The sequence below is a fragment of the Alligator mississippiensis genome, chromosome 9, assembly GCF_030867095.1.
Source record: "Alligator mississippiensis isolate rAllMis1 chromosome 9, rAllMis1, whole genome shotgun sequence".
Lineage (NCBI taxonomy): Eukaryota > Metazoa > Chordata > Crocodylia > Alligatoridae > Alligator > Alligator mississippiensis.
Window position 1 is genome coordinate 359,232 of NC_081832.1, and position 124,373 is coordinate 483,604.

Here is a 124,373-nt window from a genome sequence, read left to right on the forward strand (position 1 = left end):
CCAGGGCTCAGGCAGCAGCTCAGACTCCAGCCGTCCTTGGTCGGGACACACTGCTGCTTGGCCCCCCGGGGCATTCTGGGGGGAGCTGTGGGCCCGGCTTAGCCTTGCTCAGGCCACAGGGACGAGCTGGACAGGGACCAGTGCTTGCATGACACACGACGGCTGCCATGCTCCTGGCAGAGGCCAGCTGGCTGCAGCGGTTCAGGACGGCGCAGGGAGGCTGAGCGCTGCTGCGAGACGAGCAAGAGCCGCAGGGCCCGTGCCCTGGGTGCCTCCCAACGCCGCGCTGTGCCCGTTCTCGGCCAAGTTTCTCTCCCCTGGAGTCCCGGCACCGCGCAGCCTCCCCTGGGGAGTGCCGTCCAGCTGCGCGGTGCTGGGCCGAGCGATGGTTTCCGGTGAGAAGCCCTTCTGTCGGCCTGGCAGCCGGGGTGCTGAGCATGGCGGGGCTGGGGCGAGTGTCGTTGCTCAGAGCAGGCGGCAGGTGGTGCCTCTGTGCCGTCTCCCAGAGCTGCAGCCGCGGAGCCGGAGGTGGCGGTGCAGGCCCTGCCATGGCTCGAGTGGGAGCCGTGCTGGCGCTGGCTCATGCCTGGGCTGTGGCCTCTGGCTCTCGGCTGCTCTCGAGAGCTGCCGGGTGTCCCATGGGTCAGGCTTCGACCAGCAGTGCCTTGGCAGCACCTCTGCCTCCTCTCACTACCGCCCCCCGCCCGCTGCCCTAGGGCGAGAGCCCCGGCTCGGTGTTTGCTCCCTGCCCTCTCCTCTGGGGCAGTCGCGGCTCCGTTGCAGCTGCCCTTTGCCCTCCGGCCGCCCCGTCACGCAGCAGCCTGGGCGGCGCCTTGAGGTCCCTCGAGCTGAACCCTCTCCCCGGGGGCAAGGCTGGCTGTGCCTAAACCTCCTGCGCAGCGAGGCCCTGCCCTGCCCAGTCCCGAGACCCTGCAGCGGGGCTCCCGCAGCTGCGCCGGGCGAGGCAGGCGCTGGCTGGGCCTCGCTGGCTCCAGGCAGAGCGTGTCCCCGTGCGCAGGAGGGGCCGGGACAACGCTGGGGCGATTGGCTCTGAAGAAAGCCCTTGCTTAGCTGCGGGCCAGGGACTGCCGGCAGCGAGGGCCTCGAGGAGGGCAGGGGCCCACTGCGCGGCTGGAGCGTGCAGTAGACATGGGCCTCGGCTGCAGGGCCCGGAGCAGGGCCGCGAGGTCTGACCCCGCCGCGCTCTCCATCTCGGCCATTAGCTGACCGCAGGGGGGAGCGGCGGCTGCTGAACTGCTGCCGTGCTTGGCGTTGCCTGGGCAACGTGGGAGGCAAGTGCCAGGCTCGTTATCGTCTGCGGGTTTATCCTGCCCGGAGCTGCTGGAGACCGCGGGGCGTGTGGGGGCACGGGCACGGCACCTGTCCCGGGGCCGCGGCTGAGCCCCCCCCACCGGCGCTCGCCCGCCCTGCCGCCTCGCCGCAGCATCTCTAGCTGGCCGCCAGCCCTGGGTACCGCTCGGCCCCAGCCCTGCAGTGGCAGCGTGGGGCCGGGCAGCCTTGCAGCTCCAGCGCAGGTGCCTGGAGGCGGGTGGTGGGTGGCAGGGGCTGCAGGCCCGGCCCAGGGCCCACCCGCGGCCCTTGCTTCCGTGGCCCCATCCCTCGCCTGGTGCAGGGCGCGCGGGACGTGACTGCTGCAAGGTGATGCTAGCGACCCCTGGGGATGCAGCCCAGATGCCCCAGCACGGGCGAGGCCTGGGCGGCGCTCCCTGCTGCTGGCCCTGGGGCTGCTGCCCTCCCCGGCCCCGGGGCCTGCGGCTGTGGCTCGCTTAGCTGCGAGCGACCGCTGGGCATGCGGCTGCCCCCTCCCTCCCGCCGTGGGCTCCTCGTCCCTGGGGAGCGGGGCAGCGGTGCTGGTGGGGGCTCCTGCCCCGGGAGCAGGGCGTGCGGGTGGCAGCCTCGGCTCTGCGCCTGCCCGGGGGGGCCCAGCAGGAGTCGGGGGGGGGCACCCCTGCCGGGTGTCTGGATCCCACCGGAGTCTCGTTCCATCCCTGCCGTGAGCTCAGTGACACTATAAATAATTTTTAGTGCGACATCACCATTATATCACTAATTACTTCACGCTACCTCTGGCCTGGGACATAAATTAACTTTTGCTGAATCAGCCCATTTCGTTGCTATTTTGTGTGAGGGAAGGGAGCTGAGCAGGTGGCAGGCGCCCTGGCGGGGCTGGTGTCACGGGCTGGGCCCTGCCGGCTGCAGCTGCACCCCGTGCTCTTGCTGGGTGGCAAGGAGGGAAGCTCCTGCCCTGCCTGGGAGCCGAGGAGGGGCGATGCTCGTGGCCCACCAGCAGCCCTGCACCAGAATTGTGGGGTCCCTGCGACGTGGCAGGCGCCGGCGCCTCCCGCTGGCTCGCTTCTCGGCCACCGCTGCCCCCGAGCGGCTCCTGGCATGGGTGCGAGGGGGAGATGGATGGGTCCTGCCCGGTTGCGAGTCCGTGGTGGGTCCGTGTCCCCGGGCTGCAGTGGGCTGGCACCGCTGAACCCACGGCTCAGAACCAGGACAGCGGGTGGGGGCAGGGCCGGGGGGCCGAGCAGGGCGGCAAGGGGGAGCCGGCACAGTGTGTCTGCTTCTCATCTTCCGTCTCACTTTTATAAGCTCTAAAATTTAATGAAAAGAAGAAAAAAAGCCCCTGGAGCAAGGAGCGCTGGGCCTGTCGGGAGCAGGAAGAGACGGCACGTGGCACCGAGGACAAGCGAATCAAAAAGGGGAGAGAGCTCGGAGGGAGCCGTGAGTGCGAGCGGCTGGGCAGCAGGGAGGAGGCCAGCAAGGCTGCGGGACACGGGGCTGGGGACCTGTGCGGAGGGGCTGGGCCTCCCTGGCTGCCCCAGCACCGCACACGTAGCAGCAAGCATGTATGCACTTTCTGATTGTGCTTGTGCCCCCTGCCCCAATGCTTGCACACACACACACTGCTGCGCACACACATACCTGTGTGCTTGTGTGCTCCCCCAGTGCTTGCACGTGCCCCCCCCCCGCATGCTAGAAGTGCACAGGCATGCGCTGCCCAGCCTGCCTCTCCCTGGAACAGTGCAGGGAAGGTGCCAGCTGTGATTTATTATTGATGGCGTTTAGAGCTAATTAACCGGCGGAAGCGGTGCCGAGCGTCTCGGCAGGGCCATGCTGCTTCTGCTGGTGCTGCTCGGACCCGGCGCACGGGGCGTTTGGATGCCGGCAGCTCCTGGGCCCTGGGGAGGCCCCTGGTCGAGCAGCCAGCTCACAGGTTGCTGCTGAAACCCCAAGGCAGGAGGATGGTGGAGCAGGGGCTCCCGGCATGAGAGTCCCTTTGAGCATCAGCGCAGGCCCCATTGCCAGCCCCTGCCCTCCCCGGCAGTGCTCCTGGCAGCGAGGTGCCCACGGCCGGGCCCCGATCCGTGGGGCAGGGCCGGCTGCGAGGCTGCAGCAGCCGCCTGGAGAGGCCGAGTGGGTCTGTGGGCAGGTGGTGCGAGCCCAGCGTCCGTGCAGCGTCGCAGGGCAGGCTGCGTGTCCGCCTGTCCGCCTGCCTGCGAGTGTGGGCTCCACCCCTGCGGCTCCCGTAGCCCCGGGCGCGGGCCGTGGCACTGCTCCCCGCGGAGCTGCACCGGGGCCTCTGGGCCCTGCCTCCAAGCCCTTCGGCCGGCGGGGCCGGCAGCCCAGCCCAGCCCTCGGCCTGCTCCGCGCTGCCCCGGGCCCGGGCTGGGCGCTGAGCTGGCTGCCAGCCCGGCGCAGCGCAGCAGCATTCATCGCGCAGCCGTTCGTTAATGAAAGTCGCGGAGGGGAGGCCAGGCCAGGCCCGCAATTATGCTAATTGGAGCCACTGCTGTTAATGTGGGAACAGCCGTCTCTCAGCCCCGAGTGTCCTGGAGCCTGCCGCCATCCCGGCCCCCCGAGCTCTGCTGCTGGCGTCGGCCCTAGGTGCTCCCCGTCCTGCCTAGCGCCCAGCCTGGTGGATCCTGCGGCCGGCGGGGAAGGACGGCTCGGCTCCACACGTGTCCTCCGCCAGTCACCAGGTTCTGGCTACGGCGGGCGTACCTGTCGGAGCCACCATCTCCGCACCGCAGCGGCGGAAGCCGAGACCAAGGGCCTGGTGCCTGCGAGAGGAGGTGGACACGGGCTGGGGCAGGTGGAGGGAGCAGGGGCATCCTTCCCCTTCCCCCCAGCCTTGTCCGCAGCCGGGAGCTCCCCTGCACGGCCCCTGCCTGCCGCTGACACCCCTGCGGGGCCACTGCCCGTGCAACGTCCCACGCGAGGCCTCTGCCCCGCTCTCTCCTGCCCGGGCTTGCATCCCCCTGCCCCCATCCCCTCTCTGCCCCGCAGGTGGGCGGGGGCTGTGGCCCCCCTGGCAGCTCCGCGGTGCCGCACTCTGCGTCCCCGGCACGTCCGGCCGTCTCGCTCTCCCGCGCAATTGGATCAGTGGCTGCGGCTCCGCTCCCCATCTGCCTCCCGCCGGCAGCACCAGCCAGCGGGCCCAGAGCGTGCAGGTAGGCACTGGCGGGGGGCGGGGGCGGCGGGTCTCTGGGCGCTGCCCCTTGCTCGGGTCGGACGGAGCCGTGCAGAGGGGCCGCGTGGCTGCTGCCAGCTCTCGCGTGCTACCGGCAGCCCCTGCTCCAGCAGCAGCCTCGAGGCCTGACGGCATCGGAGAATGCCCTCTCCGCTATGCCCAGCAGCTTGCGTAGGACTCGTGCCCCCAGGGTTTGTCGTGTCCCCGGGGAGCCCGTCCCGGTGCCTCGTTCCTGTTCAGCGCTGCCCTCTGCTCCTACTCGGCCCCTGCCGAGGAGCATTTGGGCCCAGGAGGGGGATGGAGCAGCACGAGCTGCACAGCTCGGGGGCCCTGCCCTGCCCTGCCCTGCCCTGCCCTGCCCTGCGAGCGAGGGGCCGCTGGGTCCTGGCACCGTGGCGGGGGGCCGGCGGGCAGTGGGGCAGACAGCAGAGGGGCAGGAGCCGCCGGCCTGGCACAGGGAGCCCTGGGGCAGCGCTGCCCCTTGGCCCGGCGGGGAGAGGGCGTCACTCACCCAGCTGCCCGCAGGAGGGCGCAGAAATGGGCACCTGCCTGAAGCAGCTTGGTTTCCATTACTGCCCAATGCAGCTCCCACCCCCGGCGCTGGGGGAGTTGATGCTCGGCCACGCGGGGCCGGTGCCGGCCTCCGCCCACCCCTGCCCTGCGGCTGGGCCTGGCCCGGGAGGGTCGGGGTGCCCAGGCGTGTGACGGGATGTGCTGGGAGGGCCGCCACCTGCTCCTGAGCAGCGAGCAGCCCAGGCACCTGCCGCACGTGCCCCCGGCTCCACCGCCCAGCCCAGCCCCGCCACTGCCATCCATCATTTCTGATCCAGTAAATTACTGCGCCATTAACATGCTTTGGGAATTGCTCGTTGTCGCGGAAGGACGCGAGCCCTTAAACTTCAATTTGTTTAGTGGTGATGAATGGGGAGTTGTGGCCGGCGCGGCCCGGGGGCTCCCCTGCCTGCCCCTTGCGCTGGGGCTCCTGCGGCGCACCCTTGGCCCAGGCCCCTGCACAGCCCGCGGCCGGGAGCTGGCGGTGAGCGGAGGTCGTGTCAGAGCAGCGAGACCCGCCTGCCCCGCGCAGACGCAGGGACCTGGTGGGGCGGGGGGACGCGTTCACTCCCGCTGGGGGGCGGGTTGGGTGGCAGGGGAGAGCCGGGCAGCCAGGGGCAGCCCACGAGGGGCTGGCCCCAGACCCAGGCGAGCCCCCAGTGCTGGGCACGCGGGGTCCGGGCGGGTGCAGAGGCACGGGGGGAGGGAAGGGGCCGGCTGTCCCGCCTGGGCGGGTGCGGAGGCACCAGGAGGCCCCCGGGCAAGCGGCCGTGTCGCAGGACTGGTCCCGAGGCTGGGTCGGACCGGGCCGCGCCATGCCGACGCAGGGGCAGGGGCAGCCTGGGTGGACAGGAGCAGGCGGGCGCTGGGCCCCAGGACGCGCCGTCCATCACGCTGCCGCGGGTCCAGATGCTGCGATGGGACGTGGTGCCCCGGGCCCTGCTGTAGGCATGGCCTCTTGCCCCCGGCGTGGCTCCAGGCCTGACCCACGCCTGCTTGGTGCCCCTGCGCAGGGGCCGCCAGCCGCGCTGCACCTCGTCCCCTGCACGTAGCACGGCCTCTGGAAGGCACGTCGGGGGGCGATTCCTCCTCCCAGCTCGGCCCCCGGCCCCCGTTGGGAGGCCGTGACCCCTCCGCCCTCTCCCCTGGGCTCTGGCCTGCAGCGTGCCTGCTGCTCCCGCCCGGCGGGCTGGCACGCCAGGGGATAAGCAGCGCCGGGAGAGTTGGTGTTCAATCCTGCCCGTTGCAGGCCGAGGTGGGAAAGTGCCTCCTGCGGCCGTCCGGCCATCCATCCGTCCATCCGTCCGTCCGCCCGCCCGCCTGCCTCAGGCAGCCGGCGCCTCTGAGGAAATGGAAATGCGGGCGGCTGGGGATTAGGGCGCCTACCGCTGGAAATGGTTTTCTTATCGTGTCTCTGTGCTGAATTGGTGGGACAGCCGCTGGAAATTGAATTGCCTTCGCGGCGCGGCGCGGCTCTCCTGCCACTGCCTCCTCTGCCTCGCCGCCCCTTCTCTCCTCCTCCGTCTCCGGCCCCGGAGCTGGCAGAGGCCTGGGTGCCGGCAGCAGGAGAGGCAGGGGCTTGACGGGCCAGGGTGGGAGCTGCCAGCCAGCGACCCCCTCTCCCCGAGCCTCAGCCCTGCCCCCGGTCCCCTCCAGCATGGGGACACTGCTCCCCGCTTGGCGTGGCCTGGCCTCGTGCTCCCCACTGTGGGCACCGCCTTCCCCAGGGCCGGGCCAGAGGGGATGGGCTGGGGCTTTGCAGGAGGGCCCGGGGCATGGGGGAGCGCCAAGGCTGGCTGGTGCGCCGCGCCGCGCCGGCCGGCCGGCCGTTTGGTCGCAGCGCTGTAGTGCGCTGGTCGCTGTGCACCTTCTCCTGGGTCCAGGCCAGCTGCTGTGCTGCGGGAGCCGGCGCGTCCAAGGGCTGGGCGCAGCCAGCAGACAAGGCTGCAGCAGCTGGTGGAGGGAGCGCGGGAGGCATCGGGCCCCGCGCAGGCGCAGCGCCAGGCGAGGAGGGAGAGGGTCCGAGGGGGCAGGTGCAGTGGAGACACGCGGGCATTAGCACGGAGGCTTGGTGGCTCGTTGGAAGAGGGCCCTGGCGGTGGGACTGCCCAGGAGAGGCCTGGCGGGAGCTGGGCACTTCCCGATGCAGAGAGGGGCCACGACCTGCCCTCGCCTGGGACCTGCGCTCCGCTCCCTGCTGCTCGGCGCTGGGTCCACTTCTCTCTGGCCTGCGACGGTCAGGGCGGGGGGGCCCCAGGATGCCCCAGCCCCGGTCCACTGTTCATGGCTAAATGGATCAGGGCCGTTCTGGGTGAAAATGGCTATATCAAGGTGACTTTGTGGAGACAGAGATCCCCTGTCCCGGGATTTGCATAATCCTAGCAGACAGCATGATAACGATGTTTGTTAAAGACAGAACACAATAAATTAATACCGTTACGTTGTTACTGCAAAATGCAAAGCAGGTAATTTATAGCGGGTGCAGAGCAGCGTCTGTGAGAGCCATGGCCTGGACCCGGCAGGGCCAGGAGCCAGGAGCCAGGAGCCAGGGCGGCAGGGCCTGCGTGGGGCTGGGCTGCGTGGGGCTGAGCCATGAGCCGCTGGGGCCCGCTGGCTCCTGGGCCTTGCAGGCCTCTCGTTTCGCCCTTCCTGGCTTGCCCGGGGAGGTGACCCCAGCCCGGGGTCCCTGCCCCACGGGTGTCCGCCTGCTCCCTCCTGCTCTGTCTTAGTATTGCCAGGATGGAGAGGGCGTCCCAAGGCTGGGGCCAGGAGGGGCGTGGGGGCAGCCCAGGTGTCCCGGGCTGGCCCCAGGCAGGTTGCGCTGTAGCCGCCGCTGGCCTGGTTCAGCCCCAGCGCGCGCCTGGGCTGCGGATGCCGTGCCTTGGCGCAGCTGAGTGTGGTCCCCATCGCTGCCCAGGGCAGCTCCCAGGTGGACTCGCCGCCAGGCCTGCTGGAGCCTGGTTCAGGGCGCGCACCGCTGCCTGGGGTGCAGCGCGAGGCCCAGCAGCAGATTCTGGTGCCCGGGCTCCGGTGCCCGGGGGTGCCGGGGAGGGGAAGGGCTGGGGGTGGGCAGCCTGGCTGGCGCTGGCCCCTCCTGTCCGAGGCAGCTGCTGCAGGCTGCGCCGGCCTCACCCGCCGGACCCTGCCAGAATCCTAATGCGCCGTTTATCTCTGCAGCACCGCGACTTTACGAGGGGCGACGCTGCGCTGAGCCGGAGCAGGATCCCGGCTAATTGGATTCTGCGGCTCCGGCTGCTGCGGAGGCAGGCGCTGGCTTGGCGCAGCGGGCTGAGCGGGCCCCTCCCTGCCGTGCAGCCCTCGCCCAGCGCGTGGCGGGGCTGAGACGAGTCGGGGAGAGGCCTGGGGGCCGGGGCTGTCCCTCCCGCACCCCTCGGCGCCTGGCAGGGCCTGTCCCTGCCGACCGCCCACAGGGGCCCGGCACAGGCAGCTCCTGGTCCCCGGTGCTGCTGGGAGCCGTGCGCATGCCCCCCATCCCCTGCACTGATTTAGAGCCTGTCAGGGCAGGAGCAGGATTCACCTCATTAACACAGATTTATTCCTGTATAAACATTTCATCGCTTTAATTGCGAAGCACTCAGATGGCAGCAGCGCCAGGAATGGCTCCATGTGCGCCGGGCGGGATGCGGCCTGCCAGGTGTGCCAGCACGGGGCGCGGGCCAGCCCCCAAGTGAACCCGTGTGTGTGTGCGCAGACGTGGCATGCACGTGGGGGAGCGTGCTGTGTGTGTGGATGTGGGCTGATGTGTTGATGAGCGCCCCAGGTGCTTGTCCGGCCCCGTGGGGTGCTGCTGCCTGCACGGCCCCCCGGGGATGGAGCCTGCATGAGACCCGTCAGCGCCATGGGTGCTGGGGCATCGCACTGCTGGCACTGATGGCAGGGACGGGGTCAGGGGAAGGGGCAGTGGGGACCCGAGGCAGGGGCTTTCCTCTCCTCTCTCAGGCTGCAGGGCCGGGTGGGAGGGCAGGACATGTGGTGCTGGAAGTGGCTGGGCTGGACGCCCGACCCATGAGGAGCTCACCTGGAGCGACCCCTTGGAGGATGGAGGAGGGTTGGCACTAGCTGGGCATGGCCTGCTGCAGGCCTTGGAGGCAGTGTGGCCTTGTCGGGGGATGTGGGGTGCACAGAGCCGTGCGCGGGAGTCGGGCTGTGCCCCTTTCACCAGCTTGCTAGTGGCGCAGCCCAGCGCCTCGGGTGCGTGCAGGAGCCGTGCCCAGCACCCTCGTGCAGTTTTGCCATAGGATGGGCGCTGCCTGCTCTCGTGGGTGCCTGCGGTCGGCCCTGGCCGGTGGGGGAAGCGTGAGGCGTGGACGGGCAGGGGCAGGGCGCCTGTCTGTGGGATGGGAGGCGTGGAAATGCGAGGGGACTTGCTAACAGGCAGCGGCTGCAATTCCCCCATGTTCCATCCAAATGTTAATTTTATGGAGGCCTTTATAAATCTTGCAGCTTTCCCCTGTCCACGGGCTACACAGATTTCATCTTGTTGAGAGGTGACACTTCTGGCCTTTGGTACCAGGCTATCAATTTAATGCGCCGAGTGTAATAAAAAACACAGGACCGTATTAACTCCCAATTACTCGGCTGCTCCTTCCCTTAACCCCTTCTGCACCGCGCTCGAGAGCAGCACCTCCGCCATCCCAGCGCCGGGAGCTTGGACAGGGACGGCGAAGCCCGGCCGAGCTCGCAGCCCCGCGCCTGAGCCGCAGACATGGCCTGGCTCCGCAGCCAGCACCCAGCCAGGCCCCGGGGGGAAGGGGTTCGTCTCCCTTCACTCCCAGGCTCCCGCGGGGCTTTCTGAACCGCGGAGAGCAAAGGGCGCAGGACTGGGCCCTCGTGCCCCAGGCAGCTGGGCAGGGGCGCTCCAAGACGAAGCGCTGGGCTGGGCTCAGGGCAGCGCCGTGGGCGCGCGGCGGTGGCAGGCCGGGAATTCGTGTGGGGCTCCGTGTCCCGCAGGTCCCGCCTGGCCCTGCCCACGGCGCCTGCCTCGTCCTCGCTCACGGATGGGGCTGGGGAGGCAGCTGGAGCCTGGGCATGGAGCGCCCCCCATCTAGCTCCGTTCATCCCCCAGGCTGGGGGCCGTCTCCGTGTGCCAGGCGTGGGCACCGGCAAGGCCCTGCATCCCGAGCTGCAGGCGGCTGCGGTGGCAGCGGGCGCTGGGGCTCAGGTGCGGAGCAGTTGCTCAGGGAGCGGATCTTGGAGGCCGGGGGAAGGGGGCTCCTGGTGCCAGCGGCCTCGTGCCCCGTGCTGCGCTGGGGGGGCCGTGCTCAGGCAGCTGCCAGTTGTGTGCCCCAGGCTCAGCCTGCCCCGGGCCTGCGGAGCTGCGCTGGAGCAAGCAGGGGCGAAGGTAAGTCAGGAGCTGCCACGTGCAGCTGCCTGGGCCCCAGCCCTGTGCCCTGGCACCCTGCACCACCGGGTTGGCAGGCGCCCGAGGTAGGGTGGCACCGGGGTTTGCCCAGCTCCCTCCACGCTGCCTCCCGGGAGGCAGAGCAGACAGATGTGGGAGCCTCGGCAGGCAGCGCATGATCGATGCTAAACCCATCTGCCAGAGTTGCTCACGCAGCTACCCCGGCCCCGTGCATCCAGTCGTGACCACGCGGGCTTCAGACCTGCTCAGGTGGTGCCGAGCGGAGCAGGCACCGAGCAGCCACTCCTCGCAGTAAATTTGTCTGCTTTACCTGGCGTTTCCGGGCTCCCGGCCCTGGCTCCGTCCTCCTGTGCTTCGCGGCCCCCACTTCTTCCCAGCTCCCTGCTCTCAGCCCCTTCCCCAGGTCTCAGTCCCAGCTGACAGCCCCTGGTCGTCCCTGCTCCTGCCAGCCGGCCCGCGTGTGCCTGGTGCTGCACGTGCCCTGCCTCTGCCGCCGGCCCAGCTCTCCCTGCCAGGCCCTGTTCTCGCCAGCCCCCAGCCCAGACTCCTGCCCCCGCCGTGGGCTCCCGTGCAATGCCAACAAGCATTAATACAAATGTTTGGAATGCGCTAACGACGCTGATAGTATTTCTGTACTAATTAGTAACGCTGTTCCAATGAACTCTCACTTAATGATGTAAATTACCAGGCAGACAGCGGGGAGACGGGGCCGCACCCAGGCACGGGCAGAGCCGTAATTAAGTGGCGGGACGTGGCTCCCGAACGGCTGCTGGTCTGATGGCACGGCAGGGATGTCCCAGCCACCCCGCCCTCGGGCCCAGGGGCGCTGGTGTCTGCCCTGTCCCCGGCCCCCCACCCCCGCTGGGCTGGGCTGGGCTGGGCCTGCCAGGGGCAGGGTAACACGGGCAGGAAGGGGTTAAGGGCCAGTCTGAAGGACTGAAGGTAAGTGCCCAGGTAAGTGTGCGGGGCAGGGGGGCAGCTGAGCCACAGACCCGGGGCTGCCCCTGCCCCTCCCTGGTGCTGGTGCCAGGGCCTGTTGCAGGAGCGTAGCCTGCCCCTGCTCGAGGCAGGACGGTGCTGGCCGAGCCTGGGGCGAGCGGAGGGGGAGGCCGGGGCCGGGGCCGGGGCCGGGTTCGGGCGGTGCGTGGCAGAGGGCGCGGCCCCCGCCGTGGCGCCCGTCCCGTGCGGGGTGCTGGCGGCGGGCTGGCAGCGTGTCCCCGCGCTGCCCCGGCTGCGGGAGCGCCACGTGCCGCGAGCGAGGCAGGCGGCGACAGGCCTGCTCTGAAGGAAGATGAATGGGCTGGAGCTGGTGAGAACGATTCTAATTTATAATCCGCTGCTTTGTGGAGCTCCCCAATTAATCCTCCGCAGATACATAAATAGGCCGCGTGTTTGTTTTGCTTCAAACGTAATAAACATTACACTCTGTCCCCTGCTTTTGGTGCCGGCTCCTGTCAGCACATTAGTCCCTGCAGCTAATTCCTCACACCTGTCTCCCGGGCCCGGGGGAGCAGGGCTGAGCACAGGGAGGAAGCGCCAGGCTGCAGGAAACCGGTGGCACGGAGAGATAAATTGCTGATCAAAGGGCCGGAGCGCGGCGCGGCAGCCCAGCAAGGCAGCAGGGCCCGCGCGGGGAGCGCTTTGTTCCTCCACAGCCGTCTCGGGCGCGTGCTGCAGCCTGGCGCGGGGGCAGGCGGCTGCCTGGGCCCGGGCACTTGGGCACGTGCCTCCTGGCGGCAGGTGTGGAGGGCCTTTGCGCCCGTCCCCTGGGTGGGACGTGGCCGCTCTCTGGACCCCGGAGGCGTCGTGAAGCAAGGGGCCGTGGCAGGCGGCTGCGACGGGCTCGTCTGGCTCTCGCCGAGAAAGAGGAGCGGTGCAAACAGGTGTTACGATTACAGCCGCTGCGAGCCGTGGGTGGCTGATGGTGCCACATGCTCTCAGATGTGCTTGTGCTGCCGTCTGCCGGGGGTGGGCGCCTCGCCTGGCGTTTGCGGGGAGCCTGAGGCTGGTTCCTGGCTGCTGCTCCCGGCACGGCCCTGCCGGCCCTGGCCGCGCTGCCGTGTGCTGCGTCCCGGCCTGGCGGGGCAGCGACCCTCTCCGCCCCTCCCCTTGCCCACGGCCGGGGCAGTGCCCAGCGAGCCCTGGCCCTGCGTGCAAGGGCTGGGTCCGGCTGGGCCGCGCTTCCCCTGCCGGTCCCTGGCCGCTCTCTGGCCATCCCACACACCAGACTCGTGGGCGCACACTGCATCATGAGCCACGGCCGACTGGCGGCGGGGGCCGGCATGCATCCTGCGCCTGGCGGCAGCGGGTCAGCCGCTCTGCTCGCAGCCTGGACACAGGGCGCTGCCTGCCCGCCTCCAACGCAAGGTCCTGGTAAGTCCCCTGCTTCAAGGGCAGCCGTCGTCCCAGTGCCAGCGCTGCCCTCTCCGCCCCCAGCCCCGGCTGCTTCAGGGCCCAGGACGGTCTTGGCGGGGTGCTTGCACGGGAGGCAGGGCAAGCACGCCGGCCTGGCAGCACGTTCCCAGCGCCCCGGGGACTGCATCTGTGCCACGCAGGGCTGCCAGGGGAGGGAGCCAGGAGGCAGCGCTTATCGGGCCGAGCAGCTGTCCCTGCTGGCGCCGGGCTGGGGCTCCCCGTCCAGGTCCTGTGGGGAAAGGTGCACATGGGGGTGGCCACTGGCCCCCTCCTTCCCGCTGTGCCCAGGGTTTGGACCCCTGGTCCCTGGTCTCTGCCACCTCAGGCTGCCGCATGCTGGTGGTGTCCCTGCGCCCCCCGCCTCGCTGCTTTGTGTTGGGGCCCGAGCTGGCGGGCGCACGGGGTGGGCTGTGTGGCGGGCCAGTAGGGGGTGCTCCTGCGTTGAGCCGCCCACCTCCCTGCGCCCGACCGCCGTCCAGGCTCCGAGTGCCTCCCTGGGGTGCCTCCCGTCCGGCCGACCCCTTCCCTGGAGCACACCCGCTAGCCTGGGGTCCCGCTGCCACCATCCACGGCTCTGGACTCACTTCTGGCTCTGCGCGCCTTGGAGAACGCAGGCCTGATCGTCCAATAGGTCCTAGACCCAATACAGGCACTTGGGGCACTTCCCCAAGTCAGGGGCTGATTAGGAAAGTCTCCCTTAGTCCACAGACCTAAGGGACCCCCTTGGCATAATTTAGACCCACCCTCAATAAGTCTGCCACACCGGTCACAAAGGAGAACTTTATTGATGACAGGGGGTAGGGCGGAAACAGGGTAAAAGGTAGAGCAGTATCATAGAAATCTTACAGGAATATCAAAGGAATCCCATAGAGCAAACCAGGGTGGCTGAGGTAGCCGTTTAAACGCATCTGAGTTACTGAAGCTAAATATCTAATCGGATCTCGAGTAGCTTACTCACTCGCATCGTCCAGAGGTGGTTGGAGTTTCCTCTGGAGGCAGGGCACTCTTGGAGCATGCGGTGATGAGGAGAGAGCCAGGCTCAGATTCACCTGGATGACCGCATGGCTAATGGCTGACTCCCTTCTTCTTGGACCGAGCCCTTAAATAACCTCTCTGACCTCAGCAGCCTGGTCCAGTCGAAGCTGCCAATACTGGCCACAAGCCGACCCATCTCCCCCGCATCCCTGGCTACCTGGACCCGCGCAGGGCCGGGTCTTTCCCCCCTGCCCAGGTGACCAGAGCATCGCCTCCCAGGCGCCAGGCTTTTGTCATGCAGACAAGGTGGGAGATTCCCGCTCCGAGAGGGATCAACACCAGCCTCCCAGGCTGGCTGAGACAGGTCTCTGGAGAGGGACACCCACGGTGGCATTTCTGCCACAGGCTGCAGCAGGAGGGGCACACGCCGCTCGACCCGCAGCTCGGAGGGGGCAGAGCGCCCCGGCCCTGCTGGCAGAGCTGCCCTTTCTCTGCTGTCTAACGAGCCCCTCTAACAAGGCTCCTCCGGCAGCGGTGGAGAGGGGAGGAGAGGCTGCTGGCAGCAGCTCGCGGCCAGGCCTTGTCAGCGCGCTGCAGAGGTCAGGGCAGGCAGGGCTGTCTTCTCCAGCCGGCCGCCCTGGCATGCTGCCACGCTCGTCGTGCTGTCACTACCAGGTACGAGTGAGGGAAAACAGCGCCCGCGGGGCTCGGAGTTGGCGACATCCCCCGTCGGGGTCCCGGGACCGGCTGTGCCGCCTCACCCTCCCCAGGCCAGCCACCACATCCAGCACAGGGCTTCCCTCCCCGCCGGCCCCTCTCCTGCCCCCGACCTGCTCCCGTGCAAGGCGAGAAGGGTGGTTAAGAGCTGCCGAGTCCAGGACCTGTGGCGCTGGATGCTGTCTGGACACACAGCCTTGCCAGGGCTGCTTCCTGGCCCTGGGCTGCAAGCCAGGTGCTTGGACGTGGGCGCGCGGCGCTGGCAGGCAGGGCCAGGCTGTGCGTGCGGCTGCAGTCAGCTCTGCAGGGAGCGAGCCGGGACCCCCGGGGCTGGGGCTGCACGTGTCAGGGAAGGTGAGGGGTGTCGAGCCCCTGCCAAGGGGTCCCGTGGCCTCTCTCTGGCAGCTGTGGACAGAGAGCTTGGTGTCCCGATAGATCCAGCTGCACCGGGGGCTCGTCATGGAGCGTGGGTGCTGGCCCCGGGAGCAAGCCAATGGCTGCGGCACGTGCTGAGGAGGCTGCCAGGCAAGTGAAGCAAGAAATCCTAAATGCTTTTCATCTGCAGCGCCCCAGCCGTGTCCACCGAGCTTCTGCTTCCCTCGTGCCTGGGTGAGCAGGAGGCCGGGGGCTCCTGCGGGGGGTGGCGGCGGGTTCTGCAGCATTACCCCACCCGAGGGCAGGCGCACCCCCGGCCAGGCAGCTCTGGCTGGGGAGCGGGGAGGGGAGAGCGGAGCTGATCCAGTGCCGGGGGTTGGCCCCTTATCCTGGCCCTATGGCTCTGCTGCCTGGTCCCCCCACGTCTGCCTGCCCTGGAGAGGCACGGGGGAGCAGCAACCAAAGGGGAGAGCGGAGCGTGTCCGTGGTACTGAGCAGGGTGCGTGACCCACCCCAGCCCCGCACGTCTGCCCCGCACGTCCCCACGCCGCACTCTGCCAGCCCCCGCGCCAGCCCTGCCTCCACCCCACCTGCCTCCCTGCCTTTCACAACTCTCGGAGGTTTTTAAATTTAATGGGTTCTCTTCTCTCTCTTCCTTCCCAGCACCTGCGCTGGATCCTCTCTGAGCCGCTGCCAGCTCCAGGGATTACGAGTGAATAATTCAGGCCTGATGGTGCGTTTGAAGTTCCAGGGAAGGAAGCAGACTGTCTAACCTGCTCCATCCCCGCCTGGGGCCAGTGCCGCGGCTGCTGCCGATCCAATGGCAGCTTACAATAAACCTGAGTCTCCAGCCAAGCTGTGGAGGTGCCCCGGCCTCTGCCGTGCCCTAGTCCTAGTCCCCTGGAGCCAGGCCGCCAGGCAGCCGCACACGGGGTGCAGTCACCCGGCAGGCACCAGTGTCCTCCCGGCGCGGCAGCTACTGAGCCCACGGCACGGGGACAGCGGGCACACGAGCATGAGGTCTCTGCGGCTTGGGGCCAACAGCCTCCTGCAAGGACCTTGGGCTGCGAGGGGAGGGTTTGGATGCTCGGCATGCTGACCGGGGTCGTTCCTAGCTGGGATTGCGCTTTGAGCTGTTTCTCTCCAGAAGTGCTTCCCAGCCTGCCATGCACCCACGTGCGTGGGGACCTGGGTCTAGAGCCAGCCCAGGGCCGGGGCTGTGGCCGCAGCAAATGCAAGGCGAGGCAGAGCTCATTCGTCCTGCAGAGCAGCAGAGCACCAGCTCAGCGTGGAGAGCCAGCAATTGGAGAGGCTGCCGGTCGGTCGTAATGACAGAGCAGCGACGGAGCAGAGCGGGGGCGGCCGTGCGGGTGGCTGCAGGCTGAGAGAAAGGCCTGAAATGCCACGGTCCAGACCAGAAATTGGAGGCATAAAGCAAGAGGAAGCCAATGAAGGCCCTTAAGTGACGGAGCCACAAGAGAAAAACGGGAATAATGAAAGCTCAAATGAGCCGCATGATTTTGAACAAGTTGTAATTTGGAGAGGTAGGTGCTGGCAGGCCACCAAAGCGCCTGCTACAACAGCCAGCCTTGCAAAGAAGTAGGAGAGACACAGATCCAAGCAGTTCCAGCGTCAGGCGGGCAGAGGTGGGGGCGAGAGGACTAACTGCAGGGCGGGTTTGGGCCGGGGGTGGGTGAGAGCAGAGCCTTGGGCCCTGACTCCGTTGCACCAGGCAGGAAAGAAGCAGGGAGAGCTCCCCAAGAGAGGGGCTGCACGGCCCCTGCAGTGGGTCCGAGCGGTAGCAGACAGGTATGTCCTGAGTGGGGACACCGCTGTGGCAGTGAGAAGTGGGGATGAGGAGGTCGGGAGGTGGAGGCGAAGGCTGCGCACATCACCACGCAGGGTGTCGGACGTGGTAGGTGGCTGGGAGGGAATGGCCAAGACCAGGCCTCGGACGCTCTCGGCAGGGGAACGGTGCCTGCAGCCTCCTGGGCAGGCACCCACAGGCCCTGGACAAAGGAGGCAGAGACACCAGCCGACAGCCCTCCGTGGAGATAACGGCAGGGGAACTGGTGGGATGGGACCCTGGAGGCAGGGCAGCCGCTGGACCGAGCGGCTTTGTGAGGAAATCTCGCAGGTCTTGGAGGCAAAGCGGGTGAAGGGTCCCCAGGGCCCTGCGCAGGCAGGTGGAAGGTGCCAGGGAGCACGCCAGGGCCAGCTTGCAAAGGAAGCATTCTTGGGAAACGAACCATGGCCTCAGGCCCTGGTGACCGCATGGACAGCAACGAGCGCAGCAGGAGGCACGTCGCGCAGCTCCACGGGTTCAGAGTCTGACCACTGCACCATGGAAAGGCCCCAAGATTATCGGGAAGACATGCGCTGGCGGTGATGCAGCAGGCAGGGATCGAAGGAGGGGCTTGAGATGAATGGGTTCTGCCGAGGAGAGAAGGGTGCAGGGTGGGGTGGGGATGACTGTCTGTGTCGGTGCCACCTGCATTGCCACGGGGAGCGTGAGGCTGGAGCTCAGCTGTTGCCCCAGCGCTGCCTCCAGACACGCTCCATTCCCTGTTGACATTTGCTGTCACTGCATCAGCACAGAAAAGCTGCCCTGAGCTGCTGAGGCCTGGGGCCGAGAGGGCGACTGAAAAGGCCCAGCAGGAGCCGGCCCCGGCAAGCTGCAGCAGGCCCCTCGCATGGTTTGGAGCAGCGATAGGGTTGGGAGCCATAGCCAGCGCATCCGCTGACGGACAGAGGCAGAACCACAACGACAGCAGCCCAGGAAGAGCCTTCAGGGATACTGCTGTCCTGCGCAAGGCTTATCTGCTGTGCTCGGCAAGACGCTGCTGCGGAGCCTCATGGCTGCTGCCCAGGACTGTCTACAGCCCCAGACGCTGGAGACGCGTGCACTGGGTATGATGTCCGGATGCTTGCTTTGGTAAGCATGTGTGAGCAGGCGTGCACACACATGCACGCAGGTCCGTAGTGCTGTGCAGGGCTCACCCCATTCCTGCCCAAGGCTACAGGAGCGCTGCATTGCCAGGGGCCATGCGCCTTCAGGGAGGCTCAGCTCTCCTGCAGGAACGCTGCCCTCCTCGGGCAGGGCTGTGGCCTGGTCTGACCTGATTACGTGGCAAGGAACTGACCCAGGTGTTGGGACTGATCGTTCTGGGCCCTCCACTGCAGGGCGCAGCCGGAAGCCACAGCCCCTGGGGTTAGCTCTTCAAAGCCCGGGGTCCGGCCTGCAGCCTGACCCTTGCACTTTGCTCTGGGTCCTGCCAGTCCCTGATGGTGCCCCAGGACATCAGCCCAGAGGACAGGACCCTGGTGGGCTGCCCCAGGCGACGGCCAGGCCCAGGGTGTGAGAAGCCTTGCGACTTTGCAGTGCCCCAGCAGGGAATGGAAAGGCCCCCCTCCCCACCGTCTCCCTATGCCCTTGGTTCAGAAAGAACCTGGATTAAAACCAAAGAACTGGACTGGAACGACATCCCCGTCCCTGTAGCTGTACAGACAGATGCCTCCATGGCCGCCCAGCTGCTGGGCCCAGGGACGCCCTGGGACTGGACCAGGGCCCGCGGGCGTGAGGAGCAGGTGGCCCGGCCCTGAGGCAGCAGAGTACGAGCCACCAGTGCCAGATGAGATGATGAACCAGGGGAGGCGAGAGCCCCACCAGGCAAGTGAAGACTCCACGCCCGCAGGCCTGGTGGGGACACGTGCTTGGGTTGTGATGGGAGACTTGTGCCCAGCCAGCACCACCGGGTGTGCGGGGAGGATCCCTGATGATTGCCGCGGGACTCGGAGCAGTGGGTTCCCGCTCCTGCTGACCCCAAACACGCTGTGGGCCTGGGCCGCGGACAGCCAGCTCCCCTGAGCTCGGAAGCAGAGGGGCGCAGCTCGGGTTTGCTGTGACCAGGCTATGCTGCCAACGTGCAGAGCAGACCGTAATGCTGCATGAATCCCTTGTAGGTTCATAAACTCAGGCCTGTTGTCAGCACCCTCCTGCCGCAGGGGAGATGAGGGAGGGCCTTGCAGCTCAGCAGGACTCCCGCTTCGGCCGGGGGGCAGGCAAGGGACAGCCCGGTGCGCTGGGGGAAGCTCTCCTGGGGCAGGGGCTGCAGGGCAGTGTTCCTGGCAGATGGAGATGCTGGCAAGCCTGGGGGCAGGAAGCTGTGAGGGAAGGGGTGGGGGCAGCATGTGAGGCAGGCTCTCTGCCCTGCAGCAAGGCCTCTGGGGACATGCCGAGAGCCAAGCTCCTGCCCCCACGACAGCCCTGCAGCCTCCCTCAGCCTGGGCAGAGCTCTCTGCAGCTCTGCGCTTGGGGGCTGCGGGCACGGACATGGGGTCCCTAATGCCACCGAGTGCAGCTGCGGGGCATGAGTTGGGCTGGGTGGTGGTGTGTGCAGCCACCGCTCCGCCAGAGATGAAGGCCCAAAGCTGAGGATGTCAGAGTTGGCAGGACCACCCACACGGGACGAAGCACCGGAGATGGGCAAGGTGCCTCTGGAAGGTGCTGTCAGCGCCTGGGAGCAGAAAGGCTGCTGGTAAGGCCAGGCCTGGAGCGAGCAGGTAGTGGCACAGCATGAGTGTGGTGCACAGGGGGTGCGGGCCGAGGAGCACGGCCCCTCCAGCTGGGATGAGCTGGGTGGAGAGGTCCCAGGAGGGCCCATGGGCAGGTGCTGGCCTGTGCCGTGGCATCACCTGCACGCTGGTCCCACGGGGTTCTGCATCTTGGCACCCCTTGCCACTGAGCCAGGATCTGCTCATCAGGAGCCCCTGGGGGTGTCTGGAAACACGAAAGCAGGAGTAACCAGGGCCGACCGCGTGCTCCCAGTCCCGGCAGGGCTGACGTGCTCCGGCAGAGCTGTGCACAGCTGTTCCCCAGGGGCCTGGCAGAGCACGTACCCATGTGAGTAGCAGCTTGTAGGGTGCTGGCCCCCTGCCCCCACTCCGTCCTGCCCTGTGCTCGATGCTGCCCTAGCAGAGGGGTGCAGCTCCCCACGCTGGCTGCACCCCCTTGCCCTGCAGCCCTCCCCACCCCACTCCTCCCCTCATCCTCCCACCAGTGCCAAGTGCCGGAGCCATCACAGCAGCCCTCCTTCCCCTCCCGCGCAGAGGCAGCTGGATCAGGTCAATTTGAGCAGCCCCCAGGTCAGCTACCAATTACCTGCACTAGATGCAGCTTGAAAAGGAGCCTCTGAAGTCTTCTACTCCTTCATTTTCCTCTTTCCATTTCAAATTCTCCGCTGCTGGAAATAGACACTTCAGCCTCTTTTACAGACCATAGTAAATGAGGATTTCGTCCAGGCCTCCCGCTTTTGCTGATACAGACACTTTCTCCTGCACAGACGATGCCGTGGCCAATCCATGCTGCTGCCAGGCCCTTCTGCCCAGGCCCCACGGGTGCCGTGAGCCCGTTGGCACAGCAGCATGGTGGGACAAGCCCCACACGTGTGCCTGAGCCAGCTGGCCCGGCCCCTCCTCGCACCCTGAGTTCTGAGCTGGTGGCGGGCGCTGGGTGGTGGGGCGCTCTGGTGAGCAGTGCCCCTCATTTCACCAGTGGGCAGGTGCTGCACCGGCTGTGACAGGGATGATTTCCATTGCCCCACGCCAGCCCTGTCCTGGGAGGAGAAGGAAATCCAGTCCCCACGGCCCTGTCACTTCTTTGGCTCTGAGGCCAGGGGACAGCCACAAGGTCCCTGCTGCAGGGACGGGACCTGCAGGGCCCTTTTGGAGGCCAGGGCTGAGGCACTGCCCTGCAGCACTCGACTGAAGGGACTGCACCCCCTTGCACTGCAGGCCTGGGCGCAGTGGTGAGCCCAAGGCAGAGCTGCAGAGGCCAGACAAGGAAGGTGCCTAAGGGGTCACATCCTGCTTCCCTGAGGCCAGTGCACCGCAAGCAGCAAGCGCTGGGGGAAGCAGGCCAGCCGCTGGCAGGAGTATTCCCTCCTGATGCAGTCACGCATTCCCCATCCCAGACTGGCGGGTTCGGCTCTCGGAGGCAGCCGCAATTTTACATAAAGTTCAATTAAATATTTGCTTTATAATTGCGCAACAAATTATTCATAAAGGCATTGGAATCTCATCACAGGGCTGACACTATGAAGTCTGCAAGTGACACGGTACTCAGGGAGAATAAAGATTGGGGAGAGCTCCTGGCCCCCCTGGAGGGAGCGGTGCACAGGGTGGGCTGTCCAGCCAGGGGCTCAGGGAGCCGAGGGAAGGGGCTGCTGCCAGTGGGGCAGGCTTAGCCTGGGATGTCCCCTGGGTCAAGGTCAGGCCCCTCAAAAGAAAAGGCTCAGCCTGGGGCTTGCTGGGCAGCCAGCTCTAGTCTCCCCTCGCCTCGTGGGGTTCCTGCTGCCAGGGGCTGCTGCACCCTCCCTGGGTCCTGCAGAAGGAGCTGCAGCCTTGGGCAGCTCAGAGCAGAGCAGGACCGGGATCCCAGCAATGCGTCCTGCCCCCACCCCCCGAAGCAGTAACTGCCGCATGGGAGCTGGGCTGGGCCCTGTGCAGGGGAAGGAGGCTGGCAGGGGCTGCTGTGGCCTCTGGGGCCTGGCAGTGCCCCACATTCATTCCTGTTTGCTGCTCTGAAGCCAGGGCCCCATCTGGAGAAGGACTGAGTGCCACCAGTCAGCCCTGGAGCAGTTGCCACAGGAGCCAGGATGAGGATTCTGCACCGCACAGCCTGAACGCAGGCCCTCGGGCCGTCTCCGCAGACTGTGGGACCCCCCAGCTCTGCCTGCACCCCCACCCCAGAGCCCTGGCTGCAGAGAAAGGTAAGGGGCTCCCTGGTTCGTAGCAAGCAGGCTTTAGCTGGCACCGCGCACAGGACCTTTCCTGCTGCATGGTGCACGGAGCCTGCCTGTGCCCGGCACAGCCCGACTGAGCCTCCCCCTGCCTGAGCACCGCACTCTGCGACTGGAGGAGTCTGGAAGGGAGGCGCTTGCCCAGGCTGTAGGGCGCTCGGTGCCCCACGTGTGCCAAGCCAGCAGCTGCCAGAGAAGGCCGACCTGAAGGCCAGCATGCACAGAGTCCGCCTGCATGAGCAAGTGGCAGGGCGGGAGGGCCGTGCCCGGGATGGCGCGTCGGGCAGGGAGATGGATAGCCTGCCAGCCAGGCGCGGACAGCAGATGGAGAGCTAGATTAATAGGCACTGGCTCTGCCGACAGAGGTGAGTCACAGAGCTCGTCCACTCCCGCACTGGGCCCGTCTCGCCGGTGGGGGAGCAGCCACGGGATTCAGAGACCCATCTCTCCTCAGCCGCCAGGATGCGCTGGCCTCCTCCTGAGGAATTCCCACGGAGGCGCTGAGCCCTGGAGCGGCTCCGTAGCAGCTGGACGGCCCAGGCTGCACCACGGACAGCTACACCAGGAGCAGGCTGCACAAAGCGCCAGCCCAGCCCAGCGCTGGCGGTGAGGAGCAAGCCCCCGGGCAGGCCACCTGGGTGCACATTCCCAGGGGACCCCAGCAGCTCCAGCCCCGACGGAGTAGTGGGCACAGCAGAGCTGCGGCAGGCCGAGTGGGTAGCGAAGGACTGCAGCTGTCAGGCCTCGAGGGTATCTGCTGGGACCTCCGGAACAGGCCAGGCTGGGCCAGAGGGGAACCCACGGCTGGGCAACCTGCTGCCTGGCACCTGGTGACGCAGCGGGGAGACAAGCCCAGCCCAGGCCAGCCGGCGGCACTGCTGTCGCAGCAGGGCTCGCGGGCGTTTCGGCTCCGCAGGCGGCAGCACAGGGAGTGGAGCGGAGCACAAGCTGGCGGCTCCCGGACCAGCTGCTGCCGTCAGGAAGAGCTGGAAGGTCGGGGCCAGGTGCAGCTCCGCACCACTGGACTCTCCCTCTGCCAAGGGACGAGCAGGGACCCTGGGGGCAGGCGGAGGAGCGCCTGGGACACAGGCCTGATCCCATGTTTGCAGCAGCCGGAGGGAGCTCGTCTCGTGCTGGTGACCAGGGAGGCTGCTGAGAAAGCAGCAAATCTGCATCCTGTGCCGGGAGGCCCCGTCTCGCTCTGGTATTTCTTTAGTTGTTCATGTCACGGCCCTTCAGTCTGCGCGGTTTTACAAGCCTGCTGTGGAGATGAAAGCGCCGGGGAAAGCAGCTCCAGATCAAGTTGGGGAAGCTTTTAACTTTCAAGTCCTGCAGACAAAGGCGCGTGGAGACAGGGGGACGCAAAGCCTGGCAGAGGAAGGGGGAGTGAAAACGAGAGCCCGAAAGAGTGAAGGGGACAGAGCAGGCAAGCGGCAGCAGCGCCGCGCTGGGAGGGGAAGAGGAGCCGGGGGGCCGGGCCCACATCGCCCTTGCTCCGAGATCCAGCCGGGAGCAGGGCCTGGGGCGGGAGCCCGGCCGCACCGCTCTCTCCCGCCTCCGAGCCGCGACGGCGGCGGCGAGAAGCCCGCGGGGCGGGGCGGGGCGGGGCGGGAGCGCGGGGCCGGACGGCTGCAGCCCAGCTCCGCCACGCCCGGCGGCCTGGCCCCGAGCAGCCCTTCCTCCGCGAGCCCGAGCCCGAGCCCGAGCCCGAGCAGGCGGCGGCAGCGCTGCGGCGGAGCGCCCGGCGCGGGGCAGGGGGCGCTGCGGGGTCGGGTCGGGCCGGGCCGGGCCGGCCGTCGGGCGGGGAGCCTGCCCCGGCTGCGCGCCCAGGAGCCGTCGTGCGGGGAGCCCGGCCCGGCCCGCCCGCCCGCAGCGCGGAGGCGGCAGGAGGAAGGCGGCGGGCGCACCCCCTGCACAGCCCGAGCCCGAGCCCGAGCCAGGGGCCTGCGGACACCCCCGCCCCGCCCCGCCCCCGGCGCACGTGTCCGGCCCGGCCGCTCCTGCGGTGCCGCGAGTTGGTCGGTGCTCGGCCGCGGGCGGGTCCGCCCCGGGGCGGGCGGTGGCCGGGGGCGGGTGCGCGGCTGTGCGGGACAGCCCGCGCCGAGGGCGGCGGCTCGGCGGGCGGCGGCTCTCCCGCACATGCATCCCCAGCCCCGCGCCGCCGCCGCCTCCCCGCGCTCCTCCGCGCCGCTCTCGGGCCAGGCGCCGACTGCGCCGCCCGCCCCGCCCCGCACTGCACCGCTCCGGGCGCGGCAGCTGCTCCGCTCCGGCCCCGCGGGCAAGTCCCGGCCGCGCCGGCCCCCGCGCAGGTGAGGCGGGCTCGGCCGGGGGGGGCCGGGCTGGGGCGGGGCGGGCGGGAGGACGTCCCTGCCCGCAGCCGGGAGCCGGCGCGGCGGAGCGGGAGCAGCGGGAGCGCGGACGGCGGCAGCCGCTGCCCACGGTAAGAGCGCGCGGGGCCGGGCGGGGCCGGGCTGCGGCTCCCGGGGCGCCCCCGCCGCAAACTTTCCCGCTGCTCCGCGCTGGCGCCAGACCTGCCTCCGCCCTGCCGGAGCCGCCCGCCCGCCCGCCCGCGGGGGTGGCCGCAGCGGGCGCGGGGCGCGGGGCGCGGGCGGTGCAGCGGGCTGCTCGGCGCGCCGGTTCCCGGGTGCCCGTGGCGGGGCTGGGCGAGGAGCCGAGCAGCTGGTGCCGGCTCGGCCGTCCGCCTGGGGGACTGGGGCGCGCCTGCCTGGGCTAGCCCCTCGGGTGCTGGGGATGCAGCCTGGTGCCCGGCTTGGCCCCGACCCCTGCACGCCCCCCCCGTGGTGGGAAGCTGGAGCAGGCGAGCTGGAAGAGCCGTGGCTGTGGGGCGCCTGGCGTTGGGCTGGCACCATGTGTGGAGCTTGCTGCTGGCGTCCGTGCTGGGGTTTGCTGGAGCGCCTTTGCCACGGGCCCGAGGGCAGGGGTTGCTGCGGGCCGCCTTGTCTGCCGGTACCCGCAAAGGAGGCCCTGAGGCTCCTCCAGCTTCCTCGACTGCTGCCAGTGCCCCAGAGGTAGGTGGCGCAGTCGTGGGCCTGGCCCCTCCGTGCCAGCCCGCCCTCCTGCCCCAGCCCCTGGCAGAGCCCCACGCTCGAGATGCTTCCTGCGTCCTCTTGCAGCCGGGCAACGTCCCTCCCTCCCTCCCGAGCAGCCGTTTCTAACAGTAAAGTAAAAATAACTGCTGAAACGGGTGCTCTCCCGCTTCACGCCCAGGGTCCTCGGGCTCGGGAGCCGTCTCTGTGTGGGCGGCCTGGCAGCATGGGCTAGGGCCACTGGTGCCTCGGACGAGTCTCGTGCGTCCTCTCTGCTCGGTGCCGCGGGGCCTTGGGGCCCAATGCCGGGAAGGTCTGAGGACCCAGCGCCCCTCAGCCGCGAGCCCAGGCGGGAGGGTTTTGCAGTACCTGCCAGCGCTGCCGGGGAGGGAGGGATGGAGTGGAGTGGCTGCCCCAACTCTGCCTTTTGTTCCCTGCCTGGCTCTGAACCTGCTGTGAAGTTTTGGGAGCGAGGGGGTTTCTCCTCCTGCTCCCTCCTGTCCTCTAAATGGGCAGAGTGCTGCAGGCAGCCCGGCGATGCCGACAGCTTGCTCGGGGAGGACGGGGTGAACCGCTGGGCAGGGCAGGGCCTGCGAGCAGCAGGGGCCAGGCCTCCCTGTCTCCCCATCCGGCGGCGTGGCCTGGGGAACCAGGAGCTGCATCTCTCCCTGGTTCTGCAGAGCCAGCAATAGGCGGTCGGTAACACCCTGCCTCCTAATGACAGGCACACGCTGCAGCCTGATGTTCTCCTGGGGACGTTTCAAATTCAGGCTCTTTCCCTGGGGCTCGTTTCCATCTCGGGGACACGGGTGCTCCAGCAGTGCTGCCAGCTCCAGGCTCCCAAGCCACGTGCCCTGGGCCCCGCTCCCCAGGATGCTCAGCTTGGAGGCATCCCTGGGTTTTGCTGTGTCTTGAGGGGACCCGTGGTGCTCCCCCTCCTCTGTTCTGGGGGGCTGGCCGCGAGCCTGCGCGCACACCCTCCACGGAGCTGCAGATCACGGCCGTTCCACATCATTTTTCAAAATCCCGAGTGCCAGCTGCTTCCTGGGGCTGACTGGCCTCAGCGCCTGACGCTGTAAAAATCGGGAGCAGGAGTCTTGAATGCTGTTCCTGGGCTGAGACCTTGTTGGCTGCGGTCCTGCCCACGGGAAGGATAGGTGAGGGGACGATGGGTCTCAGGACGAGCCCTGGAAGTGCTGACGTAGCTGTGGCTAGAGCACAAAGCGCAGCCCATTAAATTTCGAATAGGCTGGACCAGATTCAGCCCTGCCGTGCATGCTGCGTGGCTGGGTTGGCTTCAGCGAGACGCTGGGTAGCGTGACCCAGGCTGGGTCCCCTGCAGGGAACGCTGGCTGGAGAGTGGCTCGAAGCTAGAAATGCGTGGCTTAAAGAGCCTCGCCATTTTACATACAGTAAACGCCAGCTTTGTCCCTGCAACATAGAAGAGGCGTTTGCCCCTTGCTGTTGGTGCACTGACCCGGTATAATGCGATGCCATGATGATTTCATGCCCTGGATGAAGAAGCTGTTGCTAAAATGAGGCGAGTTTTAAAAACTTTCCTCTGGATGAAGCTAGCCGTTCTTGCAGGAGGTGTTTGCAGGGGCTGTTGGCAGGGCAGGGAGAGCCTATAGGAGCAGATGTCCTTGCTCCTGTTTGAAACAACAACTGTGGCTGTTAGTTAAAAATGAGAATTAGCCAAGTTCCCCAGCTCTGTTCCTACTTGCATGGATTCGGTTTTGCAGCACTGGGCCTCAAGGTATGGGTTGCACTCGCTGTATTTTGGGCTGTTACAGTTTGGATTGCTCTTCACTTTGATGGGGAAACCCGGGCAGTTGTTTCACTTTTATTTATAATTGCTTTCTAGCAAATTCCATTGTCATCTGTGGGCACTAGCCCCAGGCAGCGGGATTCGGGTTGCAAAGGCTGCAGGGGAAAACCTTTGACTTCTGAGTGTATTTGCATGGAGGCGTTACGCGATTTAAAAGCTTCCTCTTACAAAACCTTTGTTTCAGGTCAAATCTGTTCTGACTTTGTCCTTCTCAAATGCAATTAAAGAATTTCTAAATAGCCTTGTCTGCCTCCCAGAAGCCTGCGCTTGGAAAGCAGAGGGAGGCTGGTCAGAGGAGGAACATGGTCCTGCTTGTTTTCTCCCCGGTTGGTCCCCGCACGGTGTTTGTACATGTGAACGCAGCGGCGCCTGCAAGCGCAGGTTGGCTTTTGCATATCGTTTGCAGCATGTGTGTGCAAGGGCCTGGCGTAGACGTGCTTGCGGGCAGGGGGCATCACACGTGGGAGGTTCAGGTGGTGCGGCTGTCTGAAGTGCTGTGTGACGGTGCCGCATGTCAGTTCATGCCCGTGGCAGGCAGCCGGGCTCTGCACGGAGGTTCACCTTCCCATGATCTCTGCCCTGGGGCTGCACCAGCGTGCTGCGTGGTGTTCCCTGCGCTCTGGATGGATGCGGCTGTCGAAGGGGGTGCGGCCTGGTCCCGGGTGCTGCTTCCAGCCCTGGCGTGGTCCTGCCCTGTGCTCTGGGCTCGCCCATCAGCCTTACCTGGTGCTGCAGCTGTGCCTTCCCCACCACGCTGGGACTGAAGCTGCCGCCTCTGGGCGCCGGAGGTGGTAATTCGGAGCTGTGGGTGAGATGGGGAGACTAGTCTGCAGCTCCCACTGCTCCCGGACCCTGCTGCAGCATCACAGTTTGACCCGGGCAGCTCTGTCCCCGGTGTGGCTTCCAGCCCCCTCTCCTTGGCGCAGCTGGACTTGGACTTGCCCAGCCCTGCTCGGTCTTGCATTGCCCAGCGCTTGTGTGCTGGCAGCAGAGGCATCCATTAGTGGCCCCACCCTTGGGCAGCGCGGGCAGCGGGTGTTGAGGTCCTCGGCGCTGCTCGCTCACTGCCGTCCACACCGGCCAGGTGCTCGCTGCAGCCTGGTGCCGGGCGGCCTTCATCTGCTGCGACTCACGCTGCCTGCGCTGGCCTCCTCGGGGGTGGTACTGGGTGCTAAGCCACAGGCGCACAGATCCCGCCGGCAGCCACCGCGGGGGTCCTCACTGCAGGATTTAGAGCCTTTGTTGCACTTAATCGTGACTTTATTATTTGCGAAGCCTGTGAAAGGAGCAAGCGAACGCGTGGGGATGTCGCATCCAGCTGGTTCCAGGCTTATCCTTTGCAACAGCCTGATTACAGTGACGGCCCGGCTTCCCCTGGTCTGTCTTTGTGTCGCTGTCTGTCTGTCTTCATGGCGTGGTGCTGAGGCCTGTGAGATCTGGTGGGGGGCGGGGGGCAGGCTTGTTGCAGAGCAGCTCGGTGCAGCGCCGGATTTTATCTTTGTTCCCGTGCCCCCCGGTTGGGCTGCCCTGGGGGTCTCCTCTGCCTGCAGCCCTCCCCCTGCCCCTGGTGATGGGACCTCCTCCGCACTGGAGGAGGGGGTGATGGGTCTTTGCTACCACCCCCATCTCTCTTGGGGGTTTTCTAGTGCAGGAATTTCTGGGCAGCAGAGAGATGAGATTTGCTGTCCTTAATCCCTTCACCTGGGCTGAACCGACCCCCCACCCCCAGGAGCAGGGTCTCCCTCGTCCCCTGCGGCTTCTGAGGGATGCTGCTCCTCTGACCTCGCCGTGGGCCCTCACTTGGGCTCTTCCTGCGTAGGGGCAGCTCCGATTTCTGGAGCTTGCAGCGAGTTGGTGTGGGCCCCGGGGAGCGGGCATGGAGCTATGCAACTAGGGAGCTGGGCTGGGGCACTCGCCCTGTGCGAGCCGTGAGAGAGGCTGCTCCTGTTTGCAGCAGACACCGGCTTTTAGAGCTGGTATGTTCTTGTGTCTAAGAGCCAGGCCCCTGCCCCACAGCCCTCCGTGAGCTCCCCCTTCCCCAGGGCTTCGCAGGGAGGCCCCTTACCCTTGAGGGGCTCTGATCCCCGTGCGCTTCCCCTCTGTGCTGGCATGGGCCGTGCCCATAGTCTGTCTGGGGTGGCCCGGACTTAGCCCAGCGCCCAGGGCCAGTTGGTGCTGTGTGGCTGTGCCCAGCCACTGCTGCCCCTTTGCGCCTGGGGCCACGCTGCGCAGGGTGGCAGCTGCACGTGTGCTGGGACCTGGATCCACTCCTGGCTCCCGTCGGAGGCACTTGCCGGGGCTGCCTCTCGCCAGAGCTGGAGGGGGTGTCTGGCTGCAGCACCCCTGCAAGCCCCTACGCGGCATGGTGGGGCAGCCTGGCACGCGGCTTCGGCTGTGCCCGCCGTGGCGCAGGAGCTGGGCTTTGCGGCACCCCTGGGCACTGCCTGGCTGTGGCTGCTGCTCTCAGTTGCTGGTGCTCAGAGCTCTTGGAGGTGGTTTTGCTAATCTCCTAATTAACTGCAGCTGGCGGCGTTAATGACTGCAGGTGACTTGTGCTTGGGGCCTCAACTCACCCGAAGTTGCTGATGACCACATGCCTCTCCAGCAGCCAGTCACGTGGCAGGACAGGAGTCACCATAGAAACGTGTCGCCAATAATAGAAGTGTCAGAGTAATTGAACCTCCTTTGGCAGAGTGGGGGGTGCGAGCATGCATGTGTGTGTGTGCCCGCATGCAAGTGTGCATGTGCGTGTAGGCGTGTGTGCCCGCACGTGGGCGGCGTGCGGCTGGCGGGGGGACGGGCAGGCAGGCAGGCACGGGTGCCCTGCAGAGCACTGTGGAAGCAGCAGCAGCAGCTGCAGGAGCAAATGATGCCTTCATGCCGTTTTGGTGAGCAGAGCTTCCCCAGGGCGCGGGGGCAGCTGGGGGCAGACGCAGTGCTGCTCGCACCCTGCTCGCTGGCTGCCTCCTGGATGCGTGTCCTGCAGGCTCTGCCCCGCGGGGGCTGGCGGCTCGTCGCGCTGTGCTGCGAGCCGATGGAGCCGTGGCCTGGTGTGGCTGGTGCCGTGCCCTCTCTCGCAGTTGTTATTGAGCCTGAATCCGGGGCTCCCAAGAGCTGCTGTCTTGTCCCTGCCCTGGAGTCCCGGGAACGCGGGGCTGGAAGGGGCCTTAGCCCCCAAGCACACTTGTGCCCGGGAGAGGCCAGGGCCCCGAGGCCTGGCGCGTGCTTGGTGCCCGACTGGGGTCCCCGGTGCCCTGCCCCCAGCCCCGCCGCTTGGGCTGGCCTCAGGCACCGGCCGGTCTCCATCCCGGGGAGGCAGCCGCTCGGGTCAGATGCGGCGTCTCCCGTGGCTGGAGTCTGCCTGCCCCAGGGAAGGAGCCAGCAGCGCGAGTGCTGGCAGGCAGGCCCCAGGGGCTTAGCCGAGCTGTCAGCCGTGACGAGCAGCTGGCTCATGAGGTGTCAGGGCCTCCTGCTTCTGCCTTCCCCCGGGGCAGGAGGGGCCCCTGGGACCCCAGCCTGCAGGGCCCCCCCGGGTTGCAAGCACAGCCCTTGCCTGGGTCAGCCTCCTCCACCTCCCCTGCCCCGCGGGCCGGGCTCGCAGCCGCCTCTTCCCCCAGCAGCAGCAGGGACACGAGTGGTTCCTGGGCCGAAGGCAACTCTGCTTCTCCCTGCGGGGAGGCTTGTTAGAGGGCGCAGGAGCGCACCCGAAGTGCCCAGGCCTTGGGCATCTCCCCGAGAGCCAGGAGAGTCGGGGGAAGGCCCCTTCCCTGCCAGTCCCCACAGGCTCTTCCCTGGGGACACGGAGCAGCCCTGCCCCAGGGGACCCGGTTGTGCATGGCTGCAGCCAGCTGCTCCCCGTTCCCCGGGGGCTGCGGGATGCTCAGGCTGCTGTTGGCACGTGGGGCCCCTTCGTCCTCAGGCCTGCCCAGGAGGGCACCAGTGCCGGGGGCTGACTGCGGAGGTCACGGGACCTTCCCTGCGTGCCTGGTGCCAGCAGAGGGAGCCACGCAGCCTCGCTTCCTGCGTGCCAATTAGCGCAGGCGTTTGCCAGGCGCCCTCAGAGGTGAGGCCACAGCCCAGGGTCCCCCGGGCCCAGCCGTGGCGGGCCGCTGTGGCACAAGGCGGTTGTGGTATTGCGCCCAAGCGCGGCTCCCCTGCGTTCCAAGCATGGCCGGCGTCCGGGCGTGCCCTCCTGGCCGGCGCCCACGTCTCTGCTTCTGGCTGTGCAGCAGGGTGCAGGTGGGCAGCAGGAGGGGAGGGCGTGCGCGCACCCCAGGTGGGAGCGCCTCCGCTTCAGTGCGGGGTGCGTGTGCGTGGGCTGGGAGTGCCCCGAGGCGGGCGTAAGGCACAGGCTTTCTGTGCCCAGGCCCAGGCAGGCAGTCGGATGAGCCAGGAGAGAGCTCCTGTGCAGGAGTGGGAGTGATGGAGCTTGGCACTGCGGCGCTGCCCGGGGCCCGGGCGCTGTGCTGGCAGGCAGCGTGGCTGCCGCTGGCCCCTGGCACCGCATGGCATCCCCGAAGCCTGCCTGAGCCGTGGCAGGCGAGCGCTGAAGGGCTCTGTCCTAATGAGCTGTTGACAGGTTTGTGCGGAGCGCGGCTGGCGCCTGCTGGACTGACCCCAGCACCATCAATCCAGGATTGATGAACTGGGCTCGGGCCCGGCGTGCCCGTGCGATTTGGTTAATTAGAGACGGATGGTGGGCGCGGTGATGGGAGCCAGCACAAAATAAATCAGCAGTAAGTTGGTGACGCTGGGGCCTCTCCAAGCCGAGGCGGCGGCTTGCATCACAAGACCCAGCAGGCTCCAAATGCTGAGCCAGGCGAGATGGAGGCATCCGCTGTGCCGCCGCCTCCTTCCGATAAACGTCCCTGGATCCAGTCGGGCTGCGCGGGCGTGCCTCCTGGCTCGGGGCCGGCGGCGCGGTGCCCCTGGGGCCAGTGCTGCAGCAGCACGTTCTGCGCCTCCACGCGCTGCGCCGCTCCCGGGAGCGGGCGTCCTCGGGACGGACTTGCTGGTGCCCGCAGCATGGGGGGGGTGCAGCCCCTGCCCAGGGGAGCCGGAGAGCACCAGCATTGCCAGCCCACTGGCCCGGGCTTGCCTCCGCCTGGACACGTAGCCCTCACGCTCCCGGCTGCTGCTGTGGTGGGGCAGGGAGGTATGTGAGCCCTGCGTGAGATTTGCAGACCAGGGTTCACGTGCAAGCCAGGGCCAGGTCTCTGCCAGTGGCGATTGCCCCTGGAGCGTGCCCAGAGGCTCTGCCGGGGGCTGTCGGGTCCCTTGCTGGGGTTGGAATCGGCTGAGGCCGCTGCCCTGCAGGGCCCGGATCCATCCTCCATCCTGCGCACACGGCCCTTGACCTGGGGGCCAAGTCTGTTGCACAGCAAACGTGGGACAGCGGGGCCGGGCCGGCAGGCTGTGTGTGTGACCCGGTGTCCCAGGCAGGCGTGTGCTTGGCATGAGTGCTGTGTGGTGACTGCCTCCCTGCCCTCGCTCGCATCAGGCCCGATCCCTGCGCAGTCTGGCACCTCCCAAGTGTTTATTAATAGAAATAACAGCAGCAGCCTGGGGGAGCAGCTCAATTCATTTATAGGACCGCGCGTATGATTTCCTATGCACGTGGTCTGCTTATATGTGTGTGCATGGGCACACGTGCAGTCTGGGTGCATGTGCACGTGCAGGGGCTGCCTGCCCAGCCTTTGCCGAGTGCGCTGCGGTGCAGCTGTGGGTGCCCTGGGGTCTCCCCCCGCGCAGCCGACTTGCACCTCCCGGCTCCGGGGAAGGTTCTGCCTCACATGGTCATGGCCTCTTCTGCTTGGTCACCGGTGCCATTGCCCCGGGAGATGTTGCCTGGTTGCAGAGTGGCCGAGGGTCTCCAGGCACTTCAGGACTGAGCGCGCGGTGCCTGGAGCAGGGTCCCCGTGTGGGGCGAGGAGCTCATGGTGGCCTGTGGCAGGGAGAAGATGCGCGGCCGCGCTTTGCCTTGACTGTAGCTTTTCCAGGGCTGCAGCCATGTCCCAGGTGGAGCCCGGGTGTCACAGAGGTGTCCGCAGCCAGGTCTGTGCTTTGAGGGAGGCTTTTGCCAGCTGCAGCTGAGGGAGGGCGCAGCGGCTCCCAAGCGTGGGCACGGAGGTCGGTACGTGCTCTGGGAGCCCACAACAAGTGCGATGCCACAGGTGTGCGTAGGCCCCAGCGAGGTTCTGTGAGCTCTGGCACGGGCATCGGCTGGGCACAGTGGGTAGCCGGGCATTCAGGGCACTGCCGCTGCCCGGAGAAGTCCGGGCCCGTGACCAGCTCAGCAGCCAAAGGACAGAGGCCTGGCGTGGGGCGACGGGTCAGGCTGTGTTGGAGAGGAGGAAGGTGCGTGTCCGGTTGCCAGCAGGCCCGGCCGAGCGCTGGGGCAGCACTGAGGCCCTGGGGCTGTGTGTGCGAGTCCTGACGCCATCAGATCTTTGTCTGTCGAGGTCAGAGAGGCCGAGAGCAGCCCCAGGAACGGAGGGAAGCGGGCGTGCAAGGCAATAGTGTAGTGACAGGGAGAGCAGGGAAGCAAACGGGCAGCGTGCGTGTGTGGGGAACAAAGCCAACCACAGGCAGGTTTGCCTGTGGGCAAGGGTGGCAGTTTGTGGAACAGGCTGTGCAGGCATGGTGGGGGGGGTGTGCATGGGTGCATGCATGTGCACATACCCCGAGGCGTGCGTGTGCAGCTGGAACTCCGCCAGAGACTTGGAAAGGGAAGGAGTCACGTGTACCCCCACCGCTGGCACACGCCACGATCCCACTGGCCCCGTGCGGTGCAGGCTGCTCCCTGGCTCTGGGCGCAGTTGCACGGTTCCCTGCTCCCTCTTTCCCTGCGTCAGCTGCTCTTGCGAGGTCTCTGGGCCCAGGTGCCCCTGGAAGCCCCGTGCGCTGGAGGGAGCCGAGCTGCATGCTCAGGGAGTCTCTACCCTCTATCGAGCCAGGCTGGCGCAGGGCCGCGTGGGGCCATCCAGGAAAGTTGGTGGAGAAGCTGCGGAGTCAGCACCGGGGCTCCGAACTTCTGTGCTCGTGGCGGCGTCAGCCAATTAGTCTCCTTAGGTGGCTCGCGCGGGGCCTGGCTGCGGCCCGGAGCTCCCAGCACTCCTTTCCTCATTAAGCTGGGGCAGGCATCGGGGCGCAGCCGGCCAGGGGCTCTGCTCCAGCCCGGAGCGCGTGAATGAGCCGGGTTCTGGGGAGCCTGCTCCTGGCTGCCGGGAGCGGTGGGTCTGGGTGGCGAGCGCTGCCTGCCTGCGCGGGGATGCCTGGAGTCTGGGGCTGGGGCACGGCGGCGTCTGGGGTTGGGCTCACGCACGCAGACTGCTGGCACCGCGTGAGCCCGTGTCACGCCTGTGTTGGTGCCTTTGTCCCGAGCCGTCTCGCTGGGGAGGCGGGAAACCCGATAGCTGCAGTGGCTGGAGCCCTCGGCCCTGCGTGGTCCACGGGGCTCGTGCATGGCACGTCGGGGAGCTGGTGCCCGGCTGGCATGTGGCACAGGTCTGCCTCGCCCTGCCCAGGGAGCCCTGCCATGAGCAGCCGCAGCCGGGGTAGGGGTGTCTCCACCCCCCTGCTGCCCCTTGACCGATGGGCACGGGTTGCTCCTGTCCTTTGCCCTGCTGCGGCCCTGGCCCAGCCGGCTGCGCACCCCCGCCATCGGTCCCTGCCTGCGGCCGCCCTCCTGGAGGGAGCAGACAGGCAGCTGCTGGGCCTGGTCCCTTTGCTGTCGTCTCTGGTTTCTGTCTCCCGGCCCCTTCTCTGCGGTTCCTAATAGCTCCCCGCGACGCCGGGTTACGCGCCTGCTGTGACTCCCGGGGGAGCACGCTAATGACTGGAGGGGGACGTGGGGATCGATGCTTCCCTGCCTGAGACTCGCCGGTAAAAATAAATTGGCCCTGGTCAGGGAAAGCAGCTGAAGCAGCAGGCGAGAGCCGGCAGGGCGGGTCCGCAGCCGTCGCCTCCCCCTGGCACAAGGTCCGCGGGTGGCGGCTTTGCCCCGAGGGGACCCGGGCCGGGCGCGTGTGCGTGGTGGGGCGTCTCCCCAGCAGGAGGTGCTGTTCCCGGGGCGGGCGCCGGGGGCCCCTGCGAGCTGCGGGAGCGCCGCGTCCCTCTGCGCCGCGCTGCGCGGCAGGTGCAGGAGAGGGCAGGGAGGGAAGTGGTGCCCGTCACTTCAAACTGTCCCCTGGCTCCAGCTCTGCGAAGTCCTCTCCTCTCGCTAGTTAATATTAGTATTCAGTTTGTGGAACGGGCTATGCAATTAACACAAAGGTACAGTCATTCATTCTGACTGGAGGACTCGTGGGATCAGATGTACTGGGGGTTGGAAGCGGAGGCTTTCTGCTGGGAAAGAATGTCACAGCACAGCGGACACAGAAATGAAAAGCTATTAATAATGATCCCGGAACTTCACTTCCATCAGCTGTTTATTTAAAGGTGCTCCGTATTCAAAGCCTCCTGATTTATGTGGGCAATAACACTTACAGTCCTGGGATCACTTTTTTAAGCAAGGCTAATGGGGTGAAACCATCATACTGCGACAGTAGAGATCAAGCTGGGAAAATGATACTGGAGAGAAAAATAAACTATTGCCTAGATTATCTGGGAGCCGCGCTGGGGCTGGGAGCCGGTGTGAGCTCCCTGCTCCTCCAGCATCTATTAAGGCTTGTACTTCCTTTCCTCCTTTTATTTTTGAGCAGAATTTATTGTCTGTGGAAGGAAATAAAATGCGATCCTCCAGATAGGGTGCTAAAAGCTTCCGCTTGCCCTTTGCGTGCGCGGCAGCGTGCTTGTCTGTAGGTGGGAACACGTGTAACAACGGCTCTGCGCACGGGGCTGGGGAACTGGCCTCTGGCCCTGGCTTCCTCTCAAAGCCCCAGCTGCTGTCCCCGGGGGCTGCCTCCGTCGTCACGCAGAGCTGTTTGCACCTGGCTTCTGCATCGTGGTCCTCGCTGCCGTGTCGGGGCGTCGGTGCCCTCCAGGAGCCGGGCCCAGAGACCCCTGCCTTCTCGAGGCAGGAGACGGGGTTTTAGTTGGTTCCTGTCTCCATCCTGGCTTTTCCCCTGGCAGCTGGGGAGGAGGAGGAGACGGAGTGGCCCGTGTTGCGGCCTGGGAGGGCAGTTCGCCTGGCAGCAAAGCGCTCTGCGGTCCCTGGGTCATGGGCTCAAGTGATTTAGACGCACAGGCAGATTGCAGGGGCAGGTCCCTCCCGCAGCCAGGTGCTAGGCACAGACGGGGCTGTGGCAGAAATGCCCCCGTGGGTGCCCCTCTCGAGACACCTGTCTCAGCCAGCCCGAGAGCCTGGTGTTGAATCCCTCAGGGTGGGATCTCCCACCTGGTCTGCATGACAAAAGCCTGGCGCCTGGGAGGCGATGCTCTGGTCACCTGGGCAGGGGGGAAAGACCCGGCCCTGCGCGGGCCCAGGTAGCCAGGGATGCGGGGGAGATTGGTCGGTTTGTAGCCAGTATTGGCAGCTTCGACTGGACCGGGCTGCTGAGGTCAGAGAGGTTATTTAAGGGCCCGGGCCAGGAAGAAGGCTGCCATTAGCCATTAGCCATGCGGTCATCCAGGTGAACCTGAGCCTGGCTCTCTCCTCATCACCGCATGCTCCAAGAGCGCCCTGCCTCCAGAGGAAACTCCAACCACCTCTGGACGATGAGAGTGAGTAAGCTACTCGAGATCCCACTAGATATTTAGCTTCAGTAACTCAGATGCGTGTTTAAACGGCTACCTCAGCCTCCCTGGTTTGCTCTATGGGATTCCTCTGATATTTCTATGATACTGCTCTACCTTTTACCCTGTTCCCGCCCTACCCCTGTAATCAATAAAGTTCTCCTTGTGACCGGTGTGGGAGACTTATTGAGAGGTGGGTCTAAATTATGCCAAGGAGGCCCCTTAGGTCTGTGGACTAAGGGAGACTTTCCTAATAAGCCCCTGACTTGGGGAAGTGCCCCAAGTGCCTGTATTGGGTCTAGGACCCATTGGACGATCAGGCCTGCGTTCTCCAAGGTGCGCAGAGCCAGAAGTGAGTCCAGAGCCGTGGATGGTGGCAGCGGGACCCCAGGCTAGCGGGTGTGCTCCAGGGAAGGGGTCGGCTGGACGGGAGGCACCCCAGGGAGGCACTCGGAGCCTGGAAGGTGGTCGGGCGCGGGGAGGTGGGCGGCTCCACGCAGGAGCGCCCCGACTGGCCCGCCACAGGGGCATGGTGCCACGCTGGGCTGTGCACGTAGAGGGCCGTGGCAGGGGGTCCAATGCAGGACGTGGTGCTGCGCTGAACCGTGCAGGGAGAGGCTCCCGACAGTGGGGGAGAGGGGCGCCATTCCCCTGGGCGCTCTGTGGGGAGCCCCTGCCAGTGCATCTGCCCCAGCCAGCTGCGTGGGCATCTGGGCATGGCTGCACATGTCCAGCTGAGATCTGGTGGGGGGGCTGGGTGGTCCTGGTGCTATTGCTGCTGCTCCCCCAGGTCGCGGCCCTGCCGCACGGAGCCCCGCATGCGACTGCCTCCGGGTGTCTGGCTGGGCAGCGCAGCAGAGCTTGCTGTATGGACACGTGCCAGGCCCGGCGCTGCTGGTTTGCAGACCTGTCCCCTGGGGCGACGTGCCCGGCACGTAGGGGTGGGACCCGAGCGAGCGATGACAGCAGTCATTAGCGTAGCGAAGCAGGTGATTCCGAATAAATAATAAATCCCTTGTGAATAATTAAACGCGTCATGGATCTGCCGCTGCCGCCTCCTGCGCGTTGCTGCAGACAGGTGGTCATTGTTTAGCTCGTTATTTGCTGAGTGCTCCGTGGTCTCCCACTTGTTGGCACGCTGCATCCTGTGCGCATCCAGGGCCTGGGGCATGACCACGTTTGTGGGCACAGGTGCCACATGGCCCCGCATCTGTTTCTGTCCAGTCAGTGCCCCTCCCAGACGCGGGCTTTGCGGCGGGGAGGTGGAGTTCGCCCCTGTCTGTCCTCTGCCACGTGCTGATGCTGCCTGGGAGCCGCTTCCTGCTCGCTCCTGGGCCTGCTCTTGCAAAAACCGATGGTTTCTGCCTGCAGTTCTGGCCTGGAGGAGGGCTCGTGGCCAGCAGACTCCACCCGGCGCCACGTGAACTGCTCTGGAGGCCGTGGAAGACGAGCGTTGTCCCAGGAGAGCCGGTTCCACACAGGAGGTGGCCTGCGCCTGGGCCGGAGCTGGCAGAGGCTGCCGCCCTGTGAGAAGTCTCGTGTCCCCGGATCTTGCATGTCAGGTGCATCCTCTCTGACGTGGTGCTGCTCCGTGTCCGTGTCTCCTGCCAGGTCGGGGGTGAACCTCTCGCAGCGTCGATCCCAGGTCCAGGCCCGTGGATCCCACAGTCCCGAGGGTGCCTCTCCGGGGACAGCAGCAAGAGCCCCAGCTGGCGCGCCTTCTGCCCCGTGCTCCTCAGCACCTGGCAGCTGCAGGCCAGGCCTGGCACGCCCCGTGGCTGGGCTGACGGCTGTGGGTGATGGCTGAGCCCTGCGACGAGATGGCCCCAATGCCTGCGGGTGCAGCGATGCTGCTGGTCCCCCGAAGGCAGGGAATGTCGCCCGGGGCGCGGCAAGGGGCTTGATGAGCCGGGAGCCGCGGGCTTTGGCAGAACATCATTGCAGAACTAATTCTCTTATCTGTTATCCCATCTCGCTTCTAATTCTTATTTAATGAATTCCTCTGAAAATAAGAAAATCATTGGAACAATTTTCTTAAGTGTGAAAGATTAGGCTGAAATTGGCATTAACGATACTAATTACCCTCATTCTTCCACCTTTCTGACGGCCATGTGCTACCGCAGAGAATGATTTCAGCGGTGCTGGGGAAGCCGCTTGGCTCCTTTCCTCCTCCTTGCGTCATGGATGTCAGTAACCGAGCAGTGCCTGCTCCCCGCTTGGGACCACCCCGCGCGGCCTCGAGCTGCCAGCGCGCCCTGCCTGGAGCATGGCGCTGCTGGGCTTGTCCAGCTTCCCCAGGCCTTGCCCTGCTGGTGCTCCCCCGGCGCCCCTTCTGCTCCCTGCCGCTTGGCCTTCCCGAGTCGGTGCATTTGGCTCGAGTTTTCCAGGGCTTGCTTCTGCTTCAGCAAGGTAACCCTGTGCTCACTCCCCATCTCGTCTGCTCGCCGTGACAGCGCGCTGCCATAGAGAGGACTCTGATATCAAGTGCACTAGGAAGAGAGGTCACCTGTCTCCTGTCATATGGATTGAGAGAGATTTCCAGGAACAAAATTGCCAAGAGCATTAAAATGTATGGGGAAGAAGAGTCAGCAGCAGCGAGACCTCCCTGGGAGCACTGTGCCTGCCATAATATTTATTTAAACCAGAGCACTGAGTGTGAGTCTGACCTTGAAGCCTGAGCCGTGGATGGAGGGAACTGGCTTTGAACCCAGCCCGCTCGGTAATACCCACTTGTTATTCTCCGTAGGAATTTGGGGGAATTTTCGCAGGAGGTGGGGAGCTGCAGACGGGAAAGCTGCACACATCTTCAATTTTCCATTTAACCACACAATATTGAATTATAAATAATTCATGCTTCTGCCAAACATTTGATTAAAAGAACCCAATTCCCTCCGCATTTGTCAAGGGGTAAGAATTCCATTTCGTGTTTTTATTTTAATCTGTCCTTTAACTGCTCGGCGGAGGTTTATTTGTCCTGGCTCCCGGCCCTTGCTCCAGCGGCCCTGTCGCCGCTCGGCTCGGAGCCGGCGTGTTTTCTTCTCTTTCGCGCTGTCCTTCTCGCCGTTGCAGCCGGAAGGGGGTCAGCTCCAGGGAGCCCCCAGGCAGCCACAGCTGGTGTTGGCACCAACCTCCAGTGCTGGTGGCTCGGTGTCCCCCTTCCCTCAGTGGTGCAAAGCCCATGCCCGAGTCCCTGAGGAGGTGGGGGGGCGAGGGGCCCCAGGTGGGTGCATCCCGGTGCATTCTGCAGACGTGGCGATGCGGCGGGCAGGGTGGGAACTCGGAGACCCTGGGAAGGCCACGCGCCCCGGGTCTCCGGTCCCGACCAGACACCTCTGCATCTTGTGCAGCTGTTGCCACCTCCCCATGCACCCTGCCGCAGGGGACCTGCCCTCCACCGCCTGTCCTGACAGAAATGGACCCTTTCACCCCCTCCTCTGCATCCCATCTGGGCCGGTCCCCGAGCCGTGACGGCACTGTGCCACGTGCCCAGCCACGACGTGGTGTCCTGAGTGGCCCCTTGCGGGGTCCGGTCAGAGGCTCCGGCGCCGCGGCTCCTTCACGGGGCTCTGAGCAGTCAGCGAGGCGCCGTGTCCGTGGCTGACCAGTCCCTCTTGCATCGTGACCTGCCCGGTGCTTTGTTCTGCTCCTTGTTCAGGGTCGAAACGCCGGCCGGGTCCAGCCAGGGTGGCTGGCAGGTCGTGGCACCAGGGAGACCTCGCAAGGAGCCTGTGCCACTCTTGCTTCTGCCGGTGCTTGCCAGGACCCTTGGAGGGAGCCAGGGGCTGCTGCTGGCCCTGGCCGTGCCTCGCTGAGGCACCGTGGCCAGTTCTGCTGCGACCCGGGGAGATGCCAGCGCTGGCCGTCCCTTGGGTGCATGCTGGTGGCACCAGTCGGTGGCGGGGGTGCTCAGTGCAGTGGGGCTGATGGCGGCGTCGGCACGCGGAGCAGGGTGGTGTCCCTCTGCCCATCGTGGGAGTGTACCATTGCCGAACGGGCATTGGCAGTGCCCGGTCTGGACAGCCGAGCTGGCGCAGGCCTGTGGCAGGGAGTCGCCCTGGGGACTCGGGCCTTCGTCGGGCAGTCCGTGGGGAGCGCAGCAGGTTAGGTAGCAGGAGCGGGGTCCTGGCGCTCCAGTGCAGGGGGTCATGGACATGGAAAGCGAAGCTGGGCGAGGGCTGGGGTGGAGGACGGCCCGGCCCGGCCGGGGCAAAGGTCTTTCCCCTGTGCAGCCAGTGCTCCCACCTGTTTGCTCAGCTGGGCCAAGGGCTCGTTCCCGGGCTCCGGGGCTGATGCGTCTGCCTGGTCACCATTCGTCCTGTCCTCCCCGCTCCCCTGGGTGTCGTGCTGGCAGCGCGCGGCATGGCACGGCTGCCCCGGCTGGTGTGGGGGGCCAGGTGCTGCCAGCAGAGACGGCCTCCAGCCCCGCTGTAGCATCAGGCGCACGAGGCCTTCGGGACACCGGGCTCCTCTGGAGCCAGAGTCCGGCTGCGTGAACGCTCAGACCCCGCGAACATCTCGTTCCTTCACCTCCCGTCAGAGTTTACAGTTTTAAAGGCCAATTAAAGCATTGTAGCCACGTAGACAAAGCATGAAAATGCCGTGTTTGGGAAGGAATTACTGCGGAGCGAGACCGTTCTGGCTGTAGAACTGTCTCCCCTGAGGGAGACTTTGAGACTTTCTTTGCAATTAAAATTTCTTTGAAACTTGGACCAAAGAAGATTTGTAGGAGAAAATCTTCTAAACTTTGAAAATACTTTTCCTAAACAATGATCGTGTGAGCATTGTAACAAATGCAATCTCCCCCCAGGGTGGCTGGAACCCATCGCCGTGCCCTCTTTGGAGCTTCTCAAGGCAACATCAAAGGTGACAATAATTAAAACTTCAAATTAAGGCAACTCGCAATGAGGAAAGCAAGCGGGCTCTCAGTCCTGCCGGCCTGAGTGACAAGTCGGTGGAAGGTAAAGCAGCTTTACCTGAGCCCGCGTTCCAGTCCAGCTAAGAAGAAAAGCAGAGGCGGAAGTCCCCCGCCGGGAGAATAATTCCAAGAAACCAGAAAGGAAACCCAGAGATTTACTTCAAGGACGAGAAAGATTAAACTTTTGCTAAGTAGAAGGGGCTTTGCGTCCCAGCTTTATTACAGCTGGAGTTAGGGGGAGATTAGCAAGGGGACTTCATTCTTCATCGTTATCTGCCTGTGTCGTGCGCCATGGCTCAGGGCAGAGCCGTGGCTGGGTGGCAGGGCCCCCCGCTTTCCTCACGGTGCCCGGGCCTGGTCCAGGGGGGCTGCTCCCAGCAGAAAGGTGTGGGGGGGCCGGTCTAGCTGCGGACCCGGTGCTTCGTGGTCGTGGGAGCTGCAGGCTGGAGGGAGCATGCAGCAGTTAATCGTGTGGCTGCTAACGGGCTTCCTTGGAAAAGTGGAGTTAGGAGCCAGGTGAATATCCCGTCTCGGAGCATCTACAGCCTTGCAGTGCTTGCCCGTTTACTTCCGGCATTTGCATACGCTGCTGCGCCAAGCGTCGCCACGATTGATATCTCCAGCTCTCTTCCCCGCTTGGCGCTAGAGGATGTTCAGGATCGGCGGAGGATGCTGTGCATCAGTGTCCCAGCAGAGCGGGGCAGGCCTGGGGCCCCGGGTTCGCCATGGCCCAGCGGGGCGAGGCGGAGGGGCTTGCTGTCTGCAGCACCATGTCTTTCTCTTGCCTTGTTTCCTCAGAGGGAAGTGCGAGACCGCGGGGCTGGAGCCCAGTCCCACAGGCCCCATCCTTGCTGCCCTGGAGCCCCCAGGTCGAATTCAGCCGTGGCACGAGCGGGGGAGCTCTGTTGCTCCCACCCATGCCAGGGACGCAGCTGGTGTCCCGCTGCTCTTCCAGAAGTGGCGCGAGGCAAGGCCGTTGCTCCTGTAGCCGCCAGGCTGGGTGCTGCCCTGCTGTAGACAGCGCCTGCGCAGCAAGCAGCGCCTGGGGCTCTGCTTGCTGCGCTCGGGGAATGCGCCCGGCGCTCATCTCTGGCCTTGTCGGACTGATTCCAGCGAGGGGTGCGGGCCCAGAGGGAAGCCGCATGCCCCGTGGCCCGACAGCAGCTGGTCTAATGGGTGGCGCAGCCAGGGGTCGGGGCATCCCAGAGCTGCCGTCGCAGGAGGGCTCTTGGTGAGGCCTGAGCTGCATCGCCAGCGCGGTGGGGAGCGTGGGTGGCGTCGTCCTCTGCCTTGTGCAGCCTTAGCCTGGTGCCAGCAGCTCTGTGTTGAGCATTTCCTCCTCCTCCCCTCATCGGGGCAGGAGCACGGGAAGGGACTGGCTCCTGCCCTCTGTACGCGGTGAGAGGCGTGTGATTTCTGGGCAGGTCTGACTCTGGAGGTTGCATATTGTCCTGCGGTCTCTGGAGTCCCTGCCATGCCGAGCGCGCGTCGGCTCCCCGTAGGCAGGCCACCTCCTTCCCCAGAAAGGGGAGAGTTAACTGGCCTCGAACCTTGTTTCGGAGGAGGAGATGCGGCTGCACGGCGCTCATGACAGGAGGAAAGAGGAATGTGTTGGTGGAATAATCGCGGCTTCTTGGCCCATCTCTGCGAGCCGCAGCAGTGATGGCTGCCGGAGATGAGCTGCGAGGCAGGTGGTCTCGCCAAGGCATTAAGTGGGATATAGACTCTGATCCCACACTAATGCACTCATCGGGAGCACGGTTCAGGAGGCGGCGTGCTTCCTCCGTGGGCGAGAGCGCTGCTTCGGCGGCTCCTGCCTGCTGCGGCTCCGAGGCAGCCGGCGAGCGTGGGTGGGCTCGGACCCTGGGCTGGCGCGGCACGGCACGGCACGATGGGCTTCGGGGGCTGGCGCCTGGGGCGAGCGCCCGGCAGGAGCCTGCCCTGAGGCCTCCAGCCCGCGGATGCTTCTGGTCCTGAGCAAGCCTGGAGCTAGGGGCTGGGACAGCCCCGTGGTCACCCCATGGTCCCCTTGGGGTCTTGGCCCAGCCTGCGCGGTCCCCTGGGCAGCCTGGCCTGGCCCTGCACGCTCCGACTTTCCTGAGCAGGGTCCATGCCCGCTGCAGGGCTGGGCGTCCGCGCGGGCCCACCTGGGGCCTGTGCAAGAGGACAGGGGACTTGTTAGCCTGGAGCTAAAGAGCGGCCCTGGAGTCCAGGCCTGCCAGGCTGCTTCCCTGCGTCCTCTTTTCTGTGCTCACTCCCCCTGCCAGCCTCAGGGGCCCGGCCAGCCCGATGGTGCCCCCGGACAGCAGAGCATTTCTGAACCAGCCAGCTCGGAGCACGAGCCGACGCGAGTGACTGGTTTCCGCCTGTCGGCTGGGTGCGCGGGTGCATGCCTGCGTATGCATGCACGTCTGCTGGCCCTGCTGCGGGGCAGACGGCTCCCTACAGACCCGTCCCTGGGTGGGCGGCCGCAGCAGGCTGCCCCTCTGGCACGGGTGCTGGCAGGGCTTGGATGGAGCCGCAGGTGCCTGGCTCTGAGCTTCCCGCCCGTGTACCCGTTACGTGGCAGGGCTGGCTGTGCAGTGGGAACCGGTCTGCAGCAGGCCTGGATGAGTTTCTTCTGCCCGGCCTGCATGTGATGGTGCCCTAAGCAGCTGCTAGCCTTGCTACAGGGCCCACGTGGTCTGCATGTGGCCCCCCTCGCTGTGCGGCGCTGCTTGGAGCCGTGGTTGGGGCTGGGGCCAGGCCTCGGGCTCTGGAGCGGAGTCCACCCCGCCATGCTTGGTGATGCCCTGGCCCTGGCGCCTGCTCCCCCAGACCCGCTCAGCCTCGGCTCCGCACCTCAGCTGCGTCCTCTTCGCTGAGCCGCCGGGCAGCGAGTGCCGCTCGGACATCCGAGCGCGTGGCCAGCCTGCTGCAGCCCCTGGTGGGACGGGGTAGCTCCTTGGGGCACAGGTCTTGTGCCTGGCACTACGCGTCCAGGCTGCCACTTTGCTTCTCAGCGCCAGGTTTTGCTGGTAGTGGAGCCCTACCCTGCCCTCCGCTTTCCTGCGCGTGCTCAGGCCTGGTCTTATCTGCCAAATGGTGAGCTTGTTGGGCCTTTGTGCACCTGCGGCACATGCACGTGCGGTCCTGCCGGCCGTGTTCGTGCTGCCTGACGCGGCCCCTCGGCGGTCTCTGGGGCGCGAGCCCCGCTGCCCGGGCCGGGAGGACTGCAGTGATGTCGGAGCCCACTGCAGCACCTGAGCGCATGTCCACACGCTCTTGGGGCTGTGTCGGGCCGTGTGATGTATTAGCAGCTCGGCTGTGCTTCCTCGCAAGCGCTGGCGCCGGCCCCCGCTCCCCCCGCGCTCCCACATCGGGCTGCATTTGTAAAATGAAATAAATATTGACACGGGCGGGATGCTATTCAATTTGTCCTGATCACTGGGCTGCGGTGAGTTCTGACAGGGCAGAGTGTAAAACATAAGCTCAGGATGTAATTTCTACTGTCAACATGATGTACAGTACAGCTCTGCCAAAGACGTACCAACCAACCCAGCGAGCCCGCGCAGGGGGAGCACGGGGGGCCCGAGCCGTGCTGCGAGCGGGGAAGCCGGGGCTGAGCAGCTGCAGGAAGCTGAGCTGGGGGCCGGCAGGGCGGGGGCATGTGTGCCAGCCACGGCGAGCGCCCGCACGCTGGCACGGGTGCCTGTGACAGCCGGTGCCGTGTGTCTGGCTGCGCGTGTGAGCGGCGTGCACAGCCCTGCCCGCCGCCACGTGCTGGGGCGCTGCCACGTGGGCTGGCTGCGGCTGCAGAAGTTCCCTCCGGTAATTGCTGGCTCCGTAACGCACGCGTGGCAAGGAAGCGACCCCGGGGCCAGCGGCGTGTAATGCTGGGGAGGGGCTCGGGCACGGCTGCTGGGGGTGAGCGGGGCCACATCCCGGTTCCCGGGCTTCGCCCCCTGCCCAGGGCCGCGCGCTGGCACGGGGGAGACGCTGGGGTGTAGCGGGAGCAGGGCCAGCTGCTCGCGTGCGTCCTGGAGCTGCGGGAGGCAGCGCGGCGGCTGAGCCGGGGAAGGCAAGGTTGCAGTTCCCACAGCAACGCTGGCCCAGCCCCTCGTGAACCGCAGCAGCCCTGACCATGTCTCTCCTGCGACCGGCCCTGCTTTGGGGCGTCCCTCCCTGGATTTCCAGGGAAGTGGCCTGAGTGCCAGAGCTGTGCCTCGTGCGTGGCGGTGGCCGTAGGAGCTGCCCGTGGCCATGGCAGTTGCTGTTTGGGTTTGAAAGAGCAGGGCTGGGCTGGTGCTTTGCACTCCTTGATGCCAGGGGTTCAGCTTTCCTCCGGCGTTGTAGAGCTGAGCCCTTGTCCATGCAGCAGCCGGTGGGGGCCTGGCCCACGGCTCGCTGTCCTCGGCCATGGGCACTGCCTCGCGCCTGGAGCACGGGCCTGCCACCTGCTTTCTTGTGCGAACAGCCCTCCTCTCCCCCGTCAGGGCTTGGGAGAGGTGCTCGGGTAGCCCGGCCCGCTCCGCTCCCTGATGGCGAGGGCGTCCCATGTTCCGGCCGTCCTGGGCACGTGCAAGGCCCCACGTTCGGTTCTTACCGTGGTTGCGGCTCCTGGGGCAGCCCCGTTGCTCTGGGGAGCGTGCTCACAGGAATGGTGTAACCGCCACCGGCAGGAAGGTGCCCTTGGTCTGGTCCCCTCCCCTCCCCTGCCCTCCCTTCCCCTCCAGCCCTGCCTGGAGCCAGCGAGCAGGCCAGGGGGATGCTACAAGCTGGCCTGGGGCCCCCACGGATCTTGCTTAGTGCCCAGGGCAGCCCTGGGGTGGGGGTGACCTGTGCTCGGCATGGGAGGCGACTTGGCCAGATTCGCTGCACCGTGAACATCCCGGGGCTCGGGCTGCGCTGACGTGAGTGGGGCAGGGCGGGGGAAGAGCCCTGGGAGCTATCGGGGCAGAGCCAGCCAGGGCAGAGCTGAGGCTGCCAGCTTGTAACCGTCGGTTGTGGCTCTGGCACTCGGGCTGGTTTGCAAAGCTCGTGAAGCACGAGCGGCGTCAGCGCTGATCACCCAGCAGGGCTGGGCTGCAGCTCTCGGGGTGGCCCGGCGCAAGTGGTGCAGGATGCGTGGCGCGGCATGGCGTGGCTGCTGCCCCCATGAGTATGCTCTGGCGAGTGTCTCCATGCACGCGTGTGGTGAGAAACCAGACTTCCTGCATGTGTGCTCCCTTTCCTGCTAGTCAGGGAGGCGGTGTATGCCTGGCTCTGGCCTCTGCTGGGATGCTCCCTGCACCATGCCACGCTGTCGTGGCTTTCCCGGCCTTGCAGGGGGTGCGGGGTAGAGGTGCAGTGATGCCAGCTGAAGAGTGGGTCACTGGGTCTGTGGTGTGGTACAGGCGGGGGGTGTCCAGCTCCCCCACTAGATCTGTCTCTCCTACAGTCTTCTGTGCTCTTTGCTTACAGGGGAACCTGCAAAATTGGCACGAGCACCTCGGGGCTGTCTGCGCCCGGTGGGAGGGCTGAGTCAGCGGGCGAGACGGCAGGGTCTGGCGCCCACCGCTCCCCGCCGCGCTTCCGCGTGCGTGTTCTTGGCAAGCACCAGCCGGCATCTAGCAGCACGGGAGGCATCTCCGTGACATGAGGCATCACTGCAGCCCTGCCTGCCGGTGAGTGGGCCCAGGCCGTGGGATGGGAGACGGGAAGGAACACGAGTGAAGCCGCTCCATCCATCCTTCCGGGTGCCTAGACATGCTCCGGAGCCCCGTGCTCCCCGAGAGCACGCTGCGGGCTGTGTGTGCTACAACACGTGTGTGGGGGGGAGCTCTAGCATGGGGCCCGGTGGGTGCCTTGTGGCATGTGCATCACGAGTGGGGCCCTGGGCGCTGGCTGAGGGCCTGGGGCTGCATGAGGTGGGGCGTCTCCCCCCACCGTGCCCTGGGCTCTGTTTGCACCTGGGGCTGTTCTGGGACAGGGAAGCAGCAGCGTGACACCGCGGCAGCCTGCCGAGTTTGGCGTCCTGGGGGGGGTCATGTCCCAGCTTTGGGGATCTGCAGGTGGCTGCTAATGTGGCACTTGCCAGCTGCTGCCTCCTCACCTGGGTGCCTGGAGCCCACCCTGGACCCTCCTTCCCCCGAGGTCAGCTCAGTGTCCCTGCTGGGCCAGGCTGGGGCTCGGGGCCTCGGGTTGTGGCTGTGTGGGTGGGAGCTGGGGGAGCCAGGGACCCCAAGTTGCAGCTCCAGCCCTGGGACTCGGACCAGCCTTTTCCTGTGGGCACGGGCCTGGGAGCGCCAGGCACCTCCTGGTGCACAACGAGCATGCTGCCCCCCCGCAGTGCTGACCCGTGTCCTCCCTTGCGTCTGTGGTGGCGCGGGGCAGGGTGGCATGGCATGGGGGCGCATGGGCCGGCAGAGCGTGGAACGAGCTGTGCAGAGCTGCTGCTTTGGGGGCTCGACACCTTGCTCTTGGGGCCCCCGTGAAATGCAGGACGTGCTGCAGAGGTGGAACTGCGCAGCTCGCCCACTGCCTGCCGTCTCTGGCTCCGGGCTCTGGCCATGCTGGGCTCCCATGCATGGCCCGGGGGTGGCAGCCCCTCAGGGCCTGTTGCCCCGTGGGGGAACGTGGGCCCTGTTCCTGCACCATCGCTAACATCTTGGCCCTTTTCAGGCTCCCGGAGACGCTGCTGGCTGCCTTGCACTCTCCCGCGTGAGCCGGCAGAGGATGGAGGTGACTGGCAGCCTGTGGGCCAAGGAGCCTTCGCCGAAGCCAGGAGAACAGCGGCCGCGAAAGCGAGGATTACAAACGCCCTCACGCTGAGTGCAGTGCGTGCACCAGGCCTGCTCCCGGATCCCGGGGCTCCCGTGCCGCCCCGGCCAGCGCCTCCCTCGTGGGACTTTGTGCCGAGATGCTCGCCCCCCCTTCCTGCGAGCTCCCGGCGCAGATGCCTCGGGTCCTGGCAGACGGCCGTGCCCCTGCCCCCGCGTGCTGAGGGACCTTGTGCGTGGGGAGCGGAGAGGGGGCCACAGCTGGCGTCCGGACTCCAGCCCCCGAGGCAGCACGGCTGCTGCCAGCAGCCCGCTTGGCAGATCCAGGGCCACGGGAGCCGCTAACACCTGCTCTCTCTGGGCACGGAGCCCGTGAAGGGCTGGCCTGGGACTGCTCGTTGCTGTCCGCAGCGGGGCCCTGAGGGCTGACATGTGACTCCTGGCCCGCCGGGGTCGCGAGAGGTCTGGCTGCCGCAGCAGGGTCCCGGCGGGGACAGAGACCTGCTGCGGGCTGGTGAGACCCACCGTGGTGGCGCCCAGACGATGCCGGCGTCCTGTCTGCCAGCCCCACTCCATGCTGCTGCCCAGGGGATGGGGCTCTTGGGCTTCTCGTGGACCCTGTCGCTTCTGCTCTGTGCCCTGGAGCGGCCAAGGGCCCTGGCCGTGCGCGTGGAGGCAGCGAGCCCTGGCCTGGAGCCCGCGGGGGACAGCGCGCTGCTGGTGGGCGGCCGCGTGAAGCGTGGCTGGGTGTGGAACCAGTTCTTCGTGGTTGAGGAGTACACGGGCACGGAGCCGCTGTACGTGGGGAAGGTAAAGTGACGGGGGTGCCTGCCTGCCCCGCCGGGCTGCCCAGGGCTGGGGCAGGGCAGGAAGGGCTGGGGACGGCTCTCGGCCGGGCAGAGGAAACGCTGGCCCGCAGGCTCTGGGCGGCCTGTCCTGAAGCCCGTGGTAGCGCGAGTGGCAGCGGGGATGGCGTGGGCCATGTGGGCTCGTTCTGGCCACACCGATGCCCCAAGCCCCCGTGGGGCTCAGCCAGGCCCAGCGCGGGGGCTACAGCCTCGCCGTCCCCCTCCGGAGGAGGCCGGGGCCGTGTGCCTGCTTGTGCGGGGACGCCTGGCGGGGCCAAGGCTGGCGAGCCACCACCGCCCCGTGCCCGCCACCGCAGCTGCCGGCAGAGCCGTGCTCCTCCACGGCGGCGCTCGCTGCAGTCACAGTTAATTCACAGCTCCCCCGGGGAGCGCCTCGAAGCATCAGGCCTTGTCAAATTCCAGAGGTAGCCTAGCAACAGCCTCATTTCCAAAATGAACCCGGGAACCTAAACTAACCCATTTTACAGCCCCTTTCCACATGGCTCGCCGTGTCGCCTGCCAGCCCAGAGCAAATGGCCAAGCCGCGCGCAGGCGCTCTGGGTCGATACCGCTCCGAGAGGCCGGGCGCAGCTGGCGCGGCGTGGCTGTCATCCTCCCGGGCGTGCCGCAGCTCCTGCGTCCTGGATCGGTGCCCCACGGCCTGGCCTCCTGCCCCCACCCCACGGTGCCCATGCGGGAGGGGCTGGGGGCCAGGGGCAGCCTGCTCTCCCCCTGCTCCAGGTTGGGGCTGTAATCACCGGGAACCTGTGCGCCCCTCGCGGGAGAGCCCGGGCTGGGGTGGCCGGGAACCCCCAGCCGCAGGTGCCCGCGTTGCCCCTGCTGCTCCCTGGAGGGCTGCGAGCTTCTCGTGGGCACTGCCGTGGCCCCGCGCCGTGCAGAAACCCGTGCGGGGCCGACGCAGCTGGGAGCTTTCCTGTGGCTGAGGCACTTGCACTGGTCCCGCTGGCACCCCCCGCCGGGAAGGCACGGCCACTGTGTTGCCCCTTGCACCCCTGCCCGGGCTCTTCGGAGGTCCAATAACATTTCCATACAATCTGGGCTCTTTGGCTAATCCTTTTTCTGAACTGTAATTTCCCCCGAGGCCGCTGTCAGTTTGATGTGGATTTCTTCGGGTTTTTTAAATAGAATTATGGGGTCAGCACTAGCTCCAAACTTCTGCATGTGGACAGATCTATTTTAGATAGAGATGGGGATTAAAGGGAAAAAAGCAGATTTAATTAAGTTGCTAATATTTAAAGAAAATTGATGAACTCGGGCTTTATGAGTTGGAGCAAACAGAGAGTGCGCCTTCATTACGGGCCAGTTTTTATTTGATTTTCTTTCTTCCTCAGTCCCAGCGTCATGTTTTATTTGTGTATCTGTGCTTTCTGCTTAATCGCTTTTCATAAGGAAAATGCACCTCTGTTCACATTTAATTTTGATTTAATTAGTAGGAAGTAATTAATGGCCTCGTAAAATCCCTGTTTTTAGCCCTTTTGGGCAGGGAAACAATTTCCCTCTTTAACAGACGGAGCCGGTGAAAGGTTCTTGTCTGCTTGCCAGGGGCCCTTGCCTGGCGCTGCCCGGACGTGCCTGCCTGGTCCCTAGGCAGAGGAGAGGGGCTGACACTGGCCCTGGATCCTGGGCACCTAGCCCTGTCCCGGGTGCAAACAGGGGCGAGGGCGGCGGTGGGCAGGAGGCACTGGCACAGCTGGTGCCGTCCACCCCTCCAGGGCTCTGCTGAGTCCCTCCAGCGCCCGTGCAGGGCGGGAGCAATGTGTGCAACGGGCCACAGGGCTCGTGGCTCAGCCGCAGCCGGACCACGGCGCTCCTGCAGTCCGGCTGTGGGTGCTCTGTGCCTCCCCCTGCGCCAGCCTGTTGGCCGTGCCATCTGTCTGCCCGGGGCACCTGCCTGCACCCTGGGCCCGGGCGCCAACGCCAGCACCTCTTCCCTTGCACAGCACACGCCTGGGCGTGCCCTGGCCTGGTGCCCCGCGGCTCCCCACCCTCCCCATCAGGAGCAGTGGGGCCAGAGCTCATTTAATCTTCCCTGGTACATCAATCTCCCAGCTCCGGGGGTGCAGGCTCTGCTCCGGTTTGCAGGTTTGCTGGTGGCTGCTCCGGGGCGGTGGCCCTCGAGGCAGGGACGGGCTGACGGCTGTGGCTGGCTGCTGGCCGGGCAGGCAGGGCCTCCCGTGCCCATGATTGAGCCTGAGCTGGCCGGTGGCATCGACGGGGACGTGGAGCAGCCCCTGTGCTGGCCGCCCAGAGGCGATGGGGCCGAGGGGCAGGAGGCGGCGGGCGGACACAGGTGGGCGGCCGTGCGGCTGCAGAGGTGGGGCATGCCCAGGCTGCAGGGCAGTCCCTGAGCGACGGGACGTAGGCTGTGCTAGGAAAGGGTGCAGGGTGTCCTCTCTGCACAGCCGCGGGCAGGCAGGGGTGTTTCCTGGTGGGCGGTTGCATTTCCTAGGTGATGGCAGGCAGGCGGATGCACCTCCTGGCACTGGGCAAGTATTTTGAAGCGCGCGGTAATATACAGATGATGTGTAAAAGGCCCTGAATTGTCTAATGTGTGGGCACCTCACTCACGAAATAAATAAATATATAAACTGTATCTAACAAGACAAATATAATGAAGGCGTCGTAAAAGGAGGCAGCTCTGGTATAAATTCTTGCTGGTGGAGCTGTGTGTCTGAAAGGTGGATTATAGAACTGCAGTTTGGAAGATTGAATGGCCCATAAACATTTTCATATTTCATTAGCCGATTAATGGACGGCTCTTTTTTTTTTGGCAACTTTGCTGATTCTCAGCAGAAATTGTGGGGAGTAAATGAAGGCGTCTGATGAAACCTTTCCGGGGGCCTGTCCTGTTATGGATGGTCCCAATTAATGCCCACGCTGCTCTCCGTAGAGATGCATTCTGCCTGTCCAGTTACTGTTAATAGATTTCTCATAAGTGGCTGGATTGTAAAAACCTCATAACTCAGTTTAATGCCACCAATAAAATTATCTCCGGCCGCCTGGCCTGGATTCCAGGCAGCGCCAGTTCTGCGGGGAGCTGCTGTTTACCCTTTCCCTCCCTCGTTTCAAATATTGTCTTAATTAGAAAATGAAGAGGAAATCGTTGGCCACAAAAGCAGCTTCCCCCGGGGCTGTTTTTCGCTCTGAACGCCGGGCAAGCTACTCCGTTTCTTGCCGGCTGCAGCCAGGCCGGGGATTCTGCGCCTGGCGTGCGGCGTGTTTATGAGCTCCCAGGTGGAGAGCAGAGCGGCTCCGACAGCACAGGCTGCCCACGAAGCAGGCGAGAGCTGGAGCGGTGCCGGCAGGGAGAGCCAGCGCCTGCGCCCTGGCATAGCGGGCCCAGGGGCAGCGAGCTGGTGGGGGTCTGGCGCGATGGAGCCCCTTTCACAGCGTAGCATGAAGGGGCCTGAGTGGGCTGGTGGTGCGCCCCATCTCTATCCCTCAGTACCTGTTGTGTTGCGCTCTCGGTGCTCGTCCAGCTTGAGCCACGCGGGCTGATCTGTGTGGCTTGCGTTCGGTGGCTGGGCGGAGGCTGCGCAGTGAGTCGGTGGCAGAGACTGGGTTCGACCCTCTCCAGGGTGTTGTTTTGTGTGCCCGAGCCCAGCTGGCCTGCGTGAGGATGGGCAGGGGCTCGGCGCGTGCGGCACATCGCGTCATGTCAGTGCGGGACCAGGCCGGAGTGGGAGGTTGTGCCCAAGCCTGGGCACTGCTGTCTGCGTGGCACTGCCCGTGCCTCTGGCTCTGTGCAGCCAGGGGCTCCTGGGTGGGAGCAGCAAACGGGGCTCAGGCCTGCGCTAACGCTCTCCTTCTGCTCCTCCCTTGGCAGATCCACTCGGACTCGGACGAGGGGGACGGCTCCATCAAGTACACCATCTCCGGGGAGGGCGCAGGCACCATCTTCCTCATCGACGAGGTCACGGGCGACATCCATGCCACCGAGCGCCTGGACCGGGAGCAGAAGACATTTTACACGCTGCGGGCTCAGGCCCGGGACCGCCAAACCGACCAGCTGCTGGAGCCCGAGTCCGAGTTCATCATCAAGGTGCAGGACATCAATGACAGCGAGCCCCGCTTCCTGGAGGGGCCCTACATTGGCAGCGTGGCCGAGCTGTCGCCCGTAGGTAGGTCCCCGCTGCTGTGCCGCGCTGCGCGTCTCGGGTACGGCAGCGTCGCCGGCCGTAAATCCCGGGGATTCCAGGCGCGACCGGAGCTAGGGGAGCCAGGAAGGGAGAATAAATAAGGCGTCGTCAGGAAAACAAGTGAATAAATCCTCCGTGCTGAGCGCTGGCTGGGGCCAGGCGTGCAGCTCAGCCTGGCGGGCTGGCACGGGGAGCGGCTGCGCCGGATGCTGGCTCTGCTCCAGCAGCGCTGCGCGGGTCTCGGGGCAGGCTTGCAGGAGCAGGCCCTGGGCCCTTGCCCGTGGTGCACGGAGGAGGCAGTGGCAGCTGCGGGGACAGCGTCTCGCTCTGCCCCGGCCACATCTGTCTGGCAAGTGCCTGTGCTCCCCGACTTGTCTCTGCCCATCTGCACAGGCATCTGCTGAGCACCCATCGTCCTGGGCCGGGCTCTCCCAGCCTGTGTGGTGTACGGCCCCAGCACACTGGCTCCTCACGGCCTTTCTCACCTTGGCAAGCAGCTGACCATGGAGCGGGCCAGGTGCTGAGCTGGGGTGTCCTCCCGCCACCCCTCACCTGGGGGTGAGAGCAGAACCAGGGTGGGCAGAGTCGCTGGTTGTTTCCTGTCCCTGGTGTCCCTGCCCTCGCTTTGCAGCCCTCCCAGCTTCCCGTGGGTGCCTGGGGGTGGAGGGCTGAGCCCAGCCCATTGCCCCGAGCCAGCAGAGTGGCCTGGCCACACGCACGGTGCTCACACGTGCAAGTTCTCTTGTGCCGCTGCGGTCGTGCTCTTCCAGCCCTGGGCTCCCCGTGCCACCCCCTCTGCAGCCTCCTGCGGTATGCACCGGGGCAGGCCATCGCTGCTGGGGTGTCACAGCCCTGGATCGCCCTCCCTGCAGCAGCCCCTCCCTTCTGCCCACCCCTTGCACGTCTGTCCTGTCTGAGGCACCAACCCATCCCATTCCTGCCCCCCGGCCCCGGCCTTGGCTCTGTGGCGCAGAGGTGATGGTTGTCTGGCTGCGTGCAATCCTTCCATGATGCCTACGCGTCTGCAGGGCTAAGCAAGGGCTGCAGCTGCGCTCCCTGTCCACAGGCTTCAGCTAGCGCCCAAGTCACCGTCCGTCTCCAGTCCCACTGCAGAAGCACCCCGTGGCCTGGGGGGGTGGAGGGGGCCCCAGCCAATGGGTGCTGCACGTGGCTGCCCTCGTTCCCTGCCTGGGGCTGTGATATGTTCCGCCTCGTTACCCAGCACAGCTGGAGGCCCCCGGATCCAGCTGTGGTTTCTTGCTGTCTGACCCCTTGGGCTCCTGCTTGGGGTGCCATGCTGCTCCCCATCTGGGCCAGGTACCCCATGCTCGCCGAGGTGGCCGCCGGTGTGGGGCGAGTAGGTGGAGCGCATGCACTGGCGCTGCAGCCAGGAACTGTAAATCAGCGCTCTCCAAAGGCTGCATCAAGGCACAAGACAGAGCCTGCAAAAGACTGACTGACATCAAACGATAAGGCAGGTCCCTCCGGGGAGTCGGCAGCGGATGAAAGGGGGAAGAGTGACAGGTGCGCGGAAGCGCGGGAGGAGCTGCAGCCGGTGGAGCGGTGGAGCTAGGAAGGCCCAGAGGCCCTGGGAGGAGGCAGCGTCCCTGAGCCCCACTGATGCCAGAGGGCAGGGGGCTCCTGGCAGCCCTGCCCCGGCGGCAGAGGGGCCAGCGCTGCTCTCTGCAGGTCTGCCGTGGGCAGAGTCTCATTCATTTTAGGAAAGGGGTCTGGGCCGTGGCACCGTGAGCGCCCGCAGGGGCACGTGGCCAGTGGGGCAGCGCAGTCTCAGCCCCACGCAGGATGGCATGCAGGGCTCTTTCTGGATATAGCAAATGCAGCCTGTTTGTTAGCTGGCTTGTTAAGGAGCCCTTCAACTGCCTCTGGCATCTTCACAGGAGTCATCAGACCGGGGGAGCTGCTGTGGGAACTTCCTGGCACCCCGAGCGCCCCGTCACCCCTCAACGAGGCCTCTCCCCATCCATGGCCGTGCCGCCAGCCGGGGTGCTGGCACCCAGAGCAGCCCCAGAGCTGTCCTGCTCCTGAAGGGCTATGGGGAATTAGATTAATTTATTTTGCTTGAACAACTTTTGGGAAGGGAGGGGACTGGCGACTCCATGCTCCAGACACGGCTCTGGCTGCTTTGAAAATCACTCACAGTTATGGAGCTGCCTGATCAGAGGCTGATGCGAACAAGACGTATCAAAGGAGACGTGTCTGCGAAATCGGAGATCAGAGGCAGGGAGACGCGTGGCGCCGCAACATGAAAGCAGGCGATTCCTGCAAATTAAAGTGCTCAGAACTTGAAAGTGGGGAGAAGTGTTCGGAGCAGCACCGACGTGCCGCGAGCTGCAGCCGCCACGCGGGAGGAGCCCGGGCCTGGGCGCCAGCGCTGCCCCCCAGACCTATGGGCACCCACACCCACCCAGCGCCTGCGAGCTGCCTGCTCGGGGGTCCCGTCACGGCAGGGTTGCCCGCGGGAAGGCGTGGAGCCCTGGTGCCGCCGGGCGCCGTCTGTGCCCACAGCGCTGCATTGCATGGTGGTGCTGAGCATGGGCAGGGCCATCTCGGTGGGAGCTCGGTGCTTTGCCAGCTCCGCGCCCAGCCCAGCCCTTGAGCCACGCACGGCCTGTCCTGGGCACAGAGGAGAGTAAAGCACAGGGAGCAGATCAAAGGCCAGTGTTTGCATAACGAAGGAGGGCTAATTGGGGGGAACGGCATCCACTTTCCCAGCATCTACCAGGAAATTCAAACCAGCAGGGAGCAAGAGGAGAGTGCCAGAGAGGAGCTGGGAGCCTTGGCCACACACAGCCCCTCTCCTCCTGCCCTGGGGCCCACAGCAGCAGGCATGTGCTGGGCTGAGCCTGGGAGAGCTGGGGCTTCCCTGCCGGTGCCGGTGCCCGTGGGGCGGGGGCCGAGGCGGAGGGCTGGACAGGCCCTGGACCCCCCGGGGCTGCTGCGGCTCCGAGGTCTCCAGGCTGGCTCCTCCCTGCGCCTGTCTTGACGCGCGGTAGGTCGATGGTGCAGGCTGGAGCACTGTCACTCGTGGCGTTGCTGCCCTGCGCTTACCGCCGGAGCGGAGCGGGACTCAGACCTGTGCCTGGGGCCGGGGCCGGGGCCGGGTCTGATCCTGTCCCCGGTCCTGGCCGGGACGTCCTGCAGCAGCTGTCCCACCCGGGGCTGCTCTGGTCCCAGGCGAGGCCGGTGGAGCCGGAGCTGGAGCTGGAGCCGGGCAGGGCAGGGTGGGCCCAGGGGAAGCCGGGCTCGTACGGCGGCAGCAGGATGGACCGCGGGCGCCTGGCCGAGTGCCTGGGAGCCGCGGGCACTTCGTCTCCCGACAGCAGCCTCTAGAATCCTTTGCGTTGCGGCACCGTTCCCAGGCTCCCCGGGGCTGCGAGCAGCTGCCAGCGGCTCCCGAGCCCTGCCTGTGCTGCCGTCTGATGCGAGGTCTGCAGGTTGCACATGGCCGGCGTGCAGGGGCCCGGTCCTGGTGCGGGGCTGCAGGCTGGCCCCGGGGCCCAGCGTGCAAGGCGTGCGCCGTGGGCAGGGCCCGCGGCACCCCTGTCCCACCGCAGTGTGGCTCAGCAGTCCAGACTAGAGGCGATTTGGCAGCGCGGAAAGAAAGCACGGGGTCAAGCCCCGACTCGGCACCAGCGCTGATTGCCGGGAGGGATCATTTAATCTCCCCACTGGAAGCAGAGGAAAGGGATTTGTTTAATGTGTAATCAGAGCGTTTACAGGCGATCCGACAGGTGGGTTTTAATTTTTAATACCAAGCGCTTGAAACATGAGCCAAGGCTGGAGGCAGCCGGGGCCGGGGACCCACGCGTCAGCCGTCCGCGGCTCTGGTGGGCTAACGCCAGCCACGCTTCGCCAGCTCAGCTCTGGGTCACGGTGTGGCTGCAGCTCCAGGACCCCCTGCACGCTGAGGCTGTCCGGAGCAGAGTGCAGGGCTGGACCCCGTGGCTCCCTGCTGCACCTGTGCACGTTCCCCCCCGGGGCTGGCTGTGCCGGGCTCTGCCTGCCCGGGCTGTGCTGCCCAGGATGCCGTTGGGCCCAGCAGAAGTCCTCGTCCCACCGTGCACCAGTGAGGGCTTGGCCGTCCCTGCCAGGTTTCATTAGCCCCGGGTTTTTCCAGGCCCCGCTGCAGCCAAGCAGGTTCCTGCCTGTTTGCCCCTGGGTGAGGGGTGCCATCGCTGCCAGCGCTTGCACAGAGTCGCGGCTCCCGGCCGGGACCAGGCACAGCTGGGCTCGGGTTCCCTTCCCAACGGCAGCGTGGACATGCTCCGGGGCGCCCAGCCCTGGCACGCAGGAGGCCAGAGAGGGTTTCCCCGGGCTGTTGCTGCCCGGAGGAGAGCGCCCCAGGCGGGGATGGGGCGGGTGGGCGCCCAGGCCCCTTTCCCCCCTGCATCCGTGCGCGCTGCGTTTGCCAGGTGACGTGCATCGTCGCTGAGCGCTGCTGGAGCGGGCGCAGCAGGCCCCGAGCAGCGTGGATAACAAGGTCCCAGGAGCACTGAGGGAATTTGCCCCGGGTGAATGGCAGGGAAATGGTGCCGAGCCCTGGGGCAGCACAGGGGCTGCAGGCCATGTCGTGGCCCCTCGGGGCAGGGGCAGTGCAGTGGCCTGTGCTGAGATGCTCTGCGGTGCGGGGCAGCAGGGGACGATGCATGGTAGCTGGGTAGTGTGGGGGCCTAGACCGCGTCTCTCCTCTCCGTGCCAGCACCTCTCGGAGCCGGAGCCGCTCCTGGCAGCTGGGCTGGGCTGGGGCCCTGGCTGGTGCTCAGCCCTGCCCCGGGCACCAAGGGTCAGCCTCTCGGCCCCTTCTCCAGCGTGGCCCTGGTGTAGCAGGTGCCTACCAGGGCAGTGGGCCCCAGCAGTGCTGAGCGAGGGGCCGTGTTTGCAGTGCGGCGGGGCAGAAGTGGAGGCCTGCCCCATGCCGTCGGTCCCACACAGCCCCGCTCTCCACGCTGCGTGTGCCACGGCGGGCAGGAGAGGAGCTCACTAATGGCTCGGGACAAGCGCTGTGCGAAGGCAGAGGCTTCCCATCAACCAAATCCTCTGTCAGAGCCGCGGCTAAGCAGTCCCCGGGGACGGGGGCTCAGACTGTCTAATGCACCGGGCGCAGCAGCCGGCGGCGTGGCGGGGAGCGTGCACTCGGGCCTGGGCTGGGGGGGCTGCAGCACTCAGCCGTGGGGCAGGGCCTGTGTGGCTTCTTGCCCCCCTCCGTGCTGCTCCGGGGTGGGGATAGTTCAGCCAGGGCCGCTGCGGATCTGCTGCAGCCGCCGAGGGGTGCGCGCAGCCTGGCGCGGCTGGAAGCGGGCGTGGAGCTGACCCGCGGCTCTGCAGCAGCGGTGGGGGGGGGGATCCTTTGGGGGGGATGCTGCTTAACCCCCCCAGGATCTTCCCCCACCCCTGGGTGCTGAGCAGGGGTCTGGCCCCCGCCAGCCGGAGCAGGTATCAGCCATGTTGGGGGCTGAGAACGAAGGGCTGCATCGGCTGCCTCCTGCAGCCTGCCCTGCCCCTCCTAAGCATCCCTGGGGGGCCGAGGGCTGCTTGGACCCACGCTCGCGCTCAGGGGTCTTGCAGGAGTGGGGGTGACCCCCGGCGGAGCCGGCTCAGGCTGTGCGTGGTCCGGTCCGTCCGTCTCCGTCCGTCCAGGCTCCGCGGGGGCAGGGCAGCTCCTGCTCCATCGGCCACAGCACGCTTCACCCTTGCAGCCGGGAGAGAGTCGGGGAGGTTGTGCCCGAGCCATTAACCGTTATGTATTGGGGGCAGCGGCGAGGGAGGGGCTGGCGCCCTGAGCTCATTTTACGTGGCTAATTATCCCTGCGGGTGCGAGCGCAGGATTCCTGGTCGCGGGGCCCACGCTGCCGCACATGATGGATGTTTGGGTTTATTTATTGTATCTTTTACGGCGAAGGCAGATGCCAGGAAACTCAATCAAGGGAGGAAGGTACATGCTGTCCTCGCTGCGGGCTCGCCTGCCTCCGGGCGGGGGCCTGACGCCTGCAGTGAGGGACCGGAGCCAGGACTCCTGGGTCCTCCTCCCGGCACTGCGGCGGGGTCAGGCCGGGATGGGGCCAGGAGCCCGGGCCTCTGTGCTGCGTGCCTCCGACGGGCGGCAGGGGCCGTCTCTGTCCCCAGAGCTGCAGTGGGGGTTGATGCTCCCCCTGGCCTAGGGGCTAGCGTCGGGTGCAAGGGGCGGAGAAGGGCACAGCTGGGAGCCCTGGGACCACCGGCCTGGCTGTCCTGGGAGCCGTTCCAGGGCTCACGGGCTGTGCCGCACGGCTCCCGTCGGGTTTGCTGCCCGTTGCCCTCCAGCAGCCACAGTTCCCTGCAGAGCCTCCTGCACCTGGCCCGGCCGGGCGCGGGCACCGGGCGCTCTGCTCGGCACCCACCACGTCCCAACGGGGCAATGCCTCCGTTGTGACCCAGGCCTGTCTGTCGTGCACGGAGCAGCGGTGCTCCCTCGCCCTCGCCCCGAGCAGGGGGTGGGGAGCGCGTTGCAGGTGCCAGGCTCATGCCGGGCGGTGGCGGGGGGCCAGGTGGAGCGGAGGGGGAGGGCAAGGGGCAGCCCAGTGCCGGTGTCCTCAGAGCCAGCAGCGAGCTAGGCTTGCCTCCGGCTCTGGATAGGCCTGGCAGGGAGCCGCGGGCACTTGACTGCTGGCAGCAGAGCCTAAACGGGCAGCTCCGGCGGGAGCAAGGGCCACGCACAGCGCCTGCTCTCACGGCCCAGCCTGGTCTGAGCTTTGCAGCCCAAGGCCGTGAGCTCCTTGGCCCCTGAGTGCTGTCCGAAGGAGAGCCTCCCACGATCAGCATGTCCCATCCTGATCTGGGCCCAGCCTGCTGCGCAGGCTGGTGCTGCCACCGTGGCACCTGGCATCGGTGGGGAGGGTCTGTGGGCAGTGCGACGCTGCGGCGTGGCCTCGCCATGTGGCTGTGGCGTCTTCCTGGTGCAGGGGAATCGTTGCCTCCCGCCTCCCCCAGCCCCTGCCTGGCTCTGCCTCCTCCATCCCTGCCCCAGCTCACGTCCGGGGTCCTGCCTTTGTCAAATTGAACATGATGTCAAATTAGAGCCATCACGGGGACAGTCAGTGCGAAGCACCCTGTTTAATGAGGCAGCGTTGAAAATCAATAACTTAATTGCAGCCGTTTGATGGACTTTTATCCAATTTATACTGCTCCTGCCCTGCTACGTGTGGAGCATGAGGACGTGCTGCTGTGTCTAGGCCTCGGGGAGGGGAGGGGAGCGGGGGCGACTGCAACGGCCCCTGGCCTCCGTGCAGGCTGCGGCAGAGGGAGCCGGTGCTGCCGTGACGGCCCCGGGCTCGGCCCCCCCATGTAGCCACACGCTGGGGGCTTAGCTCCAGGGGAGACTGCCCTTCGGCAGTACCTGAAGGGGCAGCCGGGCTGTGATGTCCCTGCCCCAGGCACCGTGCGGACCTCCAGCCCCTCCCCAGGCAGATGCTCCCAGCTGTGCTCCCCTCCCCAGGGCAGCGTGTCCTGTCCCCAGCCCCGCAGACACCGAGGCTCAGAGCGATGCACTCCCAGCAGCTCCTCCCAAGGCAGCAGCATCCGTCCCATCCTGCTCCCCTGAGGAGGGGTGCTGTCCCCACTGCTCTCAGCGCTGTGCACGGTCCTGCAGGCCACTTCCCTCGGCCCAGCTTGCTCACGCTCATCCCTCTGCTTTGTCTCCCCGGCCCAGGCACGTCTGTGATGCAGGTGATGGCGTCGGACGCCGATGACCCCACGTACGGCAGCAGTGCCCGGGTGGTGTACAGCGTGCTGGACGGTGAGCAGCATTTCACGGTGGACAGCAAGACAGGTTAGTGCCTGCCGGGCAAGGGGACTTGGTCTCCTGGGGCCAGGCACCGGTGCAGTGGCTGGTCCGCGCAGCCTGGGGTCGGGGTGGCTGGCCGGGGGTGCTCGGAGGGGCCCTGCTCAGCCGCCAGCATCTGCGGCTCCGGCCGGCGCGGGGCGCAGCGCAGTGCAGCGCAGCAGCCTGGCTACAGGCGCACAGACCTCTCGGTGGGAGCAGTTTAAATGCTACCAGAGGGGCTCTACCAAAGGCTGCGTTGTTATCACCAGGGCTTTGATTAAAGGTAACACTTTAATTTAAGGATCGGTTTATAAATGTTCTATTAATATTTAACGAACGCGCAGGAGAAGCTGCTCCGTTCCTTAATAACCGGTAATGGAGCCGTTGTAAAATGCGCCGGCTGTAAATCCCGAGCGGATGGTGCGCTGACAGCCCGGCGCAGAGCAGTGCCTTGCCGGGATGTTGGGGTGTGCGTTCTTCTGCCCGCCCGGCCAGGCTGCTCGTTACCTTTAGCTGCAGCCTCACTTGCCGGGGAGGGAAGAGGCTTCAGCCGTAATCAGAGGTTGAAGGCACGGGGCGTGCGGTGAAGCGCCAGGAATTTATTGAGCGTCGGTAGGAGCGCTGTGTCCTGGCAGCACGTGGCTGGGCCCGGCACACCGGCTCCCCTCCCCAGCGGGTCCGGCAGCCAGGTGGCCGGGGCCCCGGACAGGGCGTGCCATGCAGATGCTGTGGCGCGGGCAGGGATGACTGGTCCCCGCGAGTCGATTGTGCAATCGCCTCCTGTCAGGCTGACATTTCTCCGTGCTGCTCTGGGCCCCGGGGAGGCAGCTTGTGCAGGTTTGAACCAGACCCGTTCTGCTGTTGCTGAGCAATACGAGCAGGAGCGATGAGCAGGCTGCCTGTCGTGTGCACACAGGTGTAAGAGCTAGGGTGTGCATGCATGCGTGCGTGCACGTGCTTGTGCCGAGGCACGTGGCTTCTGAAACCCGGGGCTGGGGCAGGCGCACCTGGTGCCCCCAAAAAGCCCGTGTGAGCCGCCAGCGGTGGATGGGCGCGAGTGAGGCCAGACGGGCATGGTGGCTCTTCTCTTCTGCGGATGGGGGCCGTGGGGAAGGGTGTCCTGCTGCTCCAGGAGGAGGCACGGCTGCCTCCCCGGGTCCTGTCCCAGCCGGCCCAGATGCCCTTCCTGCGCTGTCAGCACCACGTATGAGTGCCTTTCACCCCTCCCTGGTGGGTGGGTGTGGGGCTGGGGGGGAGCTGCTGTTCAGGGCAGCTCTCTGCCCCTCCTGCATGCAGGTGGGACTTGCACGGGTGCTGGGGGGGCTTGGCCTGAGTAAGGGCTGGGTGCAGCCTTGAGCAGAGGCCCAGGACTGGCCCCCTGGAAATGTGGGCGTAGGACGGAGAGCGCAGAGCCCTGGAGCTCGGGCCATGCCGGCGCTCTGGCTCCTGCCTTGCACCCCTGGCCGGGGCCCTACGTGGAGTCCTGGGACTCCGAGCTCCTGGGATTCGACTACGTGGCCCTGAAACCCTCCTGCTAGACACTGCGCTGCAAAGGGGTTTGGGCTGGCTCTTCTCCAGACACTGATGCTGCTGGAAGAACGGACACCCTCTCCAGAGGGGCTGCTCTGAGCCGGCACCTGGGGCGTGCAGGCTGGTGGCCGAAGGCTGCCGATGGCCCTCAGCGAGCTGCCGGCTCCAGGACTCTGGAGATGTGCTGTGCCATGCCGCTCCGTGTCCCAAGCTGCGATCCCACTTTGGCTGCCAGCATAGTCGCAAAGCACCGCGGGCATCCCCCGTCCCCAGAGACGGAGTCGCAGCCTGCGCAGGATATGTTTGTGGGGGGGACGTGGGGTCGGCGGCGCTGCATTGGAGCCGCGTCCCCCAACCCCCGGGGCTGTTCTCCAGCTGTGGCCAGGGCTGCGGGCTGCAGAGGAGGGTGAGCACCTCCCTGTGCAGTGCTGCGGCCGGGAGCCCACCCTGACCCCTGCAGAGGCCCCGCATCTACCCTGAGCACAAGGTTTAATTGCCCGTAGCCGCAGCGTAATGCGCAGAGCCACCGCTGTTATTAATGGTCATAAAAAGATCCATAAAAGCCTGGCACGTGCTGTTGCTGATAACATACGGCATGAAGAACAACACACCTTCCCTCTGGCTGTGATCGGCCTCCACTGGGCTCCCGCCCGCCCGCCCCCATGCGGGCAGCTGTGCGGCACACTCCACGCACACATCTTCCCAGCCCAGGTGCCAGCCTCTGCCCCCGCCTCCCTCTCCTGTGTCTGTCTCTCTCTCTCCGTGCCCGCATGAGAGCGACGTGGGGGCATGGGGAGAGGCAGGGCACGGCTGGTGCGCTGACTGCCAGGAGGTGGCTGGGCAGCCAGCTCCTCTGCCTGCTGGAAGGATCTGGGAGCAGCCGGGGGGTGCTGGGGTTTTGCTGCGTGCGCAGCAGCACCTAGCGCAACGGGTCCTGCCTTGAGCGAGGTGGGCAGCCCCTCTGCCAGCCGTGGGGCGTGGGCTGCCTCTGCTGGCAAGGAGCGCGGCGGGTGGCGATGGGGCGCGTGCACGCCTGCATCCCCGTGGGGCGGGGCGTGGTGCGGTGTGGTGCGGTGCGCCGTGTCGCTCGGCCCGTCTCCGCCGCGTGCATTGGAATGCGGGGAGCGCGGAGCGCAACAAAGCGCTTGTGCTGCAGCTGAGCTGTGCCGGCATCTGTGGGCTTGGGAGGATGTGAAGAAAGAGCGTAATTGATGTTTACAAGCTCTCCTTGCCTCCAGAAGAACAGCAGCCCTGTGGCGTCTTCCAAGAGCCGCCTCCGCCAGCCTGTATTGTGTGTGCTCCAGCCCCCAGCGTGTGCCTGCACGTGCCCGGGGCCCTCCTGCCTGTGGCTTACGCAAGCACAGGGGCTGCAGGCACCGGGGTCGTGTTGGCTCTGGATGTGCCCATGGGCACTGTCTGTGGGGCCAGAGCACTGGCCCTGGCCTGTTGGGCAGGTCCAGGCTTGGGGACTGCGTGCAGCTCTCCCGTTCCTCCTCCTCCCCTCCCGCCAGCTGCGGGCTGCACAGCTGCTGCCAGCTGCCTGGCTCTGCTGGAGGCAGCAGCGGTGAAGTGCAGAGCTGGTAGTGCACAACCACAGCCTGCCTAGGGTGCAGGACACGGCTGCGGCAGAGCGATCGCTCGCGGGGACGTGGTCAGGCTGTCCGGGAAGGTGTGCGACTGGCTAGCACGGCTCTGCACGGGCTGCAAGGGAGGTGTCCTGAGCACCTGGGCGGCAGTGCATGGTGGAGCCTGTCTGGCAGCAGTCGCAGCTGGTGCCAGCCCTGCGGCCTGGCGGATACGCAGCGAGCTCTTCACTGTGCTGCCTCTGTCTGCAAGGACGGCTCAGCATCCCCGTGCACAGGGCAGCTCCCTCCAGCGCGGGGAAGGAGCCTGTCCTCGCGACGGGGGCGGGGGCTGTCACCAGGGCTGGGCCCAGGCTCTGTCCAGCTGTGCTGGTCTGAGCAGACCAGTCCCAGGAGCCTCCCCCTCGCCACAGCAGTGCAGAGACCTGGCCTTGGTCGAGACCTAGCCACCGGTGCATTGGTAGCAAGGGAAGCCTGGGCTGGGGCGTGGGGCCGCCGGGTGCGGCCTCAGAGCTGGGGGGAAAATGTGCTTCTGCTTCTTCCCCAGAGTCAAAGGGGCCTGCTCCTGCCTGGCCCCTGCCCGGCGGCACCGAGCACGAGGTGTGTGCAGCGGTGCTCACAGGTGTGCCCTGACACGTGTGACCCTGCTCCTCCCAGGGGTGCCAGATGCCTGGGCCATCTTGGGATTGTGCTGCTGAGTGGGGCAGGGACAGGTGCCGGGGACGTGCTCCTTGCAGAGGTTTCTCGGTGTGGGTGGGAGATCCTCGGCCCCTCTCCAAGGCACTGGCCCTTTAATGAAGTCCAGGACAGTGGATGTGTTTACTCTGCAAAGTGGAAATGAATGTTTAATGGCAGGAGGGATCTGGGATCCGGCGCTTCTGTGTGTTGTGGGGCTGGGGACGGGCAGACGCAGGGCTCCCTCCCCTCCCCGCAGCTGCCCCTGGGCAGGCAGCCTGGGCGCCAGGGTCAGTGCAAGCAAGGGGCTGTGCCCGGGTCGCTGTGTGCGGCAGGGACAGGGCTCTGCTCCTGGGACCGGCCCAGCCGCTCGTGCTGCGGCTGCCTGCTCCTCCCTGCCGCGCCACAGTGCCGGCCCTGCATCCTCACGGCCTGCCCAGGGGGCTGGGACCTGGCAGCCTGGCAGCTACCCCCGCGCAGAACTGAGTAGCCCACGGCGCTCGCCCTCTTGGGAGGCGTGCCCGTCTCGCCCACGAGTGGCTCCGTGGCGGGGAGCTGATGGTGGTTGTGTGATGTAGCGAGTGTCCCCTTGCCTGGCGACTGCTCTGCGATTCACCTGGCTCACGCTGGAAGCTGCGGGCGGCCAGCACCGGAGAGCGTCGTCCTGCATCTGCATTATTCACCCATAACAGACGCTGACGGGGCTGGGAGACGGGCCGGGTTTGTGGCGCTCTGCGGAGGGCCATGTCCACGGGGCCAGGAAAGCGCAGGGTGGCTCCCCAGGTGGAGGGGGCGAGTCACTGGGTGCGGGCAGGTGGTGCTGCCCCGGTGGTGCGGGTAGGTCGTGGCGGGTGGTCAGTCCCTTCCTCTGCTCCATCCACGGCCACACGAGGAGTTGGCTCCTCTGCGGGTGCTTTCCCCTGCAGGCGGGCTGTCTGCAGAGCCCCGCTCCGGCCGCGGCGGGGCCTGGCGTCCTTCCACGAGGCACCTTCTGCACCTGGTCGTTCACGAGGGAGCCTCGGTGCTGCCCTGGCACCTGCTGCTAGGCTTCCTGGGCAGGTGGGCACAGTCTGGGGGGGCTGGGAGCCCGTGGAGCTGGGGTTTGCCGTCCTGGGGCAGTGCCTGGCATCCTGGTGCAGGGGCAGCCGGCTGTGCCCAGGGCCCAGGCCAGAGAGGCGCTCCCGGGGGCACGGCGAGGTCTATAAATAGCAGCGATGCTGCTCTGGCCACGCCAAGCACCTGCGCAGCATCTTCCCTCCTCTCCCCATCCATCACTGCCAGGCTGACAAGGATCATTTTCATCATGAAATGCTTCAGACCCCTTTAATTAGCAGAATCACTTAAACTTCCAGGAGATGGTGCCGTTCCCAGACGCAGCCTTGGAAGGGGAGAGAGGGGCAGGGCTGGCGCCAGCCCCCGGCTGCTCCTGGGATGCCCGGGTAGGAGCCAGTCTCCTGTGGATGGCAGGCGCGGGGGGCCAGGCCGTGCTGGCTGGCAGGGCTGGTGACCGGTGTCGCTGGCTGGGACCCAGCCCTGCTGTGTTCCTGGGCCAGAGGCCACAGGACCGAGGCAGCACCCCGTCCGGCCCAGCGAAGCTCCCGGGTATCATGCTAGTGGCTTCCCTTGGTGCCAGCGAGCCCCTGCGGTGGGTGCGACTCCTGCGAGGGAGGGCGCCGGCGGGGGCAGGTGCAGGGAGCAGCGGGCCCGTGGGAGCCTGCTGGGGGCCAGGCCAGCGAGGTGGCTCCTTCCCGTGGAGGCAGGGAAGCTGCTCCTGGAGAGCCTCGGTAATTGCAGAGCTGAATGTCAGGCAGGCTGGGGGACGGGGGGGCTTCCTGCCCATGAGAGCCAGGGAGCTGCAGCCCCAGGCAGGCAGGGGTCCATCACCATAAATCCTGCCTGTGATAATCACTGCGATAATTGCTACCTGCAGGGGAAGTGGGGAGGGTTTGGCATCTCCGCACCGCGTCCCCTGCGCCTTCCACGCTGGAAATGTCACCAGAGACGGCGTTTCTGCCCATCCCCCTCCCGGCTCCGGGCAGCGGGTGGCGGAGCAGCATTTTCACCACGAAATGCTTCAGACCTTGGGAAGACATCCTGCATATCCCCCCACAGCTCACCTGAGCGCCCAGCGTGCCCGCCGGGCTCAGTGCTGCCCCTCTGCCCCTGCAGGCGTGATCCGCACGGCGGTGGCCGACCTGGACCGCGAGACGCAGGACCGGTACGAGGTGGTGATCCGCGCCACGGACATGGCAGGGCAGCTGGGCGGCCTGTCGGGATCCACCACCGTGACCATCGTCATCACGGACGTCAACGACAACCCCCCACGGTTCCCGCAGAGTAAGAGCTACCCTGCGCCTCATTTCAGGCACCGGCACATCTGCCCTCGGGAAGTGCAGGCCGGGCACCCAGGGTCTGTCCTTGCAGCAGGGACAGCCACGGCCCCTGGCAGGGTGGTCTGGGGATGGGACATTGCTGAGACTGGCAACCCCGGGGCTGAGTGAGGCATCCTAGGCTGCTGCAGCCAGGCCCAGCCTGCCCGGGGGCCTGGGCTCCGGAGCGTGCTGGGTTCAAGGGGGCGCTGCCAAGTCCAGGGGATGGAGCACTGCAGAGAGCATGGCAGGGAGATGCATCATCTGGCCTGGCCCCTGGCAACCCCCCTGAGACCCGGGAGGGCTGGGGGACCCCAGCTAGAGATGGGTATGATACCCCTGCTCATGCCCCCCCACGCCCAGCCCTGTCTGTCCCAAACAGGTCCCACCAGTGCTTGGTCGGGAGTGCTCGGGGCCAGCCCAGGCGGTGCCGTGACTCCCCGCCCCTCTCCTCCCCTGTTGCAGAGATGTACCAGTTCAGCGTGGCAGAGACGGCGCCCACGGGCACGGCAGTTGGGAGGGTCAAGGCGGAGGATGCCGACGTGGGGGAGAACACGGACATGATGTACCAGATCAAGGATGAGGAGGGTGTGGAGTTGTTTAGGGTCACCACCGACAGCAACACCCAGGAGGCTGTGGTCCTCGTGCAGAAGGTCAGCAGGGGCCAGGGCGGGCTGGGCTGGGCTGGGCTGTCCCGCGGTGGAGAGCTGGGCCCCGGTACTGGAGAACTGTGCCCAGCACGTGGGCTTCGAGCAGACCCTTGATGCAGGCAGGAGCGAGCAGCGGCTCGCCAAGGCCGCTGCCTTCCAGTCACCTTCCCGTAGCAATAATCACCAGGTGATTAATGATCCCCATGCCGCCGGGAGCTGCTCGCGCCTGCCCTGTGCATGCTGATGTCTGCATCGCGCAGTGGGAGCGGGCAGGGGTGTCCTTCCCGCAGGGCAGCTCCTGACGGCTGTGCCCTCCCAGCAGCGCGGGAGCACGGGCTGCCGGGGGCTCCCACCACGCTCCCTGCCCTGCCCCCAGGGGGTTTTGCAGGGGGCTGGGGGTGCCCAGCAGGGGGCAGGGCAGGAGCGTGGGCTGGAGCTGCCCCGCTGGCGCTGGCTCAGGGAGGGCGCCGCTGATGCCAGCCTGTTGCACCGCAGCCGCTGGACTACGAGTCGAAGCGGGTGCACACGGTGGTGGTGGAGGCCCTCAACAAGTTCGTGGACCCACGGTTCGTGGACCTGGGCACCTTCCGGGACCAGACCATCGTGCGCGTGTCCGTGCTGGACGTGGACGAGCCCCCCGAGTTCCGGCCGCCCTCCGGCCTGATGGAGGTGCAGGAGGACGCCCGCGTTGGCTCCGTGGTGGGCGTCGTCACCGCGCTGGACCCCGATGCTGCCAACAGCCCTGTCCGGTGAGCAGCTCGCCCCTCCCGGCTCTGGCCCTGCGCCGCGATTGGGAAGGGCGTGGGGGGCGCGGGCGGCGCGTGGGCAATGCAGGGCTGGCGGGTGAGTGACCGGAGAAGCGTGCAGGGCCTGGCCGGGGCAGCTGCGGCCGCGTGAGGGACAGGAGTGTCACTGGCAGGTGATGGCTGCGTGAGTGGCACGGGCGTTGGGGTGATGCTGCCGCAGACTTGGGACCGACCGACCGACGGGCGGGCAGCAGCCGCGGAGCCCGAGCCGGCCTCAGCGGTGACTTGAAATGACAGAAGGGCCATGAGGAGGAATGACGTTGCTGGTGGTCGCGCGTGTTGGGGGCCGGGGCCGGAGCCGGAGCGAGATGCCGAGCGCGGCAGGGGATGCGGAGCCAAAGGCACCTGCATGTGGGCAGGGGCCTCTTTCAGGCAGCGGCAGATTTGCACAGACCCTTCCCTGCCACAGCCAAGGGGCTGCTGCCGAGCGAGGCTCTTATTACTCGGGGCACAGAAGTGGCCCCGTGGCTCTGCCAAGGGGCCTGAGTCGTGAGCAGCGTGGACGAAAAGCTGCTGTGCTGAGCACGTCCTCAGCGGCTGGAGACCCCCCTTGCAAGGCCGCGGGGCCGGGGAGAGCAGCGCGCTCTGCAGCGCAGGCCTGCGGGACTTGGGCTCTGCCGCTTCGGGCAGGGGCTGTTGCTGGGGTGGAGGGCGAAGCAAGGGAGCACGCGGGCCGCCGCGGCCCTCACGTGCAGCCAGTTCCCATGACGCGCTCACGCAGGAATCGTCCCTGCATCTGCCCCCAGGCCGACAGCTCCTCAGGAGCCCGGTGGGGCTCCCTGGCGGCTCCGTCCCTCTGTCCGTCCGCTCGGCTGGTTGCAGCGCCTGTCACCGCAGAGCATGCCGCGTCCCCTTCCCCTGAGCCGCCTCGGGGACGAGCCTGGGGCTCGGGGCCAGCTCGCCCTTCCCGTTGCAGCAGCGCTGGTCCCACGAGCTGCCTGCATGGGGCCTGGCGCTGCCCCTGCTCTCCCTGTGCAGCACGGGCAGCCCCGGCGCTGACATGGTGCCAGCACCGGCTCGCAAGTCCTGCCAGTGCCCAGGCGGGACGTGACCCACGCTCGTCCGCGGGAGGCAGCCACGTGCCTCTTCGCCTTCCAAGCACTCTGCTCCCCGGTGGGGCCGCGGAGCCGGCGTTTGTTCTCGTGAGCGCTGCCGGCAAGCGCAGCCCCTCCTGACAGCACTGCCGGGGTTTGATCCGGCCCTTGAAGTCCGCACTGAACCCTCTCAAGTTGCCACCGCTCGGCAGATTCCCTTCAACTCGGGTCCTTTGTTGCTAGGGAGGAGAAGGAAAGAGGCTGGCTCTTCCTTGGCGGCGTTTGCAAGGTCTGCGTGCAGGAGCGGTGCAGGCGCAGCCGTCGCCCTTCTCCTCGCTGCAGCCTGGCACTGGGAGGGGCGGCTCGCTCTCCCCTCGAGGCGGCCCCGGGTGCCTCTGGCCTCATCAGCATTTCCAACTCCTGCTGACTCTGGGCTGCCTCTAACAAGGCTTAGGGGGTATTTTTAGCCAAACGGGCAGGAAGAGCCATCATAGGTGCCCAAGGCCCCGTCCACGGCCTGTCCCTGCCAGAGCTGGCCTGTCCCGCGGGCTCCCCTTGCAGCCTGTTCCCAGCCTGGAGAGCCCCCGGGGTGCGAGGGAGCATCTCAGGGTGTCCTCGCCTCCATTTGGCTCGATCCCACGTGCTCCGGGGCAGGGCAGGATGGCTACAACCAGGCCCCGCACACACACAGGTGCCTGCAAAAGGCTGCTCGGGCCCTGGCGTGACGCGCGTTCTGGGAGCGGCGGGCCACGCGGAGGTGCACAGGCAGCTTCCTTTGCGCCCATCCGAGCCTGGGGACCGTGCTGCCCTGCAGAGATCCTGCAGCATGGAAGGGGACAGAGGGAAAGGCATCCCAGAGCAGCAGCCCGCTGCCTCGTGGGCCTGTCGGGCTGGCCGAGGAGCCCTGGAGCCGCTAGCTCAAGCCTCAGGCCTCCGGGAAGCGCCGGCGGCCAGCGGGGACTACGTCGAGGGCCGCACCAGCACTGGAGAGCCAGCGCCCAGGGAGGCATCTGCCACAGCAGAGGGGCACGTCCCTGCCAGGCGCTGGCCTCTGCGATGACGGCAGCCGCTCGGAGGCCTCTCCGGGCCGCGGCTGGATGCTGCCGGCTGCAGCACGGGCGCCGCGCCAGAGCCAGGGCTAACGGGCACAAAGCTCTCCTGGACGTGCCCAGAGGGGCATGAAAGGCCACGGGGACACGAGCAGGAAACCTTTATCTGACGAGAAAGCGCTTTTCTTTGTCCCGTCCCTCATTCAGGCGCTGACAAAGCCGGAGCCGGGACACCTTTAGAAGGAACGTTCTGTTCCAGTTGGCTTTTGGCTCCCGCGCCGCGCCGCGCTCCCCGCGCAGATGCGATTGCTCTCAGCCGCGCCATTGTATTGGGGAATACGTTGATAAACTGTGTACGTGCGCCTGTGGGTATGGGAGCTTTTTGTTTTCCTCTCGGCAGCGGGAGCCTGTGGTCTGATTGCGCGCGTTCCAGGCGTTATCAGCCCTGGGAAGATGCTGCTTGGGATTTAAGGTTCTCAGAGATATCCTTGTTTGGCATTCACCAAATCCAGAGACATGTGTTGGACACGGGCATTTTATAGACGCCAACAACGCAGTGAGCACTACAACCTGCTTCTGCACAAAAGGGAGAGGAGAAAAAACAAACCCAACAAAAAGCTTTTCACACCCTGCTTGAAAAGCTTCCCATTAACAAAACCCGGCACACGTGGTAGCAAACGTGTTCCTCCTTGCGCTTGGGGGAGAAAGGAAGCGGGCTGCTCGAGAGGCATTCAGGAGGATGAGGAGCACCAAGAAGCTGTCTAAATTAAACAGCCACTTGTAACATCTAAACAACAGGCGATGCCGGCAGGGAGAGCGGAGACCGGGCGACGCGGGCCGCATTCCAATCAGGGCTGGAGCCTGCGGCACGCGGCATCGCCGTCCGAGCGCCATGCTGGCTTTGGCCGGAGGAGGGGCAGGTACAGGCTCCCCGCCCCAGGGCTCGGTGCTGGGCGATGCGATTGAGGGCTGCAGCGAGGCCCATTAGAGAGGTCAACGTCCCCCAAGAAGCTGCGTCTGCTCGGCATCGTCGGCAGCCCCTGCTCACTCGCACCCCAGGCCTGAGCTGCCCCTTTCCTGGGGACTGGTGGCGCTGTGCTCATGTAAGTGCAGCGCGGGCAGCTGGCCCTGCGGCCCCCTGCGCACCCATGGCCTTGGGGTAAGCTTCATAGTTTCTAGGGCCGGAAGGGACCTGAACAGATCATCCAGTGCGACCCCCTGCCCCGGGCAGCAACGAGTGCTGGGATCATAAGAGGAGAAAACTTCCTGCCTCATCAGCTTCCAGCCCCAGAGCCAGACTCCCAGCCGCCCTCCCATGACCCCCACGGTGTCCTCGGCGTGCCAGGGGCACGGGCGCCTGCCTGGAGCCACTGCGCGTGTCTGTGTGACCGCCCGCCCTGGCATCCGCCTGCCAGTGGCCCGCGTGGTGGCTGCATCCGTGTGCGGTGCCTGGTGTGTGTCCCCGTGTTCCCGTGTCTGCTCTGCTGCATCTCCATCCCTCCCGCCTCGTGCTGGCCCGGGACGGGCATCTCGCTGGCTCTTTCCGGTGCAGGGAGGAGCGAGAGACCCGGCTGCTCCCCTCGGCCCCAAAGCAGGGGCCAAGAAGGGAGGCTTTCGTTTGCCAGAGTGAGCATGTGGGTCCATCACGCTCCCAGCGCTGGTGTGGGGTTTGGCCCCCCAAGTGTGAGGAGCGGGCACCGGTGCCCCGCGTGGAGAGACTAGGGAGCGGAGCAGTCGCCGGGATCTCGGGGGAGGCTCAGCCCGTGCTCCTGCCTCCCCGCTGGACCCGGGCGAGCACACCGACTCGCAGGGAAGGTAGCGGCCCAGGCCCTGCGCTGGCTGCCGTGCCGCAGGAGGGCTGTCAATCCTGACCGGCCGAGCTGGGCACAATTGAAAATAAACCTAGCAGCAAAACAATGAGGCCTGCACGGAGAGGTCGGGGGGGGCACGATGCTGCGCTCCCCCACGCCGGCCCTGGCCCCTGCGCGCGCGGAGGCTGCGGATGCCAGATGCTGCCCGGCCCAGGGGCCCCTCTCGCTGCAGCAATTGGCTTTTCCTCCCCAATTATTCTGATGGAAGAGGATTTCTGTTTGTGCCGCAAAGACCAGAGGACAAAGCGAGCGGGTGGGCGGCTACCGGAGGCGCAGGCAGCCATATGGCAAGCGAAGCGCCGTCTTGGGCTGCAGCGTCCGCCGGGGCCTGGGGCAGGGCACGGAGGCAGACCCTGGCGAGGCTCGGGCCCGGGCAGAGGCCAGTCGGTGCCGACAGGGGCTGCCTGGCCGAGCGCACGCCTGCACGGGTGTATGTGCCGACACGGGGCAGGGGCTGGGTCGTGACGGGTCTGCCCTTCTCTCTCTCGCCTGCCTGGGCCGGCACCTCTGCGCCACGGTGGGAGCCCCTGGCTAGCGCTGGTTCGAAGGGAGCCGGCAACCTGCGGCTGGAGGTGATGCGCGAGTGCCGCCCGCGGGCCGTGCCCGACCCGCTCCAGGCGGTGCCTGCAGAGCGCTCGCGCCCGAGGCCCCTCGCCCTGGCCCTTGGCAGCGTCCTGGCTTCGTCCTGCCTCCTTGGCCCTCGGTGCCTCCCTCTTCCCCCAGCCCCAGCTCCGCTCTGCCTCCCCCCCCCCCCCCGGTATCAGCCCGGTGACTGAACGCTGTAATTTATTCGCGCCTCTCCTCCTGGTAATTTATCCCTTGTTCTCTGCGCTGTCTCCTATTATTTAATTCTGCTGAGCGCTTTGCGATGCCGTGCATGCGAGCGATGCCGAGCACAATGAAATCAGATCACATTGTTTGACTTGTCGGCTGTCCACGTTCCCAGCCCCAAACGCTGGGTTGGGGGTGTTGCATGGGGCCTGGGCTGGGCAGCATCCTGGGGCCAGGGCAGAGCGCACGGGCATCGTGCTCCCCCAGGGGCTCGCAGCCCCTTGGCGCCGGGGCTGATGCCATCGATGGTGTGCGGGGTGCAGGACGGGCAGCGTCTGCCTCCTCCCGCAAGCAGGGGTGAGGGCCCGGGGGATGATGCCCTGCTGGTCTGCCCATCTCCAGCCGGTCACGCCACAGAGCTCCCTGCTCCAGCCCTTGGCGTTGCTGGGTCTGGCACCAGACGAGCCCAGGGCACTTCTGGTCTGCGAACACGCTGAGCTCGTGTTGTCTCTGGCTTGCGCGTGCAGTGCTCCTGCCCTGCCGGAGCCCTGACCAGGGCGATGGCTCCCGGGGAGGGGTGCCTGGCTGGGGAAGGGCTTCAGCACTGTTCACTGCCAGCGGGGCTGGGCGCTGCAATGGGCTCTGTCGGTCCTGGTGGAGGATGGTCTCTGGAAACCCCTCCACGCGGGAGTATGGGCAGAAGCCTGGCCAGTGCCCCACAGCCATTCACACCCCTCTCTTGCCGTGTCCAGGTATGCCATCGACCGCAGCACCGACCTGGAGAGTATCTTTGACATCGACGCCAACACCGGTGCCATCATGACCGGCAAGGTGCTGGACCGCGAAACGGCCGGCTGGCACAACATCACGGTGCTGGCCATGGAAGCAGGTGAGGCGTGGCGTGGGGCGGGCAGTGGGGGCTGCCTTGCAGCTGGGGTGGGGACAGCTTTGCCCACGGGCGTGGAAGTGACCGGGCGGGAAAAAGCTGGCTGCGGTGCAGGCTGCGAGAAGCCGGAGTCTGACATCTCCCCAGACAGCCTAAAAATACTCCTCCTGACTCATGCATTAATGAGGGAGCCGTGGTCGGGCGGTGCCTTTGATGAACACTAATCAAAACCCATGTTGGCTGCGCAGCCGTGCCACCAGCCATCCCCGCGCTGCTCGTTTGCTGCGTTTGCACCTGATGAGATGCCTCTGAGGCTCCCGGGAGCCCGTGTTTACATCGTGCGCTTCCTCCTCCTTTCGCTTCCGTCCTGCCGCTGGATTCGGCACACGGGCGGCGGGGACGCGGGCGCCTCCTTGGCTGGCCGGGCAGCGCTCGTCTCCGGAGTGGCAGGTGGCACCGCGGGGCCTGGGCGTCGGCAGGAGGCTCCACGCGGCTCTCGCGTGGCTGGAGACGGGCTGGGCCCAGGCGTTCCCCTGCCAGGCACAGCTGGGTCAGGATCTGGGGGCTTCCTGCGCCAGGCACTGGCCGTGGCGGAGGACAGCTCTCCTCGCCCCTGCGTGCTCGGGCTGTGGGGGGCTGCCCGCGGGGTGGGCGGCTGGAGGAAGGGTGAACCTGAAGGGCCTCTGGGAGGTCTGGAGATGCCCCTGCGTTTGCTGCCTTGGGCCTTTGCAGGCTGTGGGTGGTGGCATCTCTTCTGCTGAGGCACTCCTGGCACCCGCGCCAGGCCTCCCCAGGTGTGCACAGCCTGCTCCTCTGCGCTCCAAAAAGCCAGCGAGGGAACAAGTGCCCCAGCCGTCGCACGAGCCCCTGCGCGAGACGAATCCGTCGGCTCCCTCGCCGGGGCCTGGAGGACTGCGGGCAGCGCGGGGAAGAGCTGGCAGGCGGCGGAGAGGATTTCTGAGCGTGCCTCTTGATGCTCCTCTGCTGCTGCTCCCCGAGAGGGCTGGCACACTCTGTTCCACTAAGAGGAAGGCGCTTTTTGTTGGTGAATAAATATTCAGCACGGTGGCAGGTAGAGAGGGAGCACCTGCCTCGTGGGTGAATACAGATGAGCTGGAGAGAGAGCCAGACGCCACTCTGGAGAGGGAGCGTGGACGGAAAGATACTGAGATGTGGGAAGGGCAGGGAGCGGAGCCGCTGCGCCAGGTTGGCTTGGCGCTCGGGCCCGGGCACCGAGGACAGGCTGCGCCGCGGCAGCCAGGACGTGCAGCACGGAGCACCTGCCTCGGGCAACCTCGCTCATCGTCTCGTGAAATGTCTGCTCGGGAACCCTGGCTGCAAAGCCTCCGCCCGGCCCTCCGGTCCCAATGGGCCGTGCTCCCTTCCGGGCTTCGCGTGCGCTGCGTGCCGGTCCCGTCTCCTCGCCTTCCCTTCCCTTCCCTTCCCTTCCCCGTGGGATAAGGGGACGTGCGAGCTGGCAGGCAGGTTCAGGACCGCTCGTCTGCAAGGAGCCCTGGGCGGGCGTGCCCGTCGCAGTGCTGGGGCCGGGGCGGGCTGCCGACATCGGGCTCGAGCAGAATCGTCCCCCGCAGAAGTCGTGCTCATCCTTTCTACTTCACTTAGAGAAAGAAAAGAACAAACCCTTGGTCCTGCTGCTCACGGAGGCTTTGAATCAGCTGCTCCTGGGGAATGAAAAGAAAATAAATAATAATAGTGCCAAAAAAGAAAAGGCTTTGATTAACCATGGCCGTTCAGCTGCCGGGTAGGGGGCCGGAGAGATTACCCTCGAAGCACGCTTCTCCCCGTAATGTATGCACAGGCCCTGGGCTCGTTATGTGCAGCCCAGCAGGTTTTTCCCAGTAAGACAATGGATCTGACCCTTTGGCTTTCCCCCACGGGCTCTTTCCGCTGGCGCTGAGGGGATCGCGGCTTTGCCAAGCGGTGGGGAACGGGGCCAGCGCCTCCCTGCTTGCCCGCCCCTCAAACGGGGCAGCGCGGATCGGCCTCCAGCGCCGCGGCAGACTCGGCCCGGCCGCTCCCACCTGCCCGGCGCAGTCCCCGCCGTTCGGGCCTGGCGCCTGGGCGCCGATCCCCTGCAAGAGGCGACGAGGGCGTTTGCAAAGGCGGGGGGCACACGTTGGCACTCTCCCGAGGCCCAGGGCCCTCGTGGCCTGGGGGCTTGGCGTTGAGGGCAGCGGCACTTTGCCGCACCGGCTGGCGCGGGCAGCGTGTTAGCGGGGAAGCTGTCATGCCGCGGCGCTGTCGTGCGCACCGACTGACACTTGATGGGTCCGGGCAGGCCTTGGCAGCGCAGCAGGGCTGCGTGTCCAGGCTGCTTGGCTGCCCGTGCTGGTACAGGCTGTTCCCTCCGCAAGGGCACGGCGGCGAGGGCGGGCAGGGAGCGGGCCACGGCGGAGGGGGCGCTGGCGACGCCGAGCGACTCGTCTCTTGCAGCAAACACGAGGTGACAAGAATCAGAAGGAAAATATTTATACACAGCAGCTCCGATTTGGGAACAAGGCAGTGAATGCTGCAGTTCCCCTCCAGCAGGGAGGCTGTCAGATCCGATTACTCCGGGAGCCGGGGAGATTCGTTAGTATGCCGACTTCCCCCCATCACCCAGTTCTGACTCATGCATTTTAACTGTCCAGACGTTCCTTCCAGTGACATTATCCTTAACGTTTTGTAATCATGAAATATTAATGACTGATATTGAATTTAAAGTACAATTTATGTCTGAATTCTCTGGTGGAAAGGGCAGTTGTAAAGGTAAGGCCTTCAAAGTGACAGAAGGAGTTTCAGCGCGGGGCCTCGGAGCAGATGACAGGCTGGAGGCTGGTGGTGACAGGCTGTGGCAGCCGGGTGAGCACGGGAGAGGCGGGTAACCCTAACCCTAACCTGGCGCGGGCTCTGTCCTCTGGTACTACTTAAACCAGATGCAGCCCTGGTGTGCAGCCCTCAGGTCCTCGTCCAGGACCAGTCCCATCCTCCATCCAGGCTCTCCTCCCGTCGTTCGGCCGTGTGGGGCACGGGCCCCAGGGGAAGCCCCTTCCAGCCCAGGCGATCCTGCTTGGTGCAGAGCCGGTTTCCTAAAATAACGAGCGCTAGAGTGGATGCTTCTGGGGCGGAGGTTGTCATCAGGTGCTTGGGGGATGCGCCGCTCAGGGGTCTGTGCCTTCCCGGGCCCCACGACGGCTCCCGAAGCAGGAGCTGGCGTGGCGCTCGCCTGTTGCGCGTTGGCTCCTGGACCCTCGTCTGCTCCGGCTGCCAGCAGCTCCGGGCAGGTTTGGCTCGGACCTGGCTGCTGCCCAGCCCCGGTGCTGTGGTCTCTGGAGTGAGCAGCCGGACCCGTGGCTCTCGGGCTCCCGCGGAGGAGACGTCCGGGCCGGCCGCTGGCGGAGCGCCCGGCGCCAGGGCGAGCGGCGCTGCTGCCTGGCGCTGGGCACGCTGTTTGGCCCTGGTAAGTGTGCATCCGGGAGGAGACTTGGGCTTGTTCAGCAAACCTGACCTGGGACCAGCCCCAGCGTTCGCAGAGATAAATCTCCATCTCTCACGCAAGCTGTTTACCTTCCTTGGGCTAATATTAGCGATTCTCTTCCTGTTTTCCTCTTTGCTCATGTGAAATGATGAGGCCTTGACTGCTGTGTCCGCTGCTGGTAATTGAGATGATAAATCTTCCTGCTGGAGACCGGCTTTAATCAGAGCATTGTGTTTGGACGCAATTTAATTACTCTCAAGCCGCTGAGCGAGGGCAGGGCCCGGGGGAGGCGAGCGCTCTCTACACACGATGTGTTCTTACCTGCTGCTGCCACTTCACTTCCACGCGCCCCAGGAGCTGCGGCTGCGGCTCGTCCTCGGAGGGTGGCTGCCCCCGTGTCGTGCGCTGGCAGCTGCGGCCGCGCCGGGAGCCCGTCTTGCATGTGCAAAGGCCCGCTTGTGTAGGCAGCTGTGCTTGGGCTCGCAGAGGGGAAGTGTGGGCGTACGCCCCTTCCAACAAGCCTGGGGCAGCTGGATGCTCAAGTGCTCCATTCGGACCTGCGCCCTGATGCTTGCGGTGGGGTGCAAGTCCCTCCCCTGCGCTTCTGGCCTCGCTGCGATCCTGAATGTCGGCTCTGGGAGTGGCAGCAACGCCCCCGCTTTTGCTTCGTGGCAGGGAGGCCGCTCCCCGGGGCGCTGCCACTTGCCGCAGGACGTGTCGTGTCTCTCGTCAGCACCGTGCTCCGGGGGCTGAGGTCCCCTTGCAAGAATGAGCGCACGCGGCCGCAAAGGGGCCCTGAGCGCACAGCCTGCCTGGACCGCCCTGCGCCCGCATCTGCAGGTGGCGAGGAGGCCCCCGCTCCAGCCGCCCCGCGTGTTGAACGGCGCGGCCATTCCAGCGCTTGGATGTCCGGAGGAGAGAAGTCCTGTTCGAGTGCCGTCCATCTCTGCCGGGCGCAGTCCAGGGTCGCCGGACAGGAGCTCAGTTTGAACTGAAGTCGCAAAGCGTGGCTTTCCTGCCTGCGGGGGCGAGGTGGAGGCGCCCCTCGACACCCACCCCTGCTGCCAAAAGCCTCCGCCTGAAACCTCCAGCGTCCCGCAGCGACAGCTGCCCGCAGTTACATGCCATCGGTGCTGCAATCTGCTGCACGCAGAAAGCGGGGACAGCATGAAATCATTGGGATTTACTGTCTCAGTAAATAGCATGAGGAAAACAACCTGATTAGGTAACTTTGGTTAATTGAACAACAGCTTTTACTGTGGAGTGCGCTTGCTGTCGTGCCTCGGGATCCGGCACTGCTGGGCCCCGGGGCTGGGGCTGGGAATCCCGGGCTCCACGCGCTGCAGGCAGGGCGAGGGTCCCTGCCCACGTGCACCGTGCCATGGGCTTCCCCGAGTACCGCGCTTGCGAGGCGCCCCAGAAGACGACGCGCCCCGCAGACAGCAAAGTCCCCCTGCGGCCGGATTTGTCCAGGGCAGGAAGGGAGCAGAGAGGAGCCGGGGCTCGAGACGTGCCTGCTGCCCGGCAATGGCGCCGCGCAGCCCCGTCCTGGAACCGCGTCGGACTCGACCGGGCTGCGCGTCCTTCCCCTGGTCCCAGGTTGAAGCCGGCAGCTGCCAGTCACGGGCCTGGCGCTCCCTCGCCGCGTTCCCAGCAGCTTGCTCATGCTCTGCGTATTTTCCACCTCTCTTTGCTTGGTCTTTGCAGATTAATGGCATTCAAACTCCTGAAGGAAATGCAGGAAAACGGCATGTTTAATTTTAATTTAGGAACCCGTTTAGGTAGCAGCTTCGTTTCCTCACTGCTGTCAATCAGGTTTTCTCAAGGCTGACATCAATTAGTTTAAAAATATTGAATGTAATTTTGCCTGACACAACATATTGCAGCCACTGCAAAATATAATTTATTTGAGAAGAAGAAATAATTAAACTAATTTGCATGTCAGTCAGCTGAGCGGGAGTACTGTGGAGAGTTGCTGCAATGCAAGATGATGCCCTCCTTTTTCTAACGGAGCATGCTCTCCCCTGGCACGTGCCCGCGAGCCGGCCCGGCGCTGCCCCGGAGCAGGTCTGGTTTTCCGTTGGACTCGGTGTGACGATGTCATACGTCTCTGCCTTCATCTCGCTCCCGGGGATTGCGAGCCGAGGAGACTGAAAACGTGGCTCTTCCTGCCAGCGGGCCCGTGCGCTCGTGAACATATGGATCTGGCTGTGTGGGCCTGGATGCACGTGTGTGCGCATGTTTCTCTGCACACACGGAGCGGCTGTGTGCGGGCGAGGCGTGCTGGGTGTGTTTGGGCCCATGGGTACGTGCTCAGCATCCCGGTTGATCAGGAACGCAGTCCAGCAAAATCTTGATTGCGCTCCAGGCCGTCAGCAGTTCTGTCCGTGCTGCATCCCTTACAGAAGAAATACTGGAGAGGTCTCTCATTAAAACAAAAGGAAGAAAGAAAAGGAATGCATAGGGAATATTCTTTGTAGCTTTGCAACCTGCGCGTAAGGTGCAGGTAGGAGGCAGGAACCAGCTTTGCCTGAACATGTTGCAATGCTGGGCCTTGGAATCGCAATCGCTCGCGGTGCCTTGGCAGTCGGGAGACGCAGAGCCTGCCCCGCTGCCCTGGTCTGCAGAGACCGGCAGCCCCACTGCTAATCTCGCTGGTCCCCGAGAGATGCCAGGGCTGCGTCCCTGTCACTGCCCAGGGCTGGGCAGCAGGCTCGGGCGGCCGTAACTCTTCGGGGGTGCAAAGGCCCTTTGTATGAGGACACTTCAAGGAGAGGCTCTTTTCAGCAGCTGCTTGCAGGGGTGCTTCGGGGGAGCTGCACCCGCGGGCAGGCAGCTGCGGGCATTCAGCAGATGCGTCCTAGCACCATCCTGCACCCTGGGCTCCGATCCCGAGGTGACACGTAGGCCGCGGGTCGCTCTCTCTGATTCTGAATATTGGCAAACGCTGTTTGCAGCCGTCGTCGCGAGGTGGTGAGCCCGGTAGGGACACGGGCTGCTGGCCTGTGCTGCAGGGGCTGCAGCCTGGCTCTGTGGCGTGTGGGTCTTGACCGTGTCTGTGCGGTGTTGGCAACGTGGTATCTCTGCCGGCGCTGCGAGAATAATTTGGAATCAGCCCGGGTGCCCTCAGCGTGTGCTGTGAATAGACCTGGCCAAGGCGAGGGAGAGGAAAGGGAGCCAGACTGGGGGGAAAAGCAGACAGCCCTGTCCTATCTCCCCATCCTTCCTCTCTGCCTTCTCTCATCTCACTCTCCGTCGCTCACCTCGGGGCAGTGCCAGCTCGCTTCAGGATCAAGCAGCAGGGAAAGGTTATCCATCTCGCCGTGGGTGGCCAGGATGGCAACGTGGCACCTTCGGTACCATGGGCTGGACTCGGCCCCTCTGCCTCGCTCGCAGACCGCTGCAGCCAGGACCAGGCGCACCTTTCTCCTCCCCTCCCCTCCCCTCCCCTCCGATTTTCTGCCTCCTTGCTCCCTCCGCCCGGCTGCCTTCTGCTTCCTTCTCCCCGAGAGCAATCCCGGTGCGTTTCGCTGCACTAATGTGCTCTTATAAAATAACAGATTGTTTCTGCCTCTGAGTCACGACTCCTTCTCCCCCAAAACCCCCATCTCATCCCCACACCGTCAGCCGGGGCTCTGGGGAAGGGCTCGGGCTCCCAGCTCGTTCCCATGCTGCGCGAGCGCTGCTCTGCCCCTCTCAGACCGGCGCTAATTTTACCGGCAGGCAGGCAGGCAGGCAGCCGGCTCCTGCTGCAAGGAGAGGAGATGCGGCTCCCTCCCGCCCTGGCCTCGCAGGGCTGTAACCTGCGGGCAGAACAAAGGAGCCAGATGACGAGGGATTTTTCATTTCTGAAAGCACGAGGCGCTTCAGAAAGCAGGAGGCCATCCTGCGAGATTTGGATCGGGCGCGGCACCGTGTCCTGCACGCAGAGAGCTGGCACGGCTCATTGCTGGGCACAGCCTGCGCCTGGAGCCGTGGAGCGCTGGGCTGAGTCAGGCCGTGCCTCGGGGGCGCAGCCAGGAGCGGGGACAGGAGCAGGCAAGGTGGATGGGGCAGGCGGTGGCACCAGCACCTGTGGCGCCGAGCCGGAGCCGGGCTGCCACAGCCGAACCCCCGGGGAGGACGGGCGGAGCCGTAGCGAGAGCCCCGGCTGCACCCACCCTGGCGGGGCGCTGCGGTGCCAGGGCCTGGCCCCACGGAGGGCGGCTATCTCAGGCAGGCCAGAGCCATGGCCCACGGGGCAGACCTGGGAGGTGTTTCTGCTGGGCGTCGTGACCTGGGAATTCCCCACGTGGCCCTGGCAAAGTCTCTGTGGGTGCCTGGGGCGGCCCACGACCCTCCGGGTCGGTGAGCGAGCTTGGGGGCACGGCTGGGCTGGGGCCGGGGCTGGAAAGGCTTTCCCTGCCTCCCCTGTGGCTCGGCACCCCTGGAGCTGCGAGCTGCTCTGGGCTGCAGTGCCACCCCGCTCCCTGCAGTGCCGTGCAGGGGCCAGGCGGCTCGAGCAGCGTGGGATGCGGCGGAGGTGATGCTTCCGGCAGGAGGAGTGAGTCACCGGGGGCTTTTGTGCTGATGCTGTTGGAGGCGCCGCAGCCTCGGGGCCTCGCAGCTCCTCGTGCGAGGCGCCTGCTGGGGCCCGGAGCACACGCGGCTCCCCTGGCGTGGGCCTGGAAACCCAGGGGTTGCTGCTCTGGCCAGCAAGGACCAGGTGTGAGCCTGGCCTCAGCTCCCTGCTGCCATCCGGGGACGAGACCACTGCAGCCCTGCGCCTTTCTGTTTCAGACAACCACTCCCAGGTGTCCAGAGCATCTCTCCGTATCCGCATCCTGGACGTGAACGACAACCCGCCCGAGCTGGCCACCCCGTACGAGGCCGCGGTGTGTGAGGACGCCAAGCCTGGCCAGGTAGGGCTGTCGCAAGCGGCTCTCCGCGGCACGGGGGGGTGGATTCTCGTGGCTGCTCGTGCTGTACTCGGGAAGGGGCTTCGTCCTTGCAGAGCGACAGCTTTGTGCCATTCGTGGCTCCATACTGCTCCTCCTGGACCCTCTGGGGGCACCCGCGGCGTGGGGCTGCGGCGCCGCTCGGCTGGTCCTGCCCCGGCCATGGCTGCTGTGGAGCAGGGTAGTGCAGGTGCCCGAGCAGCCAGGCTGGGTGCACGGCCGTCTCCTGCCACGCGTGTGCCTTTCCCACCATGTGATGAGACCCGAGCTGCGCCTGGCTCTTTGGGAAGGGGTCCGGGTTGAAGCTCCAACCTCTGCTTTCTCTCTGCAGCTGATTCAGACGATCAGCGTCGTGGACCGGGACGAGCCGCAGAGCGGCCATCGCTTCTACTTCACGCTGGTGCCAGAAGCCACCAACAACCGCCACTTCTCACTGCTGGACGTGCAGGGTGAGTCCTCGTGGCTCTCCTCCCCTTCGTGTGACCCAGAGCCGGCACGGCGGGAGGGGGCGCGAGCAACCACCCCCTTCAGAGCTGCCAGCTATGGCAGGGGCTGGGCCCTGGGGCTGCTGCCCTGCCCCAGGCATGGCTCTGGCTGGGGCAGGAGCTCACGGGCAGCAATCGCACCTGGCAGCTGCAGGCTGCACCTTGCACCTCCCACATGGGGACGGATGCTTGGCTCCATGGCTAAGCAACCCTGTTGTCCTTCTGTCCTGCCTGGAGAGCAGGCGTCCCTGCAGCCGGGCACAGACGTGTCGCACGCCCAGAGAAGGCACTAGGTGCCTGCAGGCTTTGCTCCTGGCATCTCCGCCCTGCCAGCTTTGCCGCAGGGGGCAGGGGGAGTCTCTGCCCTCGTTGGCTGTGGCTCCGTTTGGTCTGTGCTCACATGTGTGGTGCTGGCCACGGCTGTGCTCAGTGCTTCAGGGCGGGAGCCCCAGCTCCGCGCTGCTGGGGAAGCCGTCTGCCTGCAGGCCATTGCCGCATGCCCTGCAGCAGCAGTTTGATTGCCCTGCGTCTCGGCCTCTAAACCTACGAACGGGACAAGCAGCCCACGGGGCACTTGCTGCTCACTGCCCCCGCGGAGCATGCTGGCCATGTAGACGGCTCCAGACGTGCTGCCTCTCGCCGGGCCTAATGCAGGACCTTGTGCGGAGGGCCCTGGTTCCTCTGTCATGGGACAGGACCAAGTGCAGGGGCAGGTCAGTGCCTGCCAGCTCCCATCCCCGCTGCGGCCAGACCCCCTCGTGCCCTCACCCCTCTCTCCTCCCTGCTTGTCCCCAGCCTCCAGGCAAGGAGGGGATGTGGGCTTACGGGTAGGGCACGACCTATCCTGGGACCCTCAGGCTGGAGTTGGGATTCTTGCTATGTCTTACCAGCGTGGTCCTGCTGCCTGCTCTGGGCTGCCCCGGCCCCAGCTCCCCTCTGCCCGTGGCTGCATTACGCACGTGGCTCGGGTGATGCCCGCTCAGCACATGCCAGCCGGGGCATTGCTGCCCCGCATGCAGCTTAGGGCTTCTCCCCCGGCAGGCCCCAAACTACGACGTTCGGTCCCAGGATGCAAGCCACCCCTGGGCTCGCATGCAGCCCCCACTGCAGCCAGGCAAAGACTGGCTCTGCTGCGGACAGTCGTCTCCACGCCAAGGGGTCCTGGGATATGTCGTGTGTCACCGCACTGAGCATCGCCCATGCTGCGCCGTGCCGTGCCGTGCCGCCTTGCCTGCAAACTGGCCGGGCCGTCGGTGGTTGCTCTGAGGGCGTCTGGGGCCCTCCACGTGCTCTGCTCCTGGCCACCCTGCGAGGAAGGTGCTTTCCCGGCCCAGCCTGGCTGCTTCATCCCATCCCCTTCCCCAGGCTGCCCATACAGGTCCCTCCCCTTGCTGCAGCCGCTCCTCCTCCCGCAGCGCTGCGGGCCCTCTGCCGTGCTCGCCCCCTCTTGCACCCTCCGCTCCCTCTCTATATAAATATCAGCGGTGACAAACTGCTACCACCAGCCCATCTGTTTCTCTGTACAAATTTGTAGCCAGTTTTGAAACGTGATTTATAAATATTGCTTCTGCAGCCAAGGAGTGGCACTGATGGATGTCGGCACAGATGGGCTCTCCGAGCGCGCTCCAGTCCTGCTTGCTCCCTTTGCACCCACCTCTCGCACTTCCTGTTAGGCAAGAAAAAGCAACACCAGGCGTGTAACTCATCCCCGCAGCGTGACAGGGGCCAGTGTCCTCTCCAGAGCCGCGAGCACCTCTCAGCCTCTGTAGAGCGTCAGGCCTGGCCTGGCGCGGAGCGGATGCGGGGCGGCGGCGGTCAGTGGAGCGTTACATGGATGATGTTTGCTCATGTGCTGTTTGCTCGCACGCTCCAAGCGCCCCGTTGGCTACGCATGGCCACGCGCCGGCCATCCCTGGCACCAGCAGACCAGAGGCAGCCTTGCAGGGCAGGACCGGGACGTGCATGAGCACTGTGTGCCCCGCTGGCTGTGCATGGCCACACGCTGGCCACCCCAGCAGCTGTGCAGGGCAGGGCCGGGACGTGCGTGGTGTCGGGCAGCTGTGGCCAGCACTGTGGGGGCTGGCAGGGCACTTGGCAGAGGATGGAGGCACCCGGGAGGGCAGCAGGCTCTGGAGCAGAAAGGAATTGCACTCGGACAGGGATGGCCCAGGTCTGGCCCTAGCCCTGCAGGCAGTGCAGACAGGCTGAGCTGGAGGGGCCTGGCAGCATCCCGGGCAGGGCCGTGCCAGCCCTGCCTGCCGTGGGGACCCCTGGAGAGCCATGCCGGGGAGCTGGAGTTCCTCCTGCCCTCTGTTCAGGGCCTTTGTAGCTGGCCAAGGGCTTTGCCGTGGCCAGGCCCATGCATCCCTGGGCTTGCTGCAGTTGGTGAGGTGCTGCCCAGTATAGCAGCGTCTCAGATGTTTCACTGCCGGGTCCTATTTCCCTCGCCTCCCCCACCCCAGCGCGCATCTAGCACAGAGCATGGGGTGGCGGCCTGCCCGCCCCAGCACAGCTGGCAAGGACCCCATCCTGCCACGGTACCTTGGGTACTGATCCCGAGAGCAGAGGAAGAGGCATCCCCTGCGCTCAGTTCAGGAGGGGTCAGTGGCGGCACGCCGCAGGCTCCAGCTCCCGACAGCGTGGCCTGGTCTACACGGTGCAAGTGGAGTGTGAGCAGCCCCGTGCCACAAGACGCGGCCCCAGCGTGGCGGCTGTCCTTCGTGGTTGGAGCACCTGACAACAGGACCTTTCCCGGGAACGCCCGTACCTGCGGGGCTGTTTGCTTGCGGTGCGCTGGGCTGTACGAGCCCAGAGCAGTGACGGTCTTCCCCACACAGTGCTGATGCGGCTCGTCCTGCTGGCCTCTTCCCCAGCCGCACGCGCGTGCCGATGCTACAAAGGACTGCATCCTTGGCCTTGCTCCGGTGTTCGCAGCACCACAGACCCTGCTCCAGGTCAGGAAGGAGCAGGGGAAGCCTGGGGCCAGCTGGACGCTGCCTGCCCTGAGGCTGGGTGCCCGCGGCCCTCGCGCCCCGCTGCTGCTGCCTGCGCGAGCGGAGGGCCCGGGCCCCTCGGCGCCTTTATTGCTGCTGAGCAGAGGAGCCGCATGTCAGGACTGAGCTAATCTGGCGCTCGGTACCAGCTTTGCTTCTGCTCCTTCATCTCGTTGCTCCCCTCCAGCCCCACAATCAGCTGGGAACGTTAAATGAGGTTTGTCCTGCCGGGCTCCCCGAGGCAGAGGCAGAGCCTCCGGCCTCCTGCCCGCCCTAGCACCAGCATCGCAGCGGAGAGGCTGCAGCTACAGACCTGCCTGCAGCAGGGCGGGTTAAGTGCGTTAAGCAGCCAGGGCCGAGCGCGTGCGCCCACTTCCCCCAGGCCTGCCCAGACGCCTTGGCCTTCCTGGCGCTCTGGTCACGCCTCCCGGCTGGGTCTTCCTGTCACAAGCAAATCGATTAAAGAAGCATTTGAGGCAATTAAGGCCCAGAATCATGTTCTCCAGGAAACGCTAACCGCACTGGAAGGGAGCACGGGGGGAACCGGCCGGGAAAGGCTGGGAGATAATGCGGAGTGACGCGTGGAGGCCATCGACTCCACAGCTCGGGGCTCGGCGAGCAGATGTCTGAACTCTCTGAAGGTCTCATTAAGAGCCGCGTGGTGGGTGCTGGCAGGCTTGGAAAGCTTGACAGTCCAACACCGGGATCCGCGCGGCGCCGGAGGACAGGAAGCCGATACTCCAGCTGCACCGGAGCTGCTTCTCCCCGCTCTGTCAGACGCCGCAGCAGCTCTGGCACGGAGCGGGAAGAGCCCGAGTCTTCGCTGGGGCAGACGAAGGCTGCCCGGGTCCCTGGGACTTGTGGGTGAGAGGGAAGTTAAATGCAAGTGAGCGAGTTCCTTCCCCGACCTGCGCCCAGCCACGGAGGGAGTCTTGCCCTTCCCGGAGAGGCCTCTCGGGCGGGGGGAGCTGCTGCTACACCACGGCTCCCGCCGAGCGGAGGGCCGTGCGGTGCAAAGCGTGCGCCCCGGGAGGCGGAAGCTGTGCAACATCTGCTGGAGGAAGGGAAGACAGATGCTGACTCTGGCCCTGGGAGCACGGGAGAGGGCTCAAATACGAGAACCTAGCCCTGAGGTTTGATTGCTCTCATCTGCTTCCCTCTTCTTGCTCTTGTCGACTGAGTTATGGAAAAGAGTTATAGCTCGGTCTCCGCAGCCAGCCAAAGTGTCTGTGCACAGGACGGGGGAGGCTGAGCTGCCGCGGTACCCCGGGCTGGGACCTGGGCGTTGTTGCAGGGAGACTCGGTTCCCCTGCCCTGTGCTGCTTGCACAGCCTGGGCTCTGCCCCGGCTCTGGGGACGCAGCGCGTCCTGCTTGGCTCGTCTGGAGACGTGGGCAGGGGATAACGAGGGACTGGCTCTGGGAGGAAGGCACCTGCTGCTCTGTGAGATGCTGGAGGCTGGGGCCCCACGGCGGTGCATGGGGAGTGAGGCTGCAGGGTAAGAGGGCAAGGAAAGCAGCCAGGCGCTGGGGCTTGTGAGCCGCATGAAGGGCAGAGGCAGCCTGAGGTCGACCCTTGCTAGAGGCGACCGTAGTGCTGTCGCCCGCGTGCTGGGAGGAGCGCCCACGCAGGCAGGGACGGGCACAGGCCCCGGCGACAGGCTGAGTGAAAAAGCTGCAGGCTGGGAAGGTGACGCGGTCTGGGCGGCATCGGCATGACGCTGGCAGAAACCAGCCACAGCGCAGCTCCCCTGAGCGAGAAGTCCCTGCATGGGGGCGGTGGAGAGGCAGGGCCGGAGGGTGCCAGCCCCAGGCTGGGAGGGAAGCCCCAGGCAGCAGCAGGGTTGGAGGTGTGATTGCACCAGGTGTTGTCTGAGCATCCCGAGGGACGCTGGGCACTGCCAGCCTCTTGGTGGGCGTCACCGTCTGGCATTGCACTTGCTAACGTTCGCTGGGCAGAGCGATGGGCCGTAGCATGAGTGCCTGATACTCCCCAGCCTGGCCTGGAGCACAGCCGAGCCGTCTGCCCTGCAGCTGCCCGACCGCCGAGCTTGCACCTGTCGTGGGCTGCTCCGACCTGGGCACGCAGCGAGCCCCTTCCTCCGTGGGAGCTCATGGCTTCTGCGTTCGATCTGAGAAGCAGGGCTGTGAGACCAGCGCGTGCTGCAGCCGCCCCCCCTCTGGCAGGAGCCGGAGCCGACGGCGAGCAGACCGGGAGCTGGCAGCGCTCTGCGCTTCCAGAAACACCAGCGTTGGTGCTAAGTACATATTTACATGGAGCGACAGCGGTGTTTACCTGGCAGATGGGCCCGGCTCCAGCCTGGAGCTCTTCTCTGGCCAAGACCAGGGGCCACAGCCTGGCCCCAAGCTGGGGGCTGGGCAGAAGGCCCTGGCAGGGCTGGGGTACAGCCTGGACCTCCCAGACTGGCCTTCCCTGCCCCGCGCTCGCCGGCATGCAGCCAGCTGTGCATGCTCCGTGGCAGTAGAGCAGGAGCCCTGGAAGCCCCCTGGCCTGGCGAGTATCTCTGGCCCTGCGGCACCGCATCCACGTGCCGGCGGCTGCTGCGTGGCCCCTGGGCAGAGCGGGAGTCCTGGCCCCGTGCTCTGACATAAATAATATTAATAGCACTGTCTCCCTGCCACGTGCAGGGAGCTGGAGCAGCAGCACCAAGCCAGAGCAGGTTTACCTGCGTACCAGCAATTAGCATAACAATACACAGCATCTCCTGGCTCGTCCTCGTCCTCGATGAGGACGGCTGCAGGCAGAGCCAGTCGCCCCCCTGCCAGGTCTGCCCCGCTGCGGCCGGCCGCCCTTCTCTCTCTGCTGGTCGCAGACCTTGCAGCGGATGAGTCTGGGAGGCCGGCGGGGCTGTGTGACCACGTGGCCATGCGTGCTTCCTTGTGCTGCCAAGGGACCAGGCCCGTGGACGTGACCCAGGAGACGGCTGCCTTGGGAAGTTGGTCTCCCGGCGGGGCTGTGGGGCCAGAGCGGCTGTCCCGGGGCATCGCTGGCAGAAGCCTGCTGCGGTGTGTGGGTGATGCGTCCACCCGGGGATCTGCTCCCTGGGCACATGCTGCATCCGGGTCTAGCACAGGCTTGCTCACCCTTGGCACAGCGCTGCGTGGCTGAACGCTTGTCCTGTGCCTTGCCTGCTCCGAGCTCACCTGGGGGCTCCCTCCATGCCCAAAGAGGAGGAGAGAAGTGACGAACTCCTTCATGTTCCCCCTTGCTAAAATCCCCAGCTGCTTGTGCGGGGCCGAGGCCTGAAGGCTTGCACGGGCAGCTGCAAGCTGGCAGTGCAGAGCGGTAGCAAGATGAGGCCCAGGGTTGGCATCAGCCCTGCGTTTCCACATGCTCCCTCTGCCCCCGGCGGCTTTCCTGAGCCTGCCCCGACCTCCCTGGGACAGCTGTCTGGAGGGAGGCCGGCAGAGGCTGTCCCGGGGACGTCGCGCGTCCTGCGCAGCACCCAGCCCACGCACCAGTTTGCAGGGTGGCAGACAGCGCGACAGCCAGGGTCAAAACGGGCGTCTGCCGATGGAGGAGCTGATGGGTAGGGAAGGGCTTGCCCAGCACAAATCAAGCAGAGCTGGTAGAGGCCACTGCACTTGATTAGGTCAAGATTGCAGGCGGCGCCAGGGCCACGTCTGATGCTCGCCACTGCTGATCATCTCGGCCCTGCCCCTTTTTGCGCGGCTGCTCGTCTGGGACCGCGCAGGGTGGCGCGGCTAGCGGGGCCCTTGCCCCAGTGCTCCCTGCCGTCTGCCCTGCAGCGTGGGCCGCAGCCACTGCTCTGGGGATGCCCCCGTGCCAGTCCCGGGGCTGCTGGTGCTAGCGGCCTCTGCCCTGTTCTAGGCTTGGGTTTGCCTGTGACGGCGAGAGCGGCTCAGGCCTGGGGGAGTCGGGCAGGGACCCCGTGAGCTGGGGGGCCGGGGTTGAGAAGTCACCGGCTGCCTCCCCTGGCTCCTTCGTCGCTGTGGGTCTCGTACTGGCACCGCGCACGAGTACAGCCGCCCAGGGTGCCACGGGACTGGGGGGCACGAGGTGTCAGCGCGGGGCCTGATGCTGCTGCGCTTGCTCCCCCAGACAACACGGCCGCGGTGCACACGCAGCGAGTGGGCTTCAACCGCCAGGAGCAGGACATCTACCTGCTCCCCATCCTGGTGGTGGACAGCGGCCCGCCGGCGCTGAGCAGCACGGGCACGCTGACCATCCGGGTGTGTGGCTGCGACAGCGCTGGCGCCATCCAGTCCTGCAACAGCACCGCCTATGCCATGACAGCCACGCTGAGCCCCGGCGCCCTCATCGCCCTGCTGGTCTGCATCCTCATCCTGGTCGGTGAGTCGCCCGGCCCCTTCCCGCCCCGTCCTGCCCTGCACCTCCTCCCTCCCGCCGACTTGGGCTCCCCAGCTGGACACTCCTGCCACGCGGCCCCTTCCACATGCCAGCACCTGGGTTGCTGCTGACGTGTCTTCTGGTCGGACGGGATTCCCCAGGGCCCGGCTGGGCTGGCCGGGCTCCTGCAGGAAGCAAACGGGGGTCCTCTGGGATGGGGTCTATGGACAGACCCCAGTGCAGCAGGTGGGTGGCCCCTGGGGTCAGGTGAGTGCTCTGTGCACCCTCGTGCTGGCACCTCGGAAAGCTGCCGTGGGAGGATGGAGCGATGGGCCCCCAAGGGTGCGGCCGGGCCGGGCCAGGCTGGGCGCAATGTCAGAGGCGGGCCCTGTGACCGGGGTGGTAACCCTGTGCCGGCAGGTGCCCCAGGACTCGGGGCAAGCAGAGACGAGCCGGTCGCGTCGGCAGCCTGGGCAGGGCTTGCACTGGCGCAGGTGCAGCTGCTGTGGGAGCGTCCCACCCTGACCCTGCTGCAGGGAAGAGAAGCTGCGTGAGTCGCTGGCAGGACCGCCCGCCCGTTCCCTCGGCCTCCGCCTTGCGCTTGCAGGCTGACGCGGCTCCTGTGCTGCCCGGGCCCGGCAGGGGTCGGTCTGGCATCTCTGCATGCCGAGGTCTGAGTGCGCTGGGATGCTCCTGGGGGCTCTTGCTCGTGTTCCCAGCGGGGTGTGGGGCTACAGCCTCCTGTGGTATCCTCCCCAGCGTGGCAAGGGCACGCCTGCCTGGAGCACATGGAGCCTGGCGCACACCTGGCGAGGCCTCCCCACCCCGGCTGCGGCTCTGTTTGGGAAGCGCTTCCCTGCAGCGGTCTCACTGCCCTGCGCGGCACAATTGCGCTTCTGCCTCCTTGCCCACAAGCGGACCCCCGTGCCTCGGTGCTCGGGGCCGGCAGCACCAATGGGCGATAAACCAGCAGGCGTCCGCGCCACCTGCTCCACGCTTGCCCTCTCGCCATGTGGCTGCTGCCCCGTGCCCCCCTCCATCTTTGTGCTCCTACAACCCGCCAGTCCACCCCTCTGTCCGTGCCCCCATCCCTGCCTCTTGCTCTCCGTCCCGCAGCAGGGCGTGGGGTGCCTGGGCAGCTGCGGGAACGCGGCCGCCTGCCCTGGACACCCCGCCGGCCGGTTCTGGCTGCCGGGGAGGAAGGTTGCATGTCGGCCCCCTCCCTCCTGCCAGTTCAGGGCAGTGAGGCAGGACCGCGGCCCCCGGCGCTGACTGCTGTCTCCCTCCTCAGTGCTGGTCCTGCTGATCCTCACCCTGAAGCGCCATCACAAGAGCCACCTGGCGTCAGAGGAGGACGAGGACATGAGGGACAATGTCATCAAGTACAACGATGAGGGGGGCGGGGAGCAGGACACCGAGGCCTACGACATGTCGGCCCTGCGCAGCCTCTACGACTTCAGCGAGATCAAGGGGGGGGACGGCGGGGGCGGCGCGGGCGACGGTGGCCTGAGCAGCAGCCTGGCCTCGGAGCTCCACGCCCTCCCGCAGTGGGTCCAGAGCCCGGACCTGGACTTCTCCATGTTCAGAGACTACATCAGCAAGAAGGTGGAGCAGGCGGACGAAGACCCGTCGGTGCCGCCCTATGACTCCTTCCAGACCTACGCCTTCGAGGGCGCGGACTCGCCCGTCCCGTCCCTGAGCTCCATCAACACCTGGTCCACCAGCTCGGAGCAGGACTTCTCCTACCTGGGCAGCTGGGGGCCGCGCTTCCGGCAGCTGGCCACGCTCTACGCCGGGCACAAGGGCGAGGAGGAGGGCGAGGAGTCCTAGCCACGCCGGACTGCCCGGCCGCACCGACACCGGGCGCGCCCCCGGACCCGGGGGCTGCTGCAGGCGCAGGCGCAGACGCGGGCTCCGTCGGACGCCGTGGACGATGCGCCAGCCGGAGCGCGGGGCCCGGCCGCGGCACCGGGAGGCCGAGGCGGCGCAGCCGGCTCTGGACGGGGCAGCGCCAGGGATGTGATGTGCTTTGTTACCGCCTCGTTTCTGAGGCTCCGGCGCACACACGTAAGGAGGCTGAAGTGCCCAGCGGAGCCACTGTCGCCATCATAATCTCTTTAATAACAATCTCCATTAAAGCACTACACATTAATTTAAGAAAGGGAAAATCTAATTCAAGAGAGCTCGGAGGGGGCTTCCCCCCCACAAATTATCATTTAAATAGATCTGTTCAATGAGCCTGGGCAAGGGAAGGAAGAGAGAAACGGGAGCCTTTTGTTGTCTAAATTGTTTTTGTCACTTGATTCAGAGCATTTGAAGTGCTTTGATTTTTTAAGAGCTTTCCTCGCAGAGAGAAGCCAGCTTTTAACTCCTGTTCTGTTCCCCCCTCGCCTTTCCTCCCCCTCCCCGACTCCTCTCCTTTCTTTCTGTCCCTCCGGCGCGGGCGGGGGTCCGGGCTGCCATGTCTGCCGTCCCGGCGGCTTGCGGCCCCAGCGCGTGTTTGCCGGGACGTGGGCCCCGTGCTGGGCGCCTGTCCAAGGGTCGGCCACGCGGGCGGCTGCCGTTCGAGGGAGGCCTCGCTCCTGGCAGACTTTGCCCTTGTTGCTACACGTCTCCTGCCTCGTTGTTGCCGGTTCTTGCAGAGCCGTGCTCAAACCATCGTCCCTCCCAGCCCGTTGCCCCTGCACCGTGGGCTGGGGCCTGGAGGTGCCGTCACCGCAGCAGGGGCGCAGCTGCAGCTCGAGGGAGCCGGCTCCTGCTCTGAGCCCCCTCGTGGCAGGAGCTGAAGGGGGGCAGAGCCGTGGGGCAACCGGGCACAGGCAGTCCTGACACGGTGGGCACGCGGTGGTGCGTGGCTGGTACCAGCACGCTGCTCCTGCGGGCCCTGACAATGGGAGGGGGCGAGTCTTGTGGAGCCGGGCCCTGGGGTGAATAAAAGCGTGGTGCCCGGGCTGGTGTCTGCGAGGCAGATGCTGCTCGGGGGGATGGTGCTCACGACCCTGCGCTGCTCGGGGCTGTAGGCCGGTGCCAGAGCAGGGGTGGAAGCCGCCAAGCCCGATGTCCCAGGATGCTGCATCTTACCTGGCAGCCCCACGTGGAGCCCCACGGCGCTGGCGGCCCGGAGCATCCCAGTCCTGGGGAGGCTGCGCGTGCCCGTGCTGCAGGGCAGAGCGTGGCAGAGGCCGTGTGCTGCGGGCGCGTGGCAAGGCACGGATCAGGGAGGGATGCCGAAGGGCTCAGCAGGAGACCGTGGCCCCTGGTGCAGAGGGGAGCAGTTCCCAGCCTAGCTGGGCCTTGCCGGCCAGACCAGGGGACCCTGCAAATGAGACGCCAGCCCAGCGCCCAGGCAGAGGCTTGTCTGTACCAGCTCGGAGCGCGGTCCAGCAAGCCTCTCCCGTCACTGGGGTGAAGTCCCACAGGCCCGCGGGGAGCTGCTGGCAGGATGGGCTTGCGAGGGTGGGAGCGAGCAGGTGCAGCAGACGGCCCGGGGGAGCTCGGGCCCGGTTGAGCTGTGCCTGCGGGGCGGGCGATGCTGCAGGCCCGTGCCCTGGCCTGTGTTCCCTGGGGCCGGTCGAAGGGAGCGCAGGGACGGGCACCTCCTGCCAGGGGCTGGTGCGGGGGGTCACCCCTCGTGAGTGTGAGCGTGAGCGTGCGCGGGCTGAGCTCTGCTCCCCGGCTGCAGGAGGGCCCCGTCTGCTGCCCCGAGCACGTGCTGTGGTGCCAGGTGGCGAGACGCCACGTGCCAAAGCGGGGTGTAGAGGTCCCTGCAATCTCTACCCGCCATCGGTGCAAGGGGCTGTACGTAGGCAGGCTCCTGGCCCGTTCCCTCCTCACATGCGCAGCGCCCTGAGCCCTGGCAGGGAAAGCCCTCTCTTTCCTCAGGAATTTCTCCATGCTTTGCCCCAGGCCGGAGAACCGGCCTCCCCGCCCGCCTGAACCGGCCTTCCTTGCAGAGGGCCGCGGGCGGGCGGCAGGGCCGGAGCCTGGCGAGCAGGGAGTGTGTCCCCCTGCCGCGCTGGCTCCCAGCCCAGCCCAGCCCCTTCCCTCCGTCCACTGGTACGTGCAGCGTGTCTGGGGCCGGCCCAGCTCAGCGGCTCCCTGGGACAGGTCCCCGGGCATCGGGGCGCCGGGTGGGGGTCGCTCCCTTGCCACCGTCAGCACCTCGCCCACGAGCACCTGCCACGGCGGAGGGAAGGCGCGGGCAGGGGTCATGGCCGCGCAGCTCTGCGCTCTGCCCAGACAGAGCCGGGAGGTGACTTCCTTGCCCTTGTTCCTCTTTTTCAAGGTCTTTCTAGGACCTGGAAATAAATGATTTCCTTGTCGCCTGGACTGAGTCTTTCTTACTTATTTGACGGGGTCCCTCGCGCTGTGCTGTTAACACGCTTTAATTAGACGGCAGCTCCTGGGTGGGGGCGCAGCCCCGGCTGGTGCTCAGCCCTGCCACGCATGGCCCGGCATCGCGCTGGGGCAGAGCCGCATTTCAACAAAGCGCTGATGACGGCGCGTGCCCACTGCTCCGGGCCCCGGGCAGGAGAAAGCCGTTGTGCCCCTGGAGGCAGGTGCAGGGCCAAGCGCTCGGCGCGCCGTGCAAGCCGCTTGGGGCACGTGCCAGCGTGCCTGGTCCTCGCAGGAGCCCCAGGGCCGGGGAGGCAGGAGGATGCTGCTGCCTTTCACAACACGCCGCCAGCCTGTCCTCGAGGCAGTCTACCTGCGCTTGGGCTGCTCCAGGGCCAGGGCCACCCTGGACGCCGGCCCCGCGCTGCGCACACGGGCCGGGGAAGCTCGTTGTGCACCTGCCACAAAGGAGGCTTGTGCTTTGCGGGTGGGGAGCTGGGTCTTGTGCCGTGAGAGGTGCCCCCATGCGTGGTGCTGCCTCCCGTCCTGTGGCGGGGCTGGGCATGCCTCTGGGGGTGCAAGGAGCCTGCAGAGCCGGGCGCCCTTCCAGCCCCGTGCTCCTGCAGCCCAGGCACTGCCGGGGGAGAGCGCAGCGCTGCAGGCCCCGCGGGAGCAGCTCGCCGGGCTCTGCGTGGGGGCACCGTGTTGGAAATGTTGAAGCACGGGAGCGCGGGGAGGCTGCACCTGCCGTCTTCCCTGCCCCTCGCTGGGGCTCGGTGTCCCGCAGCCCCCTCACGTGTTGCTGGCTTGGGCTGCACGTCCGGCCCCCGGAGGCTGAGGGACCCCCCAGGCACGGACAGGCCCAACAGGGGAGTCTGTGCAGGGCCCAGCCCGTGACCTTGCCCTTCTCCTTTCCTGCGTGCCAGGCCGGACCCACGCCAGCCGTGGTGGCATTTGTGTTTCAAGGCAGGTGGTGTCCGTGCCTCTCCTGCCTGCAGCTGGGGCCACCTCCTGCGCCGCGTTTGCTGTGCCCAGGGGGTCGGGCTGGTGCCCAGTGCTGCCTTCATCATAATTCAGCTGCTGCTGACAGCCCTTCCCTCATTGCACCATCATCGTCCTCATCTGCGTGCACCAGGCCTCGCGAGCCTGTGGAGCGGGCACCTTGAATGCATGGTGGTTGGTAGGGCTTTGGCACGTGGTACTTCAGGTGCAGCATGTGGCTGTACCTGTTGGTTTGCACGGCGGCTCCTCCCCATCGCCCGTTCCCAGCTCTAGTGCCAGTGGCTCTGGGCGTCGCAGGTCAGTTCTGTTGGGCTTTAGCCTCTCCAAGGAAACGTGCCACGGCAGAGATCGGGCATGGGCTGCTGCAGCACTCCTCAGCCATGCGACGGGCTCCGTGCTGGTAGTGCGCAACTCCCGCGTCTCTACCATGCGTGAGTCGCGCCAGCCTGTCCTCCGCGCCGTGGGATGCAGGAGCAAGGAGGTGGCTGGCAGGCGCGCGCAGCGCTCTCGCCTGGGGTCCAAAGAGCAGTTGCGGGCGCTGCAGCAGCTCTCGTAAAGGCCTGACACAGCACACAGCAGCTGGGCGCACAGAGCGGGAGGGGAGCGCACTAAATTCTGCGGTGGCAGCTATGTAGGTCAGCAGATCGTGTGGGCAGAAACTAAATCTGCCCGTGAAGTGACGGATGCTCAAACACGACCGGGAGCAAGGCTGCTGTTGGGCCGGCTGCAGCGGAGCGTGTCGGGATGCCTCCAGCCAAAGGCAGAGCTGGAAGGAGGCGCAGGCGCCAGCCAGCGAGATGGGCACCGAGGAAGCTTGGGGCACGGGGCAGAGGGGGGCCCTGCGTTTTGTGCTCGGGGGTGGGCAGCCCAGCGCTTGCCTCTGGCGCAGCCGAGGAGACCCCGCTCCCCAGGCGCAGCCCTGATTTGCTCGCGTGCAAACGTTCTGCGCACGTGCTGGTGGCTGCACCGCTGCCGTGACTGCGTCGGTGCCTGAGGCCCAGTGGCAAGCGCGTCGTCTCTGCGGTCATGGCCCTGCACTGGGGCTGGGCACCACAAACAGCACCGCTGCGCCCTCCCCGCCGCGCTGCAGCAGAGTCACCTCCAGCGCCTGCATGTTGCGCCGCGCCGCGCCGGGTGCCAGCAGGCGAGATGTCCGCGCGCCCCCCGGAGAGGCATTTGCAGGAGATGGATGCGATGTGCTGGGATCGTTACGGGGAAGTGGAAGGAGGGATGGTGATCGCTACGCGCCCCGGGAGGAACATACGTCTCTGTAACCTGCACACAAGCCGGGCCTGGCAGACGGGGACGAGCCCTCTGGTAATGAGCTGCTTGCAAAAACAGCGCCCTTTCCCCTCTGGCGCTGCTGCCGGGGGAGCTGCTCTGTGTCCCGGTGCTGCCTCCTCTGGGCCCTCCAGTCTCGTGGCCTCCCTGGCCCCCTCCAGCTGCCGGACCGCAGCCTCCACGTGGCCACAGCTGGGCTCTGGCATGGCCTGACCCCGAGCTGCCTGAGCGCAGGCTCCCGCCTGGCTCTTAGGCGGGTCTGGAAACGTGATGCTGCAAGCGTGCTGGGTAACTTTACTGGTGCATCTCCCTCCAGACGGGCTGGCTCAGGACTGGCGTGGCTGCCTCTGCCCTCCTCCGTGCTCAGACCATGCCAGTCCCCAGCATCCTTCGCTCCTCACCTGCATGGCCAGCAGCATTTAGACGCTGACGCCATGCGTCTGGGCTGGCCCAGGCAGCTGCCACCTCCCTGCGCAGCGCCAGAGCCAAGCGGCAAAGCCATCAGCTGTGTCCTGGCCGCTGAGTCTCTGGTGGAGAGGGCAAGCGGGCTGGAAGCAGGATGCTCGTGGCGAGGCGCCGTGGGCAGAGCTGCAGGCTGGGCCTGCCCTCAAATACCTGTAGCCTGCTACATGCGCGTGTCTGTCCTGAGCTTCCTGCGGCCCTGAGCACAGGGAGCAGCCACGGCTGCTGAGACCGGGGTGGATTCGTGCCTCTCCAGGAGCCGTCGGGGGCAGGTCTAAGGGCTGCCCAGGCTATCCCAGCTCTCGCGCAGCAAGACGGGCCCTGAGCCCAGCGCTCTCGGCTTCTGCGCCGGTGCCAGCTCCGTGCCAGGGCCGGGGCTGCTCCACCCGCGCAGCTCAGCGCCTTCCCGGGCAGACCGCAGGCCACTGGGGAGTTTGGGGGGGCTGAACCCTTCCACAAGAGACGAGTGCCCCCCATGTAAGATTTGAAAATCATAACCTGAGGGTCTCCAATTAGATTAGGGCATCGTGACGGGCAGCCCAGTTGTTTTTGCAGACACCCCCGGCTGCAAGAGTCAGTGTCATTCAAACCCTGGGCGCAATTACCAGCGTCTTTGCCATGGAAGTGCCAGTGTTGTAGTCCCTTTTCTGGCAGGGAAGCAAGCAAGAGCCGTCTGCCCGGCCCCAGTCTACGTGCTGGCTGATGCCTGGTCGGGGTTGCTCGCCGCTGCCAGGAGCCACGCCACTGTTGCAGTCCCTTCAAAGAGCACAGCAATTAGGCATTAAAAACCCTCATTACAGCCAGCTCGACACGCCTTCGTTATCCCAAAATAATTGTCTGCAAGGCTCCGTTAGCAACACAGGCTGCACTTGGGTGCAGAAATATGATAAAAGGAAAACAGGAAGTGCAATCAATGCTTGTAATCCTTTTAAATAAAAAGGTACTTGCTTGTAGCTGCCAACATCTTAAAAAAGCTGTGATTTCCCTGGAGAGAGCCCTTATCAGCTATGGCTGCGTGTCATTCTGGCTGTTTGTCAATCCATCAGACTTCAGTGCCACTGACATTAAGAAGCCAGGCGTTAAGATTATCACATTTAGCCGTAATGTAGCACAGATTGTGTTGACATTTGGAAAATATTCCACCTCAGGAGCCATTTGACTTCTGCACTTTCTCCCCAAAGAAGGACGTGCTCTGCAGCATTTTGGGGAGGATGCGCTGTCTCCCGCCAGGAACGTGGGTGCCACCACCCCTGTACCATCCTCCCCGGTGGGAGACAGGGTGACAGGTGTCTGCGGGAGGAGTGTGAGCGCGACCGTGCTTCGGCACGCCCTTGGGAAGCAGGAAGAGGAAGCTTCCCCACGGCTCGTGGCACCGGACACACACTGCTGCTGCACTGGGGGAGATGGGCCAGGTGAAGCAGTGTTCCCCAGGCCACGGCACAGGCCACGTGGAGCCATGAGGCCTTGCTGCTGCCACCTCTGGCAGCTCCTGTGCATCTCCCCCAAGGGCCGATGGCTTGTGGCTGGGACCTGAAGGCTGTCGCCACAGCGTCGTCCTCCACATGGAGCAGAGTCCTGCCCGCCGGGCCACGCGCTCCGGCCCACGCCAGGCAGCGCCGTCCAGGACGGCACCAGCCCGTGCATGCAGCACGGACAGCGCCAGCGCGTGGGAGGGGCCTGGCGGGAGCGCGTGGAGCGGAGCGCAGCTAAATGACCTGAAATGAACTGATTAATCTCTTTAAATAACTGTGAAACCATTTTCCCAAAAAAGTTAATCTACTCTAAATGGCTCCAGTGCTTTTCCCGGGCTCCAATCAATATGTGGCCGCTCGCTTTTCATATGTAATTCACAGTAATTGCAAAAGAGCCTTTTCTGAAGAAAATGACATTCCACAAGCAGAGCTGCTGAGAGAGAGACGGAGACGAGGCTCAATTAGCCTCGAGTCCCAGAGCAAGGAGCATTGTCAGTGCACAGGAGAGCGGCGCTGCGCTGCAGCCCGTGTCTGCAGGCCCCACGGAGCCCAGGCCGCTCTTCGCCCGGGGTCCTGCCATCCTGTGGGGCCTGCGCGGCTCCCTGCGGCGCTGGGACGGCAGCCAAGCCCTGCTGCGTGTCGCAGGCGCCAGGTGGAAGAGGCTGCAGGATGGTGAGGTTGGGCCAAGGATGGAGACGGGTTGCTTCTGCTTCCTGCTGCGGCAGCGATGAACCTTGCTGGGAGCCACAAGCGGCGCGGGCAGGACTTGCCAGCAACAGCCCTCTGGCCTGCGCGGGCTCGGGGCTGGATGCCGTCTGCCCGGGGCGGGGAGCAATCTGCCCTTGGGGCTTGGGAAGGCGCTGATGTGTAAGGCGTGGCGCCGGGTCATGGATGGGCAGCGTTGCTGGGGTTGGATGGGGTCTCGTTTCCACCTGCCGCTCTCACACCAAGGGGCCGGCTCCTGCCCCACGGGCGAGCTCTCGGCTCAGTTCTGCGGTGTCGGCTCATGCAAGTGGCACTCGCTCCCGGGGTGCGGCAGCCAAGCGAGGCCTGTGCTCCTTGCAGCCCCCCTGCCCGGAGCAGGCATCGTCTCATCAGCGCCCAGGTTTTGGGGAGGGCCCCGAGCTGCGGCCTCTGACCCTGAAGGAAGCAGCAAGGCCAGGCGGGTACGCGGGGTCCCTGCCGGCCCTGCGCTGGGTCTGGGCTGCAGCGTGGAGGGCGCAGGCGCTGCTGTATCCTGGACGCAAGTCTGTGTCCTGGCTGGGCTCCTCAAGCCCGTTCCTGGCCCTGCCGGGGCGTGCTCGGAGTCATGTGAAGGACACGGCGTTTCCCAGCCGCGGCAGGCGGCGCGGGCAGCCAGTGCAGGCCGCGGCACGGTGGCGCTGGCTGCTGCCTGGCAGGCGGACAAAGGCTGCCCTCCGAGGGAGCCCGGTGCGGCTCTGTCATCCACTGTTAAACCAAGACATAATTTTCTGGGATGTCATTCTAATTCCAGTGGGAAAGCTTATTACTTGTGATTTACCCGTACGAAAGCCTGATGACTTATGACTGGGTGTCAGTGGGTTTGCCTATCAATCCATCACTGTGGGGCCGCGGGCGGGTGGCAGGGCCGGGGAGGGCGGGGGGCCGCAGCACGCCTGTGAATGACACGCGGCTTTTCCCGTCTGCCGAGCCTCTGGCACATTCCCGTTGCTCCGTGCAGGGCTGCGCTGCTCCGCACACGTGGGGCTGGCATGTGCCTTGCCTGGGGCACCTGTGGGCACCGGGCAGTGTGGCTCCCGGGTCCAGGTGCCGTGTGCTTGCTCCTTCCCCGGGGGTGCAGGCAGCCTGCCCGGCCCCCGCTGGCTCTCCCTCTGGGTGTGTGCAGGGGGCCAGGCCGGGCCGGGGGCCTGCCGGGTGACGGTGTTGGAGGAGTCATAGGGCAGCCTGGTGATCCCCTCCCGCGTGCTGGCGTGCCCCGGCGCAGCGTGATGACTTGCGGAGGTGTCTTGCATCGCAGCTGTCAGGCTCTTGTACACAGTCGGGACTATGGCAATGTCTTCCTCATTTAAGCTCCTGTTGTCTTCCAGCCACATGCTAATGAGGACTAATAGGGAGAGCGTTGCACTGCCTGCCCGTGTCTCTGTGCGTCTCCTGCCGCCCCGTTGCTCCTGCCAGCAGCAGCAATCCCTGGCAGCTTCCACGGGGCCCGCTCCCCGTCCTGGGGCGGACCGCAGCCAAGGTGCCCTCGGTGCAGGCGATGGACCTGGCATTGCAGTGACTGCCCGGGCCCCAGCAGCAGGGTCGGGGACTGGGTCTCTGGCCCCCAAGCTCCTGCTCCCCCAGTTTCAGCTGTGCCTGACCTTTGTGCCCAGGGTGGGGGATCCCTTAGACACCTTCAGCCCCCGCGGCTTGACCTCTCCCTGGCCCGCGGCCCCCAGCCGCCTGCTGTGCCACTGTGCGCTTGACCCCGGGCTCGGCGCCTGCTTCGGCTCTGGCTCCAGCACCCCGGTCGGGGCTCCTGGATGGCCGTGACACGCGTGGCCCAGGGAGCAGGGCCCTGCAGGCTGAGACGCTGGCACCCCCTGCCCAGTGCTAATCCACAGACTTATCAGGGTTAATGAAGCACGCAGCAGATTTATAGAAGAAGGAAAGCAGAGAGAAGGACGAGACGGCAAGCGAGGGCAGGGGGTGTGTCACGCTCACTCGCACAAGTGCACGTGCCCTCGCACCAAGATGCACATGCACCTTTCCCTGTGTCTGCAGCCATGGAGGTGCCCATGCCCACATGCACGCCCCTCCCCCCCCCCCCAAGTTACACCCCACACCTGTTCACACACACAGATGCACACGTGCCGGGAGCAAAATGAACCGTCATCCTGAAGAATCCCCCAAATGCCAACACAGCCACTTCCACTGTATTTGCATATTTGTTTAATAAAAAAATATGGCTGCTCAACGCCTGATAATTAATTGCCCGGCGTGTTTTCTTTTAACTCCCTCCCCTCCCCGGTTTATTACAGCCTAAGCTGTTTTCCTGCTTGCTCAGCAGAAGCCCTTCCCCGTTCCAGGGGCGAGCCGCGCCGCGCCGCGCCGCGCCACGCTGCACCGTAAATATCTGCTTATTAAGGGTGCGTTACTAGCCCGCGCGCTGGGAGAAATCGCAACGGGCCCAGCACACAGCTGATGTATTTATGCACGTACCTAGGGCCACTTTAGCTATTTATTTTCACAAAGAGATTAAATTAGATCGTTTGATAGCTTTCAGCGTAATTATGGAGGGAATTTACAGGGGACGTTGGCCTTCTGGGGCGGTGGGGGGACGAGTCTGTGCTAGGCCTGGCTGCGCGGCTGCCTTGTGCTCAGCCTCTGCATGCCGGGCCCCGGAGACGTGCTGAGTGGTGCCCCGCCGTGCCACCCAAGGGCAGTCACGGGCCCCTGCGCTGCCTGCACCGCACCTGCCAGCCGTGCCCTGCGTGTCCCGGAGCTCACGGGGAGACATCGTGCTGGGCCAGCTGGGGATCCGCCACGGTGACTGGAGTGTCTCTGTTGCCGTCTTTCGGCTCGAGATGGACGTCAGCGGTCAAAGCGATGTGCATGGTGGGCAAAGGGCACGAGCTGGACGTCACCCTGGCAGGGAAGAGTTCCCTCGCGGGGCCTGCGCCCCAGAAGTGCCAGTGCTCGGCCGCTGGCTCCTCTCAACCTGTCGGGTGGGAGGGCAGAGCAGCGCCGTGCACGGGGGACACAGTGCCCCTGCACCCCAAGGAGCTGGAGCCGGGGCTGAGCCTGGTCTCCCCCAGCCACAGCCACAGCCGCGCTTCCTGCCCCCGCCTGCTCCTGGAAGCTGCGTCTCTCCATCACCTGTGCTGCCGCGCGCTTCGCTGGGTACGTCGGAGCCATCATTTCCCCGCAGGAGGCTCAGCAATTATTTATCTAACTGATTAGTGCTGATTGCGTGCCCCCCCGCCAGCCCAGGAGTGGCGCAGGAGGAAGGAAGGCGCTGGCGGGGACCCTCCTCCTTGCGCCTGCACAACTTGTTTGGACGAAGTTGCAGGGAAGTTTCCTCTGCAGAGGCTGGGGGGGCCTGCCCGAGCTGTCAGGGTCCATGTCACCGTGCCAAGGGCCCCGCTCCTGGCAGCGCTCCTGAAAGTGGGAGATAAGCTGCTGGACTGCACCTGCACACAGCTGGCTGCATGGGGTCCATGGCTCCCACAGCCCCTTCCTGGAGCCAGTGACAGCGAGGCCTGACACGGCCCTGCCGCGAGCCTGACTCTCCTCCCCGGGCCGCCAACATGCCCGTTGCGGTCTGTAGCCCCTGCTCTGCTGGGATGCTCAGAGCCACAGCAGATGGGACCTGCTCCTGCCGGCGGGGACGGGATTGCGGGACACTGCTGTCGTACAAGCCCCGTGACCGTAGGCGCATCGGGGCAAGGACTGGTACAGCTGTGGGGGCGCGTGTTTGGCCTCTGCTCCTGGCAGCCCTGCCCTGCTGCAACTCGCTGCAGGGTGTGGGGCAGCACCGGGCAGCGGTGCCAGCAGCAAGGATGGGCCGGCAGCGTTGCCAGCCTCTTGGGTGGGGGCAGCTCGTGCATGCCTTGCTGCAGCACCTCCTAATTTAAACCAGTACAATAATTGCTGTTTCTTTCCTCTGCTGGGGCCTTGTCCAGAGCCGGTGCATGTTGCTGGAGGTGCAGGGCATGAAAGAAACTGCCCTGACAGCCTCTAGGCCCCTGCCCTCCCTCCTGCCCCCCCCCGGCCCCTGCCCTCCCTACTGACGCCCGGGGCCATCTGACATGGGAACGTGCTGTGCTCCTCAGCTCCAGACCAGCGACCTGGATGGGACCAGAGCTCTCCCAGGGCTGGCGTGGGCGCTGTGCAGAAGCTGCAGCGCAGGCTCCTACTTCGCCTTGCAGGTACCTAGTGGCAGGGCTCGGGCGTCGCTGCCGTTCCTGTGGCTTCAGGTGGACGGGGGCAGCCCCTGCGCAGCCTGCTCCCTCGGTGTGGAGTGGAGGCTGGGTGGGGTCCCTGTCCTCCACCCCGTTGCCCCAGAGGGACAGTCCCCCCAAGGGTAAGTGGGGGGAATGAGCCCCACGAAGCATCAGCTGCCAGGGCCTCGAGCGGGGAAGGGGGCAGCTGCGCTGGGCGGCAGACGACTCCCGGCAAGACCATGGTACTCTGGGGGCAGCGCAGCAATTCCCGCACGAGCAGCCGCAGCAGCAGGTTGCCTGCAGCGTGAAGCTCTGCCCCGTGTGCACGCGCTCAGGTGGGGACATAGGTGCAGAGACCCACCACCCCCTCCTCTCACCTCACGGGCGCGACCTCCACGAGCCTGATATCCTTGTGATGCGGCAGTGCCGCTGGCTCTGGGCAGGACCTGCCGGCTGCCCTGGGCTCTGGACAGAGCAGGCATCGGCCGTGGCCACCGAGTCCAGCCAAGCTCGGCGGAGACAAAGCTGTCCCCTCCGTGCAGCTGGAGCCACCAGGTTGGACCTCGGGGCTCGTGGGAGACCGGCAGCGCAGGCCCTGCGGGGAACAGCAGGGACTGAGGGCACCCGACCCCAGCCCGGCTCCCCCCCGCGGTCACGGCATCGACGTGGCTTCCTCTGTTAGCAAGGCTGGCTGCAGCCAGGAAGGGGAGGGAATGAGGAGCGTTGCAAGGACCAGGGGACTGGGCTGCAAGGAGCTCCCTCCCTGCTTCGGCATCCCTCCCTCCCTCCCTCCCTGCCTGCCTGCCTCCGTGCAGCGTGGGCTGCCCCGTGGCGGGAGCCTGAGCAGAGCGTGGCTGGCCACGTGCTCCACAGGAGGGTATCGGGGTGCTGGCGCGGGCCGGGGCTGTCCCCGCGGCGTCGTGCTAAGGAGGCCCGGGGCTGGTTAGGGAGTGGGGCCCTGTCACGCTGCCGAAGCTGATTCCTTTCAGCTGCGAGTTACTGGCTCGTGTCAGGACCGAGCGGAAATGTCAGGCAGCGCCGCGGGCTGCCCGCGGAGAGTGGCAGATGGTCAATGATGGATGTGTCACTTCAGATTCAGCCAGCTTTTAAATATCCAGTGCGACCGGCGGTGACAGCTCGTGGCAGCGGCTCCCAGGGGCCACGAGCTCTCCCCGTGCTGGGGGCGGGGGTGCCGCCCAGGAGACCTCCCACCTCTACACGGATGGCCAGGGGCTGCTACACGGCCCGGCCCGTTCCCAGCACTGCCCGCTGGCACGGGGCACCCGCCGGCCCTGGCGCGCCTGCCGTGTGGCCGTGCTCGTGGGAGCACGCCTGCTGGAGAGCAGCTCCAGGGGCCCATCGCGTGGCGGGTGGACTTGCATGCGTGGTGCCAGAAGCCAACGTCTCGCAGGGCCTGGCTCATTTGCACAGTCTCCGTGTGTGAGCAGGGGCCAGTGGCCGCTTGGAGAACGCGGGCCGCAGCAATCTCCGGAGGCACCCGGGCGTGCGGCCGCAGGACAGGCACCGCACCGCAGCGCCTTGCCCAGGGCTGGGCACTCAGGCCCCACCATGCTCTGCTCCCTCCCAGCAAGGCCTGAGCTGGTGAGCGCTCCCCTGATGTGAGGCAGCTCCCTTGGGCCTGGCTGGCTCTGCCCTCGCACCAGAGGCTGCAGGCCCAGGGGAGGGCTGGGCGCAAGCTCCTGCAGGCTGTGTGGCAGGATGGGGAAGGCAGGTCACCGGGACAGGGGAGGCACATGGGTGCCTGCGTTTCAGATCCTAGTAGAAGGAACTCTGCTAGCAGCCGTCCTGGCACTGGCATTGGCATTGCATCCCCCAGTCTGCTCCATGGCAGCCCAGCACAGCTGTCATCTTTGCACTGGTTGGATCGGATCCGACAGTCCCGTGTTGCCGCTTCCCGGTACCAGCTGCAGAGCATCGCCGACCAAGCCTGCCTCCATCAGACCCCAGGCAGTGCCACCCCGGTGCCACCTCCTTTCTGTTTCTCCCGCAAAGTGCAGACCGCCCACGGGGACGGGATCCTCGGTTTGTGTGTGTGCGAGTACCAGGGTCCTCTCCGTTTCCAGGCAGATGCTCCCCCCTCCCACAACTGCTTGCTGCTTGGGGTGGGCGGTGTGGCGGGCCAGTCGGGGCGCTCCTGCGTGGAGCCGCCCACCTCCCCGCGCCCGACCACCGTCCAGGCTCCGAGTGCCTCCCTTAGGGTGCCTTCCGCCCGGCCGACCCCTTCCCTGGAGCACCCCCGCTAGCCTGGGGTCCCGCTGCCACCATCCACGGCTCTGGACTCACTTCTGGCTCTGCACACCTTGGAGAACACAGGCCTGATCATCCAATGGGTGCTAGACCCAATACAAGCACTTGGGGCACTTCCCAAGTCAGGGGCTTATTAGGAAAGTCTCCTTTAGTCCACAGACCTAAGGGGCCTCCTTGGCATAATGTAGACCCACCCCTCAATAAGTCTCCCACACCGGTCACAAGGAGAACTTTATTGATGACAGGGGGTAGGGCGGAAACAGGGTAAAAGGTAGAGCAGTATCATAGAAATATCAGAGGAATCCATAGAGCAAACCAGGGTGGCTGAGGTAGCCGTTTAAACGCATCTGAGTTACTGAAGCTAAATATCTAATCGGATCTCGAGTAGCTTACTCACTCTCATCGTCCAGAGGTGGTTGGAGTTTCCTCTGGAGGCAGGGTGCTCTTGGAGCATGCGGTGATGAGGAGAGAGCCAGGTTCAGATTCACCTGGATGACCGCATGGCTAATGGCTAATGGCTGCCCCCCTTCTTCTTGGACCGAGCCCTTAAATAACCTCTCTGACCTCAGCAGCCCGGTCCAGTCGAAGCTGCCAATACTGGCCAAAAGCCGACCAATCTCCCCAGCATCCCTGGTTACCTGGGCCCGCGCAGGGCCGGGTCTTTCCCCCCTGCCCAGGAGACCAGAGCATCGCCTCCCAGGCGCCAGGCTTTTGTCATGTAGACAAGGTGGGAGATCCCCGCCCTGAGGGATCAACACCAGGCTCCCAGGCTGGCTGAGACAGGTCTCTGGAGAGGGGCACTGACGGGGGCATTTCTGCCACAGGCGGCCTGTCTGCCGGGAAGGGGATGCTGTGTGTGAGGCAGGCGCTGCCTGGGAAAGGGAGCCTGGGCACCGTGGACAGGGCTGTGCTTGAGAAGGGTCGTGGCAGCAGGGCCCAGGACATGGCCAGCATTTCCAACACCCTCGTGGGTGCATGCCACGCGCTCCCAACGCCTGGGGCTCGCTCTTTCTGGGCCACGCCACTGCCCAAGTCTCCTACCCTGCTCGCCTGAGCAGCTCGCCTCACCTCTCCAGGCTGGGAAGAGCATGTGGCTCTGATGGAAGTCCCAGCCATAAATCAAGGGCGGTGTGGAGTCAGACAGCTGCTCGCTGGCCTCCGGCCCTCGGTCTGGGGCTGATGAGGCAGCGCTGTGGCTCGATAGCGATCATTCAGGTCGAGCCCCTCTGACCGCCAGGGGCCGGGAGGAAATTGCTGCGAGACGCGCGCTGGCACAGCCTCAGGATTTATCACGGAGATGGATGGTGCAAAGGCCGATGCCCGAGAGACAGGGAACCCGGCCAAGGCACGGGGCTGCCCCGCCGGCAAGCCCCAGTCCTCGCCAGCCTGCCCGTCTGCAGGGCACGGCCCTGGACCCATGGGCACGCTCGGAGCCAGCTGGGGCGTGCTCGGCCCCGGGCAGCCGCGGTGCTGGCCTGCAGGTGCCGGGAAGGGCGCGGGCGCAGGCATCGCTGTGAAGGCAGCCGGAGGGCCTCGGCAGGAGCGGAGCAGCATTAGGTTTCCAGCCACGTGCCTGCCTCTTACAAATTACTGCCCGTCCATCCATCCAGCGTCTGTCTGTCAGGCGCGGTCTCCTGGTCCCTGCTCTGCGATGCGTGCCGGGGCCGGGGTGGGTGCGGGGATGCCGAGTTAAGTGGCAAGCATCTGCCCAGGCGGCAGTGCCCTCCCTGCAGCCGTGGGGCGGAGGCAGGGCTGCCGCTTTGCCTGTGCACTGGGCTGTGGGCTGGGGGGTCCAGGCAGGCTGGCACCGAGGGGGTTAACTCCTCCTAATTGCTCCCTACAACCTTCTCTAAGAATTTATCTACTTTCTGCCGTCCAGGAACATATGGATGAAGTCCCCCGGCATGGGGCTGACAGCTAGAGCATCTATTACTGGGATCAAGGTTAATCCAGAGGAATCGAATGGGCGAGAGCGGTTGAGGAAATCTGGGTTACGCTGCAGGACAGGGTGGCGGGGCAGGCCACGGGCGGGCACGGCGGGGCAGCCCTGCCGGGAGAGGCTGGCGCCACGCGTGTCCCTGGTTCACGAGGCTGGTGGGACCCCGCGCCCAGCCCAGGCTGGGCTGAAGGCTCTGGTCACTGCGGCCCTGGTCCAGGCGTTGAGGCGTCTGCCCTGGCCACGCGGCGGGCGGCGACGGAGCGGGGCAGCCATGGCACTGCCAGCTGCGCGGGGCCCAGGGAGGGGAGGTTGGGCGTGATTTGCCCCGGGCAGCCGTGTCTGGCTGGGCCCGGGCCCCGGGCGGTGATTCCCCCGGCTGCGCCAGGTGTCGTTGTCCTCATCCGCCCGCGCTCCCTGCCGCAGGCGCCCGGCTCTGCCGTCGGGGCCGTGTCCGCGGGAGGAGCTCCAGGAGTGCCCGCCCTGCCCCGTCCTGGCTGCAAGCACACGGGCGCAGGCACAGGTTGGCGGTGCTGCCGGCCCTGGGTGCTCGTGGCCGGGCAAGGGCGGCTCGCTGCACCTCCCTCCCCTGTTCCCCCGGGGGTTTCTGCCTCAGCGCCTTTCCTTTCCTTTCGTCCCACGGCTCTGTCCTCCGCCGCCCGGCGCTGCCTGCCCTGTGCCCGCGCGGCTCCGCGCCGCCCCTCGCCCATGCCCGGCTCTGGCTCTCGGTGGGACCCCTGCGGCTCGGGGCGGCCGTGCCAGCTCCGTGTGCCCGGCGCGCTGCCTTTGCTGCAGTGCCCACGGTTGCCGGCGCAGGACGCAGCCTCCCTGGCTCCCCCTGCCCCTCTGCGCCCCTTGCCGCATCGCCTCCTCCCTGTGCTGCCCACCCTGGGCGGCGCGGGGCCAGACCAGGGCTCCCCTTTGTGGCCGGGCCTCGGGTCAAGCCCCAGGGTGGGCTGCGCAGGTGCGGCAGGGCTGAGCGGAGCCGCGGGGCCTTCCGGCGCGGGAGGCCTCCCACGTGTCCGCAGCGTGGGTCCCGGGGCCAGGCCTGGCGCAGCGGTCACAGGCCCGTGGCTGCAGGCTCGGGGAGGGTCCCTGCCCTCGGTCTGCACCAGGGGCACGGTGCGGGAGGCTGGGCCAGGCCGTGCTGGGGAAGGCTGGAGGTCTGGAGCGAGGGGCACGTCGCCTTTCCACAGCGCTGGTCCGGCGCGGCGTGCTCCCGGTCACGGTGGCTGTTCCTGGCTGCGGTCGCTGCAGAGGTTTCCGGGAGCCCCCACGACAGCAGGGTGCAGCTGCCCAGCGGCCTCCCGCCCAGCCGAGGCCTGCCCCGCGCCGTGCCCCTGCGCCCTGCCGTGCACGCGCTCCTGGGGCCGTGGGTTTTTAATTTCCCGTTTCTGCCTAATGCTCTAATTTGACTTTTAAGCGGCGGAGGCAGAAATGCTGACGCTCCACCTGGTCCCCTCCCCCGCCCGGGCGCTCTAAATGGATCTGGATGCAGAATTAATTTGTCATATTGACACTGATCGTTTATTACGGAGGAGAGTGGAGCCCATTCATTTGGACAGAAAACATTTCATCTTATCTCCTGCCTTTTCATGCCTCAGCTCTCACTCTTTAACCTTGGACAACGAGACGCTCTGAATTTCCGTGCTGGCACTATAGGCTCCTTGAGATAAGGAACTTAGTTTTTCATCTTCCTTTCTCTTGAATGCTAAACGCGCCGCGCTCCAGAGCCCGCCGTGCAGGGTAGCGGTGCCCAGGCGCTGGCATGTGGGACGGGGCTCTGGGGACCTCGGCACGCCTCCCCAAGGGCCGTGGCAGCCTGGGGCAGGTAGCGTGGCCTCCCGGGTGGGGGGTCGGGTCTCCAGCCGCGGGCCCCTGCCCGAGCCGTTTGCTGCCCAGGCTCCAAGCGCGGGGCTGGACGGGCGAAGCGGCAGGCGCCTCTGACGCCCGTCCTGCCCCAGCATGGCACCGCCATCGGTCACCAGGTCCTGGTGGAGCAGCAGCTGGCTCCTGCCTCTCCCCGACCGGCCCCGAGACTGCGCTGAGCGCCTTGGGGACCTGGTCCTAGGCAATGCCACTGAAGCAAGAAGCCACTGCAGGCAGGAAAGTCTGAACCCATCCTCCTCCTTGGATGGATGGGTGGACATGGGCAGCGGGGCTGCAGGAGGGACCCGGCACTGGGGCACGGGGGTAGCTGGCTGAGCCTCCGCTGGGGGCTAGGCCTGCATGCCTGCAGGGCTGCGTGCTGGGGACTGTGTGTCCCTGCATGTGCACGTTCTCACGTGTGCGTGGACCTAGAGTTTGCAGGCACCGGTGTCCAAGCGAGGAGGCTGTGCAGGCAAGGCGCCAGGTGGGGCTGGTATTCCCTTTCCTCTGCCACAGCCAGGCTTGGAGAGCCCTCCCTGCCCTGCGGGGAGGTGAGGCTGGGGGCCGTGGGGAGCCTGGAGCCGGCTGGCAGCCCGGGGCTGGAGGGATGGGACGCCCGGCGTGACCTGGGGCGAGGCGTGGGCTGGCTGGCCGCGCTGCCGGCTGCCCGCCCTGACACGAAGGAGCGCTGTCAGGGCTTCGACAAGGAGAGGCCGCAATTATTTTCCGAGTGCCGGAGAGATAAGGCTCTCCCCTCCGAGGCTCTGCCTGAAACTGGGGACAGGCGGCAGGAGGGGGAAATGGAGATAAATGAGCACGCCACGCGGCACACTGCCCGCAGGATGCCGGAGCTGGGAATAAGTAAATAAAAAATCACCAGGCTTTTCTCTGGCCGCAGCGTGGCGTGAGCGCAGCGATAGCCGTACCGGGTGAGGGTGGGCGGCACCCCCAGGGCCCAGGGCAGCCACAGCCCACGTACGTCCCCAGTGCAGGGAGGTGCGTGGCCGCTGGCGGGGGGACCACTGCTGCGCTAGAGGCTCCACGTGCAGGGCACTCTGCAGCTGCCTTTCCGTGGTGCTTCCTGCTGAGCGAGCATCCCCCCAGGCCCCACGCCAGCCACGTGCCCTGACCTGGGGCATCTGCACGGTCCAAGCATGGAGCACCCCAAGGCCCCATCCTGCGAGCCCCCGGGCAGGAGCGCTGCACACTCTGGTATGACCTGGGCTGTTCGGGCGTGGGAACGTGGCCAAGCCCCCTGCGCACTCCTGCGTGGTGCTGGGGCCACGCCGTCCTCGAGCCCAGGGCTGCGAGTGCTGCCCCACGTGGCTGCAAGCAGATGCTACCACAGCCCTACAGAGCAGCTGTGCGCCCCACACCTCCGCTTGTGGGCAGTGAACCCCACGCGGGGCTGCCGTGGGTAGGGCCCGCGTGCCCTACTGTCCTCCCGCCCTGCAGGCGGGCTCAGGCGGAGAGGCGTGCGAGCAAGTGTGCAGCACCCTGGTGACAGCACACTCTGCTTTGCGATGTAGCGCAGTCTACAGGCAGGGGCAGTGAACGGTGGGCACGCCCAGCGCCAGGCAGGATGTCCCCCCCGCACGGCTAAAGCCAGGAGCCTCTCCCCCCGCCCCCGCGCCTGGGCTGCGATCTGGGCCGTGTCCTCCCCACGCGGCTCCCAGAAGCCCCCGGTGCCTCCTCTACGCGAAACGCTCTGTCCCGCGTCGTCCTTCACAGCCGGGGAGAAGGCAGATCAGATTCCGAATTAGCCTGCAAGAGCCGCGTTCCCTTCTCTCTTATCTAACTCGCTGTAACAAGCTCTTTGCATTTATTCCACCAAATGTGCTGCAGAATTGCGTTACAGCTCATGGCTGCGAGCCATCTGTGGAGAGAAATCCAGTTATACCTTGTATAATAAGTTCCTGACAATCTTACAGAGGACTCCGGGTCATAAAAGTCTCCCGGTTTTATCGCCAGTAACAGACACGGAGAGAAATTAAGTTGTCTTATCAAATTTAGATAATATATATCCCTCTGGAGTGGAAGGTTCCTGATGGATCTTTTACAGTGGGAGAACATTTGGAGGGGCGAGTCCGCTCCACCGTGGGGGTGGGAGAGCGCCGGGGAGCCGGGCGCCCCCAAAGCCGCGGGAGCAGCATCCCTGGGGCTGGGGCTGGGGCTGGGCTGGCGGAGGCCCTGGGCAGCTCTTGGTCGTGGCCAGAGCGGGCTCCCCCGCTGCACCCCGCACTCCCCCTTCCACCCATTTCGGGAAGAAGCAGCCTCCGGCATCTGACACGCAGGCTCCTTCCCGCTGGGCCAGGCGCCGTGGGGGAGGCAGCTGGGGGATGCCAGCTTCATTCGCCAGCCCCTCGAGGCTGGCAGCCTCCCCCAGCCGGCCCCTGGCTGCGGGTTTGCTTCCCGCCCTGCTCCCCCTGGCACACGGATGCCCCTGCCCCAGGCCAGGCTGCAGGGCCTCCAGCTGTGCCCACGCTGCTTGGGCACGCTCCCCGGGGAGCAGGCGGGACCGGGGCAAGGGACACGTCTGAGGGCAGGAGGTCCCGACCTGGGCAGCTGGAGGCCGGTCTGAGCCCTGCATGTGGAGGGATGGGATGGGATGGGGGTCCCGGGCGTAACCTCTTCTCTGCTGTTTCCCTGCCGGTTCCACCCCTTCCTGCTCAGGCCTGTGACCCTGGATGGGGGGGCCCGAGGGCTGCTCACGGTCCTGCCGCATCTGCCCAGTGTCTCTGTGCCCGACTGGCGCAGGTCGCTGGAGCCGCGTGGGAGAGGCTGCAAAGCCCGAGCATGTGGGTGACCCGGAGGCTGCAGGGCGTGTAGGGCTCACTTGCACTGGGCACAAGCATTGCAGCAGGCGTGGCGTGGCGTGGCGTGGCGTGGCGTGGCGTGGCAGCCCTCCTCCCCCATGGGCCCCCCCCCGAGAGGCAGCCGGTGCCGCGTGGAGGCGGGTTGGGATTGTCTCCGCCTGGCTGGAGTCCTCCCCCCGCGCCCGCTCTTTGTTCAATATTTCGTTTTCCATCGAGGCAGGAGTGCAGTCGTCATGGCAATAAGACAGGCAGGCCCCGGCGTGCGGGCTGCGCGGAGCGGCGCCGTCTCGGGAGCTGGGGATGCCGGCACAGCCCCCCCAGGACCCGCGGTTAATGAAAGCCGAGTCCCTGCACGGCGCTTGCAGAGACTGCTTCGTCCGGCTTTTCCTTTCTGGTCGCTCTCTGTGCTCAGCGCCCTCACCACTTTAATCACAATTAGCTCTCCTGCCCCATTAACAAGGCTTTCGATGGTGCTTGATCACAAGGACGGAGCTGGTGTGGGCGTCCCATTAGCTCGAGTTTGGCTGTGGCCCCTGTGCCGGGGCCCGTATGGCCTCTGTGCCCGCCCCGCGCCCCACACGGGCTGTCCCAGCACCGTCCCAGCGGCTCCCGGGGAACACGTGGGGTGGACCAGCTGGGCACAGGCGGAAGGGTTGCCAGTCCACAAGGAGGGGGGGCGGGACGCCGTCTTTCCGGATGTCACAGACATCCCCACGCCCCCCGGCTGCCTCGCTGTCGGCTTCCTCCAGCCCCAGCTTGGCTGCCGTATTCCCCCGAGAGCCCTCCTTCGTGCTGCAAATGCCGGGCTGCGGGGTCCCGGCCCACCTTCCAGGGCTGGTGCAGGATTGGGCCTTCCGGGGCCAGCACGACCCGGGGGCAAAGGTCCCGGCCCCGTTGCAGGGCATGGCGAGGCCCTGGTGGCACGGGGCGGGCGCTGGGCGCTGGGCGCAGTGCTCGGCAGGAGGGTCTGTCCAGCGTGCACCACGCCTCCCGGCCCTCCCTTCAGCCTGCGCTGTGAACAAAGCCTGCAGAAGGCTCTTTATTTTTGCGTAGAAACGTGTCTAACGAATTAGCCACGGCCGGGAGCCGAACACGGGTAATTTACGCTGAACGTTCCCGGCGTCATCCATCAATTTCTTACCACATTAAAACTGACAACGTGCTCGGCGGCGATGCCGCGCCCCGCGTCTCGCGGCCTGACATCTGTCTGCACGGGTGACGGGGCGGGATTGCTGGAGAAATCCCGTGTGCCGCCACGCCGGGGAGCCCGGGGTGGAGCGAGGGCTGGGGGCCCCCCGCACCTCCCTCCCGCTGCCGGGCTGGGGCTGGGGGCAGCCACAGCTCCACAGCCACGTCCCGGCACGTGGCACGGGGTGAAATGTGGGGTTCTCGGGGCCGTCCTTCTGGCAGCAGGAAGACCTGACCCCACTCCGCTGGGCTGGCGGGGTGAGGGAAACGGGCCGTCCGGGGCCCTGGGCGCACGAGACCGGGAGCTGCCTCGTGCGTTCAGCCTGGCGCAGTGGGGCTGGGCGGGACGGCAGGGCATTGCTGCATCAGACGTCGGGGCAGTAAACCCGGGGCAAGGGAGGGCCGGGCAGGGCCAGCGCGGCAGACCGGGCCCCCGCAGTCGGGGCACGGGGCTGGGTAGGTTTAAGGTCGGAGCGCCCGAGCCCCCGCGGCAGGAGCGGCAGCGCTGCGATGTGCGGGCCCTGCCGGGCGAGCCACGTCCATCCATCACAGGAGCACTAATGATGGCACGGATGTGCTGAGTGCGTGAAACGCGACTGCGGTGTCTGGAGCGAGGGACCCGGAGGGCGCGGGCCCGGGATGCGTGGCCCGGCAGGGCAGGCTCCTTGGGGAGCCCAGGGGGGCCCCGTCTCCTCTGTCCAGCCCCCATGCCTGCCGGGCACGGGGCTCCCCCTCCGGCGCGCTCTCCCAGAGCCGCTCACAGGGGAAAGATTACGGAGGGGAGCTCATCAGTGCAGCATGATCCTGGCGATAACTGCTGATTGTTGAGTTTGCAGACACAAAAAGAAGGCTGGGGTCAGCCGTAATGGGTAAATATTTGTCTATCTAATCAAAAGGCCTTTTAATTAACAATTTCAGCCTGCAACTGGCTTAACTTTTTTTAAGGGGAAAAAAAAAAAAGCCGAACTTCTGCAGGAAGTCAATTAAACCGAGCAGATGGCGAGGAACATCCCGGCATCAGCACTTCCTGCCATCTGCCAGGGCGGAGCGGGGCCGCGCTGCCAGATGGGAGGGCCCGTGTCGGGCACCGCGGTCACCTGTTGGGCCGTGGGGCCGCCCGTGGGAGGTGCCACACCAGACCCCCGCTCGCAGCCGGGCAGGGCCCGTGGCCTGCGCGAGGCCGGAGCCGCACGCGCCTGGCTGCGCGCCGTGGGGCACGAGGTCTGCAGCGGCAGCGCCGCCCTGGCTGCCACCCCCAGCTTGGGCTGCGCCCCGGGCCGGGGGCAGGGACGTGCCATGGACTGGCCTCTCCGCCACCGGGGCCCCCGCGCTGGGCCGGCTCCGGTGCAGCCCTCGGTGCCCCGCAGCCCCTGGCTTCTTGCTCCCTGCCCCTGCTGCGTCCCAGGGCTGGGGCATGGGGCACGGGGCACGGGCCCCCTGGGCAGGGTCTCCATGCAGCACCGTGCCCGCTGCCTGAGCAGGGCTAGTGCCCCAGCCGCTCTGCTTTGGGCCAGGGCAGTCTGCACCCCCCGAGGGCGGGGGCCGCTCCCCTGCAGCGGGTGGGGGTCCCTGCCCTGCCGCAGCCGATGGGCCCGCACACGGGGAGGGGCGGGGGCAGCAGCCCCACCTGCCCCCTCAGCTCTGCGTCCCTGCTGGATCCGGTGGCTTCTGCAGGCGCAGGCGAGGAGGGTCCTGGCTGGCCCCACACGCTTTCCTCTCTGTCGCCTGCCCTTCCTCTGCCCTCCCAGGTGATGGTGGCGCGTCCCCCCGCCCCGGCGCCCCAGGTGAGGGTTTCGGGCAGCTCCGACACCTGCTCGGCTCTCACAATCAGGACGCGCGGCCTCTCGAGGCAGCCGCGGTTGGTGCCTCTTCCTCAATCAGCGGCTCTTCACGCCCAGCTCCGTTCCACTCGCTGCTGATTGCCCTTTTGTTTCCTGCCAGGCTGCGGCTCCCTGGGTGCAGGCGGAGGCGGGTCCGCATCGCAGGTTTAACCTTCTCGGCAGTGCCGTCTGCACCCGCGCTGCCCCGATCGTGCCTCTCCCGAGGGCAGCGCCCCGGCCTGGTGCAAGGCTGAGCTCTGCCTGCACGGGCTGACCCCGGAGCCGGCTTGCCCTCCCCGGGCATGGAGCTCCCGCCGCCCCACGCCTGCCCGCCTGGGCCCCTGCTGCCACCACCACCGTTGCGGCCTGGGCAGCACGGGGCACAGGTGCTCCCTGCTCCCCGGCCCGGCCTCGTCCTGCCTGTCGCAGCCGCTCACGAGCCGTTGAGCTCGCCATGTGCCCACCTGAGCCCGTGCTGGGCCCTGCCACTCCCGGGCTGTCCCTCCCTCCATGCAGCTTGCACCCTGGCGACAGCGCCCGGGGCTGGGCCTGGCCATCTCTCTGGGCCAGGACTGGGGGGTGCAGAGAAACACGTCTCCATACTGCCGAGATGGCGGGGAGCAGGCCCTCGCCCTCGCCCTCCCTGGGTGGCCCAGGCCAGGGGGTCCGTGCCGAGCCCCGTGGCCGAGCTGCGGGTGCAGCAGTCCTGGAGCCCGGTGCCAGCGGCGCATGGCTGCTCTCCCAAGAGCCTGGCACATGTCCAAGGGATGGGGAAGGAAACACCTAAATCTCCGCTCCAGTCCCCTCCAGAGATGTCCCCCTTTATCCACAACGGCTTTTTAATTGCCTTTTGTCAATTATGGTGAGATGGATCGGGTTCCTCGGGGAGGCAGTAATTAGTGCGGGGATGAATGCAGAGGCAGGCGGGCTCCTCTCTCAGTGCCGCGATGGTGATTTGTAAACCTGTCACCTAGACACTGAACCTGACTCTGCAACCAGCCAACGCCTGGCTCCCGGCTCCCGGCTCCCGGCTCCTGGCTGCTGCCCACCCCGGGGCCACACGCTGCTCTCCACAGCCTCCCTGGGCTGGGCACCCGGAGAGCCCCACTGAGCGCCAGGGCAGGGCATGGGCACTGCCCTCCCTGCTGCCAGCCACGAGACCAGCACGCAGGCTTGGTTTCGGTGGGGCTTCTCCTCCTGCGTGCCCCACCGCTTGCCCCCGGCACGGCCGGCAGAGGTGGGGCTCCGGGCGGGGAGCCCCAGGGGCTGCAGGCTGAGGGCAGGAGCGAGGGCCCTGCTGTCCCAGGTTAGCAGCAAGAGCCCCTAACCCTGGCACGAGTGTGAAACCATCACAGCCTCTTGCGGCCCTGCCGGTGGCTCAGTGCTGCAGCAGTGCCCACTGGCTCATTGGGTGCCCAGGCCTGCAGGACGGCCTGGGATCAGGGTGCTTGGCCCAGCTCTGCTCCGTCCTGCGGCTCCATAGTCTTTGCCTGCCTGGGCGTTGTCTGCTGCAGCCTGCTTGGGCGCCTCTTGCCTCCACTCCTCTCCCACCCGGCCCCTCAGGCTCGGGCAGCCTGCTGCGCTGCGCTGCCGGCTGCACGCGGGCTTGGCCCGCTGCTTGGCCCTGCCGGCTCCCTGCGCCGCGGTCCTCTTGCTTGTTGGGGCTTCACCTGCTGGGTTTTCCTCCGTCCCGGTGGGCGTCACGGGCTCTGGTCCCAGTGCCTAGCAGAGCAGACTCCCTCGTTTTCAGCTTTCCCTGATGAGCACGCTGGCGGCGGGGATGCCCCGCTTCGCAGCAGCTGCTCTGCTTTTTCGTTGGCAGCAGGCGGGCGGGTGCGTGTCTGCAGCTCGCTGTCGGCAGCTGTGTTATCTCCCCTGGCTGTGCCGGCCTCTTGGATGGGGGTAGGCAGGGCTGCGGCCATGCATGCAAACCCCAGCTCCAGCTGCTGCGAGGGCCATTGCCGGGCATACCCGTGTTGCAGATGCCGGCCTCGTGCCTGAGACCGCACGATGAGCCCCAGCCTGGTGTGGACGGAGCATCTCCTGAGGGAGAGGGAGGTGATGGACCGTGACACGTGCAGGTTTCCAGGTCCGTGCTCGGGGTCCCAGCGCCCCAGGCTGGCTCCAGGGGGGCAGCTGGCAGGGGTGACACTAGCAGGCCCCTGGCTGGGCTCCGCAGCAGCAGCAGCAGGACGCAGGGTTTCAGCTTGGGCAGGCGCAAAACCCTGAAACTTCGGAGCAAGCAATCATCCTGGATTCCCCAGGCTCGGCCTGCGCCGACGGTTTAAAAATACCCTTCCCCGTTCCCCTCCATGCGGCTGGTGGGAGACGGCATTTCATGGCTGTCTGGTGCCCGTCTCTCTGGGGCGCGTGTCCCGGAGCCATCACGCGAAGGCCACTGCGAGACGACATGACAGGTGCACATCAAGCGTGGCGCTGGATTCCATCTGCCTGCAGAGGCTATTGATCCGGGGGGGCCTGGGGACTCGGCGACACGGAAAAGGCACTGTGGAAAGAGCTACCAAAGTGCTCGGGGACCGAGGGAGGAGGGGCAGGGTCGCTGTGCACGTGGCCAGCCCCAGAGGCAGCGAGCCGAGCCGAGCGGAGCCGAGCCGGGGCGGGTGTCAGGCCCTGGACCCAGCTGCACTCTGCTGGAGTCCCGCTGCCCTGTCCTGCCCCAGGTGCACGGGTCACACTCATGCCCCAGGTGCATGGGTCACACTCGTGCCCCAGGTGCACTGGTCACACTTGTGCAATGCTGCATTGCAATCTGGGGGAGTATCCATGCAGGAGCTGCCCTTGACTCCGGCTGCACCTGAAGCCCTGACCCTGGGAGTGTCCAGTGGGCCTGGGCTCGGTGCCGGCTCCTGCAGCTGGCAGGCAGGGATGCCAGCTGCAGGGGGGTGGTGCGAGGCTGCCAGGGTTGCCCCGGGCCGGCCTGGGCACAGTTTCCAATAGACGCAAGGCGCTGACCCGTGCTGCAGCAAAGCCCCTCACCTGCGCTGCCCCCCAGGCTGGTCTGAGCCTCTGAGAAGGGGGTCAGCCCTGCCCGTCTGTCTGCCCGTCTTTCGCTTCTGCTGGCGCTGCCCTGCCTGCAGCGCGAGGGGCAGGGGCTGGCCCCAGCTGCCCTGCTCCCTGCGCGGTGCCGCTGCCCCGCTCCCTAGGCACACTGCTTCATGCTTGAACCGGCGGCCTAACGATCGGAGGCCGCTCCCCGTTTCCCTGCATTATTATTACCCGTTGTTCCTGTCGCAGTTCAGTAGCCATGAATTATTGGATGTCTGCTCACTCGGGAACCCTTTATTTCCGCCTCGGCACACTGCTGCCTCCGAGTCGGCTCCCACTTAGCCGCCCCGGGGCGCAGCGCACTGCCACAGTGGTGTTCACTTTCAGTGGCACGGGCGCCCCGACCCTCTGGTGTTGGTCCGGGCTGCCCCCGTGCCCCGGGCACCGTGAGGGCAGAATAGACGCTGGCTTCTGCACACGCGCTCGCCCTGCCCGGGGGCAAGGAAGGGAGGACACGCAGCGGCTGGGAGCAGGCCCCTTCTCTGCAGCAGTGGCAGCGGGCTGGGGTCGGCAGACACGGGCTGAAGAGACAGGTGCAGGGGGAGCAGGGCTGGGGTTTGGGAGCAGGGCGCTGCGGGATGCGTCTTCCCTGCTAGAGCAGCGAGGCAGTGGAGCGGCGCCCGGGCGAGCTGGGGTTGCTGGCGGTGTGCGAGAGGGTGGATGAGCGCTGGTGGGCTGATCTGGGAGCAGCGGTGCCCATGCTCTGCTGTGGCTGTCCCCAGGCATCTGGGCTTTGCCGGCTGCCATCTGGGGCCAGGAAGGAATTTTCTCCCCTCCTATTGCTAGGTCAGGACTTTTTTCCACCTTCCTCAGCAGCGTTGTATGTCGCGTGCAGCCCGGGCTGGGGCTGGGCGGTGCCCGTGCTCCTGCTGGCCCTGACCCCGCAGGGACCCGCTGGAGGGTCTTGCCCCCGCGCTCAGCTCAGCCCCACACTGCACTGGGGCAGGAAGGGATTTGCCCCCTGCTCAGACTGGTCCAGACTGGGGAGGGTCTGCGGCAGGGACACGGCCTCAGCCTGGGCTCTCTGCAGCGCGTATTAACACCCTTTGCAGCAGCAGGGCGTTGGCCGCCGTGGCCCCGCCGGCTTCCCTGTGGCAGGTTTGGGTGCGAGGCCTGTGCTTCAGCGACAGCAGGACAGCCTGGGGGAGCAGGGCTCCGTCTCTGCAGCACCGGCCTCTCCTCTCGTGGCCCCCTCCCGCAGCCGCGTCCTGAAGCCAAGCCCCGCTTGCTGCTGCCATCCAGTGCAGCGTCTGGTCCGTTGTGCCGCAGCGACGGGCTTTCAGCAAGGCCGCGGGTGAGAGGTCGGGCCGGTCATCTGCTCCCGCCAGCGTCCACTGCCGAGGCGGGGAGCTAGGCAGGGAGCGTGCGGCCCGCGGGGTGGAGGGGACGGGGTCGCTGCAAAGCACGTGCCGACGAGAGCGGCTCCGAGGCCATTAGAGCCGGAGCGAGCGGCCGCGCAGCCCACGCAGGCCCGCGAGCTGCTAACGAGGGTCAGCCGCCCTGCAGCTGCGAGGGGAGACAGCCCGGGGCCAGGCTGACGCGTCTCCAACCCACACGGGTAGGCACGTGTGAGCCAGCGCCGGGGAAGCTTCTGGCACGTGCAGACCCGGGAGGGTGGCTGCGCTCAACGCCAGGTCGCCCTGGGCCGTGGCAGAGGGGCGAGGAGCTGCTGCGTGTCCCAGCCCCGGCTTTGCAGTGGGATCTCCGCTGCGTGCCCCTCCGTGGGAACAGCTCCCACCAGAGCCACGGCTGTGCCGGGAGGCCAGCCGCGGCTCTGGGCGCTAATCGCCGGCTGCCAGGACTCTGACCTTGCTGCTTTGTCCGCCCGGCACCGAGCGAGCAAGTCCTGGCTGCAGCTGGGGATTTTGCGGGAGCGAGGAATGAAGTCTCTGGACTCGTGGCAGCCGCGTCGGCAGAGCTCTGCAGCAGGCTGCTACCTCCGAAATGCCATTAAGCACCTGGCACTGGGTCCTCTCCACACCCGCGTGCCCTCACTAAATCCTTCCCTGCGCTGCGCCCGTGCTAATGGCCTTATTGTTAAATGGCCAGCGAACGCCGTGTCGCACCAAGTCATTATTTTTCTAATCATCCTTCCATTCGAATGTTCCTGCCGCCGGGAGAGCTGCCCGCAGCTCCGGGCCCTGGCGGGAGCTGCCGATGCTTGGGGCCGGGCCTGCGCTGCCTGGCGGGCCCCTGGGGCGCGGCGCTTGCTCTTGCTCTTGCGAGCACCAAGCTAAGGTCCCCACTGCGCCTCCGTCCCCGCATGGGTCCTGACCTCGGCCCCTCCTGCCAGCTGTGCCTGCCCTGCCGCCCTGCTACCTCCGTCTGGCTTGGCCTGGTTCCCGCGGGGGGTCCGGGGGCTCTGAGTGTAGGGCAGGCTGCTCCCTCCGCCTGCCCACAGCCCCCGGAAGGGGGACAGGGACTGTGGCTCTGGGATCCCTCTCTGGAGGCAGAAGCCAAACCGCACCCAACGCTCTGGACGGCTCCAGACAGGCAGCTCTCGACGCGCGGTGGGGACGGGTGGGTGGCGTGAGCAGGAGCTGGGCTCCAGCCCGGTCGGCTCGCTGGCAGGATCCGGGCCCCTTCCTCGCAGGCCATCGTCTTTGCAGCCTGCAGCCATGCTCGGGGGCAGCGGGACCACGCACCCAGCGCAGCCCGGCCTGGGCCCAGGGACACGTGCTTGCGCGGGCAGGGCGCCATTCACCTCCCTCCCTCACCCTCCTGCCAGGCACATGCACACGCATGTGCACCTGAACACACACGCACGTCCAGGCGCTTGCTCGCTCGTGCTTGCTCGCCTCCCCAGCCCCGCACGCGGCTCCACTTGCAGCTGCTTTATACATCAACCAGCTCCCGGAGAGACTCGGTCCATTTTTTCCTTTAACCTTGAAAGGCAATTTCCTCCCCGAACCCTCTCTTCCCTGTAAACAATGTCTCTTTAGCGAGATTGCAGCGCGGGCTCCCGGCACGCCGGCCCCGAGCGCTCCATCACCAGGCCGGCCCCATCCGTCACGGGCGCGCGGCCTGCCCGCGCCCCTCCCCCGCCGCCGGGCGATGGCCTTTTCATCACTCCTACAGATTTATTTTACAATAATTTAATTTCGTCCCAGCTCGGGAAGACGGATCGGCCCCGGGGGCCACGGATGCGGCGCCACATCATCCATCTGCTGCTCCTGCAGGAGCCGTGCGCTCGAGTCCCCTGCGCCCCCGCATGCCGGCGTCTCCAAAGGCTGCGGGGCTGCCGTGGCTCCGGCGGGCGCGGGCGGTCTCGCTGGCTCCCCTTCACCTGCCTGGGTGCCGCTGCCAGAGCCAGCACAGCCCTGCGGGGCCCACGGGGCACCGCGTAGGGACACCCACTGACCCCCGCTGCCGCAGCGGGGCAGGGTGCTGGCCACGGGGCTCTCCCTGCTCTCCTCCACGGTCCACCTCGCAGGCGGGGTGCTGCGGCAGGCGGTCTCCGTATGGTGGGTGCTGAGCCCCTGGCTGCTCCTTGTCAGAGCGGGAAAGGGACTTGGGGAGTGCACGTCTGCCAGCCTGGGGGGCCTGTGAGACGTGCGAGATGGGGGCCGGCTGGGTCCAAGCGTGCGGCAGGCCCAGGCTGCCCCCAGCGCCCTGCCAATCCTCCCTGCACTGCCTGGCTCTCATGGTGGGAGCCTCGTTGGTGCAATTAAGCTCCAGTGACTCCTCGCCCCAGGCACAGCCCCTTGTTCCCCTGTGATTCCGTGTCTGCGAATGCACCGAAACCTGCACCGGCGAGGAGCGCCTGTGCTCGCCGCAGGGGGCGGGCGCTGCAGAGCTTCCCCTGGCACCGGCACCCAGCCTGGCGCTGGCGCTGGCGGTGACGGCTCTTGTCCCTGCTACTCAGCCAGGCCTTGACCCATTTCCAAGGCATGGCTGCGGTGGGGCCCATGGCCCTCAGCCCCATCCCAGCATTGCCCCCGGCCGGGGCAGGGGCTGAGCGTGGCTCCCGGCCGTGCTCGGGAGCGGTGCAGCTCTGTGCTGGCCGTGGTCGGCTGTTTGATCCTCGCCTCCGAGCCTGGCAGACACGACGCGGCAGCCGCCTGACCTCACTGGCCCTGCTTTCATGCGAGCTGCGGCGAGGGAGCGCGGAGGCGGCTCAGGCCAGCGCAGCCCCCGCTGGAACCGCCTCCCCGTTTAGCTTGGGCAGGACTCGGCCTCGGGTAGCGGCAGCCGGAGGCGCGGGGAAGGGGATGCAGCTCAGCGCCACGGGCCGCCGTGCCCAGGGCCAGGATGGGGCAGGAACGCTAGCGCGGCCCAGGGGAGCCCTGGGCACCTCTCCCGTAGCCGGGCCAGGCTGGCATGGGCCCGTCCCAGGCGTGCACTCACATTCATGTGTGGAATCAGAAAAAATATATGCCTTAAACTTTGATTATTTTAGTTATAAGATGACATAACCGCTTTGTAGAGAATTGCTGGCTCTGTACAGTAGAGCAGATAAGAGAAAGTGTTTGTTCTTTGTAACTCCTCTGCAACTGCTTCGCTCACCGTGGCCTTGAAGATAGCAAAAAAGTGTGTACAAAGTAGATTTCCAGGTGCAAGAAGGAGGTTTGTGAACTAACCTCGCCTCCCCCATTAGCTCCCATCCTGATTACAGCAAAGAAATAATGAAGTAATATTATAGCCGCTTTTCATGCTAATTTCACTATATGATCACGTGAGTTGTAAGCGACTGTTAAAAAGTATATAAGCCTCCTGGTTTTGCTCTTGGGGGGGGACCCCTTCCAAGTGCTTGGGAAATCCACGTCACTTTGGAATCCCCCTACAGCTGTCGTTTCTTTTGAATAAAAGCTTCTGCTGACCTGACCCAAAAGTATGCTGCGTGTGTTTCCATGACACACGCCTGCCCCAGCATGGGGGCCTGTGTGCTCAGGGATGTGGGGGGGCACGGTCATTTCCAGGCTGAGCGGCCGGTTGCCTGCAGCCTCCCCTCTCACTCCCCTCCCTGGTGCCATGGGCAGCAGGTCGGCTCAGCTCACGGCCTGCGCGGAGGTGATGGCCCCGGCTCCAGCCCCGGCCCTGGTCCTGCCGCGCGCTGCATCAAGCCTGGCACCCCTGTAGCCAGGACCTCCGACCCCTCCACTTCCAGGGCCGGGCTCCGCGTTCACGGGCTGAGCCTCCCCTGCAGCAGGAGCCTGGGGACCTGCAGCTGCTCCCTCCCGGAGCGGGCAGCGCTCGGGTGTTGAGCGGGACCGGCGCCGGGACGTTCTTGCAGAGGGGCGCGTGTCCAGCGTGGCAGTGCAGCCCGGGCTGGGCTCCCCCGTGGTCCTTTCGTCCTAGCAGCAGGGAGCTCTGGCAGCACATGTGGTGCCACGCTGGCACCGGCACCAGCACGTTTCTTCTCGTGCTTGCTCCTCTAGTCTTTGGATTGCCAGTGCGAGTGCCCAGGGACGTCGGGCGCCTCTCTGTGCACTCATGCCCGGTGCCTCCTCGTGCCAGGCCCCTGCTGCACCATCTCTGTGGCTCCCTCAAGCTGCTGGCACTGCTGGCTCCCCCGAACGGCCGCTGCAGGGCTGCTCCCACCGGGGCGGGGTTGGCGGGCGTGGGATGCATCCTCCGTCTGCACAGCCAGGGGATCCCTGAGGCAGACAGGGCTCCGATCCCCGTGGGCTGGGCGGGCGGGAGGGCGTCCATCCGTCCCCGCAGTGGCCTAGCAGCAGAGGTAATTTGCAGATGACAAATATCCCTGGCAGTAAATATTTCTCCCGCCCTCATCTTTCTGCGAGCAGATAAGGTGG

At 66.2% G+C, this 124,373-nt stretch overlaps 1 protein-coding gene and 1 long non-coding RNA gene across 5 annotated transcripts; one reads left to right on the plus strand and one right to left on the minus strand.

Moving 5' to 3' along the window:
- The first annotated feature begins 21,885 nt into the window (after positions 1-21,885).
- On the plus strand, positions 21,886-94,524 carry CDH22 (cadherin 22). 4 transcript variants are annotated; one of them, XM_059713081.1, is made up of 13 exons: positions 21,886-22,919; positions 46,623-46,825; positions 47,823-48,730; positions 52,616-52,910; positions 60,634-60,753; positions 66,705-66,872; positions 67,370-67,557; positions 68,050-68,303; positions 73,838-73,974; positions 82,229-82,350; positions 82,718-82,835; positions 89,947-90,198; positions 91,487-94,524. In XM_059713081.1, exons 3-13 carry the CDS (start codon positions 48,464-48,466, stop codon positions 92,023-92,025), a joined length of 2,460 nt encoding a protein of 819 aa, XP_059569064.1. In that variant the 5' UTR covers positions 21,886-22,919; positions 46,623-46,825; positions 47,823-48,463; the 3' UTR covers positions 92,026-94,524. The 4 variants fall into 4 exon arrangements, with proteins under 4 accessions (XP_059569064.1, XP_059569063.1, XP_059569062.1 ...); XM_059713080.1 differs by lacking the exon at positions 21,886-22,919 and adding an exon at positions 23,936-24,024; XM_059713079.1 differs by lacking the exon at positions 21,886-22,919 and adding an exon at positions 24,054-24,155.
- A 14,834-nt stretch (positions 94,525-109,358) lies between these two features.
- Positions 109,359-112,605, minus strand: LOC132243415 (uncharacterized). Its single transcript, XR_009454985.1, has 2 exons — positions 112,285-112,605; positions 109,359-111,603 (listed from the first exon to the last, which is right to left on the minus strand). It is a non-coding gene; the product is annotated as an uncharacterized LOC132243415 (long non-coding RNA).
- Positions 112,606-124,373: the final 11,768 nt, after the last annotated feature.

Excerpts from the sequence above, each read along its gene's own strand:
- CDH22 (XM_059713081.1), top strand. The coding sequence starts at position 48,464 with ATGCCGGCGTCCTGTCTGCCAGCCCCACTCCATGCTGCTGCCCAGGGG. Across the intron at positions 82,351-82,717 it reads AGGACGCCAAGCCTGGCCAG|CTGATTCAGACGATCAGCGT; the intron begins GTAGGGCTGTCG and ends TTCTCTCTGCAG. Across the intron at positions 90,199-91,486 it reads CTGCATCCTCATCCTGGTCG|TGCTGGTCCTGCTGATCCTC; the intron begins GTGAGTCGCCCG and ends CTCCCTCCTCAG.